At 37.5% G+C, this 142636-nt stretch overlaps 3 protein-coding genes, 6 long non-coding RNA genes and 3 pseudogenes across 20 annotated transcripts; 6 read left to right on the top strand and 6 right to left on the bottom strand.

The window, feature by feature from the left end:
* The first annotated feature begins 1542 nt into the window (after positions 1–1542).
* On the top strand, positions 1543–2335 carry LOC147492325 (uncharacterized). The gene is made up of 3 exons (XR_015197379.1): positions 1543–1732; positions 1807–2094; positions 2186–2335. It is a non-coding gene; the product is annotated as an uncharacterized LOC147492325 (long non-coding RNA).
* A 1256-nt stretch (positions 2336–3591) lies between these two features.
* Positions 3592–4090, top strand: LOC147492324 (uncharacterized). Its single transcript, XR_015198080.1, has 3 exons — positions 3592–3727; positions 3810–3899; positions 3972–4090. It is a non-coding gene; the product is annotated as an uncharacterized LOC147492324 (long non-coding RNA).
* A 138-nt stretch (positions 4091–4228) lies between these two features.
* Positions 4229–7994, top strand: LOC147492323 (uncharacterized). Its single transcript, XM_086567469.1, has 7 exons — positions 4229–4262; positions 4679–4750; positions 5009–5075; positions 5123–5174; positions 6043–6354; positions 6442–6723; positions 7765–7994. The coding sequence occupies exons 1-6, from the start codon at positions 4229–4231 to the stop codon at positions 6721–6723; spliced, it is 819 nt and encodes a 272-aa protein (XP_086423595.1). The 3' UTR covers positions 7765–7994.
* Positions 7995–48888: 40894 nt separating this feature from the next.
* LOC147492322 (uncharacterized) lies at positions 48889–50433 on the top strand. The gene is made up of 2 exons (XR_015198509.1): positions 48889–49253; positions 49745–50433. It is a non-coding gene; the product is annotated as an uncharacterized LOC147492322 (long non-coding RNA).
* Positions 50434–50452: 19 nt separating this feature from the next.
* LOC147492321 (putative carboxylesterase 2 pseudogene) lies at positions 50453–51456 on the bottom strand (annotated as a pseudogene).
* A 5491-nt stretch (positions 51457–56947) lies between these two features.
* On the bottom strand, positions 56948–66321 carry LOC147492320 (uncharacterized; annotated as a pseudogene).
* A 2841-nt stretch (positions 66322–69162) lies between these two features.
* Positions 69163–70493, bottom strand: LOC147492319 (putative carboxylesterase 13). The gene has a single exon (XM_086568896.1). It carries the CDS (start codon positions 70273–70275, stop codon positions 69298–69300), a length of 978 nt encoding a protein of 325 aa, XP_086425022.1. The 5' UTR covers positions 70276–70493; the 3' UTR covers positions 69163–69297.
* Positions 70494–72414: 1921 nt separating this feature from the next.
* LOC147492318 (uncharacterized) lies at positions 72415–73530 on the top strand. The gene is made up of 3 exons (XR_015198174.1): positions 72415–72517; positions 72638–72916; positions 73386–73530. It is a non-coding gene; the product is annotated as an uncharacterized LOC147492318 (long non-coding RNA).
* Positions 73531–83825: 10295 nt separating this feature from the next.
* On the bottom strand, positions 83826–85609 carry LOC147492317 (putative carboxylesterase 2 pseudogene; annotated as a pseudogene). Its single transcript, XR_015198504.1, has one exon. The product of XR_015198504.1 is annotated as a putative carboxylesterase 2 pseudogene (transcript).
* Positions 85610–88928: 3319 nt separating this feature from the next.
* LOC147492316 (uncharacterized) lies at positions 88929–95490 on the bottom strand. Of its 2 annotated transcripts, XM_086569507.1 has the most exons (10): positions 95215–95490; positions 94736–94791; positions 93487–93576; positions 93295–93387; positions 92904–93157; positions 92613–92819; positions 92447–92539; positions 91445–91546; positions 90991–91344; positions 88929–89157 (listed from the first exon to the last, which is right to left on the bottom strand). In XM_086569507.1, the coding sequence occupies exons 5-9, from the start codon at positions 92919–92921 to the stop codon at positions 91054–91056; spliced, it is 711 nt and encodes a 236-aa protein (XP_086425633.1). In that variant the 5' UTR covers positions 92922–93157; positions 93295–93387; positions 93487–93576; positions 94736–94791; positions 95215–95490; the 3' UTR covers positions 88929–89157; positions 90991–91053. The 2 variants fall into 2 exon arrangements, with proteins under 2 accessions (XP_086425633.1, XP_086425632.1); XM_086569506.1 differs by lacking the exon at positions 94736–94791.
* Positions 95491–114770: 19280 nt separating this feature from the next.
* On the bottom strand, positions 114771–115334 carry LOC147492315 (uncharacterized). Its single transcript, XR_015200375.1, has 3 exons — positions 115299–115334; positions 115113–115215; positions 114771–115006 (listed from the first exon to the last, which is right to left on the bottom strand). It is a non-coding gene; the product is annotated as an uncharacterized LOC147492315 (long non-coding RNA).
* A 17543-nt stretch (positions 115335–132877) lies between these two features.
* On the top strand, positions 132878–140094 carry LOC147492314 (uncharacterized). 10 transcript variants are annotated; one of them, XR_015200374.1, is made up of 6 exons: positions 132878–133028; positions 133122–133399; positions 134806–134926; positions 135655–135733; positions 135904–139025; positions 139496–140094. It is a non-coding gene; the product is annotated as an uncharacterized LOC147492314 (long non-coding RNA). The 10 variants fall into 10 exon arrangements; XR_015200372.1 differs by lacking the exon at positions 135655–135733; XR_015200366.1 differs by lacking the exon at positions 135655–135733 and having other exon boundaries at positions 135859–139025.
* Positions 140095–142636: the final 2542 nt, after the last annotated feature.

Raw genomic sequence — 142636 nt, 5'->3', positions numbered from 1 at the left:
ATTATATTGGAAAGATGATGAAAGTCTACAATGTTGTCCAAGATGTGGTGTAAGTAGATGGAAGAATGAAAAAGGTGATGATCTCTTAGAGAAGAAAAAACTCGTACCAGCGAAAGTATTGAGATACTTCCCTTTGATACCGAGGTTGCAAAGATTGTATAGGTAACCCTCTTGTTTAAATACTTATAACACATTTCCATTTGGTTTTAACACATAGCCAATTAAGATATTTATGTTTTCGTAGTGTTCCTTGGATTGCGGAGCAAATGACATGGCATTCGAGGGCGGTTGTCGATGAAAATAGAATGCGTCATCCAGTCGACTCTCTTAATTGGAGTACAATTGATGCTAAGTATCCGGAGTTTTCTTTTGAGCCTCGAAATGTCCGTCTAGGACTTGCAACGGATGGGTTTAATCCTTTTTCTCATCAGAGCAATTCGTATACTTGTTGGCCTGTTATGGTTGTTCCCTATAACTTACCTCCATCTCTTTGCATGAATAAGCAATTTGTTATGATGTCTATGTTGATACCCGGGAAGAGTAGTCCAGGGAAAAACATTGATGTTTACTTGCAGCCTTTGATTGCAGAGTTGAAAGAGTTGTGGTCCACGGGCACTCCATGTTATGATTCTTATACTCAGTCTACTTTTACCATGAAAGCAGTTTTATTATGGGCTATTCATGACTTTCCTGCGTATGGCATGCTTTCTGGTTGTTGAATTGGTGGAACTTGTGGTTGTCCTGTTTGTGCTGAAAATACGTGTTCAATTAGATTGAAACATGGGTCTAAGACTGCATATATGGGTCACAGAAGATTTCTTCCTGAAGATCATCCTTTTAGGCATCAAAAGAAACCGTTTGATGGAAAGGAAGAACTTGAGACTGCTCCATCCCGATTGACCGGTACTCAGGTGTTGAGCATAGTAGAAGGGTTTGAAACGGTGTATGGAAAGGGGGCACCAGATAATGGTCCTAGTGCGTGGACCAAATACTTAATTCTAACTAAGTTGCCATATTGTGAGGCAAGTAATGTTTTAACAATATTTTGAATATGATTTATCATGTGTCATTGTCATTTGAATGTTTGTATAATGCACAGGACTTGTGTGTCTTTCACAATTTGGATGTGATGCATGTAGAAAAGAATGTCGCGGAGAATCTCATTGCAACTATTATGGAATTGGACAAGAGTAAAGATGGGTTGAAAGCACGCCTAGATTTGAAAGAGATGAAAATTAAGCAACACTTGTGGCCCATAGAATCGGGAGATAAGTTACTATTACCAAAAGGTCGAGTTTGCTCTATCCCGGGTTGAGAAAAAACTCTTCTTAGAGACTTTGTCCACTTTGAAGGTACCTATTGGATATAGCTCTAATTGGAAGCGACATGCAAGCAGGGTAGATTTTGAATTGAAAGGACTGAAGTCACATGATTATCATATTTTGATGCAACAATTATTACCATTACTGCTAATGCATGCTTTTAAAAAACACAAGCCATTGCATGTAGCTATTGGGCAATTGTCAACATTCTTTAAAATCCTTTGCTCCAAAGTAATTTACCGTGATGAGCTTCGTATTGTGAAAGAAAGAGTAGTCGAAGCATTATGTGTCTTTGAGAAATATTTTCCACCTTCGTTCTTTGTTATCATGACACACCTTGTTGTGCATTTGGCGGAAGAAGCAGAAATTTGTGGACCAGTTTGGAGTCGGTGGATGTACATTTTTGAGCGGTAAGTCTTTTGAGCAAATCATGCTTATTTTTGTTATTGGTTATAAATAATATTTTGGTGATGACATGTCTTAGGATGTTGAGATTTTATAAGAAGTATGTAAAGAATCTGGCACACCCTGAAGGTTGTATTGCTGAACGTTATGTCATTGAAGAATCAATAATGTACTGCATGGAGCACATGCCTAACGGCTCAAAGGGAAGCCACAAGCGAGGCAAGGAGAGATATATTGATGATGATGGTGAATTTGTAAGCGAAAAACCCCTTAACAAAAAAGGTGTACATACACTAACTAATGTGCAATATGAACAAGTGCGAAAATGGGTGCTTCAATGTTCAAAAGTTGCGATTCCATGGAGAAAGTAAGTATAACTAGTCAAGGTTATCTTAATTTGTGACTACGTAGCTGGGGAGGCATATATTTGACTTGTATTAGTTTTGTTTCCTATTTAGGAAATACCAAGCATACGTCAATGGATTCAAATCCAGCAGTCGCAAACGTAAAAGCAACAGTCCGATGAGTTTTATTTTTTGGTTAAGGCAACAAGTAAAACATCTTGACACCGAATTCAACATTTAAAGTTCAATTAATATTAGGTAGTTTTGTTCAATTAATATCATATATATGTTGGGTTTTTTGACAGCTTGAAAACGGTGAGATGTCTGTTATCAAGAGACTTGCTGATGGTCCGCACTTTCAAGCAACATCTTATAATTCCTATCAAGCAAGTGGATATGTGTTTTCTACTGCTGAATGGTAAATTAACAAGACAACTCAGAATTCCGGAGTTAAAATGAACGCGATGATGACCGCCGAGTGCTAAAGATAGGAATCTTATCGATGAAGAAGCTACCTATTATAGGGTCATAAGACAAATTCTCGAGTTGAACTACTTTGACTTCACTCAAACTGTATTTTACTGTGATTGGGTTCGAATTGAGGATAAAGCGAATGGATGTTACTTTGACCCTGATATTAATTTAGTTTTTGTGAATTTTAGCAAGTTTCGAAGAAGTTCAAAGTTTGAAGATGAGCCATTTATCCTAGCATCTCAGGCCTTTCAAGTATTTTATTGTAAAGATCCAACAAGGAGTGGCTGGAATGTGGTGTTAGATGCTCCAAAGAGACTAACTAGAGATATGGATGCTTATGAAGACCCCTTGACTTTTGAGTCTAGAGTGCCTAGAGAATTTTTATATACATCACATTTAGAAGATGTTGGAGAAATAGGTGCAGATTGTGTACCAAAAAATTCTCGTATTTTGAAAAAAAAAACGGTGAATGAATGATATGCATTTGTAACCTAGCCCAATGACATTCGAAAAGGCAGGAGAAATATATGCATTTGTAACCTATAATCAGTCAAATTGGTACATGTTTTTTCTTTATGGATGTTTTTCGAATGATTTTTTCTGTTAGCCAATGATTGATACTTTTTCTCGAACACTTGAGCACTTGTTATTGTACACTTTTTATGCATGATTTATAAGATGTTGTGTCATAAGATTTATAAGATGATTTATAAGATTGATACTTTGTCTAGCATTACTTTGTCTAGTATAGTCATTAAGACATTTTAGACTTTGTTTCTCCATTGTACAATATTTGAGCCAATAATCTGTTTGCTTTTTTAGGATATGGCAGACCAGGAAAACGCAAAGGTATATCTTAGTGATTAAAGATGTGTAAGTTTCATTGAATATGCTATTTTCTAATGGTTTGTGTTCTATAAAGAGCTCAAGGAAAAAGTTGAAAAAGGCCAAGAAGGAAAAGGTTGTGATGCATGATGTTATGCCTACAAATACTTCGAGGGTTGAGGTAATTTCATGACTAGGTGTATAACTAAAATCTCTAAAATCTGAATCCTATACTCCCTTACATCTTGAGCAATTGTTGTTGTACATCTGTTCATTTGTTATACTATTACAGACTTATAGTTTTGTGAATAATTTCTTTCATTTCTTTAGGATATGGCAGACCTTCAGAGCGCACAGGTATATTTTGATAACTAAATATATGAAAGTCACTAAGTGTCAACGAATATGCTATTCACTATTGGTTTTGTTTTATGTAAAGAGCCCAAGCAAAAAGAGGAAAATGGCTAAGAAAGAAAAAGCTCTATTACATGTTGTTATGCCTAGAGATATTAATGAAGAAATGACAGAGGTAATATCATTAACTAAAAGTATATAAGTTTTAGGAAGTATGTCGATTACTAACGGTTTGTGTTATATAAAGAGCCCGGCACAAATGAGAAAGAAAGCAAAGAAGGATAAAGCTTCAAAACAGGATGTTTTGGCTGGAGATATGAATCAAAGAATATATAATTCTACTTCAAGGGGAGAGGTAATGTCATTACTAAAGGTATACAAGTTTTATGAAAATGTCGTTTACTAAAAGCTCATATTACTTTGAAGAGCTCAAAGCAAGGAACATAAAAAAAGAATTGAAAAGAAAAGGCTTCAATATATGCTTTGCGTTGACTAGAAATGAAAATGGGGAGTACGATTTATCGATTCAACGACAAAGGTATCTTCATTACTAAATTGCTAAAGTCAATAAATTTCATTAAATAATGCTATCTACTAACGGTTTGTGTTAAGGGCTCAAACCAAGGTACAAGAAATGCTGAAAAAAGGGAAAAGCATCACTATATGTTGAGAGGGAAGTGAGATAAATGGAGCATGCAAGTCTTATTCATTGGGCTAATCCCTGTTGCTCTGTGTACTTGAAAATTAATTGGCCAATATACATAGTCTAAATTATATACATCTTCCTTTTTTGTTGAGTTACTTGATTGATCATCCACTCCATACATCTTCCTTTTGTTGATTTACTTGACCAATATATAGTCTAAAACTATGTGAAACACCTACCTGATCTTACAATTAAAAATCTCGCTAAGTTACCATTACCTGATCGCTTAAAGTTATTCTCAATTTCAGGATCAGGTGCTAGGATGTGCCATCAAGGTTCAATGCCTTCGTTTATATCACGATTTTTTGAGCAACTTGATGGTAATGAATTTTGAGAAACAAGCTTAACCTTTTCTTTAAAGTTAATTACTGGTAATGAATTTTGAATGGGTATACTTCATCTTTTTTCGAGGGTCGATCATCAAGTGCTTTCCAAGTTTTCGCCAAAGATGATGGGCGGTCTTCTAGTACATAAACTTTTTCTCTCAATCACATACATGATAGCATTTTTTTCATGGAAAGAACGAAAATAATTTTTGGGTTCTTTACTTAAAGTGATTGGATTTTGTGATTGTATAGGAAATAAGAAAATTGAATTTGATGCGGATGGACAAGCGGTTGGAGATGATTCAGATAGCTATTCAGTGCACTTGGTGGAACCTTGAAAACCCATTGTCCTATATTTTATGAAAGTTTTAAGGATGTGCCTTCTCCGACTAAGAGATTGATTTGGAAGAAAATTAAGGTTAGTTTACGATGTTAAGTTCTTAATATTAATTTTGTTGTCTTTCTACATTGGTGCATGGCTTTTATTAGGAGCAAGAGAGTGGACCCTGTTCTTGATAAAGTGAATGGATTTATAAATGTTATTCTCAAGTAAATGCTATGTTGTGCAGGATGAGTATGGTATTGCTGAAGTGTACAAGAAATGTCAACTCAAGAAGTTTGCTAAGTCTTGGAGGAGTACAAGCATCGGCTTCGAAGTTAAACATTATGACAAGTATGACAATGACGATGAAAGGAAGAGGCAAGCCTAAAAAGGAGTGAAGCGCAAGATTGGGACAGGTTTGTAGATAATGAAGCAAAACCTTCTAGGAAGCCGAATGCGGCTGGTGGGCAAGAACTCAAGAAAAGCCTTGAAATCATTACATACATCGGGAAGGAGAGGAGCAAAGAAGAACCATCCATAATTTGGTATGTTCCTTTACATCTCGGTTTATGTGAAGTCATAAAACCGGTTTCTATTCCAAATCGGTTATTATATTTTTTTTTTTCCGTAAAAAGAAGAATCCAAATGTTAAGATCACCCGAACACTTTCATACATGGCTATCCATCCATACACGCAAAGGTGGTTCTTTTCTTGTCTTTGGAGAGGATGGTTCTTTTCTTATCTTTGCCTTGTTTTGTACCTTCTCTTGTTCTAATTACTCCTTTGTTGTATGTCTCCTTTCCTGCTGTGTATTTGCATAGATATTATAGGCATATTTGTAATAGCAATGCACAGATAGAACTCATAGTAGAGATGAGTATAGAATGTAAGGAATATGTTATGAACTTCTGATTCAATACAACTTTAGACAATAGATTCAGAGGTGTTTTTCTATTGTAACAGGCTAGAATTAATGCTATAATTGAAGATGACCCATCTAGCATTGACTTGGACTTGGACAATGATCCAGTTGCACAAGTATGTGGTCCCGATCAATATGGTCGTGTGCTTGGTATGGGTGTTGGTGTGTCAAAAACTTCTCTCATAGCATCAGGTCCTGCCAAAGAGAAGCTTCACCAAGAGACTCAACAACGCACTATGGTTGAAGAGCGGGTTGGGACTATAGAGAAGCATATGATTACGCTCACCCAAATCCTGATGGAAATAAAAGATCAATGTACAAAGAGCGTTGTTGCTGATACATCAACATCTAGTGTACTCTACTTAACTTATATTGGCTGGATTTCGTAAGTGCTTTTTGCTTAGTTTGATATTCTTTGCTAATGTATATTTGATTTGTAGGTACGGGAACCAGCAAATACACAATCCTGTGGAAACTATTCACATGGTATGCAGTTGTGTGAATTGTTGAACATGCATAGGGAAGTGGTTGCAAATGGACGAGCAACAAAAGCGAATGTTTTTGCTGATATGAATGTCGATTGCTCCCTGGAAATGTACAATGTCCAAGTTTCTCTTGTCCTCAGTCGCAGCGAGAGATTGTTTGGGTCAAAAAAGACATTTGGAGAGCTAAATTTTCCTGCAAAAGTCAAATGGCCAGCCATTTTTACTCGTTTTATTTAGGTATGACGTTGTTTATTATCTTTACTCCTATATAACTCAATATCTTTGACAGTTAGTATGGTTTTGGTGTTTCATCTCCTTTTATTACTTTCTTAGGATTTCAATGTTGTGTCAGTGCATGAAAACATTTTACTTTCTGATCAAGTCGGTAACTTCTATATACTTCCCTTGCTGGAACTCAGAATGGTAATTCATAATCAAGTTAGTGAAGAAACTAGCTAGCTTGCACTATGACTGACACTACTGATGATATTGCAGAGGAAATATTGTTTCAGAGTTTTGAAGATGATTGTAGATTACTTGGAAGTTTACTTAATGATGTTCTTCAAAGAAAAGTTGGTGACCAGTTCATTCAAACTGTTGAAAGAAAGAGAATCCTTGCTCAGGTGATAAATATATATACAAATACTAAACTGCCACTTTCTTCATGGTTCTATTATTCATTTGGTCTGCATGTACTCTTTTTATGGATTTATGTCAAATTTTGATTTTGAAATATGGATGGTATTGTTGATTCTTTCTGTGTTCGATTCTTTTTTAAGAATGTCAAACAACAACACTTAATCCCGCACTTGTCTGTCGGGCACTCGGGCGTTTGTGTTCTTTGTTACACACTAGTCATGTGTCACGTACTACCATCAGTTGTGTTTTGTTTACAACAAGTAGTACCTTATGACAATATAGAATTGTGTTATAACTTTTTTTAATTACATCATGGAATGAAGGTAGGTAGGATGTCAAGGTTGGTAGATACTATTCTATCGTGATTTGGAATCTATAAGAATGGAAGGGAAATCTGTAAATTAACTCCAAATATTCTTCCATTTATGAATTTCTTTTTTTCGGATACTCCAAAAATCAGTTATATTTAGTAAGGATATTCAGGTGGGGTTTACTTTCTTCTTTCACCCATCTTTGGTTTGCTTGTACACATGGGCATTCATTTGGGTTTACTTGCTTCTTTCACCCAGGAGTTGTTGTTTAGACCCTAAAAGGATACGGATACTCAAAAAATTGACATGCATATTCCGTATTTTGTAGGTGAAGAAAATGGCAATGCGTGCAATTAGCAAGTTGTGGAGGATTTGTGCATTTAGTGAGCTGTGGAGGATTTAGATCGAGGCAACTAGCAAAGCGAAACTTAGTAGGAAAATAACATTTTTTATTGTTGTAATAGGTGATTCAATTAGCTCAATACTAGGTGATTGAACTACATACAAAACAAATGTTCTGGAATGCTCATTTTGATATTCATATAATATTTTAGTGTCTTGTCATTGCTTTATTTGGAAGGTTACTGCAGGGTTATTGGTTACAGAAAAGCTCTAGTGAGCCTGAACAATCAGGTTTTTGTGTTATTTTTTTAAAAAAACCCCAAAGCTATAAAAAGACACACAATGAAGCGTCATTTTACAAGGCAATTTGGCGAGCCAGACGACACTTTTGTATGCGTCTTTTAAAATAAAAGACAGCCCAATAAACGGGTCACAGTCCGACACTTTGCCTGTGTCGTTCTTCATGAGAAAAGACGCACCAGAATATGTCTTTCCCCTACAATTCTGTTGTAGTGATTGGAAATTTTTGTTCAGCAAAAAGTCACTCATTATTTGATTCAGTTTCGTAAAACCAATAGGGTGACATAAGGAGAGCCATGGCTTTCACGTATTGTGTAGTTTTTGGTAAATGTTTATTGCTTTTGCTTTTACATTGTTCCAAATAATTTATTTATTTATGTTTAAAGTCACAAAAGAGTCGGCCAAATAGACGTAGGCAATAAATGCCTGATGCTTGATGAATGCATCTGCATAGTATTGGTGATAAAAATAGATATTAAAAGCAATATAGATCACCCCATAAGTTATGAGTGTGAGTTACTTCGATTGAGTCGATAAGCATCCCAGTTTGACAGGCTTCATTACATTGTTTAGTTTTTAGCAACAAATAAAACTACTTTCGACCGAGTCGAGAGCTCTTATCTTTATTTTATTTTTAATTAACTTTTTTTCCCTTTTGCGGCTTCAAGATTTATTTGCCATAGGGTGTCACCACTCACCAGTTGTATATGACTGTGTTGTCTACTTTCTACACTATTAATATTGGCATTGCTCTGATGAACATGTTAATATAAACCTGGTATTATGAACTCTTTGATGAGACTTGCGTGGTCCTTAATATAGATCATTAGGACATCGCTAGCACTGTCATCAGAAGGAAAACTCGTAAATTTCATCTCCAGTAAATCCTTGACATTCACATTTTTTTTTTTTTTTTATGTGCCAAGACTGTTAAGAGGGAAGTATATGTGCTTAGACCTGGACTTAAACCTGCATTTGTAATTGAATTATACAGCTTCATATCAGAATCAACGGCCGGAGGAAGCATGCATTTCTAAGAGACATGAGTAGGTGGATGGTACGGTGTTGGTAAAAATCCATTCTTCTCCATATCTGTGATGTATATCAAACTTATCTCAAATAGTGTACTTGGCATTATGTGCATAGTAATAATAATAAGGGTTATTTAGTTTTAGGCCCCACTTTATATATGGATATTAGTGTTTGGCTCTCCTAAGTTGGTTTATTTATTTTTGCCCCAGTTCCATTAGTTGACTCGGTCAACTTTAACTGTTCTGTATCATATTTTCAAAATGGCAATTTTACCCTTCACGTGAGTTGTGCGTGAATCTCGTAAATACTAGTTTCATAAAATTTCGATTTTGAAATATAATACAAATTTCGTTTCGATGATATCGATTTAAAAGTCTACGTGGCAAATATTTATGTTACAAACATTGACGGCTTGGATTAAAATGTTTGGGGATTTTACAAATCAGGAGATCACTCCCCTTCTGGTCACTATTCACCTTCTGATCATTCCACTCTATTTGCATTGCCACCGCCTCCAACGACTTGGACACCGGTGTCACCACCTCCAACGATTTGGGCGCCAGTGTCATCGCCTCCGCCTAGTAAGAATCACTCACCAACGTCCCCTCCAGTCCACAAGACCATAACCATGCGCTAGGAAAGCCTGGTTCAGCACCTCCTTCTCCTACTGGGAGTTCACCTCTTCCACCAACACATTATCATCACAGAACTCCACCATCATCAGCTAATCCTCCTACCAATTTGCCAACCCCATCACCATGGAAGGGTACTAGTACACCACCTCCAATTACAAACTATCAGCATCATACGCCGGCTCCGCCTCCTCCAATCGATGGACATTACCACATTGCATTTCCTTTAGTCTCTGCGTTTGCAAGTAATGCAACAATCTTTGTTTGGATTTCTTCTCTTGAGATGATGCCACTTTCATCTTGGTTGAAACCGATACCAATTTTCCAAACATAAAAAATGCATGCTTTATTTAGGGGCTGATTGTAAAAAAATGGCCAACAGATAAAAGAGAAAAGAAACTCCAACACTAAGTCCCTCCATAATTGAGTTCCAGCCACAATGTGACAGGAAACAAACAATAGAAGGGTGTGCCAACACCTCCCTTTGTGGAGCCCAACAAATCATCCTTCTACGAGAGGCCACTCTTGCTTCAAACCCATCAGGGAACACATCAGTACCCCCATCAATGAGGTCCGGTCGCACGACCCATAGAAAAGGGTGGTCGGAAAGTTCAAGCCTAATTGCTAATTCTTCGATTTGCCGCTTGTGGAACACCGTTAAGCTACCAAAGGCCACATAGATGACTGAGCGGGGTGGTTGTTGATCGAGCCAGCTTAGGCAAGTCGAGTTGTCACACCCCGAATTTCAACAGAATTCGGAAAAACATTATTTGTTCCCGACTCTTCGATCTTCGAGGTGTGACGCACTCTCAACTCCCAAAAAACCCATAAACAGTTTAAATAATACGGATAATTAAAAACCAATAAAAATTTTAAAATTAAACAAAAGTCATTTTCATTACAAAAATTTACAAATGAAAATGCAAATAACCTTATCTCGACTGAAAATCTATATCACCTCAAAGGAAAACAAGGCCTATCTTGGAATGCGACGCTTAACGCAAAACCATAGCAAAGAACCAATCTTCTTCAACACTAAACTGTCAAGACTTATCAACTATGTTCATTTAATCGAACACGATACCCAAACATGCAAAACATGCAAATCGGACATTATAAAAATCTTTGGTGTGAGTAGCTCTAAAATAAAACATATACTTATACATATATATACACAACCCATAAGGCAGTTAGTTCCTCCACCGAGGCGCCTTAACTTCCAACAACTAATCCAACATTCTTAACTATAATAGGTAAGGCAGGTAGTTCCTCTACTAAGACGCCTTAACTTCCTACTAACCACACAACAAACCATACGCATAATAAAAAGGCATTTAGTTCCTCCACGAGGCGCCTTAGATTTTAACCAAGCTAATAACCAGCCAAGCATATTATATACTTACCTCATTTCATGCTCAATTACAGAGTGGGTCGTCTCTGCACAAGTAATTAGTTTGACCCACCCGTCTGCAAAACTATATACAATCATCTATCTAAAGATATATTATTAAACAACATATTACCATAATTATATTAATTAAGGCTTTCTTTGCGTGTCCCTAAAATCACGTCGTATCTATGTCTTACCTAGTTTCCTTGGCTACCACAATCGCTTCCCAACGCCGAACATGTACATCCACATGTCTCCCCTCACATAATGAACCACTCCGTGTGTAACTACCCTGAGCGGGATGCCGCACACCAGGTAACCCTCACACGAAAGCCATTATGCAAGTACTGCCACTATTCGGCATAAAATATCACGCGTCTCGTTCTATTTTGCGAACGGAATAATCAAGCCACTATTCGGCTACGATTGCCCAACACATGGGTCAATCAACATCTTATATATACACCCTACACAAGGGCCAATCATATCACATACGCCCACACAGGGCAAATCACATGAGTTGTGGTAGTCAGGTTCTAGGATTTTCGTTACATAATTTATTCAGGTGTCATACATTTATGACTCATAATAATTCCACTATATCACGTGCAGGTCAAATACCTTATTGCACTAAGCCACAATATTTAGAAATATCTCAATTATATCTCATAACCACTTTCATTCTTTCACGTGCCAATATATTATTGCACTACACCACACTTCCTTGGGAAATATCCACAAATACTCTACTAGCATCTCACAGATAAAATAATGAAGCGTTTATGCATTTATTTCTCCAAAACTATTGCATTTAATATATACATCCCAACATATTATATAATGTCACAATATCAACGTCAAATCTTAATTAGATAATGACAACCAAATTTATACAAGCTTCCACAATATTTTAGCATTTGATTTGTCCATACAATTTAATATATAAAAACGTAACACGATTAAACAATCAACAGGCCACAATCAAAGTCCATGAATCTAAATCCGTATATAATTTAATTCTCGTAAAAACGTGATAAGTGCAGAATTATTACGTATTCACGCCCAATTTTATATGAGTTAGTCCAGTTATTTTATATAATTTCGTATTGATTATCGTGTTTCCTTGGTTTTTGCAGAAATGGTATGAATGCGTGAACAGGTTGAAAAGTGCTGGAAGTTGACTGATTGTGCTATAGAGAGGGCCTCTATTTCCTAGCGCTTGACTAAGCCCAAGTGACCAAAGCCCAGTATAGAGAGTTAAAAGGTTGGACCGAACCAGTTAACAACTAATGGCCATACCGGTTCATGTCCACATGAGAGCACCGAATCAGACCTTATGTTTCTCCACCCTTCGCTCACGAACAGAAACTTTGGTTTCATTCTCCAAACTGAATTCGCACAACAGAGAAACCGATCCCTCAAATTTCGGCCGACCAAATTGAACACGCGCCTGCACTCACCAAATCAGCTTACCGGACCACCCGATCAAAGCTCTAGTTTCCTTCTCGAACTCTGATTCTCACGAACAGAAAATGGGATTTCCAATTTGAACCAAAGACATCATCTCTTAATCGAATACGACCTTCCAAAATCAGCCCATAACCAATCATTAAATCCCACATTAGTACCTAGCTGCCACGGGATCACTACCATCTATCTTTCTCACAAAACAAAGACCGACTTCGACTAAAACTGATCCAAACCCGAACCTCTAAGCCACCGGACTTGAATCCCATTCGAAGTCAAACAATCATAACCAATCCATTATATAAACAAGAGAGAAAAAAAGTGAAGGGGCAGGGGCCGGACAAACAGAAATACGGGTCGAGCTATTTGGAAAAACAACACGACAAAGGCGCGCGATTGAAAGGAGGCGAGACTTTGGTTTGGAACGAAGGGGAGCGGAAGAAGATAAACCAGCCGCAGATACTCTATTGGATTTATCAATGGGTTTATTCTTTTCTGTTTTACTTTGTTCTACTTATCATGTCTAGCTAAATTCAAAGCTAGGGCTTAGAGGAAGCCCTAGACTTGCGTGAGTTTATCTTGTTTAAGTGATTTTCTTGTTCTCGGAAGTTAAAGATTCATTGATCGTTTTTCGTATTGATATTAGTGGTATACTTTCATTAATTATATCTTGCATGACTTGACTAGTTAATCGTTAGATACATATTCCGTTCTTATCAAAGCATCGTTTTTATCGTTTACGTAAACTTGTGAGAAGTAAATTTGTAAGAAGGCGATTTTTGCTAGGAGTTTATATTCTCGTTTGTTGAAATTGATCAAACCAATATATAGATTTATATAATAAGCTCAACGTTCACATCTTCGAGAAAGCTAGGGATCTCTTTTCCTCGTGCTTTTCGTAATTAAAAAGAGAACTTTAAAATTAATTAAACTAAAATAATCTACAACGGTCTAGGGTGGATTCAATGCCTTAGTGTTTTTCGTTAATAGTTAATCCATTTAATTTATTGCTTTTCGTAGTAATTAGTTAATTTTAGTTAATAGTAATTCAAACTTCCATAAAACAAATATTGTTGAATTAGGTTAGGTAATATTTTAGTATTCAATTGTCCTGAGTAGCAATCCCTGTGGGATCGACCCGTTCGCCGCAACTATATTCAACGATAGGCGTAAACTGCGGTTTAACTAGGGTTAGATTAGTCTATTTAATTAGGTGACTAATTATCTATCAAGTTTTTTGCTGGGATTGTAATTGGCACAATTGAGTTTTAAAGTCTTATTTATCGTGATTAAGTAGTTTAAGTTTAGTCGTAGTTATATTAATTAAGTAGTTTCGTGTTTAATTTTAGTTATTTTTTGCAGATAGTTAAGCAAAGATTTCTTCTTACAAGGTTGATAGTCGTGATTTTGTTGTGGACTTTGTGAAGTTTCTTGCTTTGTCGTCACCCGGCGTCCGCCAAGTAGCCCTCGAAGGCTCGCCGAGAGTAATGTCTCTCTTTCCTTTGTGGGTTGAATTTTGTTTGTTTAGGTGTGTTTTGTTTGTTTTATTGTTTCTTGCATTTAGGAAGGTTAAGTCACCTTTGACCAGCCTTAGGCATCTTGCATTAGGGACGAGGTTTTAGCCCGCTCATTAGGAAAGCTCTTTTGACACGTGGATCGAGTGACGGTGCTTTTGCACAAGAACTGGGAATCGTGTTATTTGGGTTTAGGAGCAAATATATTAAAGAATATTTAAAAATTCAATCTGGGTTGAAATATTTGTTTGATATTGTTTGTGTGAGCATCGTTTGCATCATTTATTAGAGTCTTAGGTTTTAGAAGTGGTTTATGATCGAGACTCGATCCAATAATCCAGAGTTAGCACTATTTGATTCAGAAATTGAACGGACACTCCATAGGAGGATTAGAAATCTCGCCGAGTTAGAGATACCTATAACCTTTGTCGGTAATACACCAATTTTTGCTGACATGAGTGACAATAATAATGACATTGTTGTCCAAGTACCTAGGTCCATTAAGGAATTCATATATCCTACTAGGACAACTCGACCGTCTTGCATCGTTCCTCCACCGACCAATGCTAATAATTTCGAGTTAAAGCCCAATCTACTTGGGCTACTTCCTAAGTTTAGGGGTACAGACGAGGAAGATCCATATCTTCATGTAAGGGAGTTTGAAGATATTTGTGGGACTGTGAAACTTCAACGGTTTAGCGATGAAGGCTATAAGGCTATGAAGTTATTCCCCTTTTTTCCCAAGGAGAAAGCGAAAAGTTGGTTTCACACCCTTCCATCTAATTCCATAACTACATGGGAAAGATTATGCATTGTGTTCTTAAAGAATTTTTTCCCTAATCATAAGGCAACTGCTTTTAGAAAAAATTTATCATCTTTTTGCCAAGCTGATGGAGAGTCATTATGGAAGTGTATGGAGAGGTTCAAGGACCTGCTCTTTGCGTGTCCTAACCATGGCCTAGAGAAGGGTAGACTTATCTGATTCTCTATGAGGGTCTTGATTTTAGCTCTAAGGCTATGATTGAGACCATGAGTCTTGGAGATTTCGTGATAAGGCGTGGATGATGCATGGTCGTTTTTAGAAGGCGTTCTTTGAAAAGGTCCAACAATGGGAAACTAGTAAGTGAGCCTAAGAAGGTGGCTAGTAGTACTACAAAGAATGTTATGTTTCCGTTGATAAAGATTTTGACTCGAATGCCAAAATAGCTGCCTTAGTTAGAAGAGTTGAGGCTCTTGAGGTAGAAAAGGAGACAAAATCTCGACTCAAGTTAATAATGTTGAGACCCTGGTTGTTTGTTGTCGCGATAGTCTTGATCACGTGATTGATAATTGCCCTGGCGTCAATCGCATGAAGTTAATGCTTTTAATTCACACCAAAAGCCGGGCAATAATCCGTTTTCTATCGTATAACCACGGGTGGCGTAACCACCCCAACCTATCTTGGTCAAGGGTATACATCGGGGTGGTCCGTTAGTAATACAAACCCGGTGCAACAATATACACCCCACCAAAAGCTGTCATCACCTTTAGAAGAAACTATGGCTCAATTAGCACGGACTACCATGAAATTCAGGAAACAACCCAACGGTTTATGCAAGCCGGTCAAACGGCTACTCGGAGAATGCTTTCAAGCCCTTAGGAAGTTGGAAGTTCAAATTGGTCAAATTGCTAATACTTTGAATGAGAGGGACAAGGGTAAGTTTCCTAGTCAACCCAGTAGCTAATCTAGGGGACAATTTGAAATAGGTTCTAACTTGAACAAAGGGAACCACCGGGAGCAAGCCAAGTCTATTACTATTCTTAGGAGTGGTAAAGCAGGTTGATAATAGGGTTGAGGTACCTAAGGATGGTGAGGTTGGACCCGATCTATAGAGATTGTAAGGGAGGAGAATGGCGTAAGTGGGACTACTAGTCGTAATACTTCCAAGGAGAGCTTAGAACCTCCTACTCACAATCTTGAGACTAGTCCTATACCTTCTTATATACCAAAAGCTCCTTTTCCCCAACGGTTAGATCAGGCTAAGAAAGGTTCTAATTTGAGTGAGATGATGGAGCTGTTTAAACAAGTTCAAATCAACATTCCATTACTTGATGCCATAAAACAAGTTCCTTCTTATGCCAAGTTTCTTAAGGATTTGTGCACACAGAAACGTAAGTTGAATGTGCACAAGAAAGCCTTCCTTACCGAGCAAGTGAGCTCCATTATCCAAAACCAAACCCCGCCTAAGTTTAGAGATCCTGGATGCCCTACTATTTCTTGCGTAATTGGTGATCATATGATTGAGAAGGCATTGCTAGATTTAGGGGCTAGTGTTAATTTGTTGCCCTATTCGGTTTATTTACAGCTTGGTCTTGGTAAGTTAAAACCCACCACCATTACTCTTCAATTAGCGGATAGGTCTGTGAGAGTTCCACGGGGTATTATTGAGGATGTTTTGATTCAGGTTGACAAGTTTTATTTCCCTGTTGATTTTATTGTTCTAGATACACAGCCTGTTCAGGACCCTAAGCACCACATTCCTGTTATCTTAGGTCGTCCATTCTTGGCCACATCTAATGCTATCATTAACTGCCGTAATGGAGTGTTGAAACTTTCTTTTGGTAATATGACTACCGAGCTTAACGTGTTTAATGTGGGTCAACAACTCCCTGAGCCTGATGATTTTTGGGAAGTTAATCTTATTGAGTCTGTGGTCCATAAGACTTTCTTAGAGAGTTATTCGATGACCCTCTTGAGTCTTGTTTAGCTCATTTTGGTGGTAATTTTGATGTGGATAGTTCTATTTGTGAAGTTAATGCTTTGCTTGATGCTACCCGATCTTAGATACTAATAAGTGGAAAACCAAGGTAGAACCTCTTTCTCCTTACGAGTCTAAACCCGGTTTCTTCCATAGATAGTCCTCCTAAGCTTGAGTTGAAACCATTACGGATACTCTTAAATATGTCTTTTTTGGGGCTGTTGAGACCTTACTGTTATTATTATTGCGTCTAATCTCGATAGTGAACAAGAGGATAAGTTGATTAGGGTTCTTAGAGACCATAAGACAGACTTTAGGGTGGACTATTGCGATATTAATGGGATCATTGCTTGATTGTATGCATCATATTCATCTAGAGGATAATGCTAAACCAACCCGTGAGTTCGAGGCGGCTTAATCCTAACATGAGAGAGGTAGTGAGAGCCGAGGTTCTTAAGTTGTTAGATGCGGGTATCATTTATCCCATCTCCGATAGTCAATGGGTGAGTCGGTTCGGGTTGTACCTAAGAAGTCCGGTATTACGGTAGTTAAGAATGTGAATGGCGAGTTAGTTCCTACCCGTATGACTCTTGGGTGGCGTTTTTTGTATTGACTATCGTAAGTTGAATCTAGCCACTAGGAAAGATCACTTTCCTCTTCCTTTTATTGACCCGGATGCTCGAGCGGTTAGCGGTCATCGGTATTATTGTTTTCTCGATGGTTATTCGGTTATTACCAAATATGTATTACACACGAGGATCAAGAAAAGACTACTTTTACTTGTCCTTTTGGAACTTGCCTGCCTACCGTCAGGTATGCCATTTGGGTTATGTAATGCACTGGTACCTTCGAGGAGATGCATGCTTAGCATTTTTCGACATGGTAGAGAGGTTTCTTGAGGTGTTTATGGATGACTTCTCTGTATTTGGTGATTCTTTTGATGAGGGTTTGCACCATTTGGAATTAGTATTAATTAGGTGCAAGGAGAAGAATCAGTGTTGAATTGGGAGAAATGTCATTTTATGGTTCAACGGGGTATTGTTCTTGGTCATATCGTTTCTAGTAAAGGCATTGAGGTTGATAAGGCAAAAATTGATGTCATTTCTAGTCTTCCACCACCTAAGGCTGTGAAAGATATTAGGTCTTTTTAGGTCATCTTTGGATTTTATAGGCTGATTCATTAAGGACTTTAGCAAGATTTTCGTCCCTTATGCAATTTACTTTGGTAAGGGCGTCGATTTTGTCTTTGATGGCGATTGTTTGAAAGCTTTTGAGAAGCTTAAGCATTTATTGACTACGCTCCTATCATTGACCCTGATTGGGTGTGCCTTTTGAGTTAATGTGTGATGCGTCGGATTATGCTATTGGGGCTGTTTTAGGTCAACGGTTTGATAAATTGCCCCATGTAATTTATTATGCGAGTCGAACTCTTAATGATGCCCAAATGAATTACACTACAACCGAAAAGGAGTTGTTAGCTGTTGTGTTTGCTTTAGACAAGTTTAGGTCTTATCTCATAGGGTCTAAGGTTGTCGTGTTTACTGATCATTCGGCTTTGAAGTATCTTCTTTCTAAAAAGGATGCTAAAAGCGTCTTATTCGTTGGGTCCTCTTATTACAAGAGTTTGACATTGAGATTAGGGATAAAAAGTGGTGCGAGAGCGTGAAATTGACCACTTGTCTAGGCTTATAGTAGAGTCTTCTACTAGTCTTTTGCCTTTGAATGAGTCCTTCCCGATGATGAGCAACTTTTTGATGTCTCGGTTGCCTTGGTATGCAGATATTGTTAATTATCTTGTTATAGGTCAGTTTCCTTCTCATTGGAGAAAACAAGATAAATCTAAGTTTCTTCTTTGAGGTTAAGTATTTTTCTGGGATGACCCATACTTGTTTAAATCATGCCCGATAATATTATTAGGAGATGTGTTAGGAAAGTGAGTTTAGTAGTATTCTCTCCTTTTGCCATGACCATGCATGTGGTGGTCACTTTGGTCCTAAGAAGGCGGCTGCTAAGGTTTTGCGGTGTGGTTTTATTGGCTACTCTCTTTAGAGATGCACATGAGTTTTGTTTAGGATGTGATCGATGTCGTCACGGGTAATATTTCCCATAGGAACATGATGCCTCTTCCCCTATTTTGGTTGTTGAACTTTTTTGATGTGTGGGGTATAGACTTCATGGGTCCTTTTCCACCTTCCTTTGGTTATCTTTTATATCCTCGTCGCGGTAGATTATGTTTCTAAGTGGGTTGAGGCGATTGCCATGTAAAGCGAATGATGACAAGGTTGTAGTTAACTTTTTTTTGAAATATAATATATTTTTCGTTTTGGTACTCCTCGTGCAATTATAAGTGATAATGGTACTCATTTTACAAATCGTGCGTTTGAATCTTTAATGAAAAAAAGTACTCTATTACTCATAAACTTGCTACCCCTTACCATCCCCAAACTAGTGGCCAAGTTGAAGTATCTAATAGGGAAATTAAGCGGATTTTAGAAAGGCGATGCGACGACCGTAAGGATTGGTCTCAGCGTCTTAATGATTCCCTTTGGGCTTATAGGACTGCTTATAAGACTCCCATTGGTATGTCTCCTTATAGGCTTGTGTTTGGGAAGGCATGTCATTTGCACGTGGAATTAGAACATCGTGCTTTACGGGCCATTAAAACTTTTAACTTTGACATGCGTAGAAGCGGGTTCACAGCGTAAGCTTCAATTAAAATGAGTTAGCTGAGTTAAGGAATGAGGCATATGAGAATGCTAAGATTTACAAGGGGCGGACTAAGATTTTTCATGATAAATCTATTCTTATGAAGTCCTTTGAACCTAATCAAAAGTTTTGCTATATAATTCTCGTTTGCGTCTTTTTCACGGTAAGTTACGTTCTAGGTGGATTTGGTCCTTTCATTGTTAAAACTGTTTTTCCTTATGGAGCTGTTGAGATAGAGGATCCTACGGATGGTCGTATGTTTAAGGTTAATGGTGAGCGCTTGAAACCATATCTTGATGGTTTTGCTAATAAGGATGTGGAAGAAGTGGATCTTATTGATCCACATTTTATCATGACTAAAGGAGTATGCTTATTGTATTTTAGTAGTTTAGGTTTTGTTTTTCGTTGTTTTTAGGTTTTACTTTTCTTTTGTAAGAGTCACCGTATTGCTCCCAAATATTTCATTCCAGCCCCTAGTCTCCATTTGGGTTAACCAATGAGAAACATATTATTGTGATTTTGAGGGTTATGCCAGGTTTTGTATTTATGAAATGTCGAAAATACAAAGGAGACTCTGTCGAAATTTTTTTCAATTTTGGGGAGTTCATTTTGTGTTTAGTTGGTAGACAAAATGCTAATCTAAGAATTGGGTGTCGCGAAGCATTAAATGCGCTAGAGGCGTTAAGCTGTAGCGCTTATGGGAGGCAACCCATGTTTTATTTTTGTTGAGTCTTTTGCACGCGTGTATCATGCATTCCACTCTAGCACCTTTTCTCTGCCTTTTTGGAGAGGCGTGTAACTCTATGGGATGAGACCGTGACACATTTTAGTCATTGTAGTAACTGGGTCCTCTTTTATATTATCATCGTTATATCTTTTGTGAGGTACTAATTTCTGGTTGGCTTAAAGATATTATTTTTCGTTTTTGGAAGCTCTTGGTAACCTCTTTCCTTATATACTTTTACTTGTCTATGTTGTTATCTTTTTAAATTCATTATCTATGTTAACATTGAGGACAATGTCTATAAGAAGTTTGGGGGTGGGAACAAAATGTTTGTTTAGCGAAAAATAAATGTCCAACATGGTATGATTAATGGTGATTTTCTATGATGAGAAAATTAAAAAAAAAAAAAAAAAAAATTGATTTCTAAAGCCACTGATTTTCAAGGAATCCATGAAGTTAAGAGTCACTTTTGAAGTCATTGTTGCTTTTAGACTATTTTCTACCTCTAGAAATAGATTTTGTTGATGAAAGTCTAAGCCAAAGTGGAATATGCACTATTAGCCACCTGATACATGTCAAATTGAAGAGTAATTTAATTTCCTAGTGAACTAGAAGAGGAATATAGAGACTTAACCCGTGAGACTTGAGCCTTTGAATTTCTTGGAGAGTTTTTACGCAAATTCTGAGTCCAAGTTGACTCAATCATTCTTTACGTGCTTAAATTAGATTTGTATGGTCTCATTTTTTCTATTATTTTGGTCGATCCGAAGTGACATCAATTGGGGAGATAGCCATTAGGTCTTGTAGTCTATTCGAAGCGGAATATCATACTGATAAGTCAAGTAGTAAGCCAATTAGCCTTTATCTATACCACCTAGTAGGATCATCATGTTAACCCTTTTTGAGCCTTATATATTAAGCCTTTTATTCTCAAACCAACTATACTTAACCCAACTCGGATAAGGAGTGTAAACCCATATTGTTGGCCTTACCCATATTTCGAGGGAATTTCTAAAGACTAAGGAGAAAGCTAGAAGAAAAAGAAGATTAGGAAGGAAAATTTACCAAAATCAAATGAAGAAAAATCATTCCTTTTGCTCAAAGTGATTTTTTTAAAAAAAAAAAAAAGAAGAGAAATCATTGAGCAAAAGTAGTGAGAAAGTCAAGTAATGTGATCTACAAAGTGAAGAAATTTTCCATGAAGGTCAAAAGTACAAGATGGTCTTTAGTTTATTCTCAGAAATTTTTGATTCCTTTTTACCCTTTTCTTGTCAACCAATCCTAAGCCCCGTCTTAATACCCAGACTTATCACAAAAGTATGATATGAAGTGTAGAATAGGTGAGAGGATGCTAAAGTGAAGGACCCGACACTTCACATGTGATTGATGTTCTTTCTATGAGACTAATTTGTTTTTGAAATTTTATAAGTCCGTCTTTCTAGCTAAGTATGTGGGATGTTCTATTATTTTTTACTCATTTCCACGCATCTAGGAGGTAAAATTGAAAACTTATCTAAGAGAGAGACTTTCTTGTGAGTGTATGAATGGTGAGGATTGAGGTTGACATATTCTTTGGATAGCAAGTTAGGAATTATGTTACTTGGATATGAGCTTGTATTAGTTTGGCTAAACACACACACACTTTGGTTTGGAGTAGTAATCAATGATTTCTATCTTTGGAAGTAGTGATGAGTCTTGGTAATGATGATGTAAACTGTGACAATTGCTGATTTTTGAACTTGTTTTAGTAGCTGAAAAAAAGATTTTATCTCTGAGAAAATTATTTCACCATTGGTTATGCTATGTTAATGTTTGTGGGTACCGTTTCTGAAAACCCTCACGAGACTAAACTCGTCCACTAGGGGTAACCTAGGGGTTTAAAAGGCTTGTTACACATGCTAAGTGTAATCGTGATTCCCTCTGAAAGTGAGTTAAATTTTTGTTTTTGTCATTAGTTTAGTTTTAGTTTTTTGCTCGAGGACTAGCAAAATGTAAGTTTGGGGGTATTTGATAAGTGCAGAATTATTACATATTCCATGATTTTATATGAGTTAGTCCGGTTATTTTATATAATTTTCATTATTGATTATCGTGTTTCCTTGGTTTTGCAGAAATGGTATGAATCGTGAGCGAGGTTGAAAAGTCTTTGGAAGTTGACTGATTGTCTTTATAGAGAGGGCCTCTATTTCCTAAGCTTGACTAAGCCCAAGTGACCAAAGCATGGATAGATAGAGAGTTAAAAGGTTGGACCGAACCGGTTAACAACTAATGGCCATACCGTTCATGTCCACATGAGAGCACCGAATCGGACCTTATGTTTCTCCACCCTTGGCTCCGAGAGCGAAACTTTGGTTTCATTCTCCAAACTGAATTCGCCGACAACAGAGAGAAACCGATCCCTCAAATTTGGCCGACCAAATTGAACTCGCTAGTTCCATTCCAAATCAAACCTTGCTAAAAGGGACCACCCGATCAAAGCTCTAGTTTCCTTCTCGAACTCGACGATTCTCACGAGCGAGAAAATGGGATTTCCAATTTGAACCAAAGACATCATCTCTTAATCGAGGAACGACCTTCCAAAATCAGCCCATAACCAATCATTAAATCCCACATTAGTACCTAGCTGCTAATCACGGGATCACTACCATCTATCTTTCTCACAAAACAAAGACCGACTTGACTAAAACTTTTGATCCAAACCGAACCTCTGCGCCACCGACTTGAATCCCATTCGAAGTCAAACAACGTCATAACCAATCCATTATATAAACAAGAAAGAAACAGAAGAACAAGGGGCGGACAACACAGAAATCTGAAAGTCGAGCTGGAAAAAGCAACCGACAAAGGCGCATTGAAGGCGGGAGGCGAGACTTTGAGTTTTGGAACGAAGGAGCGAAGAAGATAAACCACCGGCAGATTACTCTATTGGATTTATCAATGGGTTTATTCTTTTCTGTTTTATGGTTCTACTTATCATGTCTAGCTAAATTCAAAGCTAGGGCTTAGAGGAAGCCCTAGACTTGCGTGAAGTTTATCTTGTTTTAAGTGATTTACTGTTCTCGGAAGTTAAAGATTCATTGATCGTTTTCGTATTGATATTAGTGGTATACTTTCATTAATTATATCTTGCATGACTTGACTAGTTAATCGTTAGATACATATTCCGTTCTTATCAAAGCATCGTTTTATCGTTTACGTAAACTTGTGAGAAGTAAATCTTGTAAGAAGGCGATTTTTGCTAGGAGTTTATATTCTCGTTTGTTGAAATTCGATCAAACCAATATATAGATTTATATAAGAGCTCAACGTTCACATCTTCGAGAAAGCTAGGGATCTCTTTTCCTCGTGCTACTCGTAATTAAAAGAACTTTAAAATTAATTAAACTAAAATAATCTACAACGGTCTAGGGTGGATTGAATGCCTTAGTGTTTTCTTCGTTAATAGTTAATCCATTTAATTTATTGCTTTTCGTAGTAATTAGTTAATTTTAGTTAATAGTAATTCAAACTTCCATAAAACAAATATTGTTGAATTAGGTTAGGTAATATTTTAGTATTCAATTGTCCTGAGTAGCAATCCCTGTGGGATCGACGGATTCAAGCGAAAACTATATTCAACGATAGGCATTAAACTTGCGGTTTAACTAGGGTTAGATTAGTCTATTTAATTAGACTGACTAATTATCTATCAAAACGTATATATCTAAGTCCTATAAAAATTTCCCTTTTGTTACGTGTCAAACATTATATGCTTTACGCACTACTCACGTCAAATCTTAATTAGATAATGACAAACAAAGTTATACAATTTTCGATAATATTTTATTACTATATTTGTCCATATTCTCAAATATGTGAAAAAAACTGGAAAAACAACATTCTACAGTCAACGGTCAAAGGTCAAAGTCAATGGTCAATGGTCAAAGTCAAAGTCAAAGTCAACACGTCATGGTCGAAGTCAATGTTCAAAGTCAAAGTCAACACATCATGGTCGAAGTCAAACTGTCGTTTCTATGCTCAACAGGTGCGTGGTCATAGCCATGGCTCATGGCTAAGGTCAAGGTGCATGGCTCATGGGCTCATGACCAAGGTAATGGTTCGGACCCAACTGGCCAAGCCCAAACCTAAGAACCCGAAAGTCTAAACATTTAAAGACCCAATTGGATATATTTTAATTTATATGGACCGCCCCAAAATAAACTTGAAATTGGCCCAAAGAAAGCTAATAGGTTTCGGCCCAAGCCAACTAAAAATGAAACTTAAATTGGCCCCAAACTTTACTTGGTTGACCCTAAAATAACTAATGTGGTCGGTCCAAAACAACTTAAACTAAAAGAGCCCAAACAAAACACTCTAAGGGCCCAAAAGGTTATAACCCGCCCAAAGGAACAACTAAGCCCAAGCCCAAAAGAGACCAGTGTGTCGTCTTCCCCTCTCTCTCTCATTTCACCAAGGCGTCCGGCCACCACTACCACCCACGGCACTCCAACCTAACCCAAAAGCGGTTCGGTTTTTGAACCCCATAAAACCTATCTTCCCATACCCACAAAACCGATTCCTCAAATGCGAAAACTTCAACCAAAAGCTGGATCGGAATCTTCATGCCGCCATTAATGGCTTCTCTCTGAGCTTTGACAACCCTCCTTCAACAGCCCCACCCACTACAATCAACTATACACTAGTCTAGGTAAAAGCCCCACACTCCAATTAAATAAAAAAAAAAAAAAAAACAGCCCAACCACCGGTTCGGCCACCGTTAAAGCTTTTTCTCCGAGCTCCCAACCGCCCCCCAACAGCACTCAAACCCCTCACCGCAAGTCTACAACCCATCATCCGTCCACAACTCAACAAAAACAACATTTAACAGTTAAATAAAAGTGGTACTGGCGATGTCTTGGTCATAGCACTACAAAATAATTGACATCTGACGACGAACAAAAACCGTCGTTGTGGACCTACCCCGACGGATCAAAACCGTCCGTAGGCCGTCCTAATTTCCTCTGTCGCCATTGCTTTAGTTATGGACAAAATCCGTCGGGAGCGTCCGTCGGTATAGATTATCTATGCCGACGGTTATGTGTGGGATTGGATCCGTCGTTGTAGGTGCCCTTTGGCGAGGGTTATGTGTGGGATTGTATCCGTCACTGTAGGTGACCTTTGGCGACGGTTTTGTGTGGGATTATATCCGTCACTGTATGTGACCTTTGGCGACGGTTTTGTGTGGGATTATATCCGTCACTGTAGGTGACCTATGGAGACGGTTTGGTGTGGGATTTTATCTACCGTTGTATGGTACTTATAGTGACAGTACAATACAAATCATAGTTGATGTCAGCTACAAATTTTGTCCGTCGGATTTTTATTTTTTTATTTTTTTTTTATTTTTTTCTATTAATTTTTTTTTAAATACTCATATTTTGCTAATTCAATCAATGTTTACCAAAATCCTACATTTGAATCCATACACAACTGTCTAGCATGAACTCATGTATCAACATATATATATATATATCGGTTTGTCTAGGGTGCCACTCTTATAGTGACACCCTTATCTCACTCTTCTCTTGAGCCGTCGGATCCGACCTCAAGATCGAAGATCTCAATGAGGGTAAAAATGTATTTTCCTCATCATCTTCTCAAAAAAAAAAAAAAAAAAAAAAAAAAAACCAACCCGATCTAACAAAAAAAAAAACCGAAATTGGGTTTCTCTCTCTGACTCTCTCATTTTCTTCTTCTCATCATTTGGCAATTCGGTTTCTTCTTCTACGACGGTATCATTTGGCACTTCAACTATAGTGCACTTTTGGTTATGGTGCTTGCCTATTGGAACGTTTTAATTGACACTTGGATTGTCATTATACCATAAAAACTTGAATTTTGATTTAATTTAGGTTGCTATGATTATAGTTATGATTAATACCCTCGTTTAAAAGGCGACAATTTCGGTGAACTCGTCAGATTCTTCATTCCAGATTCTTCATGGGAGTTGGTGAACTCTTTCGTATTCTTCATGCCGTATTCTGTCAGAGTTTTGAACTCTGTCAGAGTTCGGTGAACTCTGTCGTATTCTTCATGCCGTATTCTGTCAGAGTTTTGAACTCTGTCAGAGTTCGGTGAACTCTGTCGTATTCTGTCAGAGTTCGGTGAACTCTGTCGTATTCTTCATGCCGTATTCTGTCAGAGTTTTGAACTCTGTCAGAGTTTGGTGAACTCTATCAGAGTTTTGAACTCTGTCAGAGTTCGTTGAAGTAGCATATTCGGTAAACTCGCTGTCAGAGTTCGGTGAACTCTGTCAAAGTTTTGAACTTCGTCGATTACGCCGGAGTTCGATTGAACTGTCGTATTCTTCATGCCGTATTCGCCGGAGTTTTGAACTCCGTCGAGTTCGGTGAACTTCTGTCGTATTCTTCATGTCGTGATACGCCGAGTTTTGAACTCTGTCGAGTTATTGAACTTCGATCGTATTCTTCATGCCGTATTAATGGGGAGTTCGGTGAACTCTATCGAGTTTTGAACTCTGTCGAGTTCGTTGAGTAGCATATTCGGTAAACTCTGTCAAAGTTTTGAACTTCGCGTGATACGTCGGAGTTTTGAACTCTTTCGAGTTAGGTGAACTTTATCGAGTTTTGAACTCATCGATGGGAGTTCGGTGAAGTAGCATATTCGGTGAACTCTCCGAGTTCACGAAGTTATTATTCTTCATGTCGATGCGTCGGAGTTGGTGAACTCTGTCGTATTCTTCATGCCGTGATACGGCCGAGTTTTGAACTCTTTTTAAAGTTCGGTGAACTCGGCATCGTATTCTTCATCATGCGTATTAATGGGAGTTTTGAACTCTGTCGAGTTTTGAACTCTATCGAGTTTTGAACTTTTCGGAGTTTTGAACTCTGTCCGATTGAAGTAGCATATTCGTGAACTCTGTCGAGTTTTGAACTCGTCGATGCCGTCGAGTTTTGAACACTTTTCGAGTTCGGTGAACTGCAATGTATTCTTCATGCCGTGATGCGTCGATTTTTGAACTGCATGGGAGTTGGTGAACTCTGTCGAGTTTTAAACTCTTTTAGAGTTCGGTGAACTCGTCGTATATTCTTCATGCCGTGATACTCGTCGGAGTTCGTGAACTCTATCAGAGTTTTGAACTCTGTCAGAGTTCGTTGAAGTAGCATATTCGGTGAACTCTGTCAGAGTTTTGAACTCTATCGTATTCTGTCAGAGTTTTGAACTCTTTCAGAGTTCGGTGAACTCTGTCGTATTCTTCATGTCGTATTCTGTCAGAGTTCACCGAAGTAGCATATTCGGTGAACTCTGTCAGAGTTTTGAACTCTGTCGTATTCTTCATGCCGTATTCTGTCAGAGTTCGGTGAACTCTGTCAGAGTTTTGAACTCTTTCAGAGTTCGGTGAACTCTGTCTTATTCTTCATGCCGTATTCTTTCAGAGTATTGAACTCTGTTAGAGTTCGGTGAACTCTGTCAGAGTTCGGTGAACTAACATATTCGGTGAACTTTGTCAGAGTTTTGAACTCTGTCAGAGTTCGGTGAACTTACAGAGTTCAGTGAACTAGCATATTCGGTGAACTCTGTCAGAGTTTTGAACTCTGACAGAGTTCAGTGAAGTAGATATTTGGTTAACTCTGTCAGAGTTTCGATGTTTAAGTTATTTACACTGTTTATGTACATTGGGATTTTTGATTGTTTAAGTTATTTATATTTTTAATTTTTTCGATTTATAGAAATGGAGACGAGACATCAATCAATATCGAAGAAGGCGTGGTTGGGTCTTCGTCTACTAAAGCCCCAATTCAAGGCACGCAAAACATTAGTTGCTCCTTATATAGGAATGACTTTTACAAGTGTTGTGAGGCAAAGACTTATTACAAAGAGTATGGTCAACAAGAGGATTTGAGACTTCGTGTTCGGACTGACTTCAAGCAACAAAATCAGGTGGATTTGGTTAGTGGTTGTTTACTAGTTTGCTCACGTGAAGGGGTTAACAAAAGAGATGAAGTCCGATCAAGAAATACATCAACTATCGGTGTGGTTGCCAAGGTAGAATTCGTGATTAAGAAAAGAATGCATGAAGAGATATATGAGGTCGGTTGTTGTTCATAATGACCATAGTCGGTCACGGTGACCCCATCGAAGAGAATTTGCATGAAAACTAACAAACATATGCCTGAAGCAGCGAAGTGCTTGACCGAGATATTTAGTGATAACAGTTTATCTGTTGGGAAAGTGGCATCTGTTTTCCATGGAGAGGAAGTTGGGTTTACACAGAAAGATTGTTGGAACCATTATTATGGTTTGACCAGAAAGATGCCTAAAGAAGGTGATGCAACTGCCGTGCTGCAATATTTTATGCAGAAGAGTGCTGAGGATCCCCGGTTCTATTACGCTATTGATTTAGATGAAAATGGGACTGCGGTGAACTTTTTCTGGGTTCATGGGAGGTCTCGATGCCAGTATGAATATTTCGGGGATGTTGTGTCTTTTGATACCACATATCGTACCAATGCATATTCCATGCCTTTTGCCCCTTTTACTGGAGTCAACCATCATTATCAGTCGATTCAGTTTGGTTGCGCATTGTTGCTTGATGAGACAGAAGATACATTCATATGGCTATTTAAGGCCTGGCTTGCAGCCATGGGTGGTCGTCTTAACCGCAATCATCAATGACCGGGATAGGCGATGGCAGCGACCATTGCCAAAGTGTTTCCTAATACTCGTCATCGTTACTGTCTTTGGCATATTATGTAGAAATTCCAAGAGAAGATGTCATTTACCAAATTTGAGACATTGGTAACTGAGTTGAAGAACACTATTTCTTTTTCGTATAGGATTGTTGATTTTGAGAGAAGATGGTGTACAATCATTGAGAAGTATGAGTTGTCACGAAAATCCTTGGTTGACAAAGATATATTCAATGCGGGAGAAATGGGTTCCTTGTTATCTCGATTGGCACCTTTTTCTTTGGTATGCACCAATCGGGTCGAAGTGAATCGATGAATGCTCATTATGACCGGTTTGTTAATTCGGCGACTACGCTTATGCGGTTTGTACCGGTAATGAGAAGTCTTTGGCTTTGCTTGCTAGGAAAGAAAGAGATTCGATTACGCGGCGAAAGCATAGTTCACGGATTGTGCCTAACGATGCTTTCATCCTTATTTATGCCGCGAAGGTCTATACGATCTCAATATTCAATAAATTTAAAGAGCAACTAGAAAAGGCAAAGATGGAGTACAAAATTGATGGGGAACAAATTGATGGTATGGAACGGAAGCTACATGGTGAAATGGAGAGACCAGCTGAAGAATTCTGTTTGGAGAGTGAGTTTCGATAGAGGAACCTTAGAGGGAGATTGCGAATGCAAGTACTTTCAGTTTATGGGTTTGCTTTGTGGTCATATCTTACAGGTTTTTATGCGCTACGAGATTGAAGAGATTCCAAACCATTTTAGATTGACGCGGTGGATGCAAAAGTCTAACACTTATAGGCGGAGTTTGATCTTGGATTTGTGGTGGGAATGTCTCAAATGAACCTTTGAGAGTGGCTCATTCTATCAAGGTTGCTTCTCAAGTGAAACTACGATCGTCGCATACTTTTGAGGGTTATTCATATTTTATTGAAAAGATTGGTGAAATGGCTATTGAAATTTCAAAGTTTAATGAGACTTCCTACAAAGGAGCCGAAGTTGCGAGCCTTCGATACCCGGTTAATACATCACAAAAGTTTTTTATTTGAATGTTTAATTTGATATAAATTTAGTGTTTAATTGAGTGTTTAATTTGATATAAATATTTATTTTAATTCGGTCTTTATTTCAGCTATTGATTTTGAATCCCAACATTTCTCAAACAAAGGGAGGGAAGAAGAAAGCGGATAGATGGAAATCCCCAAAGAGATAGCCCTAAACAATTCGGGAAGAAAAGTGTCACGGAGATGTGAATGATTGCTAACCATGACTCGAGAAATTGTCAGGAGAAAAATAATCGTAATCTGGATTGTAAGTATAGCTTTATTCAAAACTCTTTGATTCTAAATGTTCACTAGTTCTAATGATATTTTATCTGCTGGCGTCATGGACTTCATTGATGTCCGGACTTGTTAAGAGTGGTTTAGATATGGCAGCCTTGTTAGAGTTTTATCAAGTGTTGTTAAGTTGAACTGCGGTCGGGGGTTGTGTTCCATTGCATCATTATGTCCATTGGATAGTATCTAATGTTGTCCGCTAGCTAGGCTCTAGATAGGAAACATCATAATGATTTGGTGCTTTTTTGATAACTTCTTTCTCCCTTTTTATTTTCAAAGTTCAATATTCTTTGGTTTAGGTTACATTTGGGGAGTTTAATTAGGTGAGTTCTAATCTCATTGATGTTGTAGAAAAGAGAAGTATGGCTCAAGGAGAAATGGAGAATCTGGAGGCAAAGCTTTGCTTTAGGTAAAAATACTGCCTACTCATACATTCGTTTCCAGCCCTCGACTTTGCATCGGTCGATCTTGATCTTTTCATCATTCTCTGCGGTTATGTTTACATTTTTCTGAGTTCCACAAGATGCACAAGTATCAACGCCACCTTGACTATGCACCATTCGAAGAAAGTCGTCAAAATTGAGTTATTAGCTTCAGCAGGAGAAATTGTCGTGAAAAGAGAGAGAGAAGAAGCGAAGTGTTGAAAAGAAGGTGGAGAAGTGAAAGAGCTGAAACTTGGAGTGAAAGGCTTGAACAAGCCAAAGCTAGGTGCAGGCGGGCTATACTTGTTGCTAATTCATTACGATGTGCTTAAATGTTGTAATCTGAGAACAATAATATTTGGGATTGCATAAAGCATTTTGATGTGCTTATTATAAATGTTCTTGTTGTTACCAAGCGTGCTTTGCAATTTTGTTCGTAAGTTGATATGATGTATTGATGCGGATACTATACCACCCGATTATAATGCCAGCGTTTGTCAACAACAAATTTACCTCAACTCATATGATCATCAATGAACATCAACACAAACAAACCAAATCGATAAATTGCCAAAACATCAACATCAACGATATGGACTTAGTAATGGGCGATATCGTTTGGATTTGAATTTGGATAAAAAAATGCGTGTCTGTTTGGACTTTGTCCCAAACGGCATGGCCACACCGTCCAAACGGCATGGCCACACCGTTTGGTACTAAAGGCCAACGGTGTGGCCATGCCGTTTGGGACTAAGTCCAAACGGTGTGGCCATGCCGTTTGGGACAAAGTCAACATACCTAAATCTATGCTCCTTCATGATATCGTCCGCCAATGAACTTGCACGGGTCAAATTGTATGCCTCCATGAACTCGTTACATTGCATCCTCTGGAATCGCTTGATCCCACCCAATTGCGGGCCTTGATTGAGCAAGCGAGAAATTTCATCGGCAATGACGTCTTTGTCAAAATTAAAACACAAAACTACATTAGTATATACATTTACATTTATAAAATACCAAAACAAAACAAAACAAAATTAACGTTGTAAGATATTAACTCACCGTGATTATGATATGGAAGACTCGTAGGGAGTAATGACTAAGATGATCAGGGTTTATCATTGAATATGACTATTGTTTTCGTACCAACTCATGTATCTACTAACACACTCCCATGGATAAGGCGGAATGGGTCCGCGTTGTTCAAGTTGAATCAAGTGATTACGCTAATTACTCGATAGGAAGGCGTAATATTAAATTTCACATCATACCGGCGTAGGAAGTAGTTCGCGTTGAGGTCTTTGGTTTTGGGGATCCGAGGGTACAAACTGCATATGATATGACCTAACGCTGACGACAACGCCATAACATTATCTTCGCTTTCGACATTATCAAGAAAGCATATAAATCCCTCGAAAAATGCTATTTCATCCACGGCCGTGTAGCTTCGGACTTCAACATAGGGATACCATTCAACTTGTCAAATAGCATATGATCGAGGAAATTAATCATTAATCACATACTAATAATATTAATTAATAAATAAAACTATTTACATACAAAAATGCTTACATTGGTACAAGTCATATTATCAATGGTGGCTCGGGTATACTTCAATGCATTTTGTTGTGCTAGCATAAAAAGACCGATGGCGAGTACCTATTAGCATGGGACATGCTCAAATGATAGTCCTCATTTGGGTATGGCACGAACAACTAAGGAAGTACTCATAAATCCATGCCTACATTAATATAGACACCGAAGTTAATATTGTAATAGATAGATAAAATTGACATTGAAAAGAAAAACAAAAACTAATACGTAGGAGAGTGAAATAGCCCGAAACACCCTTCACCTTGGCACTTGTGGCAGTCCCAAGACCCCAATGCACAAGTAAGCCGGTAAAAGGCTGCACCCCAGCGTAGTCTCGATCTCGACAAATTTAAAAGCGGTCTCGGATAACAAGCGGAGGCTGCAGTTCGGGCGATGTCGGTGAAAGGCGGTACATCCAAAGAAAAAATAACGGATAAGCTCTCAAAGAAAGCGCACCTCTTTTTGGGTTGGCGCCTTCTTCACAACAACCCATTTTCATCACGTAAATCTTCATCTCTTACCTTCCCAGCAAAACTGCTTCATCAAGAAATCCATCCTAACTTTGGAAGTGAACTTATTGGATTTCATCTCCATCTATCTTATCCATGGGTATGCCAAGATTTTTGTGGAGAAGTTTTTTGTCTGTTCCAAGGTCAAATCGGTGTCCCCGATCGCGCTTTGCCTCGATCGAACTCCTAAGAGTTGGGAAACATCGTCAAGCGTGATTGTCATCTCGCCCTACGGCATATGAAGCGTGTTGGTCTCTCGGATGCCACCTCTCCACAAACTTGAGAGACCAACACGGGGGATCGATGCTGTATACACCTAAGACGAGCACATAAGCCGGTCCTTTGAAGCTCCACGTGAAAAGTAGAATCACGAACACTCTCCTCTCGATATCCCATTGTACCAACTTGTTGAGGTGCCCATGGCACTTCAACACCCTCGCCCTAAAACAACAAAAACTTAGTATTAATGTATGCACAAGTTTCAGTAATACAAAATTTAAATACTAATAGACACTATATGATAATATTACGCCCCTCCCAAACATCGCGAGCCGCATTACCTTTGCATAGTCATACAACAGATGTGACACACAAGGGCCACCTCCATAAACACCTCTCTTGAACTCCAAGTCATTGTTAGACTTTCTCACAATATTCCTCGGAGGAGAATGCTGTACATGGACTTCCTCGTCATCCTCCTCCTCCTCTCGCGTCCTCTTCTCCTCCTCGTCGGTCTCCTCTTACGCATCATCAACACCCTCTTCTTCACTATCGGCATGACTTAGAACTACACTCTTCCCACGATCCATATTTACGTCATGGTCATCTACATCTACATCTACATCTACATCTAAATCTACATCTACATCTACATCTACATCACTTTCATCTCTGTCCCCTTTCTTCTCTTTTGATTTCCTAACTCTACACCACTTACAACATTCTTTGGGATCATCCGCTTTCCGATCCCCTCTGGAACTGATGCGAAGTGGTTGTTCTCCTTCCTCTCTTTTTCTCGGGCTCTCATCATGACCCGAACTACTACTCCCCCTAACAACTTCTTAGCACGCGGAAAATACTTTTTGCTGCATTCTTCACATTCAGATTCTTTGTTAGAGGCATTGCTACAAAATAAATAGGAGTTAAAAATAAGACATTCAACTAATTCAAATTGTTGCAATACCAGCGTGAAAAAAAAAAACGAGCGAAATAAAGGTGTGCATGCCAATCTATATCTAAGGTGTGCATGTATCTAGGCAAACTATACTCCTCTATTAAATCCCCCCTCCACACACTAACAAAAAAAACCCAATCTAATTCAAGCATGCGAAATCGACTAGGAAAACTTTGCGAGAACGACTCATGTAAAACTTTAAAGCCGCCATGGAGATAATGAACATCGAAAAAAGAAGCACATTTGTAAAACGAAAATAGTCGACGCGGCATAAGAGAAAGACAATATAAGACATGCGTGATTCGGAAAACTAGCAAGTCAGGTAACCTCTTTTAGTTTGTACGCGTGTGAGTTGAAATTTTACAACATCTAAACTTAAAAGAATTTCTTAGGCCATAAGCTTTTATTAAGGGGTGGGACTTTTTCAAAGCCTTTAAAGCTTTGTGGAATACTGCTGCTAGCAATCAAGGTATGTCATCAAGCATCAATAAACCAACTTTGAAAGCCTGCGGCGAGTTCAGAGTTATTTTTGAAAGCCTACCTAATCACTTGAGATGCTGGGGGTGCCCTTAGAATAGAATTCTAAACCAGCGTGGCGCTTTTGATCAATAGGAAGAGGATCACTCCGCCATGGTGAACGTAACTCTTGGCAACTTCCATCTGCCGTAGCAAAATGACCTTCTAAGACAAGATAAGAAATAGAATTCCGGCCAACATCGTCATTCCTCTTAATTCGAATGGGACTATACTTGGTCATTGCCGGTACAAAATCCGGATGGATGGAACATTTGTCTACCCGACTCATAACCGAAAGTGATAAATGTTAAAGCGGAATCTCTGATTCTAGATAACATAAAATACAATAAATAGGCGGCGTTGACTCGATCTAAGAAGCATGGCGACGGTCGAGCTCTCTCAACCACGAACAACTGGCCTCGCCGCCTTTAACGGAACTTCGCTTAAGATACTCTTGAATGAAACCGGGGCTATTTGAATCACGAAAGCACTTTCGCAGTTAGCTACTTGCCTCGGGTTTCACTATCGAAGCTATCAAAAGAAAAAGTAGATCATACTCTTAGATGTTACGCTCCTCCCTCTAGATAGAGGAGGGACCTCGCTTCACTCCCCTTAGAGAACGCAAGCTAGTTACTGAAGTGAGGCTACATCCTACTTCCCAAAGGGAAAGCCCAATCTAATACATTCTTGTCTTTCCTTATATGTTATAAACTTAAAAGAGAAACTACTGACAAACTCAAGGAAGTTAATCTAAGTACTACAACTCACTAGGAACATCCATTTAAGAAGGAATAACCACCTTAGAGAGCTACGGGCAATAACTAACATGAGGAGGAAAAAGAAGCGAAAATCCATAGGAAGATAGCTTGCATCTCCTTCTAGAATAGATGCGAGAAGGAAATAAAGCTCTACAGACTACCACGGACTATAGGGAAGATAGAGATTCTCCTTGCTTGCATACCCTTTCTTACTTCTTTTTCCTTTCTTTACGGCTCTTGATAGCTGCAATCTTGGATTCTGGGAAGAACTGTGATGGCTACATCTAATAGGTTAGAATCTATCCTAGCTTAGATAAACCTACGTAGGAGGAAGATCTTGCTCTCCTAGGGTGAGGAAGCGGGGAAGAAGTCTGTCAACAAGAAGAGATTCGATCCTTCATGCGCCTAGCTCACGAGGACTGCGCCCTATCTCAATCAAGACTTATCTCTCCAGGAGGAGCCTACTAGGCCCTTCACTCCTGAATGGGTATAGAGATGTCTTCAACAAAGCATGTCCCGAAAGGCGACTTTCTGCACCTACCCGCCCTGCCTAAATTAGATATAAGTTCGGGTGCGGGTTGGGGGTAAAGCTAAGCAAACTACCACCACCCCCCTGAGGGATGTTGTGAAGGTAGTACCCCTTCTTGGCGAGGCGTGCATAAATGATGTGGTCCCGGATTACGAATATTAGTAACAAGAGATTGGTCTTTTGTAGTGTGATGGTAACTATAGAATCGAGGTTGAGATCAAATCACATCTTGTTTTACTAAGAACTTTGGCTTATTGGGGGTAATTAGGCAAATGGTGGTGGCCGGAAGATGGTGAACATGAGGAAGCAAGTGGAGAGGTTAGTTTTCTGTCATACCTTAATAAAGCAGTTTGATTTAACTTTGCTTGACTGATCTGTTTATTCAATTTTTTTTGTTTTGCAGGAAGGAGATAAAGTCAGAAAGTTAGATTGGAAATCTCTTTGTAGTAAAAAAATGTTATGTTAGGACTCTTTTGTAAGTGCAAGTTGTTGATATGTAGCAACTTAGCTTTATGTTCAGTAATTCAGACAATGTATTTCACATGGCAATGTATAGCTTTATGTTCAAGAATTGCACAATGTAATTGGACAATGTATTTCACATTGTTGAAATATGAAATGATAGTGATCTTGCTTTGGACTTGTCATTCTTTTCATGTTCACCTAAGATCCTAGGGTTTCATGTATTTCATGTCACATTGCCTTTGGTTATGTTTCTGCTATTAGCAGGCATTGATTTTAATAGGGCGTCTGCTTTCGATTAAATAAGCAGTTATACTACTTACCGGGGCTCGCGGCATGTGCTTTGCTTAGATCTCGGTTTATATCCATTCAATGGCTCTTCTTGTGCTCTCCTCCCACAATTTTAGCATTTTAATTTGTCACATCGAAGTATCTCTATTAATAATCTAATGCAAAACATTGTCCCAATGTTATCTCTAATGTCCCAATGTTATCTCTATTAGTATCTCTAATGCAGAACACAAAAATCCCAATGTTATTTGCAAAAATCCCAATGTTATTTACCAAAACACAAAAATCTAATGCAGTACGCAATGTTTTTGCCAAAACACAAAAGATCTGTTTTTTTGCCTCTTGAACGGTGTGGCCATATCATTTGGATTTGAACTTGCAAAAAAAATGGCGTGTCTGTTCAGACTTTGTCCCAAACGGTGTGGCCATGCCGTTTGGCACTAAGTTCAACGCGGTGTAAAAAATTTGGGACAAAGTCCAAACAGTTTTTTTTTTGACTTCAAAGTCCAAATGGCATAATACACCGTTTGGACTTTCAGCTAATTGAACGCATGGCGTTTGAAGGACGTTTGAGACTAAGGCCAAACGGTGTGTACCATGCCGCTTGGGAACTTGCAAAAAATGGCGTCTGTTTGGACTTAGTCCCAAAACGGCATGGCCACACCGCAAACCTTAGTACCAAACGTGTGGCCATGCCGTGGGACTAAGTCCAAACGGTGTGGCCATGCCGTTTGGGGGCAAAGTCCAAACAGACCGCCATTTTTTGCAAGTTCAAAATAAAACGGCATAGGGTTAACCGTTTGGCGCCCAAACGGTGTGGCCATGCGTTTGAGACTAAAACAAACGGTCCTAGCCATGCCGTTTGGACTTTGAACTTGCAAAAAAATGGCGTGTCTCTTTGGACTTTGTCCCAAACGGTGTGGCCATGCCGTTTGGGACAAAGTCCAAAAACGCATTTTTTACAAGTTCAAAAATCAACGGCATGGTTGTTTGGGCCTTAGTTCCAAACGGTGTAGCCATGCCATTTGAGACTAAGGCCAAATGCGTTTGTCGTTTGGACTTTGAACTTGCAAAAAATGGGCGTGTCTGTTTGGACTTTGTCCCAAACAGCATGGCCACACCGTTGGCCTTTAGTACCAAACGGTGTGGCCATGCCGTTTTGAACGGGTGTGGCCATGCCGTTTGGGACAAAGTCCAAACGGAACCGCCATTTTTATCCAAATTCAAATCCAAACGATATCGCCGTACTAAGAAGTCCATATCGTTGATGTTGATGTTTTGGCAATTTATCGAGTTTGGTTTGTTTGTGTTGATGTTCATTGATGATCATATGAGTTGAGGTAAATTTGTTGTTGACAAGCGTTGGCATTATCTTGGTGGTATAGTATCCGCATCGATACATCATATCAACTTCTGGAACAAAATTGCAAGTGGGCGCGCTTGGTAACAACAATAACATTTATAATAAGCACATCAAAATGCTTTATGCAATCCCAAATATTATTGTTACGTATTACAACATTTAAGCACATCATAATGAATTAGCAACAAGTATAGCCTTTTGCACCTAGCTTTGGCTTGTTCAAGCCTTTCACTCCAAGTTTCAAATTTCTCTTCAACTTCTCCACCTTCTTTCAACACTTACCTTCTTCTCTCGATCTTTTCACGACAATTTCTCCCGTTGTAGCTAATAACTCAATTTTGACACACTTTCTTCGAATGGTGCATAGTCAAGGTGGCAGTGATACTGTGGCATCTTGTGGAACTGTGATCAGAAACATAACCGCAGAGAATGATGAAAAGATCAAGATCGAATGATGCAAAGTCGAGGGGGCGAAACGAATAGATGAGTAGGCAGTATTTTTACCTAAAGCAAAGCTTTGCCTCCAGATTCTCCATTTCTCCTTGAGCCATACTTCTCTTTTCTACAACATCAATGAGATTAGAACTCAGTCTAATTAAACTCCCCAAATGTAACCTAAACCAGCAATATTGAACTTTGAAAATAAAAAAGGGAGAAAGAAGTTATCAAAAAAAGCACCGGTCTATCATTATGATGCTTCCTATCTAGAGCCTAGCTAGCAGACAACATTAGATACTATCCAATGGACATAATGATGCAATGGAACACAACCCTCGACACAGTTCAACTTAACAACACTTGATAAAACTCTAACAAGGCTGCCATATCTAAACCACTCTTAACAAGTCCAGACATCAATGAAGTCCATGACGCGCAAATAAAATATCATTAGAACTAGTGAACATTTAGAATCAAAGAGTTTTGAATAAAGTTATACTTACAATCGACAGATTACGATTATTTTTCTCCGGACAATTTCTCGAGTCATGGTTAGCAATCTGTCCCACATCCGTGACACTTTCTTCCCTAATTGTTTAGGGCTATCTTTTTGGGGATTTCCATCTATCCTTTTTCTTCCCCCCTTCCTTTTGTTTGAGAAATGTTGGGATTCAAAATCAATAGCTGAAATAAAGACCGAATTAAAATAAATATTTATATCAAATTAAACACCGAATTAAACACTAAATTTATATCAAATTAAACATTCAAATAAAAAAACCACATGTATTAACCGAAGGTATCGAAGCTCTGAACTGGAGGCTCTGCAACTTCTTCGTCTCCTTTGTAGGAAGTCTCATTAAACTTTGAAATTTCAATAGCCATTTCACCAATCTTTTCAATAAAATATGAATAACCCTCAAAAGTATCACGATCGTAAGTAAGCCAGAGAAAGCAACCTTGATAGAATGAGCCACTCTCAAAGGTTCATTTGAGACATTCCGACCACAAATCCGATTATCAAACTCCGGCTCTATAAGTGTTAGACTTTTGCATCCACCGCGTCAATCTAAAATGGTTTGGAATCTCTTCAATCTCGTGGCGCATAAAAAACCTTTTTAAGATATGACCACAAAGCAAACCCATAAACCGAAAGTACTTGCATTAATCTCCCTCTAAGGTTCCTCTATCAAAACTCACTCTCCAAACAGAATTCTTCATTGGGTCTCTCCATTTCACCATGTAGCTTCGGTTCCATACCTGTCAATTTGTTCCCCATCAATTTTGTACTCCATCTTTGCCTTTTCTAGTTGCTCTTTAAATTTATTGAATATTGAGATCATTATAGACCTTCTTATCATGCATAAGGATGAAAGCATCGTTAGGCACAATCCGTAAACTATGCTGGGTCGCGTAATCGAAATCTCTTTCTTTCCTAGCAAGCAAAGCCAAAGACTTCTCATTACCATGTACAAACTGCATAAAGCGTGAGTCGTCCGAATTGACAAAACCGGTCATAATGACCATTCATCGATTCACTTCGACGACCCGGTGCGTTACCATACCGACAAAAGGTGCCACTTGATAACAAGGAACCCATTTCTCCGCATTGAATATATCTCATCAACCAAGGATTTTCAGACAACTCATACTTCTCAATGATTGTACACCATCTTCTCTCAAAATCAACAATCCTATCTGAAAAAGAAATAGTGTTCTTCAACTTCGGTTACCAATGTCTCAAATTTGGTAAATGACATCTTCTCTTGGAATTTCTGCATAATATGCCAAAGACAAGAACAATGGCGAGTATTAGGAAACACTTTGGCAATGGCTGTGCTGTCATCGCTCTATCTGTCGATGATGATTGCGGTTGGCGACGACCACCCATGGCTGCAAGCCAGCCCTTAAATAGCCATATGAATGTATCTTACGTCTCATCAAGCAACAATGCGCAACCAAACTGAATCGACCGATAATGATGGTTGACTCCGATAAAAGGGCAAAAGGCATGGAATATGTATTGGTACGATATGTGGTATCAAAAGACACAACATCCCCCGAAATATTCATCTCGGCATCGAGACCTCCCATGAACCCGGAAAAAGTTCACCGCAGTCCCATTTTCATCTAAATCAATAGCGTATAGAACCGGGGATCCTCGGCACTCTTACGCATAAAATATTGCGGCCGGCGGGTTAAATCACCTTCTTTAGGCATCTTTCCTCGGTCAAACCATAATAATGGTTCCAACAATCTTTACGTGTAAACCCAACTTCCTCTCCATGGAAAACGGATGCCACTTTCCCAATGATAAACCTGTTATCACTAAATATCTCGGTCAAACACCCATTTTTCCGGGCATATGTTTGTTAGTTTTCATGCAAATTCTCTTCGATGGGGTCACCGGACCGTGACTATGGTCATTATGAGCAACGCGACCTCATATATCTCTTCATTCTTCTTTTCTTAATCTGAATTCTACCTTGGCAACCCACACCGATAGTTGATGTATTTCTTGATCGGACTTCATCTCTTGTTAACCCTTTCACGTGAGCAAACCAAGAAACAACCACTAACCAAATCCACCTGATTTTGTTGCTTGGAAGTCGTCGAACGAGTCTCAAATCCCTCTTGTTGACCATACTCTTTGTAATAAGTCTTTGCCTCGTCAACACTTGTAAAAGTCATTCTTATATAAGGAGCGACTAATGTTTGCGTGCCTTTGAGCGAGGGGCTTTAGTAGGCGAAGACCCAACTACGTCTTTCTTCGATATTTATTGATGTCTCATCTCCATTTCTATAAATCGAAAAAATTAAAAATATAAATAACTTAAACAATCAAAAATCCCAATGTACATAAACGGTGTAAATAACTTAAACATCGAAACACCGACAGAGTTAACCAAATATGCTACTTCACCGGAACTTCGCCGAGTTCAAAACTTCGAGCGAGTTCACCGAATATGCTAGTTCACCGAACTCAGAAGTTCACGAACTCGGCGAGTTCAAAACTCGACAAAATTCACGAATATGTTAGTTCACGAACTCGACAGAGTTCAAAACTAAATAAAGTTCACGAAAACTTCGGCGAGTTCAAAACTCGACGAGTTCAAAACTCTAAAAGAATACGGCATGAAGAATACGACGAGTTCACGAACTCGAAAGAGTTCAAAACTTCGACGAGTTCACCGAACTCGACGAATCTGACATGAAGAATACGGCGAGTTCAAAACTTCGGCGAGTTCACGAATATGCTACTTCGGTGAACTCGTCGAGTTCAATTTAACTCTCGATGAGTTCAAAACTTCGGCGAGGCATGAAGAATCTGACAGAGTTCACCGAACTCCGAAAAGAGTTCAAAACTTCGGCGAGAATCGATAGAGTTCACTGAATATGCTACTTCAACGAACTCGGCGAGTTCAAAACTCGAAAGAGTTCAAAACTCGATAGAGTTCACCGAACTCGACAAAATACGGCATGAAGAATACGACGAGTTCACGAACTCTAAAAGAGTTCAAAACTTCGGCGAGTTCACCGAACTCGGCGAGTTCAAAACTCCGGCGAATCTGGCATGAAGAATACGACGAGTTCACCGAACTCGAAAGAGTTCAAAACTCGGCCGAGAATCTGACGAGTTCACGAATATGCTACTTCAACTAACTCTAAAAGAGTTCAAAACTCGATAGAGTTCACCCAACTCGGCGAGTTCAAAACTCCTACGAGAATCACGGCATGAAGAATACGACGAGTTCACCGAACTCTAAAGAGTTCAAAACTCGGCAAAAATACGAGTTCAAAACTTTGACGAGTTCACGAACTCGGCGAGTTTACCGAATATGCTACTTCACGAACTTCGGCAGTTCAAAACTCGAAAAGAGTTCAAAACTCGATAGAGTTCACCGAATTCGACGAGTTCAAAACTCAACGAGAATCGGCATGAAGAATACGACGAGTTCACGAACTCCGGCGAGTTCAAAACTCACGGCGAGAATCGACATGAAGAATACGGCGAGTTCAAAACTCTCGGAAATCACGGCATGAAGAATCACGACGAGTTCACGAACTCGAAAGAGTTCAAAACTTCGGCGAGAATCTGACGAGTTCAAAACTTTGACAGAGTTCACGAACTCGGCGAAGTTTACCGAATATGCTACTTCTTCGAACTCGGCCACAGAGTTCAAAACTCGGCAATCACGGCATGAAGAATACGACGAGTTCACCGAACTTCGATAGAGTTCACCGAACTCGGCGAGTTCAAAACTCGACGACGAATCGGCATGAAGAATAATGCGAGTTCACGAACTTCGACAGAGTTCAAAACTCGATAGAGTTCACGAACTCTGCCATAGTTCAAAACTCGGCGAGTATCACGACATGAAGAATAATGACGAGTTCAAAACTCGGACGAGAATCACGGCATGAAGAATACGGCAGAGTTCACCCGAACTCGACGAGTTCAAAACTCCACGAGAATCACGGCATGAAGAATACGAAAGAGTTTACCGAACTCTGACAGAATACGGCATGAAGAATACGACAGAGTTCACCAAAATTGTCGCCGTCTTTAAACGAGGGTATTAATCATAACTATAATCATAGCAACCTAAATTAAATCAAAATTCAAGTTTTTATGGTATAATGACAATCCAAGTGTCAATTAAAACGTTCCAATAGGCAAGCACCATAACCAAAAGTGCACTATAGTTGAAGTGCCAAATGATACCTGTCAGAGAAGAAGAAACCAAATGAAGAAACCCGAATTGCCAAATGATGAGAAGAAGAAGAGAGGAGAGTAGATAGAGAGAACCCAATTTCGTTTTTTTTTTTTTGTTAGATCGGTTGGTTTTTGTTAGATCGGTTTTTTTTTTTTTTTGAAGATGATGAGGAAAATACATTTTTACCCTCATTGAGATCTTGAATCTTGATCTTGAGGATCCGATCCGGCTCCAGAGAAGAGTGAGATAAAGGTGTCACTATAAGAGTGGCATCCTAGACAAACCGATATATATATATATATATATATATATATATATATATATATATATATATATATATATATATATATATATATATATATATATATATATATATATATATATGGTGGTCCTAATTTTCTCGGGATCTGCATTTCGGTTTTAAACAGAGTTATTAGGACTTAAGTGGTGGTCCTGATTTTGGGTTGCATCTTTTGGAACAATATCTTTTGGAATTAGGTAAAACTCTAGAAAATTATCCACCAATGTCACGACCAACTGGAAATTGGGGAATAGTGACTAATAATAGGTTAATATGGGAGTACCGCCAACTTCAGTTTGATGTACAGGAGGCAGAAGTAAACCATAATATTGAACGCCTTAAAAATGAACAACGAAATGCGTATGACGTTGTAGTTGACTCTGTGATTCGGAACGAGGGAAAGCTTTCTTTCTAAATGGAGTGGCGAGTACGGGTAAAAACATTTTTGTACAATACAACCGCAGAAAAATGTCGCACTCTTGGTCATATTGTTATTGCGGTTGCCTCATCCGGTATTGCTTCACTTTTATTACACGGGGGTAGAAATGTTCTCATTCTACTTTTCAATTCCGTTTGAAGTATTAGAAGACTCTATATGTGGGTTTAAAAAGGACTCACTCCAAGCTAAACTGTTCAAACAAACGAATCTAATAATTTGGGATGAAGTTCCAATGCAACATAGGTTACGTGTTGAAGCGGTTGATCGCGACGCTTTTAGAGATGTTTGCAACAATAAGAAACCATTTGGTGGGATCACAGTAGTACCGGGTGGAGACTTTCGCCAAATATTACCCGGTGATACCGAAAGGCGGCCGAGAAATGGTTGTAAGCGTCATTGATAAGGTCATCGCTCGAAACATGTAAAGGTTTTAACTTTGGTGCAGAATATGAGATTGGATAGTTCGTTACCTGAAAATGTGGCATTTGCCAATTACTTAATAGAGGTAAAGCATAAATTACTCAAATTCTTTTTAGTTGTCCATTATATTGTCCATTATAAATGTTTTTTTTTCAAGCATTCATTAACCTAAGAGTTTCCATTTTATTACGACTTTTTAGGTTGGGACAGAACCGCAAGAAGTTGTTCAATTGCCATCAGCAATTCAGAAATGTAGAGATATTCAAGAATTAATATCTTCGGTTTATCCACAATTGGGTCAAGAATCTAAAAAACCCCACCAAAATTTTCTTACCGAACGAACAATTCTTTCGCACGCCAATGATGATGTCACAATGATTAATTCCGCGCATTAGATTTATTTCGTGGAGAACCTATTGTTTATTTGGCTGCCGACAAGTTGGAGGTTGAAAGCCTAGCGGCGGTGCTCGCGCAAACCGTTATCCAAATGAGTACCTCAACTCTCTTGATCCTTCGTGGTTGCCACCATTTTCGCTTCAAATCAAAGAAGGATGCCCGATAATGTTGCTAAGAATATCGCACCGAGATGGTCTCTGTAATGGCACCCGCTTGATGGTTGTGAGTTGCAAGCCACGCACGTCATCCAAGTCCTAACTCTAACCGAGAGAAGGCAGGAATTTTGCTTGCATCCCTGGAATAGATTTGACGCGTCATCAAAAGAACTGCCATTTCGAATGACCGGACTTCAATTTCGGTTAAACTTTTCATATGCAATGACAATAAACAAATCGCAAGGACAATCTATTAAGTATGTCGGGATTGATTTGCAGAACCCTGTGTTTAGTCATGGCCAATTATACGTTGCCCTTTCTAGATGTACTTCTTCAAACATAATCAGTGTCATCCTTCCACCAGATTCTATGGACGACACAACTAATGTTGTCTATCCGGAAGTGCTACTTTAATTTCTCTAAAGGTAATGTTATCAAAAAAAAATCACGTCTTCCTCAATTATCCTTTCCTTAGGAACAAATTGAGATAAGGTGTTGCTTTTCTTGCATTTATTTTTCTATGTTACTAGTGTTCTCAAATAAGCTGTGTATACATCCTACTGTTCCTGCTGCTCTTGGATTGGTTTTTACCGTGGGTCGGATTTTCTACTTCATAGGTTACTCCAATCGTGATCCAAAGAACCGTGATGAAGAAGGTCGGGTATGAAAAAATGAATTAAATCCTTTTAATTTAGCATCATTTTCATCAATTGGACATTATGTCCCAACATCTCTCGGATAAAGAGTATTTGGGTTCCAGAGATACTTTACATTCAGAGTCTCCATCTCTCATGGAGACTTGCAATCGAGTTTCACAAGATCAAGAAAAGAGGTATGGACTCATAAATCTCATTCCCGTGTCAAATTTCGATAATTGTCTTTTCCAGTTTTTCCCCGCTCGGTGTCGACTTTAATGTACTCTTGGTAATTTAATTACTCTCGAGGATCAGCAGAGATTTTTTTTGGGCTTGATGACTTCATCCATGAATCCAGAGCTGCAGGTGGTAAGACATGAACCGAAGTTTCCATTTTGAAGCTTTACACATATAGATATATTCTAACTTTATACCACTTTCAACATATGATATTTGTTATCGCGGTGAGCACTACTACGAAAAAATTTAGCCTAAGGTCAAAGTAAACCACGCTGACCAAAAGACAAGCTTCCTGCCTCACATGCTATTTACGTGGCGTGGCGTGAGAGGGTTCCATTAATCATGATGAGGCTCCCAATTTTCATGCCTCCAATGTTAAGGACTTGGAGGGAGGACCTGGACTTGCATCACTTTCAACTTTTGATTGTCCAACACTTAGGCGTTGCAACTTTGCCCCCACTAACAGTTCCTCGAACTTCTCTCCCAATGCACACTAAGCAAATGGGAGATTGGTTGCTTTGTTTACTGAAGAAGACTTTTTGTTTGATGTTGAAAGCTTGGGAAGAGAGGTGAAGATCTGTTTCTTTTTATAGCCTTCTTCAAAGGATCTTCACCCCTCATAGAAATCTGTCACAATATTTTCGGTAAGTACATTTTCTGAAAACAATATCCTAAAGATGGATTTGAAGGAATTCAAGCAAGAACTATTCCAATCGGAAAAAATTCGAACTAGCGGAATTCCTTATGCGGGAGAAACGAGAGAGCGATCAAGGTATGCTATTGTCTATTGCATCTTTGCATATTATTAAAATCAGTTCGCCTGACCATATAATTGCATCGCTCGAAGCATTAATATTCCTTTAAACTTTATTCCATGAGATCAATGGATTCAGACAAAATCAGGCCTAGGTCCACCTTTAACCATACCAGTCATGTTGCTGATTATCTTCTAATTTGCAAGTGTATGGAAAGAGAAAACTTCTGCCTTTGGCATAGCTTTCTTTGCTTTGGTGTTTGCTTCTCCCCTCAGTAGTCACCAAAGATTCAATTTAGCAACGAATCCATTACGGCACACAATGGACGAAGGAATACCACACTTAGTCGCCTTCTACTTGCCCCTGTTCTACTTTTCAGCTTCCTATTCCATTACATTAATAACTCTAAACCTAAGATTTCTTTATCACCCAATCCTAAACTTACCCAGGTCATCTTTAAGGGCTTATTTGGCTGAACTTTTGTCTGGGTTTGGTAACTGTCTCCATTTCATGGCTGGTCAATCCGCAGGATATGCAGCTTTCTTGGAAGGTTTTTGTCATATTAAGATATTTAGATTTTTTTTGCTGGGTAAGTTTGAATTTCATTAAAAGAAAGAGGGAGTACAAGACGGAATGGTTGGGGCAACAGGCGGCACCCATAAGAGAGATAATAAGATTTGTCAGTTCTTAATTGTTCTCGATATACATCTTTTCATCAAAATATTTTTACATGGTTTGTCTAATTTTTACATCTTTTCATCAGTAATATTGCTACTGTGTATCATATATATTGCCTTCAGTAATTATATGCAATAGGTTAAAGCTATCGTTTATAAAAGGATAGTGGAGGATATGAGTTGTATTTAAAAAAAAAATAGTAAAGAACTAAAGATATGAGTTGTATGCATACTCAAAATTATAGGCCTGCATTAATTTAATATCAGTCAAATAATACTCAAAGCTATACTGTGATGAAGGTGTGTAGCTCTACAACTTACCATTAAATCTGATTCAAGGTTGGTATTCAATTATTTTACCTTTCTCATCAGCCTTCAGGAGAATCTTTCTTTTTTATTCTTTTAAAGGTGGGAGGGGACCATGAAAGTTATAGTTTTCTTCTTAGGCAAAACCAAATTTGTTGAATAAATTCAAGATGTTGTGCTGACCTTGTCCAAATTTATCTTATTTTGTTGTTGATGTCTAGCAGAGAGAAGCACCTTCCAATCCATCTATTGGTGCCCCACGCCATCATATCTCCTTCACTTTGCTATACGAGATGCGTTATGGAGTTTAAGGTCACTTTGAAGCGTCTTCGTAATGTGGTTTCTACATCTACTCGGCATTCATCTATGGATGATCAACCTCAAAGGATAAGCTCAGTTGCAAGATTTCCAAGTGCTGTGACAACTGTTTTCAAAGCTGCAGCTAAAGCGATTTAATGTGTGGTACACATCTAATGGGGGTGGGCCTCTCAAAGTTTGTGACATGGGAAGTGATGCACGAAAGAACAGTGGTGGCTGCTACATATGGCTACCTTGCTCCATAATTTGTTTACAGAAATGAACTTACTACAAAAAGTAATGTTTATAGTTTTGGTGTGTTGCTACTTGAAATTGTCAGTTGGGGCAGGCCCAGACAGTCAGTTGATTATGTATATGCTACTTGAAATTGTCAGTTGCTACTTGGATCTGTTGGATCCACTAATCTCAGATGTTCCTAAACTTGGGATCATTCAGAAGGTCGTGGACCTTGTATATGCTTGCACCCAACATGTCCCATCTGTGAGGCCAAGAATGTCCCATGTTGTACACCAACTACAACATTTGGGACTAAAAACTGCTGTTTCTGAGAAGGCAACAAGTGTTGGTGGCGGTGGTTCAAGTGCAAGTACTGCCTCTCAGTCTCCCATATCTGTTTTGCAGTTCGTAAAGGTCAATAATATCTAAGATTTTCAATTAGAATTTGAAAACTATTTCCAGTATTTTATTTTAGTTCGATGTAATGCTTATATGCCCTTTTAGTCGTATGTTGCATGACATTTGTTGCATCATAAATAGGATCTTTGGCACCTTCAATGATACACGCTCGTAGAGTTAATTTTAATTGTATAGTGTTGTTTGGTGTAACCTTTGTCAATCCTGCTGTTGATAGTTTCTTTTTTGCTCTTGATTTTTTCCCAATAAAATTGGGGTTAAAATAAAAAATTGACACGGTTTTATTTTGCTAAATTCACCCATAATGACTCGAGTGGCGTAGCCCGGATTAAATTCTAGTATATATATATAACAGAGTTTTTGGAGATTTTTTTTTTTTTTTTTCAATGATAAATTTGGAGATTTGAGAGAACGCAAAGAAGAGGAAAAAATTAGGTAAAGAATTGGAGATTTGATACCCCGTAGTTGTTTACAAGCATTTGAAGTAACGGAATTGTAACGTGGCCTAATGTGATACATTAACTAAAATTGTTGGCCCAATTTGCTAAAAAACAATGTTTTTGACCTAAATTAATAAAAATAGCAAAGTTGATGGTACAAAACGTCCATTTTTTTCTTCCAATTTTTATGTTAAAGTCTACACACTTCAGTTACTTTCCAGTTTTGCTCTTTTGTTGGTTGGCACTTCGTCGCAACACTTTGTGGAAAAAGTACCGAGAAAATTGAACAAGTTGATCTGTACTTCATTAATGGCCTCTTAATGCCTTCGATCATCTTCATTTACTTTCACTCTATAAGGTCCAAACAAGCATTTCCCCAGCTTTATACTCAAATGTGCACAGATTGATCCAAGGTTCAGAGAAGTACTGTTGGTAGCAAATAAACCAAGAAACAGGTTAGTTTTTCTTCATCTCCTTTTGTGTCGTCTATGGTATATTTCTTTAAATTCATTTATGTATTCTTTTTCCCCTTAACTTTTGAATATTTTGGAAACCATGCACTATCTGTTTGCTTTTGGCTGGAAGTATTGAACCCGTTGAACTAATGGTGTGTTTGATACTTTGACTGATGGGAATGTTACCATGAAGATGTTTTTAGCGGGATGCTTCTACCTGAAAGGGGTGGTTTCTTAGCATGATCTTTCTCCTACCTCACTGAAATCTTACAAATTGAGCGCCGCTTTTTTAAACCAGTCACAGTCAAAATACTGGTTTCAACTTCCCATTGTCTAAACGTTGAGATTTGATGATATACTAATACTTTATGAGATGAACTTATGAAGCACTGACCACATGACCCAATTCAAATGACCATGAACTGCAAAACTATTTTTCGTTGTTAATACATTTTCTGCTGAAGTGTATGTATTTTCCATGATCAAAACAGGAACATGAAAGAAAGCATTTTTACCATGCCGATTGGGCGGATTGGCAAAAGCGCTCTTGAAGACATCATTAGGTTCAATAAGTTGCACATTGGATTTGCATTCGCCATGGTTCTACCAACTTGGACTGATCCTAAGCACCGCTTCATCACGGATCCTAATTGTGTCCCTGGTCCTAACGTCCTTAAAGGCCTTCTCATCTTTTCTGTGGCCTCTTTAGTCTCGCTACTCTTCAGCAGCCTCAATGCCTGCGGTGTCAAATTTATTATGAAGATTGCTACAGCACACGGCGTGTCGGTGGATGGTATTGCAGCCATCCTTCGCTATGGACTCCTAGTCAGTGTCATGGCTAATTTTGCTGGGTTTGGCTTTATCATCCCCACCATCTTCTATGGGTCTCAGTTCCGGGTGGGGACATGGAATTGCTTGGACAACTCTGGCAAAGGTTGCACTTTCTTTCTTATGACCTTACTTCCTATCATCAATTTCATCGTTATGTCTGGTATAGGGTATGAGCAATGGTACTTCTACACTAAATCTCGCACTTAAAGATAGATTTCTATTCATTCGTGTCTAAGAACTACCGGGTTGTAATTTACGTAATTTCAATTAAGTGTTAACTTACAGCACAAGAGGATGATTGTAATGAATTTAGTTGGAATTTTAAATAGGTATTATTGAATTCTAGTAACTGAATCCTTGATCTCTACTTACTTAAGCGTACAATATCAGTGATTAGGCGGAGTCTTTTCTGGGTTCATAAAAGAAGCCAAACTTTTTTTCATGCTTACAACCTTATCCCAACTCCCAAGTAGAATCGAATAGATTATAGATGGACACCCTCAGTCTCTATGACCTCGAGCAATCCTCCCCATTCACTCTTTCTCAGTGCTTCAGTATAAAACAGCCCACTATCTCTAAACACTTCTTTCTCTGCTTTGAACACCGGTACCCTGGTGCACCCTGTTGCAAAGGCTGGGCGCTCCCTTCGTTAGTGGGTTGATGCGTGGATCATCGTTCCCTGTAGTTGAAGGACAGGCCTAAACCCACATCTTATCTACAAATTAACTGGTCATGTCCCTCAGGACCACTCTGCTCTTCCCCCCATAAGTAAGGTTGGACTAGTATAGTTCCAAGTGGTTTCAGGCCATTTCTCAATTTTAATTCCCCAGCTCGGATCGTCATGTGGTGAACAATATATTAGCACTTGCACTATCTCCACCCAAGAAAACCCAATTAAAGTAAACATAGTCCCTTAACCATGCCTCAGTGCCTTCTCCATTAGCGTGGGAAGCTTCCCACGAGTCGTTGTAGGCAATAGGAAGAGGGTGCTCCGGGACTAGTCTGTAATAGCCTCAGCGATTACTGAACTTGAATATTGGTGAGAAAGGCGATTCAGTCAAGAAGGATCCACCATGGAAGTAAATCAGAAGTGGTAGTTTTTTCTATCTTTATTGATGATCCCTGGAATGTAGAGTCTAGCAGGTAATCCTGTTTCTGCTTGAATGAAACGTCTTTAGACGAAACACCAGTTTGAGGATCGATTGACAGAAAACAGTGCTGGTACCTATGAGCCTCTTTATTTATCCATTCTTTGTATACACAGAGAAAGGTAAGAAATTCATGGTCTAGTTCATCCTTGTTTAAATCCCTCACATACACACACATATCCATAGGTACCCATATGAATGATTAGACTCACTATTTACAATGTGTTGTTGTCTAGCACATTAGCACATGCTTGGAGAGTGTTATTTATGCTAGGAGATACATATGGTGATTAGCTTGTTAGGTTAAAGGGATTGAGTGTGTAGAAGAAGAAGAAGAAAGGATGGAGGCACAAGAAGAAGGTAGGGTTTAGAGTATATTTACCCTAACCTATAATACATATATTTATACTAGAGATGGAATAACTTAAATAGCAACAAGCTAAATAAGGTACGGTCTCACACTTATAGAATGTGTGAGACCGACACTACATACTTCAACACCCCCCTTCAAGCCCAGCTTGTTACCAATATAACTCAGAACTTGACGAATCACTGGTTTGGTGAAGAAAGGATGGGCATAGATATCGCTCATGCCCAGCTTGTTACCAATATAACTCAGAACTGGACGAATCACTGGTTTGGTGAAGATATCAGCTAACTGATCTCGAGAAGCCACATAAGGAGTACTTATTTCCTTTGTTTCAACCTTATGTCTGACATAATGACAATCTACCTCTATGTGCTTAGTTCTCTCATGAACTACTGGATTAGAAGCAATATGAATGGTCAGCCTTGATTGTCACAATGAAGAGGGATCGGTGAGTCGTACCTCGAAACCTAACTCATGTAGCGGTCTACTTAATCCACATTAACTCACGCGATCCGCGAGCCATAGCTCTATACTCAGCCTCTGCACTAGACTTTGACACAACTGCTTGCTTTTTACTCTTCCATGTCACCAAATTTCCACAAAAGAAAGTACAATACCCAGTGGTGGAACGTCTATCTGAAACTGATCCTGCATAATCAGGATTTAAATATCCAACAACATCAAAATTTCCATTAGAACGATAGACCAATCCACGACCAGGAGAACCTTTCAAATACCTCAGAATACAAATAACAGCCTGGTAGTGAGGAATCCGTGGTGCATGCATATACTGAGATACTACACTGACTGCAAAGGAGATATCGGAGCGAGTAATAGTAGCATAGATCAGCTTTCCCACCAATCTACGGTATCCCTCAATATCGGCATACATCTCTCCAACAACATCCGACTGGAGTTTGTCGTTCGAATCCATATGAGTCTCTACTGGGCGAGCTCCTAAATTACCTGTCTCACTGAGTAGGTCTAATACATACTTTCTCTGTGAGAGATGAATTTCACCAGGGAACCTGATAACTTCAATGCCTAAGAAATACTTCAGTTCTCCTAGATCTTTGGTCTGGAACTGTCTTGAGAGATTGGCTTTAAGTCGATCAATACCCTGTTTGTCAACTCCTGTGACTAATAGAAATTTAGTCGGTCTAATTAAATAGACTAATCTAACCTTAGTTAAACCGCAAGCGCACAGCTATCGTTGAAAATAATTGCGACGGCAAACGGGTCGATCCCACAGGGATTGCTACTTACGACAAACGAGTATTAAAATTATACTTAACTAATTCAGATAATATTCTTTTTATGGAAAATTGAATTTAACTACTCACTAAACTATTTAAACTACAAAAATTATAACTTAAATAATTGGGTTTTATCAAATGGAGAGAACTCTAGGACTATATAATCCATCATAAACTTCTGTTTATATTTCTAAGAGTAATTTTAATGTTCCAGATTTAATATGAGTAGCACGAGGGAAAGGTAACCCTTGCTTTCTCGATGATATGATCGTGATAATCCTAACTAAACATGTATCTTCTAAAGTTTCGGCACTACAGATCAAACTCAAAAGATTACTCGTCTTTTTACGGCACGAATAATATCTAAATTTGACGTCAACAGTTAAAACAGACTTAACTAATAGCAACGAATATCGAACTATAAAGCATGCGTGACATACTATATGAAAGATATAAGCTAGCTATCAATACATGAAACTAGAAGAATATAGAAATTTAAACTAACTGGAAATCATCGAAATTAATCCCAAAAAACACAAACATTAGCCTAAGGTTTCATCTGCCCTAGCCCCTAGACTTGGAGTTTAGCTATACATAACAATGAAAAGAAAAACGAAATTAATAGAAGAATTAATCATTGCAAAAACCGTAGTCTCGCGTTGAAGTCTTCTCCTCCAATTCGTTCTGTCCCCAAGCTTTTCCGCGTACTAACTCGAACTCCACTTTTCTGTCTCTCCTGTTCTCTGTTTCAGTGTTCTAGAGCGCCCCCTTCTCTTTGTTTCCCCTTGTATATATAAAGGTTTGGTTCGGGCAGTGTTTGATTTGAATTGAAAGATTTTATTCGGTGGCAAAAGTTTCGATAATTGGGCGATCGAATCGGAAAAAGCGAAGTCGGTTCTTTTCCTGTTCGGTTTCGGTTGGGATGGAAACATGGGATTGGTCCTATGATTTGGTGGTATGCGGATTCATAGAAGCATTGATAGATTGGCTTGTTTAGTTTTGGAGCTTGGGTGCGTGTTCGGGTTTAGATTTCTGCAGCCGGAATTAGAAGAGCTTTTGGGTTCTATTTCTAAGTGTGAGAGACGAAGGGTGGAGGCTGATCAGGTGGTCCAAGTAGCTGGGTTCATAGCATATTGATTTGGTGAGTGTGGGCTTGGGCGCACATGGGTTGATGGAATAGTTCTTGGACATGGGTCATTTTTGATAAATATTCGACCCATAGTCTAATGATTCTAATCAAACAAATCTACGCCTTCTTTAGTCTTTAGTCATGTGACTCTGAGCTTATGACTTGGTCCACACCCTTGCTAGTCACGTGCTCATCCAAACTTCCTTGGGCTTTACTTCTTCACTTCCACTTCCTGATGCTTTAAGCCTAATCTTGAATATTTTGACCCCAAACCATCTAATATATATTTCACGCCACCAAACTCCCAAAGCAAGCACACCATGCAGCTTCAAGATTATGATATATAAATATGCAGTTGCACAACCACATTTACTCGAGTTCTAACCTTGATACCAATGCTGCAACCTTTACGTCATTTTAATGTATTACACCTATTTTCTTGATACCAATGCTGCAACATTTACGTCATTTTAATGTATTACACCTATTTTCTGCAAATTCACCGGAAACACACATTATTATATAAAAGTAATCAATTAATTAGACTAACTAATATAAAATTGAGAATAATAATATAGGATTTACATGCTTATCAAATACTCCCAAACTTACATTTTGCTAGTTCTCGAGCAAAACTAAAACTAAACTAATAACAAAAACAAAAATCCTAACTCACTTTCGTAGGAATCACGATTACACTTAGCATGTGTAACAAGCCTTTTAAACCCCTAGGTTACCCCTAGTGGACGAGTTTAGTCTCGTGAGGGTTTTCAGAAATGGTACCCACAAACATTAATATAGCATAACCAATGGTGATATATATAATTTTCTCGGAGATAAAATTTTTTTCCAACTGACAAACAAGTTCAATAATCATCAATTACCACAGTTTACATCATTATCACTAAGACACATCACTACTTCCAAAGATAGAAATCATTGATTACTACTCCAAACCAAAGCGTGTGTGTGTGTGTTTAGCCAAACTAATACAAGCTCATATCCAAGTAACAGAATTCCTAACTTGCTATCCAAAGAATATATCAACTTCAAGCCTCACCATTCATACACTCACAAGGAAGTCCCTCTCTTAGATAAGTTTTCAATTTTACCTCTGTATGCAGGGAAATGAGTTAAATAATATAACATCCCACATACTTAGCCAGAAAGACGGACTTATGAAATTTCAAAAACAATTTAGTCTCATGGAAAGAACATCAATCACATGTGAATTGTCGGGTCCTTCACTTTAGCATCCTCTCGCCTATTCTACACTTCATATCATACTTTTGTGATAAGTCTGGGTATTAAGACGGGGATTAGGATAGGCTGACAAGAAAAAGGTAAAAAGGAATCAAAATTTTCTGAGAATAAACTAAAGACCATCTTGTACTTGACCTTCTTGGAAAATTTCTTCACTTTGTAGACCACGTTACTTGACTTTCTCACTACTTCTGCTCAATGATTTATCTTTCTTTTTCTTTTCTTTTTCTTTTATATATATTTATATTTTTTTTTTCTTTCTTTTCTATTGAATCACTTTGAGCAAAAGGAGTGATTTTGGTAAATTTTCCTTCCAAATCTTCTTTCTTCTAGCTTTCTCCTTAGTCCTTTAGAAATTCTCAGAAATATGGGTAAGGCCAATAATATGGGTTTACACTCCTTATCTGGAGTTGGGTTAATGATAGTTGGTTTGAGAAGAAAAGGCTTAATATATAAAGCTCAAAAGGGGTTAACATGATAATCCTACTAGGTGGTATAGATAAAGGCTAATTGGTTTACTACTTCACTTATCAGTATGATATTCCGCTTCGAATAGACTACAAGACCTAATGGCTATCTCCCCAGTTGATGTCACTTCGTGATCGACCAAAATAAGAAAAAAAATGAGACCATACAACGAATTTAAGCACAGAAGAATGAATGAGTCAACTTGGACTCTGAATTTACGTAAAGACTCTCCAAGAAATTCAAAGGCTCAAGTCTCATGGGTTAAGTCTCTATATTCCTTTTCTAGTTCACTAGGAGATTAAATTACTCTTCAATTTGACATGTATCAGGTGGCTAATAGTGCATATTCCACTTTGGCTTAAACTTTCATCAACAAAATCTATTTCTAGAGGTAGAAAATAGTTTAAAAGCAACAATAACTTCAAAAGTGACTCTTAACTTCATAGACTCCTTGAAAATCAGTGGCTTTAGATTTTTTTTTTTTTTTTTTAATTTCTCATCATAGAAAATCACCATTAATCATACCATGTTGGACCTATTTATTTTTCGCTAAACAAACATTTTGTTCCCACCCCCAAACTTCTTATAGACATTGTCCTCAATGTTAACATAGATGCGTAATTTAAAAGATAACAACATGGACAAGTAAAAGTATATAAGGAAAGAGGTTACCAAGAGCTTCCAAAAACGAAAAATAATATCTTTGAGTCACCTGTAGAAATTAGTACCTCACAAAAGATATAACAATGATAATATAAAAGAGGACCAAGTTACTACAATGACTAAAATGTGTCACGTGTCTCATCCCATAGAGTTACACGTCTCCAAAAAGGCTGAGAAAAGGTGATGGAGTGGAATGCATGATACACGTGCACAAAAGACTCAACAAAAATAAAAATATGGGTTGCCTCCCATAAGCGCTACAGTTAACGTCTCTAGCAGACGAATGTTTCGCACACCCAATTCTTAGATTAGCACTTTGTCTACCAACTAAACACAAAATGAACGCCCCAAAATTCAAAAAAATAATTCGACAGAGTCTCCTCTGTATTTTCGACATTTCATAAATATAACACCTGTCATAACCTGAAAATCACAATAATATGGTTCTCATTGGTTAACCCAAATGGAGACTAGGGGCTAGAATGAAGTATTTGGGAACAATGGGAAGCGACTCTTACAAACGAAAAACAAAACCTAAACTACTAAAATACAACAAGCATACTCATTCAGTCATGATAAACAAGATCAATAAGATCCACCTCTTCCACATCCTTATTAGCAAAACCATCAAGATATTGTTTCAAGCATTCACCATTAACCTTAAACACACGACCATCCATAGGATCCTCTATCTCAACAGCACCATAAGGAAAAATAGTTTTAACAATGAAAGGACCAGTCCACCTAGAACGTAACTTACCAGGAAAAAGACGCAAACGAGAATTATATAGCAAAACTTTTTGATTAGGTTCAAAAGACTTGCGAAGAATAGATGTATCATGAAAAATCTTAGTCCGCTCTTTGTAAATTTTGGCATTCTCATATGCCTCATTCCTTAACTCAGCTAACTCATTCAATTGGAGCTTACGTTGTGAACCTGCTCTACGCATGTCAAAGTTAAAAGTTTTAATGGCTCAAAAAGCACGATGTTCTAATTCCACAGGCAAATGACATGCCTTCCCAAACACAAGCCTATAAGGAGACATACCAATAGGAGTCTTATAAGCAGTCATATAAGCCCAAAGGGAATCATTAAGACGTTGAGACCAATCCTTACGGTCAGGTCGTACTGTCTTTTCTAAAATCCGTTTAATTTCCCTATTAGATACTTCAACTTGGCCACTAGTTTGGAGATGGTAAGGGGTAGCAAGTTTATGAGTAATAGAGTACTTTTTCATTAAGGATTCAAATGAACGATGTGTAAAATGAGTACCATTATCACTTATAATTGCACGAGGAGTACCAAAACGAGAAAATATATTATATTTCAAAAAGTTAACTACAACCTTGTGATCATTCGTTTTACATGGAACTGCCTCAACCCACTTAGAAACATAATCTACTGTGACGAGGATATAAAGATAACCAAAGGAAGGAGGAAAAGGACCCATGAAGTCTATACCCCACACATCAAAAAGCTCAACAACCAAAATAGGGGAAAGAGGCATCATGTTCCTATGGGAAATATTACCCGTACGCTGGCATCGATCACATCCTAAACAAAACTCATGTGCATCTCTAAAGAGAGTAAGCCAATAAAAACCACACTGCAAAACCTTAGCAGCCGTCTTCTTAGGACCAAAGTGACCACCACATGCATGGTCATGGCAAAAGGAGAGAATACTTCGAAACTCACTCTCAGGAACACATCTCCTAACAATCTGACCAGGGCATGACTTAAACAAGTATGGGTCATCCCAGAAAAAATACTTAACCTCAGCAAGAAACTTAGATTTATCTTGCTTTCTCCAATGAGAAGGAAACTGACCTATAACAATATAATTAACAATATCTGCATACCAAGGCAACTGGGAGACAACAAAAAGTTGCTCATCAGGGAAGGACTCATTCAAAGGCAAAAGACTAGAAGAAGACTCTACTATAAGCCTAGACAAGTGGTCAGCGACCACGTTCTCTGTACCCTTTTTATCCCTAATCTCAATGTCAAACTGGCAAAAGACTAGAAGAAGACTCTACTATAAGCCTAGACAAGTGGTCAGCGACCACGTTCTCTGTACCCTTTTTATCCCTAATCTCAATGTCAAACTCTTGTAATAAGAGGACCCAATGAATAAGACGCACTTTAGCATCCTTTTTAGAAAGAAGATACTTCAAAGTTGAATGATCAGTAAATACAACAACCTTAGACCCTATGAGATAAGACCTAAACTTGTCTAAAGCAAACACAACAGCTAACAACTCCTTCTCGGTTATAGTGTAATTCATTTGGGCATCATTAAGAGTTCGACTCGCATAATAAATTACATGGGCCAACTTATCAAACCGTTGACCTAAAACAGCCCCAAGAGCATAGTCTGACGCATCACACATTAACTCAAAAGGTACATTCCAATTAGGTGGTTGTATGATAGGAGCGGTAGTCAATAAATGCTTAAGCTTCTCAAAAGCTTTCAAACAACCATCATCAAAGACAAAATTGACGTCCTTACCAAGTAAATTGCATAAGGGACGAGAAATCTTGCTAAAGTCCTTAATGAATCGCCTATAAAATCCAGCATGACCTAAAATAGACCTAATATCTTTCACAGTCTTAGGTGGTGGAATACTAGAAATGACATCAATCTTAACCTTATCGACCTCAATTCCTTTAGTAGAAACAATATGACCAAGAACAATACCCTGTTGAACCATAAAATGACACTTCTCCCAATTCAACACAAGATTCTTCTCCTTGCACCTAATTAACACTAATTCCAAATGGTGCAAACCCTCATCAAAAGAATCACCAAATACGGAGAAATCATCCATAAACACCTCAAGAAACCTTTCTACCATGTCAGAAAAAATGCTAAGCATGCATCTCTGGAAGGTACCGGGTGCATTACATAACCCAAATGGCATACGACGGTAGGCAAAAGTTCCAAAAGGACAAATAAATGTAGTCTTTTCTTGATCCTCAGGTGTAATACATATTTGGTAATAACCAGAATAACCATCAAGAAAACAATAATACTTATGACCGGCTAATCGTTCAAGCATCTGGTCAATAAAAGGAAGAGGAAAGTGGTCTTTCCTAGTGGCTAGATTCAACTTACGATAGTCAATGCAAAAACGCCACCCAGTAGTCATACGGGTAGGAACTAACTCGCCATTCGTATTCTTAACTACCGTAATACCAGACTTCTTAGGGACAACCTGAACCGGACTCACCCATTGACTATCAGAGATGGGATAAATGATACCCGCATCTAACAACTTGAGAACCTCGGCTCTCACTACCTCTCTCATGTTAGGATTAAGCCGTCTCTAGAATTCACGGGTTGGTTTAGCATTCTCCTCTAGATGAATATGATGCATACAATCAGTGGGGCTTATCCCATTAATATCAGCAATAGTCCACCCTAAAGTTGTCTGATGGTCTCTAAGAACCCTAAGCAATTTACTCTCTTGTTCACTATCAAGATTAGAAGCAATGATAACAGGCAAAGTCTCATCAGGCCCCAAAAAGACATACTTAAGAGTATCAGGTAATTGTTTCAACTCAAGCTTAGGAGGACTCTCTATGGAAGGAACTGGTTTAGACTCAGAAGGAGAAAAAGGTTCTACCTTGGTTTTCCACTTATTAGTATCTAAGATTGGGGTGGCATCAAGCAGAGCATTTACTTCACAAATAGACTTATCCACATCAAAATCACCACCAAAGTGAGTTAAACAAGACTCAAGAGGGTCATCTGAATAACTTTCCAAGAAAGTCTTGTGAACCACACTGTCAATAAGATTAACATCCCAAAGATCATCGGGGTTCAGGAGGTTGTTGATTCACATTAAACACATTAAGTTCTATAGTCATATTACCAAAAGAAAGCTTCAACACTCCATTACGACAGTTAATGATAGCATTGGATGTGGCCAAAAATGGACGACCTAAGATAACAGGAATGTGGTGCTTAGGGTCCTGAACAAGTTGTGTTTCTAGAACAATAAAATCAACTGGGAAATAAAATTTATCAACCTGAATCAAAACATCTTCAACAATACCACGTGGAACCCTAACAGACCTATCCGCCAGTTGAAGTGTAATCAGCGTAGGTTTCAATTTACCAAGACCAAGCTGTAAATAAACTGAATAAGGTAACAAATTAACACTAGCCCCCAAATCAAGTAATGCCTTCTCAATCATATGATCACCTATAACACAGAATATAGTAAGGCATCCTGGATCTCTAAACTTAAGTGGAGTGCGGTTTTGAATAATCGAGCTCACTTGCTCAGTAAGGAAAACTTTCTTATGCACGTTCAACTTACGTTTTTGCATACACATATCCTTAAGAAACTTGGCATATGAAAGAACTTGTTTTATAGCATCAAGTAACGGAATATTAATATGAACTTGCTTAAACATCTCCATTATCTCATTAAAAGTATTTCCTTTCTTAGGCTGAACTAACCTCTCAGGAAAATGGGCTTTTGGTATATAAGATGGTACATGACTAGACTTGAAAGACGTAGGAGGCTCTAAGCACTTCTTAGAAGCATCACGACTATTAGAACCACTTACATCACTCTTCTCGCCCTCCCACTCTATAGGATCAAATCTGACCTCAACATCCCTAGGCAACTCAACCATATTATCAATATGTTTACCACTTCTAAGAATGGTAATAGACTTAGCTTGCTCCTGGTGGTGCTCTTGGCTCAAGTTAGAGCCTATTTCGTACTGTCCCTTTGGATTAGCCACTAGTTGACTAGGAAACCTACCCTTGTCCCTTTCATTCAAAGTATTAGCAATTTGACCTATGGTGACTTCAATCTTCCTAATGGCTTGAGCATTATCTTGAGTAGCAGTTTGACTGGCTTGCATAAACTGTTAGGTTGTTTCCTGGAATTTCATGGTGTTTTGTGATAATTGAGCAATGGCTTCTTCTATAGGTGAAAGTTTAGGTGGTTGAGGTGCATCTTGTAATCTTGGGTTTGAGTTACCCACGGGGCCTCCCTGATGTATACCCTTAGACCAAGACAAATTGGGGTGATTATGCCACCCTGGGTTATACGTGTTAGAAAAAGGATTATTACCTGGTTTTTGGTATGAATTAAAAGCATTGACTTGTGCAGTTATGCCAGGGCAATTATCTATAACATGATCAAGACTATCACACAAAACACAACCAGGGGCCTCGATATTGTTAACCGAAGCTGAAGACTTTGTCTCTTTTTCTAGCTCGAGGACTTCAACTCTTCTAATTAAAGCGGCCATCCTAGCGTTCGTGTCAAATTCCTTATTAACGTGGAACAAACCATTTTGTGTAGTACTACTAGCCACCTTCTTAGGCTCACGGCTAGTTTTCCATTGCTGGACCTTTTCAGAGACTTCTTCTAAAAAGGTTCATGCTTCATCTGATCTTATCACGAAATCTCCAGTACTCATGGTCTCAATCATAGCCTTAGAATTAAAATCAAGACCCTCATAGAGAATCTGGACTATCCTACCTTTCTCTAGGCCATGGTTAGGACACTGCAAGAGCATGTCCTTAAATCTCTCCATACGCTTCCATAATGATTCTCCATCATTTTGGCAAAACGATGATAGACTTTTTCTAAAAGCAGTCACCTTATGATTAGGGAAAAAGTTTTTTAAAACACAACGCATAACTTTTCCCAACCCGTTATGGAATTCGATAGAAGAGTGTGAAACCAACTCTTCGCTTTCTCTTTAAGAGAAAATGGGAATAGTTTCAACTTTATAGCCTCATCGCTAAACTGTTGAAGTTTAATAGTCCCACAAATATCTTCAAATTCCCTTACATGAAGATATGGATCTTCCTCATCAGTCCCCCTAAACTTAGGAAGTAGCCCAAGCAAATTGGGCTTTAACTCAAAGTGATTAGAATTGGTCGGCGGGGGAACGATGCAAGACGGTCGAGTCATCTTACTAGGATATATGAATTCCTTAATGGACCTAGGTACTTGGGCAACAACGTCATTATTATTGTCAGCCATGTCAGCAAAAATTGGTGTATTACCGACAAAGGTTATGGGTATCTCTAACTCGGCGAGATTTCTAATCTTCCTATGGAGTGTCCGTTCAATTTCTGAATCAAATGGTGCTAACTCTAGATTATCGGATCGAGTCTCAATCATAAACCACTTCTAAAACCTAAGACTCTAATAAATGATGCAAATGATGCTCACACAAACAATACCAAACAAATATTTCAACCCAGATTGAATTTTAAATATTGTTTAATATATTTGCCCCTAAACCCAAATAACACGATTCCCAGTTCTTGTACAAAAGCACCGTCACTCGATCCACGTGTAAAAAGGGCTTTCCTAGTGAGCGGGCTAAAACCTGTCCTAATGCAAGATGTCTAAGGCTGGTCAATGTGATTTAACCTTCCTAAATGCAAAAAACAATAAAACAAACAAAACACACGAAACAAACAAAATTCAACCCCACAAAGGAAAGAGACGTACCTCCGGTGAGCGCCGAGGAGGGCTACTTGCGACGCCGGATGACGACAAGCAAGCAACTTCACAAAGTCCACAACAAAATCATGACTATCAACCTTGTAAGAAGAAATCTTTGCTTACTGCCTGCGAAAATCAAAATTAGACACGGAAACTAAAAAATAATAAAACTACGACTAAATTTAAACTACGAATCACGATAAATAAAACTTTAAAACTCAATTGTGCTACTGCAATCCCCGGCAGCGGCGCCAAAAACTTGATAGGAATTTAGTCGGTCTAATTAAATAGACTAATCTAACCTTAGTTAAACTGCATACGCACAGCTATCGTTGAAAATAGTTGCGATGGCAAACGGGTCAATCCCACAGGGATTGCTACTTACGACAAACGAGTATTAAAATTATACTTAACTAATTCAGACAATATTCTTTTTATGGAAAATTGAATTTAACTACTCACTAAACTATTTAAATTACAAAAACTATAACTTAAATAATTGGGTTTTATCAAATGGAGAGAACTCTAGGACTATAGAATCCACCGTAGACTTCTGTTTATATTTCTAAGAGTAATTTTAATGTTCCAGATTTAATACGAGTAGCACGAGGGAAAGATAACCCTTGCTTTCTCAATGATATGATCGTGATAATCTTAACTAAACATATATCTTCTAAAGTTTCGGCACTACAGATCAAACTCAAAAGATTACTCGTCTTTTTACGGCACGAATAATATCTAAATTTGACGTCAACAGTTAAAACAGACTTAACTAATAGCAACGAATATCGAACTATAAAGCATGTGTGACATACTATATGAAAGATATAAGCTAGCTATCAATACATGAAACTAGAAGAATATAGAAATTTAAACTAACTGGAAATCATCGAAATTAATCCCAAAAAACACAAACATTAGCCTAAGGTTTCATCTACCCTAGACTTGGAGTTTAGCTATACATAACAATGAACAGAAAAATGAAATTAATAGAAGAATTAATCATTGCAAAAACCGTAGTCTCGCGTTGAAGTCTTCTCCTCCAATTCGTTCTGTCCCCAAGCTTTTCCGCGTACTAACTCGAACTCCACTTTTCTGTCTCTCCTGTTCTCTGTTTCAGTGTTCTGGAGTGCCCCCTTCTCTTTGTTTCCCCTTGTATATATAGAGGTTTGGTTCGGGCAGTGTTTGATTTGAATTGAAAGATTTTATTCGGTGGCAAAAGTTTCGGTAATTGGGCGATCGAATCGGAAAAAGCGAAGTCAGTTCTTTTCCTGTTCGGTTTCGGTTGGGATGGAAACATGGGATTGGTCCTATGATTTGGTGGTATGCGGATTCATAGAAGCATTGATAGATTGGCTTGTTTAGTTTTGGAGCTTGGGTGCGTGTTCGGGTTTAGATTTCTGCAGCCGGAATTAAAGGAGCTTCTGGGTTAATTATGTTGCTAAGTGTTAGAGACGAAGGGTGGAGGCTGATCAGGTGGTCCAAGTAGCTGGGTTCATAGCATATTGATTTGGTGAGTGTGGGCTTGGGCGCACATGGGCTGATGGAATAGTTCTTGGACATGGGTCATTTTGGATCAATATTCGGCCCATAGTCTAATGATTCTAATCAAACAAATCTACGCCTTCTTTAGTCTTTAGTCATGTGACTCTGAGCCTATGACTTGGTCCACACCCTTTGTCGGTCACGTGCTCATCCAAACTTCCTTGGGCTTTACTTCTTCACTTCCTCATGCTTTAAGCCTAATCTTGAATATTTTGACCCCAAACCATCTAATATATATTTCACGCCACCAAACTCCCAAAGCAAGCACACCATGCAGCTTCAAGATTATGATATATAAATATGCGGTTACCTGACCACATTTACTCGAGTTCTAACCTTGATACCAATGCTGCAACCTTTACGTCATTTTAATGTATTACACCTATTTTCTTGATACCAATGCTGCAACCTTTATGTCATTTTAATGTATTACACCTATTTTCTGCAAATTCACCGGAAACACACTTTATTATATAAAAGTAATCAATTAATTAGACTAACTAATATAAAATTGAGAATAATAATATAGGATTTACATGCTTATCAGTGACAATGATATCATCAACATACACAACTAAGACAATAATCCCTTGCTGGGTCTTTCGGTAAAACACGGAATGATCATATTCACACCTAGTCATTCCATTAGCCATCAAAACCTGACTAAACTTCGCAAACCGAGCTCTAGAAGACTGCTTGAGCCCATAAAGAGACTTCTTTAATCGACATACTTTCCCCCCTTGAGCAACAAAACCAGGAGGTTGAACCATATAGATTTCCTCCAGAAGATCGCCATGTAAAAAGGCATTCTTAACATCCAACTGAAACAGAGGCCAGTGATGATGAACGGCAAGAGAAATCACAATACGCACAAAGGCGAGCTTTGCAACCGGAGAAAACGTCTCGGAGTAATCAATACCATATGTCTGGGTAAAGCCTTTTGCAACCAGACAAGCCTTTAAACGAGAAATAGTATCATCCGGATTATGCTTAATAGTGAAAACCCACTTACAAGCAACTGCTTTCTTCCCAGAAGGAAGATCTGTAAGAACCCAAGTGTCATTAGAATAAAAGACACTCAACTCCTCGTCCATTGCTTGCTTCTAGCCAGGATGAGATAGAGCATCCCTGTAGTTAGACGAGACAGAGACAGACAACAAGAACGTAGCAAAAGACTTGACAGATAGTGGTAAATGATCAGTGGAAACATACTTAGAAATAGAATCCTGAGCATACTTACTAGGAAGACGATATCTTGGCGGTGGGCGTTCAAGTTTTTTGAGTGCAATCGAAACATCAAGGTCGGATGGAATGGCAATAGGATCCACGAACCACGGTGGGGAAGAGGTGAGAGCGGAGGAGCATTGAACTTTCGGCCTCAAACTCGGAATGGCAACTGAAGGTACCGAGGCCAGCGCCCGCGACTCTGGAAGGCTTATCGATTAAAGCGCGAGGTTAAGCTTCGATCGCTGGAACTTCGACCATCAAGGAGCGCGGTCGCAGGTGGAAGGCTATCAGTGGGCACAAGTAGCGCTCCTTCTTCACTCGCTCCCTCATTTTCACCAAGATTATATCCAGCACCACCAGATGGCATAACACAATCCTCAAATGGTTCAGAGGACATCTTCCCTTCTGAAGAGTAAAACGGGACATCTTCAAAAAAGGTAACATCAGCACAGACAAATGATTTGCGCAGATGAGGATTATAACACTTGTACCCTTTCTGTGTACGTGAATACCCAAGGAAAACACACTTAATAGCACGAGAGTCTAACTTATCACGACCTGGCTTAAGATTATGAACAAAGCAGACACAACCAAAAATCCGAGGGGGAAGATGGAAAGAAGATTGACCAGGAAAAAGAACAGAGTGTGGTGTTTTGCCTCCTAATACTGAAGAGGGCATACGGTTAATCAAGTATGTGGCGATAAGGGGGCCTCTCACCCCCAATAAAACTTTGGGAGATTTGTTTGAAACATTAAGCATCGGGCGACTTCAAGAATGGGTCTGTTCTTTCTCTCAGCAACCCCATTTTGTTGAGGTGTATCCACACAGGAGGTTTGATGTGTAATGTCATGGTCATCTAAAAAACTCTGGAATATTGTAGAGGTATAGTCTTTGGCATTATCAGTTCGAAAAACATGCATGTGTGCAGAATACCGATTAGTCATCTCAGTATAGAATTTTTGAAAAACAGAGAATACTTGAGAACGATTTTCCATAATATAGACCCAACAAACACGAGAAAAATCATTTATAAATGTAATAAAATACTTGGCTCCAAAAAGGCCAGTGGTTCTACAAGGACCCCAGACATCTGAATGGACTAACTGAAAAGGAGCACTAGAACACTTATTTAACCTATTTTTGTAAGTAGCACGACAATGTTTAGCTAACTCACAAACCTCACAACCTAAAGACTGAATACTAGAAGAAATACTGGGAACTAAACTTCGCAAACTAGCCAGAGGAAGATGACCAAGACGTCTATACCACTAAATAGGAGAGACTGAGACTGTAAGAGCCTGCTTCTGGTGAGAGTGCCCATAATCATCTTGAAAGTAATAGATGCCCCCGTGCTCATACCCCCCACTAACTAGTGTTTTTGTCTGTAGATCCTGAAACACAACATGAGTGGAAGAAAACATGACATTACAGTGAAGAGATTGGGTAAGACGATAAACAGACAATAGATTAAAGGGGAAATTTCGAATAAGCAAGACTGAGACAAGTGATATATTACGAGTTAACTGAATAGTACCCCGACCAAGAATACTAACCTTAGCCCCATTTGCTAATGTGACATATGATGGTGTGTGAGTATACGCAAGACTAGAAAACAACTGGGGATTACCTGTCATATGATCAGAAGCTCTTGAGTCAATAACCCAAGAGTTGTTACCACTTGTATGAAGACATGTTTTACCTGAATCGGCTAGGGTTGCAGTGGGGTAGTCGGACAAACTCGATGAACTGGGAATAGCTTGTATCCGCTTCATCAGGGTTGCAAAGTCTTCTTGAACTCGTTAAAAATCAGTCACTTTCTGATCAACTACTGTGGCATTGTTGGCTTTGTGCAAAGGTGGGAATCCTGTTATATCCCAACAAAAATCAGCACTATGATTTGTGCGCCCACAATGCTCACAAGGCTCAAAACCGCCAATACCACCGACCACCGGCCACTCCGCCGGTACGACCACCCCCACGGCCACGACCCTCTCCTCCTCTCCCCGCCATTACCACGACCCCCGAAAGGGGTTGTTATTACTTGCTTGGAGGGATCAATAAAGCCGCCGACCGTCATTGTGCCTTGGAGGAGGTGCGATATCTGAGACAAATGAGAGTAAGCCTCGGACAAAGTAGGGGAGCTTAGATTCACTTGAACTTGGGTTTTCACATTAGCAAACTTCGGGGCGTAGCCCGGATAGAATTTGGAGACTTCGAAATTCCTCTCTTTGTTTCTTCAACCGATTTATATGCGTAGTAAGTGGGTGATATATATTCAGTTCTTCCCACTTTGCTACTTAAGAGAATTGTAATATTCGAGAGATAGACACATCTCCTTGAGTGAGATCAAAGATGTTCTCATACAACTGAAAGATACGAGAAGTATTCTGAGATTGAGAGTATGATTCTTGTAGATACTCCCAAATCTCCTTCGAGGTTTTAAAAAACCACACAGTATTACAAACATCTTTCTTCATAGTATTCCACAAGAAATTCTTAACCAAGGCGTCATCTTTTGTCCAGGTTGTCTTTCATTTATCATCTGGGGGATATGTCAGATGATTTTCTTTATCTTTTCCAGTAAGATAAACAGTAACTGCCTCTGCCCATTGAAGGTAATTGGCAACACTCTCCAATTTGACAGAGGTCATACCAACAGAGAAAACAGACGTATTACCGAATTCATCGGATTTTGAAACAACATCAGTCATTGTAAAGAGAAAAAAAACTCACTTGATGAAAAAGAATACGAAACTGCAAAACTGCGAGACGGACGTCTCCTCTTTATCAATACCAAGAGATTGCGGAAGCGAAACAATACTAGACACCAACTAATACTAAAACTGGAACCTTGAAACTGAGGATCTCTCTCCTAGCATTCTCTAAACAGAGTCAGCTCCGATACCATGTTATTTATGTTAGGAGATACATATGGTGGTTAGCTTGTTAGGTTAAAGGGATTGAGTGTGTAGAAGAAGAAGAAGAAATGATGGAGGCACAAGAAGAAGGTAGGATTTAGAGTATATTTACCCTACCCTACAATACATATATTTATACTAGCAATGGAATAACTTAAATAGCAACAAATTAAATAAAGGTACGGTCTCACACTTATAGAATGTGTGAGACCGACACTACATACTTCAAGAGAGTAATCAAATGCCTGGGATGTGCTCTCTATTTAATTAGATGCACACTTGAAAAGCAATTCCAGAAAATAATATAATAAAACAACAGCAACGGGCACTGGTTAGATTCCACAAATCTTACTGATTATTGTTTAGCAATATTATGACTATATGGGTGTATGTGTGTGTGTCCGTGTGTGTGTTGCGTGGGTAACGAGACATTTTTGCTTAGCAATACAAATTGGAAACTCTCTTTTCTAGTCTTGATGTGCAGTATCATTCAACATGAGGTTCTTAGAAGATGCTCTTGCTTTATGACATGCAAGAATGAAATTGCAAATTATGTTGAATAGTGAAACGGCTGTGAAATCTGGCTATCACCAAACAAGTAAACCAAAAAACTGCCGATTGGATTACATGTACATTTCCACTTCTAATAAGAGCAAGGATATCATAAGGAACTATATCATCATAGAAATGTAGGACTGGATCATCATATAGTACTGTAGAACTATATCATTATAATTTATAATGCAGGACTCTCAAGATTCAAGAAAGCAGCAAGGCATTCAATCAAGTTGTTAGCTTTCTCACAAGTAGGATTATACAAATGAAAATCATGGCCCTCCCCTTCTGTCTCCGTAATCTCCACATCTCCATTATTCCAGCCACACTTCCTTAATGTTTCATAATAAAGCCAACCCCTATCTCTCAATATGTCTTTCTGTGCTACACAAACACGCACTTTTTTGCAACCAAGTCTTGACAAACTAGGCGCACCAGCTCCCACCGGATTAATTTGAGGATTATCGTGATTCGGCACGGATGGACAGACAAAAGGCCATAACCTATTTAAAAAATCCTTCCACTCGGGATCACCAGTTGCCTCAGACCCAATAGGTTCAGACCCCCAAAAATAAGGATGGACTAAAGCAACTCCTAGAATAATTACACTAAGACCACCATTAGGATCCCCAGCCAGCATAGCCATGTTATGTGCAATATTAGCCCCAGCACTATCCCCAGCTAAAAAGACCTTACTGAAATCAACAAATTCTTTCAACCAAGTCTCAGGGCCATGTCCTTCAGAATGGGAAGCAATCCATTTCAAAGCAGCCCACGAATCTTCGTAAGCAATGGGTACGGGATGTTCTGGCGCAAGTCTATAGTCCACGGACACAGCAACAACATTAGCTCTTGAGACAAGTGAGTTAAGAAAACGATGATACGTAGAATCAAAAGGAGATGAAATGCAGAAACCTCCGCCATGAAAGTAGACCAAGAGTGGGAGTTTTTTATTGGTGTTGGCTAGTTTTGGGAGGTAAACTCTTGCTGAGACTTTGCTGTCTGGTATGATGAGTACATCTTTTGATGTGACATTGATTTGAGGATCAAACGAGGGTGGAACAGTGTCAGTGTCAACTAGCCTTTCAATATGTCCATTTTTATAAGCACGGAGGAGAGGGGAGAATTCATAGTCTAGTTCAGCCTTGTTTGTATCCATCGCAGTAAGAAGCAACAGAGAGGAAGAGTAACGAAGTGGTAGAAATGATAAGAATTGATAAGGTTGTGTACTTGTTGTATCCGTGATATTTGTTTGTGGATGGAAATGGTTCTTGAGGTAGGTTCTTGGCTTCTTGCTACTCTAGAATCTAGATATACGGATATATTCCTTTTTTTGCTAAATATTTTTTACCAATAATTAAATCTCAGTAAAAAAAGACTGCTAGAAATTGATGGTTGTGGAAACATTTGATTTGACAGCTACACATGCCTGCCCAGTGTGAAATAAGCAATTTCACTATTGAATATGAATAGATGTGGGTGTTTGGTTCTCATTTTTTTCAAAAAATTATTTTTTCATAAAAAATATTTATTCTAAAAATAGTTTTTTAATAAATATGTTTAGTTGTGATTTTTCTTAAAAGTTATTTTATCAACAGATATATTTTTTGATATATTTTGGCATATCGTGGCATAAATCACTAAAATCTAAAATATCTGGAAAGTTTATTTACCTTTAGCACCTAAAGTGTTTCCTTCAAAGAAAAATAATTTTTTAACTTGAAAAACAAATTTTACTTAATTATCATAAAACAAGTTTTTGAGATTAAAAAGTGTTTTTTGGATGAAAAGCTATTTTTTTTTTAAATAGAAACCAAACACATTTATTTTTTCAAAAAATATTTTTTCACTAATAAACACTTTTTGGCAATAAATAAATAGGATCAAAACACTCCCTTAGTTGTTTGATTTTATGATATCATTTTCAAAGTTTGTAGCGATTTATGGAGGATACAGAGCTATATTTAGCAGGATGCTTCTACATTAAAAGGGGTTTTCTTAGCTCTCTTTCTCCTACCTCACTGAAATCTTACAAATAGAACACTTGAGTTTCTAAAACCAGAATATCACAATCAAAATACTGGTTTCCACGTCCCATTGTCTAATGCTGGGATTTTTAATAATTCACTAATACCCTATGAGATGAACAAATGAAGCACTGACCATGAACACTAAAGACTGCAGGCGCAAGACTATTTTCCCTAGTTAATATATATGTTCTAAGTGTGTGTTTTCCATGACACTACTACAAAAATAGTCATTAACCACGGTTGGACAAATAATTTATACCACTGTGCTCTTAATAACAGGGGCTAATAGTCATTTACCACGGTACAATTCATGTTTCTAATTTTGGTACAACCTAATACCACTATTTTCGTGACACAGTGGTATATAAGATGCCTTATACCACGGTATTACAATATATCGCCTAATTTGGTTTTAGATATTCGTATACCCCACTATTTCTTAATAAAGGTGGTTTATGTTTTTCGAACCATTACACCTACCGTGGATAATAGCCGGTCTACCCAAACCACTCGCTAAAAAAAAATTAAAAAATAAAATCGGGAAAAGAATGGGCAAAAATTATTCGCTAAAAGTCTAAAACTCCCTCTTTCAACTTCTTGAAAATCGTTGCTAAGGATTTTACTCCCCAATTTTTGCTCGATCTCTCCCTGTTTTCTCCTAGTTGAGTTTATTATTTTGCACAAGATTGCTCTCTCTCTCTCTCTCATGGATAAAATTGCAAGGTTACTCTTCTTTTTATGCAAGTAAGTTCTTATTTTCATTGATTTCATTTCTTAAACATTACTGAATAAATTGCAAGGTCGTTCCTATTATTGAAATTAAAGAACTTGTTCTTTACAATATTTGGACTGAAATTTTGGGTATATTATTGTAATAAATGGCCTTTGTTGCTACTGTTTTTGAATGCGAGGAAGTTTTTAAATTACGGTGAGACATTTGGTGTTGGGAATACGATTGCGGCTATTGGTTTCGATTGAGATTTGTAAGAATTGGTATATGGTTGGGTATTGCAAAAGTGATGCTGGTGTAAAGGGTATAGGAGTGGTGGATTCTCCTGTGGGAGAGAGAAAATGGGAGTTTGCTATATTTATGCATGTTTTGTTGAAGAACGTTGTGGTTGAGATGCAATTCAATGTTGAAGATGGACTTCCTGATGTAGGCTTTAAGGATTGGGATTATGCATTTGCCCATGAAAATGTTGTAATGGGACCTGTTTTTGGCAATGCCAAGGATTGTGAATTGATAATAATGGTCGGATTGTCGAATTGTCGGCGTCTGGAAAGACGACATGGGCTGAAAAATGGGTGAAGGAGCATCCTAAAAAGTGGTATCTTTCACTTGGAACGAACCTTCCTCTTGATCAAATGAAGGTATGCCGTACTCATTTATTGCTTAAAAGTAAATAACAAAACTTAAGTGGACATGCATGTCCAGATTTTAGTATTTCGTGTAACACTACTGAATTGAATGATTGGTGGTGCTTAATGCAGGTACAAGGGCTCCTAAGAAAGCAAAACTATTTTTCTACTATTGCAGCAAGATGAAAGAGATGATACACCACTGGGGTTAAAGTTTGGTGTTGGGTAATTTCAGAAGAAATTTGATATGTGTGGGAGAGGTTGGTTTTCTAAATCAAGATTCAGCTCTATATGAAGATCCTTGGTCTTGTTGTGAAACTGAAATGCCACATGATTTTCTTGAGGATAGTGGGCGTCTTTGAGGACGGATAGATAACCTTCTTTTGAGATGGTTGTTCACTTGTTAATGAGGTAAGGAAATTTCAGTTGGTGTATTCTTAGTATCCTTGCATTTTTGAGAACTTATTAGGTTATTTTTCTTTTTGTCACAATGGTGTAAACTATTTTCGGCGGATCAGTGGCATACTTGGTTTTGGTTTTTGGTACGATGGCTAAGTATAAAATTACAACATAGTAGTGCTAGAGCTTGTTGATGTTGACGTCGTCAATGTCATTGGGTACTCCTTTGATGCTAAGGTGTTGAGAAGAATCCATGAAAATATTCCTTACTAAAGGTTTAACCATGGTTCTCCGGGTTTATTTCATAATGGTGCTCTTCATTGGTTAGCAAGTAGTACAGTTGATGTTTCTAATAAACTAATTCTTGCTTACGACTTTTGAACAAAAGAATTGTATGAGTTGTTATTGCCTACATATAGCAACTGTGATTTCCTTATGAGCTTGACAACATTTAAATCGAAGCTTTGTTTGATTTCTTCAGTGGATCGGTGCCTTGATGTATGGGTGATGCATGAATATGGTGTAAGCAAGTCTTGGTCTTAGTACAATCGGTGGAAATTCCTAAATATCATCTCGGCAATCCTCCTTTCAAAAGAGCATGTAATATGTTTCTTTATGGTTAAAAGAAAAATGTAAGATTTCTTTTAACTGGAAATTTTACATGAGATTTCACTCTGAAGTATACTAACTCTACAAGCACCGTGGCTCGACCACGTGTCCATGTAGTTATGTCGTTGCAATTTATCATTATTTGTTTATTGTTTTGTATTTTTTTTATATATTTTTTTTCTTCTTGTTGTGTTTATGACCAAATTAGCCCCTTCTGAAACCGAGGCTCATCTTTGGATCCAACTGCTATGTGGCAAGGTGAACTTTCTAGTACTAATTCTAAATAGTTGGAAAGTTCATTTTACATAAAGTATATTGGTTAGGCACATAGTTTGGTGGATGTTTTGGTTGTTTATATATCGGGTTCATTTAGTGCAGCTCATCTCTTTACCTTGGTTGGTCTGATAGGTAGTGATTGGTCATTCTTGAAATGCAAAATGAAACGGAAAGAGAACATATTGCCAATAATGCCATCTTTTTTTTGGAGCATCCACTTCCATTCTCCTATGATAGGCCTCTTGTTTCTTGGTTCTTTAGGTTTGGTTATCCCTATATGTGGACTAAAAAGCTGGTGGAAAGAATGTCTATATTGAGCTTTAGGAGTATAAAACAATTTTTCTTTGAAGGTTGAAATTTCACTTGGTACAAGTAAGTTGGCCTGATTCATACTTTATCATGTTCCCCTGCTTTTGGACAGTCCTAGATTTGAAAAAAGTGCTGCTTTTGTTTCTAAAGTATTTTAAAACCTTCTAGATGAATAGCACGGTAAATTAATCTTTTCACATTGGCAAGTTTTTTCCTAGCTTGATAGATCAATTTGTTGTCATTGGGCGTGCTGTGTAGGGTATCAATTCGATAAAGGAGGGAAAAGCAAGAAGACTAAAAGGGAAAAAAAAAATGCATGCTCGATCTCCAATCTGATGATCATCACTGCTATTTGTGTAATGTATTATCCGGGTTCTTTATGCTTATATTATCCGGGTTCTATATACTTAAATCATATTTATTCATAACATGCCTTCACTGACCTTCATTTGTTAGAAGGGTGCCAAATGTTACATTTTCTTTGTAAGCTTGCTGGTCAAAGAGTCCATAGGGGATTCCTTGAATGAATATATGTTACCCATTCTTAATTATTTTGATCCTTGAATGAATACTTTGTTTTTTAATCACAGCTATTTCTTTTATAGGGGGGATCATGCTTTGTTTATTCTTGGCTGAATTTTCTTGAGACGAGAATGCCAACACAAAGGAGAATGATCTTGGTGAAGTTATAGAGATTTTTTTTTTCTTTTGGCATTTTTTCATTGCAATAAATTTTGGAATACATGACAAGATGGAATAAATTGGTTTGGAGGCTCTTTATAATATATTTGTATTGATTATATTAACTAGAATTTGGATTTTCAATTGGGAATGGATTGCTTTCAGATCATGTTTAGAATTAGTCATGTGGACCATAATGTTTTGAATATGTGTTGAAGTAGAATTTGATTAGGTGATTTGGAAATTGGAATTAATATTTAAATAATTAGGGATTTTTTTTAAATAAAAAAAAAGTATATACCAATGTTTTGGAAGAACCGTGGCAAATACGGTGATTTTATACCACGGTTTCTCGAAATATTAGTACTTCGTAATGGGCAATAACCACGGTTTTGAAAATTTTATTACCACGGTTTTAGAATAAATAGTGGTTAATAGGTATAAGTTTATACCACGGTTTTGCCAGAAGTATTTACAACCCCAGCTAATACCACGGTTTATAAACAATGGTAAAAGGCATTTTACCACTCTAAAACACAGTGGTATATGACATTTTCTGTAGTAGTGTGATCAAAACAGATATACTTAAAAGAACACATTTTGACCATCCCAATTGGCAAAAGCACTCTTGAAGGCATCATTAGTTACAATAAGAGCATCATCAACGCGTTGTTATTTTGCGTTGTGACATATTATTATTTTTGGGAGCGAAAAATTTCTAAAAGGAAGAGATGAAACAGCACGGTTTGGGTAAATTTTGCTAAAAAAATTTGAACGGGTCAAGTTGTCCCGTGCGAATCCAAATTTTTTTAAAACCGGAGTAGTGGTCCCGTCCACCCTATTGACCCATTTTATTTAAAAACGCGCGGACAATGTTCCAGTAGCATTTGCCTCGCAAGAACTCAGCAACATAACTCAAAATCCAAACCTTCAATCACCCAATAAAAATTCGATTTTCAACCAAATTTGTTTCTGTTTTTTGCAATGGATCAACGTCATCAAGATGGACGTAAGAAGACTATTATGCGTGGCTCGGGGAGTTCAAATCCTCGGGAAAATGAGAGTGAACTCGTACCGGAAAATGATTTCAATTTTCCACGGAGATTGAGTATTGTTGATCATCCGACGTTGGCTCCCGATCCAGACAAACATGTTTCGTGTTTATATAACACTGACGGAGTAAGTATGAGTTTATGAACGTTATTTAATTGATTTTGATTGAAAATTGTGTTTAGAATTTAACGTATACTAACTGTTTGATTAAATGCCTCAATGTGTAGAAAATGAATTCGACGAGATGGAGATGCGCAATGCCGAGTATTAAAGACTTCTGGAGTCATCTAGTGGAAAGAGGGGAGGAAATGGAGCACGTAAGAGCTCGAATTTTGGGAACACCTTTTGGTCTATTGATATCGTGTACGAGCATTCGGACTAATCGTCCACTGATATTTGCATTGGCGAACGATGGTGGCACACCACTCACACTTTTCACCTTCCATGTGGTGAGATTGGTATCATACCACTTGACTTTACAATGCTAACGGGTTTAAATGTGGGCGAGAAGAAGCCAGTTTTGTTTGATTCAAGTATCGAAGATGATTTTGAAAGGTTGAAGACTCTACTGCCTTCGTTGTTTGATTTTGAAGGTAGACTTGTTCTAGAGAATATGGATGGCAGATACATTTTGAACCTGCACATCAGAGAAAAATTAATGCACCGATTGGATATTGAACATTGTTTAGAACATGAAGTTGACGTCCTATATTTGGACCCAAACTCTGCGGAGGAGGATGAGTTTATTAGGATTTTTTTGTTATATTTTTTGGGTCAAGTTGGTTTTACAACAGGAAAATCTGGGGTTCAGGCTGGTTGGTTAGCGTCTTTGGTAAACCTTAATAGCTTGGAAGATTTTGATTGGGGAGGTGCTTTCATGGCACATTTATATACAAGGCTTGATTTGTTTGTACAAACAAATCAAATGGGGAAGCAATACAACGGAATTATTTGGATACTACAGGTAATTCAATAGGATTTAACTTTTAAAATATAAGCTTTTATTTTGTTAGTTAAATATTATATAATTTAAATTAATTAGATACACTTTCATTTGATTATTTCAGTACTGGTGGTATTAGTATTTGGCTTGCTTAAACCCTATACTGAAAGAGGATTGGGATAAGGACTTATGGCCTCGCCCACAGGGATGGGCTATTTTTTGTCATGCTAGATTAAATGATGATGTCCATAATGATCTTCAAGCTGCTAGGATTCAAATAGAGACGAAAAGTATGAAATCTATTATTTGGAGTCCATGGCAAGGTTCTCAATTTGAGAATATGCATATCTGTCAGCATAGTACTCTAATGTCGTTAAAAAGATTCATATTGCAATCCCCTGATATACGTGCTTGGTTCCTTGGAGATAGGGTGACTATGCAAACCATTGGATATACATATATTCCTGCTCCCCCACCCACAGATATACGTGCCATGGATGTTTCAGAGAATTTGATTGAACGGTATCGCGTTGAGAGTGCATGGCCGTGTTTTACAGATTATGTTGATGTGAACTCCAGTCTTGATTATGAGACTTATTGGCAGAAAGTTTCTAGGGGAAGCCTATCTGCGGGTCCACTGTATAGAGGTGCAAACATGGATATCGCAACTAGTCAGAGTTTTAGGCGAGATGTCCAATTCCCAGAACCTACAAGTTTCGCAAGAACATCTAGAGTATATCATGGTTATACACCCCCACCTAGTAATCCATATGACCCATGGTCATACCGCGTTGTTAGTTCTCAGGGAATGGAGACCACATTTCACTTGGAGCGTTCGGTGCTTGTACCTGAGCTACAATAGTTTAATAAGGTATATTTATATTTCATTATGTTAATTTAAACACACTATGTATATTTAATTTATATACAATATTGATACAATGCAGGAAACAGTGCATGCTCGATTATCAGATGAAAAGCAAATCAACCAGGGGCTTCGAGCTAGTTTAATTGAGCACACTCAACAATATTATGGCTATTTAGACGAAGAACAAACGCAAAGAGCAAACGCTGAGCGTAGGATGGCTGAGATGACAAACGAATTGGAAGCCTTGGTAATTTTATTATATGTAAATATTTTCATTTTTTTTATATATATTTAATTTTAGATTTTAATTGCATTGTGTTGATGTTTCAGATAATTGCTACTGATATCATGCAACAAAACAGTGCTCCTAATAAGATAGGGCGAAAACGGAGAGGGAGTGGCCAGAGCAGTCAGGGCAGTGCTCCATAGTATTATATTGCACTATTTTGTAATAATTTAGTGATGTCATTGTTGTTGTTGTTGGTTGTTGTTGTTTTTTAGGGTTTGAACAAGTTTTTGAGAATCTTAACAGGCTTAGGTATATGAATTATGTTGATTAAACAAAGGAGGCTATGTCCAATTTTTTTATGCATTAAATTAATTATTACATTACGTTAATTTAAATTCAAGACATTACGTTAATTATTAATTAGAATCTATACATATTTTTTATTATGTAAACAAAGAAATTCTCATGTGAACAATCAAGCCCATGTGAACGTGACTAATAAGCCCATTATAACACCCCGTGTTTTATTCTTTGTTTTCATAATAATAATAAATAATAATAATAATAATGAAAATAGATAATGGATAGAGGATAATTATCAGTTACGGATAAAACCCATAAACAAATGGATAAGTGTTGTCCTTGTTTTTCGGTGGGTTTTCTCACGTAGAGTTTTGGGGAAAAAAAAAAAGAACACAGCGAGGGTTTTAGAAAAAAAAATGGGAGTTTTACTGGCAGCAGAAAAAGAGATTTTTCCTGGTAGCTGGTTGATAATCGGAGAGCGCTACAGGTGAGTAGAGTTAACTCTCACCACTACTAGAACTATGATTTGCATCTGTTTAGTATTTACGTATTTTACTGTCGATATGTTTAGATTTTGGTAAAACCGGTTATAGTCTTAGACTGTTGGAACTCGAAAGAGTTCGGTGATGGTGGCGCAAGGAACAGAGAAATAGTCTCTTTATCCGGTCGAGCTGTGATACTTTGGTGGTGCGTTTTTTTTGTTATTTGAACTTGTTGGCGAAAGATCGCCTTCAAATCTTGTCCGGACCTTTTGATTTGCACCTTTGACTTTATAAATTGTATTTGTGTTGATTGGTGTCGGGGCTGCTGGAAGACTCGGAGAAGTCGTCAATGGAGGCGAGCCCCATTAGAAATCGGTCCTGCATGTTTTTTTATGAACTGGTATGTTTGGAAAGTTGGGAGGGGGCTGTTGGAGCTTGGAGAAAGCTTGAACCATCGTTAATGGCGCACGCCATTCTTGAAGCCAATCTTGAAGGTTTCGACATTTGTGTTTATTTGGTTGTGTTTGAACTGTGTTTTTGTTGTGGGTTGTTTGATGATGTTGGGTGGTAGTGGGGATGGTTGGGGCTGTCGATTTGAGCTTGGAGCAAGCTCTAATGGTGGTCGCGATTTTCAGATCTGGATTTAGGAAGGGTTTTGATTGTATGACTTTTCGGTTTTTGGCTTTTGTTAAAGTTTAAAGGGTTTTCATGAGGATGAAAACCGCTGGCTTGAAATGGGTGGACGAGTGGTGCCGGAATTCAAGCCGGTGGTGGCTGGTGGGGTGAAGAAGATGACACTGTTTGTTCTGTTGGGCCTTGGACCTTAGTTTGGTTCTTTGGGCCGGGTTATAAACCCTTTGGGCCTTAGAGTGTTTTGTTTGGGCTCTTTTAGTTTCAGTTGTTTTGGGCCGACCCATTTGAATTAAAATGGGTTAAGGTGAGTCTTTAAGGATTTAGACTTTTGGGCCTCGATTTCGGGCCTTAGTTTTTGGGGCTGGTCCATAGTATTTTAAGTGGATCTTCAAGTTGGGCCAAACCAGTTTATGGGCCGGGTTAAGGCTTAAGTTATTGAACCTGGTCAGCTTAGATAAATCGTTTTTTTTTTTGGGACTGGTTGACTGCTGTTGACCCTTGGCAGGTCGACTTTGACTTTGACCAGGGTTGACTTTGACCAGAGTTGACTTTGACTAGAGTTGACCTTTTAGCTCGGGTTATGATTTGGGTTATTAAGATAGGTCTAGGGCTATTAGCATGCTTGGTTTTAGGCTAAGACCTTTCTATCTATACGTGTGTATGTGTATTAACTGTTCTGTGATATTTTACAGTATTTTATGATATACAACGTTATGACACTTATACATCCATGAAATTAATAACGCGTAAATCAAAAATACTTTAATCAAGATACTCATTCGTTCTCGAAATAATATATGCAATAATACGGTTCTATAATGCGTAAAACAAATTTACCGCGACTCTTTTAGAACTCTCCACTAAAAAATTTCATAATCGAGTTTTATTTGTTGATGTCATATGTTAGGTGGGCATTTATTGAATGTGTCATAAATGGCCCGTTAAGCTATCTATATGGGTATTCATTGAATGTGTCATGAATGACCCGGTATTCATTGAATGTGCCATGAATGACCAGATTGTTTGACTACCCTGAGAGGAACTAAGGTATTAGCCTTGCGGGTTAGTTGTATTCCTTGAGGGTACGGGAATGTAGGATTTGGGTATTCCTTGAATGTGGCAGGAATGACCCAGGGCATTCATTGAATGTGCCATAAATGGCCCGTTAATGATGTGATAGTTGTATTCCTTGAATGTGACGGGAATGACCTAGGTATATAGACACTAAGTGATATGTGTATAAGAAAAGTAATTGATTAATTAATAAGAGAAATTAATTTGATTGTGCGAGTGTGCTTGGGTTTACTTTACAATACCTATAGGATATCGACAAATGTTAGAAGTTCTAACTTTCTTTTCTGGGGAGGGTAGGACTTAATAACATTTTGTGCAGGGACGCCGGGTCCTACCCTTATACCCTTATCCGCGGATATCGGTAAGTTTTAATTAAATGATTTAGATATTAAAACGAGTGATTTGAATGAGTGAAAATAAATGGAAGTCTTGCTTGGGAAGAAGCTATGCCGGTTGAGATGACTAACTACCGCCTTCCAAGTGAGAATAATTAAGTTATGGGAAGATATAAAGTGATTGTTTGGATAATTAAATATGATAATGTTTATATGTGGTTAGTCTACTCATACCAAAGAAATTCCATTTTGTGACCCATGTTTGCTTTGTTTTGCTAACGTGGGTGTGTTCTTAGGAACATAGGTGGAAGGCGGAATTGCGGCGCGTGTGATTTGGATTCTTGTCCGGAGCAACCGAGTTTATTTTTAGGTCCGTTTTTTTTTGGAAGTATGTAATAGCTTAGTTCCTATTCATATGACATGAGAATACGATGTTGAGGATTTTTTATTCTTAAAGTTTGTTTATGTTTGTGTTGGGATGGAAGAAAGTTTTTAATAAAGTGATAGTTGAGGAATTTGGAGTTTATTTGTGGTTAAGTTGATCCTGTTGTGATGTGGGTTTTAGGTTTTGACAGGTGTTGTATCCCCCCGTCATAGCCTGGGTTTTAGACAATTGAATATAGTGATGTTTGAGATATTTATATTTCAAATATTCATTATTTTAATTGTTTAGAAAATCGGGCTGTGACACCCATGGGCCTCAATTTATTATTCCTCCAATCAATTTATATCCGTTGGCATTATTTCCAAGGGGAATCAATTTATATCCGTTGGCATTATTCCCAAGGGGGATCAATTTATTGTTGGCATTTATTCCCAACGAATATATTTCTATCCGTTGAAATTTATTTATAACGGATATATTTCTATCCGTTGGGCCTTTGCATATATATTCAAAGTCATTTTCATTCCTCACTTCAGCTTCTCATTTTCATTCTCTAATCTTTCTCAACTTCAATTTCTATCTCAACTTCAACTACCAATATGGGCGGATCAAATATTGTCCATATTTCTATACCTGAGATTTGTCAGTGGTGTAAGGAAGTTGGTCATTACGCTACTTCATGTCCATACATTAACATCAAATGCTCAAACTCTGAATGCAACAACATGATGATAGTGGTCATAACTATCAATGATGATGGAACATTGGAAGACAAATTTTTAAAGTGTGATGTTGATGATTGTCCCTCAAATATCAACATCTATCATTCAAAAAAGGTTGACATACTTGTATGTCATTTTTACAAGGAAGCAGTAGATTTCTGCCCTAGGTGTGGCTTGTGAGATCAATGCAATCTTTCAATGTGTGGTGGAGAAACAAGTCGTACCTCTTAGAATTTAAGTGTAGGATATGTAATATTTGTATTTTGTTTAATTCCCTAGTGTATTGTCTTTAATTGTTTTGCATGTGTTTTTAATTCCGTAGAATTTTATAAGATGTTTTGTGTTTTTATTTCAAATTAAGTTGTAATATTTTTCATTTCTAGTTGAGTTGATTTGTTTTTAATTTCAACTTATAAACAAACACATTTTTTCAAGAAAATATACTTTCATTAAAACAAAATACAATTTTATTTAAAGAAAAACATACACGTAAACAATAAAAACAAATTACAACATAAAATTTAAATAAATTGGTATGCTAAAACATAATCTAATACCACTCAAGTATATGTTTAGGCCCAACGGTACAATTTTTGTAAATCTTCTAAAATCATTCCGGCCCAATAGTGCAAAAGCCCAACGGTACAAAATCGAACCATTTGAATTTTTTATTAAAAAAAAACAAAACAATTATGGACGGCTAAAGTAGTCCCGTCCCACTCTTGGACGGGTCAAGTTGTCCCGTGCACACCATTTCTATTTTCTTAACCAATTTGGCTCCAATTTTGACAATTCTTATAATAGAAACGATCATTTGAAAACGCGTTGGTGACGAAAATTGCTATAAACATTGTCAACTGTCATATTAAAAATAAAAAATAACAACGCGTTAATGATGCTCTAAGTTTTTCATTGGATTTGCAGTCACCATGGTTCTACCAACTTGGAATGATCATAACCACAGCTTCATCACGGATCCTAAATATGTCCCCGGTCCTAACGTCCGTAAAGGGCCCCTAGAGTCTCACTACTCTTCAGCAGCCTCAATGTCTGCGGATCAAATTGATTATAAAGATTGCTACAGCACGCGGCTTGTCGGTAAATGGTATTGCAGCCATGCTTCGCTATGGACTCCTAGTCAGTGTCATGGCTAATTGTGTTGCCCACCATCTTCTATTGGTTTCAGTTCCGGGTGGGGACATGGAATTGCTTGGACAACTCTAGTAAAAGTTGCACTTTTTTTCTTTTTATTATTATTATTTTTTTCTTATGACCATGCTTCCTATCGGCAATTTCATCCTTATGTCTGGTATAGTGCATAAGTGCATAACCAATTGCAGTTAATTTTCTTGGCCTCATTTCGCGCTGTACCTCCCATGGATCATTTGGCAGATTGAAATGCATAGATTTTCTAGGATGGATGGACTGGACCTATTATTTGAACATGGACCCAGTGGATTCAATACATGGCCCAATCAGCAACAAAGCCATGGCTCAGTTGGTTAAACTCAGTGGTTTTATCAGTAAAAAAGAAGCCCGCAGTCAAAGAGTGGGCTAGTCGGTGTTCTTCTTTCTCCGATCATTTTGAAGGAAAGCTACAAGGGTTTTCAAGTAAGTTCGTGTGGCAATACATTGAAGTCCTTGAGTGTTTGAGAGAGGAAAAAACCAAGAGGCAAGTGAGAGCTACTATTCGAATCTACCCAATCGAAATTTCTGACGTTCATTCGATGAATTCGAATCTATGAACTCTTATTACGTTCATTGATATAGTGGATTTTATTCTCACTACCTGTCTTGTCTTGTTTTATTTTTCTGTTTGATTGCCATAGATAATTGTTTGTTCGTGCTTGGTTAGAATTATTGAGAACAATCGAATTCATCGAGTTGTCTCTGTTAAATCGTTACTGGGGATTTGAACTTATATACTAAATCTTGCACTTGATGATAGATTTCATTTTGTGTCTAAGAAATCCTGGATAACGGGATTTCAATTAAGTGTAAACTTACAGCCCAAGAGGATGATTGTAATGAATTTAGTTGGAACTCTAAATAGAAATTATTACATTCTAGATAACTGAATCCTTGATCTCTACTTGAGCGTACAATATCTTGCTAAACTCTTCATCATGCTTACAGCCTTAAATGGAAGACATGGTCTTCCCCCTCAGTCTCTACGACCTCCACTCCTCCCTATTCACTCTTATTAATGCTTCAGTATAAAGCATCCCACGATCTTTAAATACATCTTACCCTGCTATGAACACCAATACCCTGGTCCACCCCAAGATCCAAGTTGCAAAGGACTGGATCAACATAGTAATACTAGTAATGTAGAACAATATCATCATAGTAATGTAGGACTGTCATGATTCAAGAAAGCAGCGAGGCGCTTAATCAAATTATTAGCTTTCTCACAAGTAGGATTAGACAAATGAAATACATGATCCTCCTCTTCTGTCTCAATAATCTCCACATCTCCATTCCAGCCACACTTTCTTAACGTTTCATAATAAAGCCACCCCCTATCTCTCAATATGTCTTTCTCCGCTACACAAACAAGCACTTTTTTGCAAGCCAATCTCGACAAACTTGGCGCACCAGCTCCCACCGGGTTAACTTGAGGATTATCGTTATTCGGTGCGGATGGACAGACAAAAGGCCATAACCTGTCTACTTTACCCTTCCCCTCCGGATCATTTGCCTCAGATCCAATAGTTTCAGACCCCCAAAAGTAAGGATGGATTAAAGCAACTCCAAGAATTTTCACACTAAGACCGCCATTAGGATCCCCAGCTAGCATAGCCATGTTGTGTGCAATATTAGCCCCAGCACTATCCCCAGCTAGAAAGACCTTACTGAAATCAACATAATTTTTCAACCAAGTCTCATCGCCCTTTCCTTCAATATGGGAAGAAATCCATTTCAAAGCAGCCCATGAATCTTCGTAAGCAATGGGTACGGGATGTTCTGGTGCAAGTCTATAGTCCACGGACACTGCAGCAACATTAGCTCTCGAGACAAGTGAGGTTATATAACTGTGATACCTATGTGCAAAAGGAGATGAAATGTAGAAACCTCCTCCATGAAAGTAGACCAAGAGTGGAAGTTTTTGATCGCTGTTGGCTAGTTTTGGGAGGTAAAGTCTTGCTGAGATGTTGCAGTCTGGTATGATGAGTACATCTTTTGATGTGACATTGGTTTGAGGATCAAACGAGGGTGGAACATTGTCAGTGTCGCCTAGCCTTTCAATATGTCCATCTTTATGAACACGGAGGAAAGGAAGGACTTCATCATAGTCTAGTTCAGCCTTGTTTGTATCCATTGCAAAAACAAGCAACAGAGAGGAAGGGAAAGGAAGGGATAGAACTGATAAGGTTGTGTATGTGAGATTTGTTTGTGGATGAAAATGGTTTCCTGAGGTGGCTTCTTGCGTATACCAATAATTTTTTTATTTGCTAAATATATATATATATATACTATTAATGAATAATTAGATCTCAGTCAAAAGAAGATTTCCAGAAATTGATGGTTGTTGAATACTTGAATTGCGGATTGTGAAATGTGGACACATAAGAAATTTGACAACTGCACATGCCTGCCTAACATAGACATAAGAAATTTCATTGTCGAATATTAAATTACTAGATTTACTGGTATGCAGTGAGTGTGAGCGTAACGGAAGTGGAGAAGAGAGAAAACTGAGACAGAAAGAGAGAAGAGAACAGGCTGGGTATGAAGGACGAGGGGGGAGATATCCAGACAGACAGAAACAAAATGAATATTAGGAGGCTTTTGGGGACAAACTTCAAGAGTTCGAAGTGAGATGAGGTGAGAAAGAAGGAGAGGTGGAGGGAGTTTTTTTTAGTTGGGGGTGGGGGAGGGGACTTTTAAAATCGACCAAAAGAGTTCGCTACGCTCATCAATCAATAGACTCATCTATTATTACTGCAAAAGGTTAAGCATTATAAGCCTCCGAAAAATTGATCATTAAAAGGAAGAACACAAAAACACTATACTGACAAGCTTCTAGCCTAACATAAATAAGATAACAAACTAATCGTCCTATAATCGAACCTAAGATTTTAACGTTTTTGGGGACGCAAGGGTTTGAAGTTTGCAGCAATTTATGGAGGATATAATTGTTGGGGTTTAACACCGATACTAATCGATTCCCCACTACACAAATAACTCGTATTTGAACACAATTCAATTCTAGACAACAATTTCAATATTCTCTATAACCAAACTAACATGCTCAACTCGCTAAACAATTATTAACAACAGATAATAATGTAAAGCAGTAAAACACATATCACAACACAAAGATATATCGTAGTTCGGCCAATGGTGCATACTTCCACAAGAGTTAGTCCTTATATAAAGTGGGAAGGAATATTACAATCACTCATGCCTCTCACCTTACTTAGATCACTCATATCTTTCTGATCTTGTCTCAGAAAGGTTATCTCTCAATCTTGATTGCTTTTAAGATTGGGTTTCTCTATTTGTTCTTGTGTATTTTTGTACCTCTTCTGATTGTTAGGTTTTGCCAAAAGTCCCAACCTTTATTGCAAACTCGCAGTCCACAAATATAGAATTCTCTGAAAATAGGCATGGCATGGGCTACGCTGCCACGCGAAGGCCAAATCGAAATCGGGTCTGGTCGCTAAGTGCACTGAGGTCGATCAAGACATGAACGCGGGTCACGCCTTAGACAAGCCTATTCTGAGCGCGGGTCGCGCTTAGGCTCCTACACGCAAGCAGAACTTCTTAACAACGTATTTTAAGTTGGTAGCATTTTTCGTTGATATACACATACGGAATAGATTGAGAGAAGGACAGAGAATTCCATCTAAAAGTCTAAGAATTGTTTACCAATGCAAATGCCAAATACCTGGCATTGTAACCACTTATACATCATCCATGCAATGGGCGTTTAAATTTTCCTAATATTCTTTATTCTCTCACATGGAGAACTTATAGCCGACCAAACATGATTTTGGAATTGAACGTTTGTGAATTCAAACAGTATCAAAATTAAAGAACATTACAAGAAGTCAACAACTCGCGAGGTAGACAACAAGCACCAAGCAAAAACTTTTCAGCCATAGGGCGCTTTCGTTTTACAGCTGGCACTATCACAGTTAAAGAAATCGGCGAAGTGTTCAATAAAATCGTAAGCGTTCCTACAATTAGGACTATCCAAATGAAACACATGATCTTCCCCTTCTGTCTCAATGATGATCTCCACTACTCCCGTCCACCCACACTTGCTTAATATTTCGTAATAAAGCCATCCTCTATCTCTCAATATGTCTTTCTCTGCTACACAAACAAGCACTCTTGTGCAACCCAGACTAGAAAAACTAGGTGCACCGTTTCTAAGCGGGTTGATGAGAGGTTCATCGTTACTGGGAGCTGATGGGCTCACAAGAGGCCATATTCTGTCTACAAATCCCTTCTTAAGGATATCAGTTGTCACAGACCCAATAGCTTCAGACCCCCAAAAGAAAGGATAGACTAAAGCAACACCATGGACCTTCATAGAAATTGGGTGGAGACATGGAATTGCTTGGACACCTACTCTAGCAAAGATTGCACGTACGCTCGTATGCGGAGTCAGGAATTTATGTAAGGGTGGGTAAAATAGAAGATAAATTACATAAAATATTGTAAAATTCAAACACACTTTAACATTAATTATTGTCAAGGAAGAAGATGGTGAGGTCATCGGAATGATGCGTATCTCATTGTGAGTATCTTGTTCTACATGTAACTTGAAGTTTGATTGATTAGTGGAATGTTTTGTTGGGTTTGTGGAACTGTCGAGCTTTGCTCCGGTGTCCGATCTTGTTACCTTCAGTTTTCAGTTTGGAGAAATGGGCGCGACCGGCGCTCAACCATGCTTTGGACAAGGCGCGACATGCGCTGAAAACACTGGAAGTCGGTAGACCAGCTTCGACCATGCCTTGGTCGGCGCTCGCCTCGCATGCTTTCCTAATTTTGACAGAATTTTGAAATTTTGGCCCAATGCCCATTTTCTCACTTTTTTCTATGTGTACATATATAAAGGAAATAGAATAGGGTTTTGAGACAACTTTGAGAGATTCATTTATTGGGTATTGTGGGAGCTCTATTGAGCTAGGGTTTGAGTGAGGCCTCTTGTTTTTAATTCATGATATCTCTTGTAAACTCTCCAATCTTTGCTATAAAGGAAACTCGGCTCTTGTGTGGATGTAGGTAACATTTACCGAACCATCTAAATCTTTATGTCTCTTTGCATTATTTACTTTTTTATTTATTGTTTGTTTGTAATGGGTGATGATAAATTAGTGGTTTTGCTTGTTTGAGTTTGTTGTGATAACTATCAAAGTCTTAGGTGGGTGATTTCCTTGGTGTGATCTCCAAGTTGAAATCATTTGGGATAGAAAGTAGCTAGATTGAGGTGTGACTTTCTAGTGAAATCTCCCAACAAGTGGTATCTACTACAACAGATGAGACTTTTTGCAACGTTTATAAGCGTAGCAAAAGATCCTAAAAGCGTGGCAAAAGATTATCTGCAATGGTTTCAAAAGCATTGCAGTTGATGCAGACGCAGAAGATAATTAACGACGCTATAAAGCGTAGCAAAAGGCATAAGCGCTAACTACGGACCTAAGCGTTGCTAATGTATAAAAAGTATTGCTGGTTATTTTATTTTGGTAGTTTGACAATTTCAAATAAAAAATGTTTACTGACGCTTTAAAGGGTTGCAAAAAGTTCGCTAAGGCAACGTTTTTTGTATCGGTTGCTAATAGTCTCCTTTAGCTACGGTTTAAAAGCGTTGGTGATGTGGCACTACTTGCTACACTTTGTTACCGTTGGTGAAGGACTACGTTTTTGCAAGTAAAAGTACAATTTACATGCGCTGGTGTATTATCTTTAGGAAGCGTTAGCAACACTTGTAAGAGTTGTAAAAAGACTATTTGATATAATGGTTTATATATTTACAACGCTTTTAAAAACGCAGCAATCACTATTTTATATTTGCAACGCTTTGAATGTGTTGAGTAATTTTCTAATTTGCAATTTTGCATACATTCATTCAACAGTGGCATAAAGAAAACGTTACACACTCAAACATTTAACTAACAAAATATTTAATTGCATAGGTTCCAAATGTAGAAAAGTGTCACAATATCAAAAATAATTTCCATCGCTTTGCTAGTGATATAAGTGTACAATAATCACATCCTAAACTTACAAAATACCATTCAAAATTCAGGGACTAAGTATTACATTTACGACCGTCTTCCATCTTTTTCAACCCCAACAGTCCATCTCTACAGAGTACTCAAGATGTTGAAGCATTCTGCAATTCCAAAAAAGAAAATTGGTTATGTATGAGGGCGGGCACCAAGAAGTGGCAAGTAGAGTTTAAGTGACTATCAATTCAACATGTCTAAAGTGCACCCACCAAATATACACTCAAAAATGATTTTCAATTCCACATAACTTACTAACTTACGTTATTGTTGAGAAACTTCTATTGGTTTTCTTAGCATTGCATGCACTTAAGAGTAAAAAAAACAGGTTGAATAGTTTAATGTTAGAAGTGCTAATAACTATGACAGATATATTACACATTCACATGTACTGTTGCCTAATCCATTCAACCACTACTTTGCACTAAAGACTAATGTACAACGATATCTAACTAACTCAAGAGATTCACAAATTCAAACGACCTGTCAGATGCAAAAGAAAATGTGGTTATACCTAAGATTAAATTTGCACCTTTAGGGCTCATAGACATATAACTCAGGTGGAGAAATTCAACAGTTAAGGTATGAGGTTAAATGCCGCACTTCACTCTCAAAATTTGGAAATGGCTGTATTAGTGAAACAAATGGTATTTCTTAGTTTATAATAGACTAAACTCATATGAACTATTTTGCTTTGTACTTAGTAATATACTTTGTTCCCAATAATGAACTCCCTGAATCAATCTTGAGTCATTCAAATAGCATGCATTTTCAACTTTAGAACTTAAGGTCTTTGGTTAACCGGATACCGTGTCCTATACTCCCACCATTAACCATCTATACTTTTCAAACACTACCTAGTATCTACAAGTCACAAGCAACCTACTCAGGTTGAGTTTATAATCTCTTATAAAAATTTGCAAGTCTATCAAACTGTAATGCCTCCTTTTCTTTAATTCCAAACAACCGAATCAAACCATATCCAACTCCTATAAAATCATATCAGCATAATCGTAAATCTATTAGAACCCAATGATAACTAACATACATTTTCTTTCAACCTAAGTCGAAAGAAATAATTAATCGTTGATTATATTAACTACTAATGTAATTAATTAATGTTCAACCCTTCTAGTTACTACATTCTTTGTTCTAGGTTGCTATAGGCTATCCCTAAGCCGCTACAGGACACTGCCAGGCAGCTGTAGGCTGTTTCCAGCCATTTCCAGGCAAGGCTAGCACCAAGCCACTGCATGCCGCACCAAACAGTTAGAAATTGAACAAAGCTACTCAGTTTTCTACACAACCGACTTATTTAAAACAGTAGAGAACACTTGGGCTTATAACCATGTACAAGCTAGAAAAATATCCTCGTTCACTAATATAAAGGAGTAGAAGGTTAGTTCTATTAGAAATTATTCCTAATGTCAGACTAGAATTTCATGCACTAGAACAAGTGAAAATCAGCACATGTTCAGTAGCGTACAAGTTCTTTTGTCCCATAATAATTAAAAAGTGGTTAAACTTCTTACCAAAGTCAGCAAGCTAATTCCAATACTGCTATTGCAACCTCTCTACTAAATTCTTCAAGCCATTATTCTCTTACTACCCACTACCACATAATACCCAAAGTGCAAACATTCAAAGCTCCAATTCATGTACCATATCCTACACAATTTTAATTTTACCCATAAAACAATTAATACTACTATAAAATCAGTTTGACAAAGTGGGTAACCCTACAACCCATCCTCTAAGTAGATTCCATCATAACACATCCATCACTTTATATCATATTCTACTCTAACATTAATCAGTGTAAAAGAAAAAATAAAAAATTTCCAAACAAAAAACAAAAACCAACATCCAAAACTTTTTATACTTTCATACCACAGATAAAGATAAAGATGAACACACTTTTTTAATATGTAAATACATACCACAAAAAAGTTGGCCCCAATGTGCGCCATGAGAAAGTTCAATTTAGCTTCAGAAGCTGCTTTCTAGTTTTGTAACTCCTCAACCTTGTCCTCGTTTTCATGTAAACGAGTTGTGAGCTCTTGCGCCTGTCTCTCATACTCCTCAGCATGTTTCTCAGCTGCCTCGGCTCTCCTCCTAAGTTCCTCAACCTCTGGATAATGGTAAGAGGAGGATGATGACATTGGGTCTACACCGTGACCAAGACCACCGATGTAACCTGGTTTTGCACCTAGGACTTTATTAGCAATGTCGTCCTCAGTCATGGGAGTAGAACCTTCTTCTAGGGACTCGGCCTGCATCTCCAACATCTTATCCTGTAATTTTAAATAAGAGGAAAGTATCAAACAAAAATAATATTTTAGACAACAAACCGTAATTACAGACAAGAAAGAGGAAATAAAACTTGATCCTCACATAATTTTCTTGAGCAGAGCCACTCCAACCTTTGCCCGGATTATAATACATCATGCAATAAAATTCAATCCTGCCGGGCTCTTGTTGTGTTTGTGCCTCACGCTGTAACAGGTTCAACTAAACATATTATATGGAATGAGGAATATAATTGATGCTAATACCAGATAACCACATCTTGATGGTCAGTTAAGTGTTCTGTAATGAGTACTCAAAAAAATGCAGACAATGAATACCATGTAAGCTTAATCATAGCATATGTAAAGCGCTATAAAAACTCCCCCACACCAATGCAGCTCCCCCTTAACCAAACCTACATAGACCTCTATAAAAAGCACCTCTGCAAAGCTCAAACATTTTTAGCACTAACACAATGCCTGGAGTCGTTAGAAATGATTTATCATAAATGGAATTTAGGCAGCAAAGGAAAGACACCTGCAAGCATCTAAACAACACCAAACTTCAAATCTTGATGGAACAGCAACCCTAGTAGTCTGAACAAGCAAGAACAAATCTGAAAATAAATAAACATGATGAAACAAGAGCTTAGTCATCTGAACCAGATTGGACATCTCTCAAAACTGAAAACAGAAAAATACTACAGGCCGAAAAATACCTTAAACTTAGCAGGCAGTTATGTACTAAATCAGTAGGATATAGAAGGCACAATTGGTACCTTTGGAAAGCTAGAGATGTCTGCTTTCAAGAACAACAAACAATTCAAAAAACCAACATCTAAGGAGAAAGTTACTCCTTTTACTAACGCCTGGCAGAACAGTTCAACAAACCAAGATTAACAAAGTTGGTTTCACAAAGCTATGTGTTAAAAAATCATAACCATCATTGACATGTAACCTATTCTCCTTATTACCCAATTTTCATTAAGCTAAAACCATCTCCACAAACGATTCAATATATATATATATGAGAAATCCAATAATAAATATCCAAGATCTTACTCGAATCTCAAAATCAGACACAGGAAATTATAAGCATATATACCACCTTATCAGCTCGATGATTCAAAAACAATCTTGAACCACCACGGTGGTTAACTTTTTTCTTTGCACGAATGGCCTTGTTGATTGTGCTAAGTTTCTGCAATAAATTTGTGTTAGTTAGAAGTACAACAGAAGACAATTGAAGTTTGAATAATAGAATTTATTTTTACCTTGAAGTTGTCTATTTCAAACCAATCACAAAGCCATTCCCAGTCCCTTTGTGTGATGTTGTCATATGGCTTCCGTCTGCGCTGATCATTTGAAAGAGTCTTGTAGTAAACGTGCAACCTACACCTGAACTCTTTGAGGCGCTGGCCTAAGTACTTATTGACAGCTCTTTCGACATGCTGGAGATGGATGTCAATGTCAAAGCTCCTCTGCAAATAAGTTTTGCAAAACAATGTTAAGAAGAATTCGACTCCACAAATAATAAATCAACTAAAGAAAAATATTTTTATTACCAAAATATGTTCGTGCATCGTTTGAACTTTGGATTTGTATTATGTCTTCACCTTTCTCCAATGATAAAGTGATAGAGGTGAATATTTGCGGCAAATTATGCCAACTTCATTAGCAAATTGCTGACTCCAAGCTCCCACAGGCTTTGACTTCCCTGGTGGTATCTCAATCCTAGGTTTCTGACCTCTCCTTGCTATATGGTTAATGAGAGTGTTGTTCTTTGCCTTGCCTCTTTTGGTAACTAATGATGTCGAACCTGTTTTAAAAGTAACAATAGCACAAATTAACAGCTGGTTAGACACTTTTACTCAATCCCTTTATACCAATCCATCAATAATATCAAACTATTACTATGCAGAGATAACAAAGGTAAATTGAGCCTATTGGACTTACCAGGAGTAGACCCATTAGCTGATTGTGCAGAAGAGTTGGGCACAGACACAGGCATTGTACTAGAACTTGCAGATTGTCCACCGGGTGCCACGTCTATAAGAATAATTAAATTAACAACACGAATAAGTAAGGTCTGCGTGAAAGAAGATATTGGACTGAAATCAAAAGTTGTATGAAAGAAGACTATCTTACCATGAAGAGAAGCAACACCTGGTTGTGTGCTTGGATTAGGCAGAGGCTGTGTTTGAGAACTTCTAGTGGTTCGTCTGCCTGGACCCATGACTGGACAAGAAATATATATTTGACAATTGAATCATATAAATACAAACAAGTAAAAATAAAGCCAATAATTAGTAACATAATCAGGAAGGAAAAACAAATTACACAAAATATTTTAGATACTATCACTCATAGATAATTAAAACTAACTTTACATGACCAATCAATCTATATCAGTATCATCATGTTAGTTTGTAATATAAAGCTATACCTAGGGAAGATACTAGAAAAGATGCTAGACTCTACAAAAATGAAGAGCCTTACGGAGAAATTGGACGATCCTCCCCAAAGAAAAAAAAAAAAGGCACTAGGGTATGGTAGGCAACGCCCACCAAACTTGGTATCAAACCACAACCCCATCCTTCATCCCCCAAAGAAAGAAAAAAGGCACTAGGGTATGGTAGGCAACGCCCACCAAACTTGGTATCAAACCACAACGAATTGGCATCCTTCATCTATTGCCTCACAAGGCACTATGGTATGCAATACCCATATTCAAACATAAAAGTACTTTTACGATTATAAATAGGGAAAGAAAACATGCAAAACCATCAACATTTGTACAACAAAAGAAACCCAATAGCATTTGTATACAACAATAAGACGGACTGAAAGCAAACAGTAAGAATGAGTCGTGACATTCTTATAATAAAGTTAATCATTATTCCTGGTCACATCTATATCATAGTGCAACATAACAATCAAACAAACACAATGAAAAGATTCAGCATGCCCATACAAAATGCTTTCAAATGCAAAAAGTCATGCAAAACCTATAATTTCATTGAAACAAAAATGCTTACTCAAAACAATAAAACTGAAAAATAAAATAAACAAATAAACAAACTAACAAACAAACGGAAAAAAAGTAGTCATTGTCTTCGGCAAAGTGCTCTTCACACTAACAAATTATCAATACAGTATGCAGTTCCACACTAAATTTCCTGATCAAGTGGCCTATAATTAAGCAGTCAAGGCCTAAATATTCATATGCATATAATTAATTCAAGCCCAACAAGCAAATGTTCGAGAAAAATTAAAAAAATTGTCATACAAATTAATTACACAACTAGCTGAGTACTTCATATTAATTTTGTTAACTTATGCAGCAAAACATACCTACTATAATCCACAATTACATAAAAAAGAAAAAAAAAATTACTTGTATCACAAACTAAGCCGCAGAAATTTCTTCTGAGACAAATACTTTTGGCTAGGCTAGAACAAAAAAAAAAAAAAAAAAAGTTATAAAAACCTCACAAAAATCAAAACTTTAAGAAAAATAAAAAAACTTAATTGAAGGTTCTCAATTAAGAACAACTTAGAGATAACTGTTCTAAAAGAATTTGACAAGATAGAAAGTTCACTGATAGCATACTTTGATTTACACCAGACAGAGACGCAAGCCTACCAGCAATTTCTTAATTTAATTAAATATGTTCATAATTCTATCAACAAATCGCGCATTACCAAAGTTCACATTTTTGTAACAATAGAGTCAAATTTAATTAAAAACCTTAATTATTATGTGTAAATAGACCAGCAATACACTGAAAATAAGTTTAATTAAAAACCTTAAAAGAAAATCAGTTTTTAAATAGAGAGAGAGAGAGGGCGAGAGCAAGAGCGAGTGAGACTTACTGATTGTGAGGAAAGAGAGAGAGAGAGATTAGTGCGGCATGAGAGAAAGAGAGTGAAGGCTGAAGATGGAGAGACAGAGAGAGATTGGTTTTGTTCTTATTTACTTTTCTTTTTTGTTTTTTAACTTTTGATGAAAATAAAAGCGCGAAATATCTTGAAAATCGGCGCGGTCAGTGAAATATTAGCGCCAAAACATCAGCAATGGAATACAGGGAATATATTTACGATTTCCTTCAGTAACACCATCGACAGATTCGAAAGCGTAGCCAATATTACTAGTTAAAAGACAGAAATTAGAGTTTCTCCGACGCCTTTGAAAGCGTTGCTGAACCAGGTCACCACTTGCAACGCTAAAAGCGTAGCTACTACACTTAAAATAACTTTAAAAAAAATTAAGTGCGCAAAAATCACTAGCGATGCTTGCAAGTGTCCTAGATAATGTCCAAATCACATGCTACGAAAACAGAGTTGCTATGCTTTTCAAGCGTTGCCAATACTGATTTTTAGCACCCTTTTAAAACCGTCGGGAAAAAACCGTTGCAAAAAGACCCATTTGTTGTAGTGATCAGAGCACGATTTTGAATCATTGGAACAAAGTGTGTGAAGAAAGACTCCACCTTTAGCATTGAGAGCTAGGTGTTTGAAGAAATTCCTCTGAGATGTTCTCCACCGTTGTTTTGGTTCAGTGGAAGTCATGACGACCGAAAAAAAAAACTACAAGATAGAGAAGTTTGACAGAACAAACTTCGGCTATTGGAAGATACAAATCGAAACATTGATAAGTGAGAGGCCCGATGAGATTCCGCAAGGCATATGGGATTTGCAAGATATAAAGGCCTTGGCCAAAAACCAATTGAGTCTTTCGAAGTCGGTAGCCTTCAATATTAAGACTGAGAAAACGGCGAAGTCTCTCATAGAGGCACTTACTACGATGTATGAACAACCTTCAGCCGCGAACAAAGTCTATTTGATCACCAAGCTATTTAGTTTAAGAATGTCGGAGGGGACCTCCTTCAAGGATCACCTAAATGAATTCAACCAAATTAAGAACCAATTAGAGTCGGTTGAGATTATATTTAGTGATGAGGTGTTAGCTTTGGCGATACTTGGACAATTGTCTCCAAATTGGAAAGCGACTATGGCGGCTATTAGTGGCTCTGCGGGAATGACCAAATTGAAGTTTGAGCACGTTGTTAGTATGGTACTAACCGAGGAAATTCGGAGACGGGATTGTCCTTTATCTTCGCTTTAGGGTCGGCATTAAGCACTGAAAGTAGAGGAAGAAATTCAAACAGAAGTCGTGGTAAGAAAAAGTGAAGGGGGAGATCGAAATCTCAAGCCCCTTGATTGCAAAGCATTGAACACAAACCTCGAAATATAAGTGAAGTTGTATGCTACAACTGTGGTAAGCCTGGCCACTACAGTCCCAATTGCCCGTCACCAAGAAACAACAACATTAATAAGAACAAGAAAAAGAAACAATAAGCTAATATTGTTGAGATGGTAGATGATGCCTTAATATGTTCGATAGAGCAAAAGAAGGAGTCTTGGGTTCTTGATTCCGGTGCATCTTTCCATGCTACCTCACATCGAGAGTTCTTTGAGAACTATGCCGAAAGGTGACCTTGGAACGGTCTTTCTCGGCGATGACCAACCTTGTGACATTGTCGGCAAGGGTGACGTGCATGTCAAGATGAATGGCTCGTCATGGTTATCGAGGGACGTCAGACACGTTCCGGATTTAAGGAAGAATTTAATTTCTGTGGGGCAATTGGCGAGTGAAGGATTTAAGGAAAAATTTGATTTCTGTGGGGTAATTGGCGAGTGAAGGATTTGTTACAGTCTTCACCGGTAACACTTGGAAGGTCTCGAAGGGTTCATTAGTTGTTGCAAATGGTAAGAAAGATGGTACTTTCTACCTGACTACACATGGGTGTGAGTCGATTGTCGTGGCACATGGCAAAGAGGATCCGAATGTTTGGCATCGCAGACTTGGTTACATGAGTGAGAAATGAATGAAAATGCTTCACTCTTCTGGTAAACTCCCAAAGTTACAGTCGACTGAAATTGACTTATGTGAGAACTGCGTATTTGAAAAGCAGAAGCAGGTGAGTTTCCAGAGGATGGGTCAGACTCCGAAAGCTAGAAGTCTTGAGTTGATTCATACATATGTCTGGGGGCCAGCTAATGTCTCTTCACTTGGCGGAAAGTTATATTTTGTGATTTTCATTGATGACCATACTAGGAAGGTGTGGGTCTATTTCTTGAGACACAAGTCAGAAGTATTTGAAGTGTTCAAGACTTGGAAGGCCATTGTTGAGAATGAGACAAGCTTGAAAGTAAAGAAGCTGAGATCCGACAACGGTGGAAAGTATGAGGATTCAGGTTTTAAGAAGTATTGTGCTTACAATGTCATCAAGATAGAAAAGACTTTGTCAGGGACACCTCAGCAAAATGGGGTTGTAGAGCAGATGAATAGAACACTGATAGAGAGAGCGAGGTGTATGCGTACACTAGTAGGCTTGCCCAAGCAGTTCTGGGTAGAAAGTGTTAGCACAGCAGCTTACCTGATCAATAGAGGACCATCAGTATCTTTGGATTTTAATATTCCAGAGGAAGTGTGGAGCGGGAAGGATGTGAACTTTTCCCATTTGAAGGTGTTTGGTTGTGTGTCCTATGTCCACATTAGTGACCAAGCTAGAAGCAAGCTTGATGCTAAGTCACTAAAGTGCACCTTCATCGGCTATAGCGGTGATGATTTTGGGTATCACTTTTGGGATGATCAAAATTGGAAAATCATTCGTAGTAGAGATGTTGTGTTTAATGAGAAGGTGATGTACAAGGATAGAGATGAAGCACAAACCAAGGAATCGGGTACAGAGAGCGGCACAGAGTATGTTGAGTTGGAAGACTTCGATGTAAGTCGTGGTATAGTGGGAGCCCCACAATCAGAGGATGACAGTAGTAGTGACTCATAGAATAATGAGGATACTACACCACCGAGTCCATCTCCACCTCGTGCCCTAAGGAAGACATCCAGGCTACATGTATCGAGTACGAGATATCCACCCTCCACCTATGTGAATTATTTGCTACTTACTGATGGTGGCGAGCCTCAATGCTATGATGAAGCATTGGTGGCGAGTGATGCAAGTAAGTTGGAGCTTGCTATGCATGATGAGATGAAGTCCCTCATCTCTAATGGCACGTGGGAGTTGGCCAAACTATCCATGGGCAAGAAGGCTCTACAGAACAAATGGGTGTTTAGAGTCAAAGAGGAACATGATGGTTCCCAGAGATACAAAGAGAGGCTAGTAGTCAAGGGTTTTCAGCAGAAAGCATGTGTTGACTTCACAGAGATATTCTCCCCAGTGGTGAAACTGGATACTATTTGGTCAGTGTTGAGTATTGTTGCGCATTGAAGATTTGTATCTTGAGCAGTTGGATGTTAAAACTGCCTTTCTCCATGGTGACCTAGTTGAGGAAATTTACATGCAGCAACCGGAGGGTTTCATCAAGATGGGTAAAGAGAATATGGTATGCAGGCTCAGAAAGAGCTTGTATGGTTTGAAACAATCCCCTAGGCAATGGTACAGGAAGTTTGATAACTTCACGCAAGGAAATGGCTACTATAAGTGCAATGCTGACCATTGTTGCTACTTCAAGAGGTTCGACTCCAGCTACGTCATCCTATTGCTATATGTTGATGATATGTTAGTAGCGAGTTCTTATATGTCAGAAATTGGGAGATTGAAAGAGAAGTTGGCAAGTGAGTTCTCTATAAAGGACTTGGGTGCAACGAAACAGATTCTAGGGATGAGGATCAGAAGAGATAGGCAGAAAGGTATTCTGGAGTTGTCTCAAGTTGAGTATGTTGAGAAGGTATTGAAGAGGTTCAACATGGGTGGTGCGAAACCAGTTTGCACACCTTTGGCAGTCCACTTCAAGTTGTCCAAGGAACACTTTCCCAAGACTGTTGAGGAAAGCAACTTCATGGCTAAGGTACCATACGCCTCTGCCATTGGAAGTCTTATGTATGCCATGGTTTGCACACGTCCGGATATAGCCCAAACAGTGGGAGTTGTCAGTCAATTTATGTCTAATCCTGGCAAGCAACATTAGGAAGTCGTGAAATGGATATTGAGATATCTGAGAGGTACTACTGAGAAATGTCTATGTTATGGAAGGGGTGTTGTAAACTTATAAGGGTATGTGGATGCCGACTTTGCAGGTGAGGTAAATCGCAGAAGAAGCACTACTGGTTATGTCTTTACAATAGGTGCTACTGCAGTGAGTTGGATTTCTCGATTCTGAAGAAGATCGCTTGCTTTGTCACCACGCAGGCGAGTATGTGGCATTCTGAGGCAAGCAAAGAGATGATTTGGTTACAGGGATTAATGGAAGAGCTTGGGATGAAGCAAGAGAAGAGTGTGTTACACATGACAGTCAGAGTGCTATATATCTTGCTAAGAATTCCACCTTTCATTCTAGGACCAAGCACATTGGTCTCTGGTATCATTTTATCCGATCTATGTTGGAGGATGAGGTTTTGACACTTGAGAAGATCCAAGGGAGTGAGAATCTGGCGGATATGTTGACCAAGACCGTGCCTACTGAGAAACTGAAGTTGTGTTCAACTTCGGTGGGTCTTCTTGCTTGAAGACCATGATGGATGAGCCGAGTGTTTCATTAGTAAATTGGATTTGGATTAAGTTGTTACAATTGAGATGTGATGTGCATGTAGAATCTCGAAGGTTCCAAGTGGGAGATTGTTGGGTTTGTGGAACCGTCGAGCTTTGCTCTGGTGTCCGACCTTGTTACCTTTAATTTTCAGTTTGGAGAAGGGGGCGCGACCTGCACTCAACCATGCTTTGGACAAGGCGCGACATGCGCTAAAAACACTGGAAGTCGGGAGCAACCCGCGCTCGACCATGCCTTGGTTAAGGCGCACTCTGTGCTCATGCCTTCCGAAATTTTGACAGATTTTCAAAATTTCGGCCCAAAACCCATTTTATCACCTTTTTCTATGTGTACCTATATAAAGGAAATAGAATAGGGTTTTGAGACAACTTTGAGAGATTCATTTATTGGGTATTGTGGGAGCTCTATTGAGCTAGAGTTTGAGTGAGGCCTCTTGTTCTTGATTATTGATATCTCTTGTAAACTCTCCAATCTTTGTTATAATGGAAACTCAGCTCTTATGTAGATGTAGGTAACATTTACCAAACTACCTAAATCTTTGTGTCTCTTTGCATTATTTACTTCCTTATTTATTGTTTGTTTGTAATGGGTGATGATAAATTAGTGGCTTTGCTTGTTTGAGTTTGTTATGATAACTACCAAAGTCTTGGGTGGGTGATTTCCTTGGTGTGATCTTCAAGTTGAAATCATTTGGGATCGAAAGTAGCTAGATTGAGATGTGACTTTCTAGTGAAATCTCCCAATATGTTTTCCATTGCCTGTGATAGGTAATGGTGTGGGTTTTCCCTGTGATGGGGTTTTGACACATAAAATATCATTCCATTGTGTACTGTCCTGTTTACATATATTTGCTACCAAATTTCAATTGGTTTAGTGTTAAATCTGATCAAATTAAACGAAATTCAAATTCAAGTCTACTATGGGAATTTCAGACACATTTCAAATGACCACGAACGACACTAAAGACTGCCTGAGACTATTTTCCCTTGTTAATATATTTTCGAAGTGTATGTCTTTTCTATAATCAAAACATGTACATGGAAGAAAACATTTTGATAACTAGCCATGCAGCCTGGCCTATCCTATTAATTTAAGGTTTGTTACTTTAGGTCCTTATGTTGGGTTTGTTATTTGGGGGCTTTTTTTCGCAATAGTTTGTATGGATAGGCCTGTTAATTTAAACATTGCCTAATTTGTTTTTCAACTTTTTATGTGGTTAGGTCAATGGCTTTCTGATAGATATAACCATATAGAGCATGCTTTTATGTATTGGATAAAGTAGGCGTTAATATTATATAAGTAAGAACAATATAACTATTAATAAAGAGTTAATCTCCATTTACATCCTCTCAAATGATGTGTTGTAGTTCATGTTAGGGATCTACCCCAACCAACACGACGAATTTAGAATCTAGAAAACTCAGAAGAAAGAAACAAATAAGAGGAACACACAGATATACGTGGTTAGGCAATTGCCTTAATCCACAAGTGCACCACAATTCACTATTATCAAGAAGTAGTTACAAACACTAATATATCTCTCTCAATCAATCTCACACAAAGCAGTCACAAAATAGCTCGCCTAATTTGTAATCTATACTCTCAAGTTTCTCTCTAATGTGTGATAATAAAATTCTAAGGATGGGGTTCTATTTATAGACTCCCATCTAATACAAGTCCTAAAGCAAAAGGGAAACTAAAACTGATTGAGATAAGGATCATATGTAGTAGTTGGTTATGATAACCAACTCCACTTATATAGTCCTAGTACATAACCAAATCCATGAACTAATGGTTATCAAAACCAAAACCGATTTGGATAGGGCTTTATGTGCTGGCGGTTGCAATCATACTCTAATAACATAACAATCTCCCACTTGGAGATTGATAAACAAAGTAACTGTACTCCTTGTATAACTGGTGCATCATGGTGTGCTTCAACAACAATCCTCAAGCTAGAAGAGCAACCGAAGCTGAACAGAGCTTCAGTTTCTCAATAGTCACTGGTTTAGTCAACATATCAGCTAGGTTCCGACTTCCTTGAATCTTCTCAAGCACTATTACTTCATCTTCCAGAAGCGACTTGATGAAATGGTAGCGTATATCAATATGCTTAGTCCTCGAATGGAATGTTGAATTCTTCGCTAGATGTATTGCACTTTGACTGTCACAATGCAACACATTTTCTTCTTGTATCAAACCTAACTCTTCTAGCAAGCCTTGGAGCCATATCATTTCTTTGCTAGCCTCAGTGACTGCAACATACTCTACTTCTGTAGTAGACAAAACAACTATCTTCTATAATTGTGAAACCCAACTAACGACTATTGCACCCATAGTAAACACATAATCAGTGGTGCTCCTCCTGCGATCAATATCTCCTGCAAAGTCTACATCAACATAACCTTGCAGTCTTATATCACCTCTGTGATAACACAAACAGACATTAGTAGTGCCTTTCAAGTAGCGCAATATCCACTTAACTACCTCCCAATGTTGCTTTCCAGGATCACTAAGAAATATGCTCACAACTCCCACTGCTTGAGTAATATCTAGTCTCGTGCAAACCATTTCATACATTAGACTTCCAATGGCTGAGGCATATGGTACCTTAGCCATGAAATCTATGTATTTCTGGGTCTTGGGAGATTGTTCCTTAGATAACCGAAAGTGACTACCCAAGGGTGTGCTAACAGGTTTAGCATCACTCATGTTGAACTTTCGAATGACACGTTCAACATAATCAACCTGAGACAATGTCAAAGTTCCATTCTCCTTGTCTCTACTGATTCTCATCCCAAGAATCTACTTAGCTGCACCCAGATCCTTCATAGCATATTCACTTGCCAACTGTTTCTTTAGATTTTTAATCTCATTCATATCTGACCCAGCTATCAACATATCATCAACATATAGCAAAAAAATAAGATAACTAGAATCAAACCTCTTGTAGTAACAACAATGATCAGCATTACACTTAAAGAAATCGTTCTTTTGTATGAAACCATCAAACTTTTTGTACCACTGTCTTGGTGCCTGTTTCAAACCATATAAGCTATTTTTCAGCTTATACACCATTTCCTTCTTACTATTCATGATGAAACCCTCCGGTTGGTGATATAAATTTCTTCATCTAGGTCACCATGAAGAAATGTGGTCTTAACATCTAACTGCTCTAGATGTAAACCTTCAGCTGCCACAATATCCAGAGTCATTATGATAGTAGTAAGCTTCATCACTGGAGAAAATACAACAGTGTAGTCAATACCATACTTCTGCTGAAAACCTTTGACTACCAATATGGCCTTGTACATTTTAGAGCCATCATGCTCCTCCTTTACTTGGTATACCCATTTGTTATGCAAGGCCTTCTTTCTAATGGGTAATTTAGACAACTCCTATGTCTTATGGAGTCGATCTCATCTTTCATAGTAAGTTCCCACTTGCTCGCATCCTCTGCCTTTATTGCTTCATCATAGCACAGGGGTTCACCACCATCAGTAAGGAGCAAGTAAGTCACATAAGTGGATGTGGGATACTTTTGACTCGGCACATGTTGCCTAGAAGTCTTTCTAAGATCATTGGTCGGAGTTGGAGTCTGTGATGTAGCAACCTCATCACCACTTTCTGTGTTTGAATGTGGAACATCAGTAACCTATTGTTGCACTATGCCATGACTAACTTCAGTGTCTTCCAAGTCAACAAAGTTAGTCCCACTAACATGTGTGTCATTTCTGTCATTGTACATTATATTCTCATTGAATACCACATCTCTACTCCGTATGTTTTTTCAATTATGGTAATCCCAAAATCGATGACCAAACTCATCACCACCATATCCAATGAATACACACTTCAATGATTTAGGGTCAAGTTTACCCCTAAACTGATCACTGATATGCACATATGACACACATCCAAACACTCGCAAATAAGAGAGACTTACTTGCTTGTCGCCCTAGACCTCCTCAGGTAACCTGTGATTTAATGGAACTGATGACCCACGGTTAATCAAGTAAGGCTTTGTACTAACTACTTGCCCAAAACAGTTTCGGTAACCATGCCTGTATACGCATGCACCATGCACGCTCTGTCAATGACCTGTTCATTCTCTCAGCCACCCCATTCTGTTGAGGTGTCCTTGGCAGTGTCTTATCCATCCGAATAACATTTTCAACACAGTACTCCTTGAAACCAGTATCATTATACTCTCCACCATTATCAGATCTCAAACACTTCAATTTCAACCCTGTCTCATTTTCAAAAATAGCTCTCCACTTCTTGAATACATCAAAAATCTCAGATTTCTGCTTCAAGAAATAAATCCATACCTTTCTAGTAGAGTTATCAATAAAAGTCACAAAGTATGACTTACCACCAAGAGAGGAGACAGATGAAGGACCCCAGACATTTGTGTGAACCAACTCAAGCTTCTGCTGCTTTGGAGTTCTTCCCACTTTCTGAAAGCTAACACGCATCTACTTCCCATATATGCAGTTGTCACATAAGTCTATCCCAGTAGACTTCAAACCTGGTAGCTTTCCTTGTGAATGAAGGACTTGCATTCCTTTTTCACTCATATGGCCAAGTCTGCAATGCCATGTGTTTGGATCTTCTTTGTCATCAGCAACATCAACATAACCACAACCACTGGTAGTTAAATATAAAGTACCATCTTTCTTTCCACGTGCAATAAGCGGTGCACCTTTTGTTATTTTCCAACTTTCACCTGTAAAATGGGTAGTGTAACCTTCACTTGCTAGCTGCCCTACTGAGATTAGGTTTCTCCTCAAATCCGGAACATGCCTGACATCTTTTAGCTTCCATACAGACCCATCAATCTTGATCTGTACATTGCCTTTACCAGCAATGATGCAAGGCTTGTTATCACCCAGATAGATTGTACCAAGATTACCTTGAACATAGCTTTCTATCATATCCTTATTTGAGGTCGCATGGAATGAAGCACCCAGGAGTCGTCTCTGCTCTCCATAGAACAAATTAATGCATCATCTAACACCTCAACTACATTGGCTTCTTGTCGTTTCTTCTTTCCATGTTTCTTACCTTTATTCTTCTTGGGCAACCGACAATCATAAGAGTAATGTCCTTTCTTGCCACAATTATAGTAATCTATCTCGGATATATCAACTTGAGATTTTCCTTTGGATTTAGATTTGTTCTTGTCATAATCCCTGTATGAACTCCTACCCATACTTTCAAAACTCAATGCAGACTCAGAAGTTAAAGCAACATCCGATTTACTTCGGATCTCCTCGGTCAGTATCATATTAACTACATCATCAAACTTCAACTGTAGCTTTCCAGCTTGCTGGCATTTGACCAAGAATGGCCAAAGCTCTAACTTCATCACTAAAAGATATTTCAACAAACTCTAACTGATCCTTGGTCTCGTTGAACTTATTGAGATGTTCCTTGAACGAATCTCCTTTAGACATCCTTAAAGTAAAGAGCTTTATAATAAGATGTACCTTATTAGCAGCAGAGGGTTGTTCATACATAGCATAGAGAGCATTCATGAGATCCACAGTGGTCTTCTCAGTCTTGATATTGAATGCTACTGACTTCCCCAGAGATAACCGAATTGTACCAAGTGCCTTTCTATCAAGCAAGTTCCAAACATCCACAGCCATTGCTTCAGGTTTGGATCCCATCAATGGAAGATATAAATCTTTTTGATATAGATGATCTTCAATTTGCATCTTCCAAAATCCAAAATTTGTTCCGTCAAACTTTTTGATCTTCAGCTTTCCTTCGTCATTCGTCATTGCTCACAAAGGAACAATTAATACCCAAGATCCACAATAAAACATTACGCTCCGATACCAGTTGTTAGGGATCTATCCCAACCAACATGACGAATTTAGAATCTAGAAAACTCATAAGAAAGAAACAAAGAAGAGGAACACACAGATATACGTGGTTAGGCAATTGCCTTAATCCACAAGTGCACCACAATTCACTATTATCAAGAAGTAGTTACAAACACTAATATATCTCTCTCAATCAATCTCACACAAAGCACTCACAAAATAGCTCACCTAATTTGTAATCTATGCTCTCAAGTTTCTCTCTAATGTGTGATAATAAAACTCTAAGGATGGGGTTCTATTTATAGACTCCCATATAATACAAGTCCTAAAGCAAAAGGGAAACTAAAACTGATTGAGATAAGGATCATGTGTAGTAGTTAGTTATGATAACCAACTCCACTTATAGAGTCCTAGTACATAACCAAATCCATGAACTAATGGTTATCAAAACCAAAACCGATTTGGATAAGACTTCATATGTTGGCGGTTGAAATCAGACTCCAATAACATAACAGTTCATTCAACGTGTTACATAAGATATTTATACACCTAATTTGCTAACTTCAACCTCTGAAAATGGGTTCACTTTTATGTATTAGCTTAAGTTGGTAAAAAATATCCTAAGTTTTTATGACCATCATACTAAGCCCATGCAGATGGGGAAAAAAAATATGTATAAAATAGTTGTCAAATAAAAGGCAATCAGGACAATGCAATCATCTCTATGGTTAAGCCTATACCCAAAATAATCTCTATGATTAAGCTAAATAGGCCATTAATCTAAATTAAGATGCAAAAATATCTAACCATATCTATTATATTCAACATGATTTTGGTGTAATATGTTTCACCCCGACATTTTCAACTTAAATATATTATTTGATATATGTTGTTCTAACCTTGACATATATGCTATTAGTATTCATTGGAAACTACTATTTAAGCCACAAAGAGCAAAATCAATGGGTAACCCGGCCAACTTTCCTAGCATGTGAAGGTATTATAAAATTTGGTCATTTATCTACTTGAATCAATAAGAGAAAATAGGGTAGATTTCACTTTAAAATCAATGTAATAGAAATGTGTTGTCATTAAAAACAATATTTTTGAATCTACATATGTAGTGCCATATGAGAGAAAACTATAAGTGAAACATCATTTTCTGAAATATAATATAAGACATAAAAAATCAACATTGGTCGCACATATGGCAGACCGGCCTGCATGATATTTCATTTCAGCAAGAAAAGTTCACAATTGTCATGTATGTGCATTGTAATTTGTATACCCAATATACCAAATTATTATGCTTGCCTATTTTGGCCATATATATAATATAAGTTACATTCCAAGATTTCGATCTCAGGGAATTGGGTTTTGAGATTACATCACACAATTGATTGAAGCATTGCTATACTAACACGTAATAATAAGGTTAATTCACTTGAAATGGCAAAATAGTGAACATATTCATATAGGTGTGTAACTTTTTTTTATTGAAATTTGATAAATATAGTTTCCTGTAGCAGATCAAATACATCAACTTCCATGGTTCATTAGCACCTTTGAAGGCTAGCCAACGTGCACCGACCCTAACTATGAATTAACATATTCATATATCAAATTTGGTACGCATGACATATGAGCAATTAACCAAAACATTCTCACATTAAAACCGACATAAAAATCAAAACATGAGTGACCATTAACTAAGAAAGATTGAAAGGATGACGACCACCTAATATCCTCAACACACTTATGTTCACTCTACTTGGTGCGACATTCAAATCTTATAAAGAAAGAGATTTATCATCCCCTATTGTCAGTAAAGTCTCAGGCTCATCATCTAAAGGATCATTCTAACTGTGTCCTCCAGAAACAATGCTGCTACCATAGCCGCTACCACTTGCACCACCACTAAAAAAGTTATCACTGCCACCTCCATCAGCGACACCATACTACATTATCAAAAAAATATGCGACACCATACTCTCCACCGCTTCCACCATAACCACTAGCAGTAACACTTTCATCAAAATTGCTTCCATTACCATAGACACCACCTCCACTGATGCCACCACTTTCACCACCACCACCATAGTCTTCGCTACCATTGTGTAGTCCTCCTGACCGATCTGCCGCAAAATTTACCCTTATCTTTATGCTATTATGTTCATGTTGGTACATGACCTGTATAACACTCTGTGCATTCTCATGAGATGCGTACTCAATGAAACCAAAACCTCTGGACTTGCCCAGTCTCACGATGCATGATAATTCTTGTGCTTGTTCGAACAACGCATCGAATATCAGTTCTCACAGTGATAAACCAACAAAAAAACATCATAAAATCAAATAAATACCCCAGAGAAAATGATAAAAATATATAGCTAGAACTGCATTCATATCATTCTCTTTGACATCAATCAAATTAGTACAATTTAGCTTACCCATATAATTATACGCTCTTCTATGTCCCAACTAACCCAATGTGCAAATAAAAGCTTCTTTGTGCTTTGTCTAATTTCTAAACAATTCAACAATGAATTCCAATCACAAACCAATATCATTAGTTTATTACCTTCGTAGATTAATAACAAACCCAATGCTTAACTTTGAGGTGGATAAATGTACCAATCTTTAATATAAATTTTCTAAGCGGCATAATCAAAAGAAAGCTATATTTGAAGTAAAATCTCAAGATTACCTCAACTTTTTCTCTGGGATCAGCGTGCTTTGGAATTTATTTGAGAGTTTCAACCTTTTCAACTGCATCATTGCACGCCCCCACAAAAGGTCTATAACCTAAACAATTTCAGTATAGACCTCTTTAATTGTCATAGGATAATTAGTAAGGAAAAAGTCCTATGTGAAAAAAACCACCATATATGGAATATAGTTAGTTGACTTAGACACTTGGTGTACAATTTTTACCTAACATTTTTAATTGAAAACACCTATAAATCCTATAATAATCAAAGCAGTCATTTAAATACATATATTGAGTCATGCATAACATATATCTAAACTGGCATGTGAACTTAAATACTGATTCCATGTGGCGTAAAAGGATATTAACAGCTCAAAATGCAAGGGACAAATGTATAGACAATCAGTTACGATGATATCATCGCAAGATTGAGCTACAACTAAATGGTCATATTAATAGTAAAGGTACACCGATTTATTTTGTTATTTTTTAGCTACCATTTCAATAAGGTCCCAATTTTCTTTTATTTTCTTGTTAAAAATTCTAATAGGTTGCCCACTTGCAAGACAAAAATGAACTAAAGCATGTGACCATGAAGTACTCAACATATGAAACACGATACAATGAATTTGCAAGCCCTAGTCATATATTAACAATGGCATGAGAAAATCAAACCTTCTCAAGAAATTGTAACTCCTTCCTTCGTTCTTTTCAAGTAGTTGCCTTGTTTGCATTATATGTGCACTGAATGAATGATATAAAAAACAAATTAAGAATACTTCAGCTGTGGCGCAGCCTTTTCAATGGTTGTTTAGGTTGGAGAGCTCTGGTTGTCAATTCCCACTCCACCACCAAATTTATGTATGCAAGTAAAACAACCCAAAGCAAGAGGCTTACTTTCTCAAACATGAGCAAAATGCCCCACATCCAATACATAATAATAGATTAAGTTCACAAATCTTTAGCTTTATTTTTTAAGGAAAAAAAAATAGAATAAAGAAACTGATAGAAAACCAATTTATAAATGGAAGCGCATTAAAAAAAACATGAAACTAATAATGATCCACATAGAAAAATTTGAGATCATATCACCTTCAAGTAGGGGTGCCAACGGGTCGGTTTTAGGTCGGGTCTTAGCGGTTTCGGTTTGGGTTTTATTATTTACGGTTTTATCGGTTTCGGTTCTCAACGGTTTTAGTATGAGAATTATAGAACCCAACCCAAAACCATGAAAACCCATGGGTTTTTATCGGTTTCGGTTCTAATTCGGGTCTTTATTATTTATTATGATTATTAAACAATTTCAATCATTTAAATACTAAAACTTGCATTGTTTTTATTTTTATTTTTTTATTTTCCTACACGATAATATTTTATATATAATTAGTGATGTATCAACATTAATCATATTTACATCAATTTATGAATATGTATCAATCATACATGTTAAAACATTTACTATTCATGTGATAATTTAAACCTTTGATATAGAAATTAAAATAATCAAATATCTAACCTTATAATTTTGATTTTTTTTTACGTACATACACATATATTTGTTTTCTTGTATTAACTCGATCGTGTACACGTACAATCACATATATTTGTTACATTGATATATTTTACGTGCATACACATATATTTGTACACGAGTATTAACTCGCATTTTAAATCGAACATGCGAGTACATGCATCTTACAATTACATCTTATCACTAATTTTTAACATGAACACTATATATTGATTTATAATAAGTGCTTGTACCACAATATATCAAGCATGCATATCCTATTTAAATATACACGTGCATAAGTTAATAAATATAAAATGTATTAGTTAATTCATAATATACACGTTGACATTATTATTAACAATCTATGATACATTTGTTTAACGTATAATTATAAAATATACATTTAACAACACACATTCACTATTATGCTATATATATTTAATAGACTTTTACACCTAAAAAATATATTTTATATTATGATGTATGAGTTTGATTATCTTAAATGTAATATAATATTAAATTTTATATATCGAAATTATAGTAATCGGTTCGGGTACCCATGGGTTTTTTACTATTCGGTTCAATGGTTTCGGTTTTTTATCGGTTCGGTTTTTAATGACCCATTTTAAATGGGTTTAGCTTTTTAAGACCCAGAACCAGAACATTCGGTTTCGATTTCGGGTAATCGGGTACCCATTGGCACCCATACCTTCAAGGTTATCAGCTAGCTAATTTGAAGCTCTAAATTATTAAATATGACACTTCTTTGGCATCAGCACCCATAGTACAAAATATCCCGATATATCGCGGTATTTGGGGATATCTATCCAGATTTCAGAGAAAGATATATAAATATTACGATATGTTTAAAGATATATACGACTATAAATATCGGTGATATTTTGACGATATTTGTGATATTTGAGGATATTTGGAGATATTTTGTGTATATAATAATTTTATTTAATATTTACTATTATATTTTAAATAAATATAAATAATGTATCATGATATATCAATAAATATCCACAATATCCACGATATTTGTCTATATTTTGGATATATCCACGATATTTACATGTGAAACAATGTCAAATATCTCCAAAGAGGATGATATATTTGTAAATTAAATATCGATAAATATAATTTTCAAATTTTTGTATCTAAAGACCTATAATTTTCAAATTAAATTCAAATCTACAATCCAACAACAATTCAACGAAATAAATATGATATATTTTTTTGGGCACTCCTACTCAACAAAAAGTTAAGAAATCATTCAAAACTAATCCAAACAACTACATTTAATTAATTTTGCCAAAAATAAAATAAAATAACACGTGACACATACCTCAATCCGCTACACATTTTCCTTCTGAAGCTTCATAGGGCCTTGCATTAGTGTTGTTCATCTAAACTTGCACTACAACAGAAAAGACATTTAAAATCACTCCATAAGTGATGTCAAAAATATACGACGTCACTTTTGCAAGTGATGTAACTGGTGGCGACGTGAAAAGTCAGGGTTTTCCACATCACTTTTTAAACGATGTCCACAAGTGATGTTACTTCACATCACTTTTTAATTGATGTCCACAAGTGATGTTATAACTTTGCATCACTTTTTAAACGATGTCCACAAGTGATGTTACTTCACATCACTTTTTAATTGATGTCCACAAGTGATGTTATAACTTTGCATCACTTTTTAATCGATGTCCACAAGTGATGTTATAACGTTACATCACTTTTTAATTGATGTCCACAAGTGATGTCATAACGTTTAACATCACTTTTTAAGTGAAATCAATAAGGCCGATTAACATCACTTAGGAAGTGACATCTCATTCAGATTCTAAATTACTTGTAAAGTGATGTGAAATAACTCTATACATCACTTTAAAAGTGATGTCCCATTTATCAAAATAATTAAAAAATAATAATAAAAATAATAAAAATAAAATAAAATTGCTAATATCATCCCAATATAATACCATTTTCCTAGTCATTTATCATCAAATAAAGATGAAACGTATCTTAAAATCACATTCATCACACAAATACCATCTCCAATTACAAATATTACACTAAATACAAAAAATTGTAACGAGCCAACATATACCAACAAAATCTAATCTGCAGTACCAAATTGAGCCAAAGAGAACACAATCACCCAACCAAGAACCTATCACAACCTGACTTGATGCAATCAATTTAATCCAAGAACCTATCATAGCCTAACAGACCACTCTGTTTTTTTTTTTACAAGATGAAACATTGTACTAGAAAATCAATCTGCAGACTTGTACTCATGCAAGAATAGTTTGACAATGTCTGGATCTTCATGAGAAGCAAGATAGGCTATACAAGGAACAAAACCAGGCAGTCAGATAATGTACTTGATAGCATAACAAGTTTTCTTGCATCCATCTTACACAAACAAAACCCTTGGAGAGTCACCAAGAGAAATATTCTTCAAAGCACGTCTGGAGATATTAGCATGGTCAAAGATGTAAGGCTCAATACTCCTATTATTTTCGACCTAGAACATGTGATGCGTTAAATGAAGCGAGGAAAACCAAATGAATAGAGAATAAAAACAATAAAAGCAAATACTATTTTGATTTAACATATATTTATATTTGAAGATGTCATACTGTGCTAAGAAATTCAGCTTTCATTTCGAGGCGAAGTTTCGATGAAAGAGTGACAAAGATGAACAACATCGGATTTGCAACCTCCATCATATCCATGATCTCCCCATCTCCGGAAGAGTAAGCACCTTTGCGATGAATTCCTAAAAATTATCAAGTAGTAGTTAGAACTAATGAGTAACAGTCCTGCATTGTAACTTATTCCAGCTTGTAAGTGTTACGTCCCGATTTTCCAGACAATTGAATATTCGGATAAAAGAGCTCAATCCAAATATTCAACTATCTAATAAACCAAGACGTGGCGGTTTTGACTCACACGAGTCCAAACTAAACTAAAATATAAACCCCCATGAACATCCCGTTCTAACAAAAATTTGGCAGAGTTTCCTCTGTATTTCTAACATTTCATAAATTTACAACCTGTCCTAACCTGAAAAATCAAATAACACACTTCCATTTATCATATTAAGACCTCAACCGTAAACCCAACTACTAAAGATATTGATTATTCGCGGCACACCGCTACTTAACCATCTCGACAATGCCGGTTAAATCAAGGCTAGTCAGAATACCAAACAAAAATCTCATTCCTCATATCGGTCTTTCACAATTGATGCTAATCCATGTCATAGTTTCTAACTAATTGATGCATCATAATATGGATTCATTATTAAAGACAATAAAGAAATACTAAATTATTACAAAACAACTTAAATGAATAAACACCAGGTTTTCTCCTAATTACTAGTTAGCTAGACATGTAAAAGTGGCTGTCTAACTACCCAAAATAACTTGAGTGGATTAATCCTTCAATTTCAGCAACACCAAACCCAATATTTCCAATTATAACACTCTATCTTTCTAACTTGATGGACTGTCTTAGTTTCATTTCGGTTATTGATTATAGCCATAAGACACCAAAGCTTGTTTTCCTTCTTTTTTTTTTCTCTTAACTCCAGGTGTTGAAAATATCAAAAGGACTTCCTATCCCAATTCCCGTCACCCATCCGGTCCCCTTTTTTTTTTTTTTTTTTTCAATAGCCCATTCAAACCGGCCCTATACTAGAAGCAGGCCCAATATAAAACAAGGCTTAAGAAGTGGCCCAATAATTATATAATGGCCCCATGTAATAACAAGCCCAATACAATAACCGGGCCCAAAATAAAATTAACCCAATGAAAAACCCCATATCAATTAATCAAGCCCGCCAAAAGATAAATGTTAAACCTCTCCATATACGTAATTACCTAGAGTGGCACTGAACTAACATGTAAAATGACCGGTTTACCCGTAGGTAAAATTCCGGGTCATTACAGTAAGACTGACAAAGATGTACTTTGTTTTGATGAGAAATCAATATGGATCTACCTATTTTAGCAGTAACCTTCTATGCAAGAGAGGGCGAACCAGTCTTTGTCGCGTCAAAAAAATCCTGCAGTCCAAATTTTGGTTAAGTTTTCTTGAGAGGAGAGTGAAGAGCGCCAAGGTTGACAAAGAAGTAACCAAAGATGTAGAAAGTGCCTTAACAGTGAAAGTGACTTCGTTAGGACTCTAAATATACTAACACAACTTCACACAATAGGCTCTCAATGCCCCCATCAAGTAAAAATGTATCATACCAGTCCTCGTGCGCCAAAGGTAGAACACGGACACAAAAAGCCAATCAAGAAGGCATTCAGAGAGATAGCACCCATGCCGATCGAAAAAGGTCGTTTCCCATCTCTTAAAGCATAAAACACCATGACTAACAACTCTCGGAAATATGAACTTCGTCTTCCTTCTACTTTGCATCATAAAGAAAAGTTTGATTAAAGAAAAAAATTAAAACTCTTATTTGGTCTCGAAAATCAGCGATGGGGACATGGGGCTAGGTTAAATAGAGGGAAGATCAAAGCTTTTGAGAAGGGCTTACCCTCCATCTAGATGTTCCTTGAAAATTTGGTCAAATGCCCGACAAAGTTCCAAGATAGTATATAAATGAGCCTGCAAGGTAAAGTTCCAAGAAAGTGAAATGTACCGAGAAAAAGACAAACCCGCAGCCTTGCTCGAAGCTCTTCAATCTCTTTCTTTTGCCGCCTTCAAGAAAGTCGATCTGTCAAAATCTGCAAAAGAAAAGAATGATAGGAGTTGTTACCAAAATCACTATAAAATCTCACCACACCAACTCAAGCGCCATGCACATGTTCTATCTCTATTATATTTTGAGAGCGAAATTCATAAGAATAAGAGTTGGAGACTTTAAGAGGTCCCAAAGAAAAGAAGAAAATGCAAACAATGAAAGATAAAGTGCAGAAAGACCTCATTCACATGTGCACAGTTTGTAACACGTAACGCTCTACTTGCAAACTGAAGACTACTTTTTGTTTCATCAGCATGAATCTGCAATCACATGGCAAATAGTATAAGCATAGAGTTGCCCAAATATATTTATCTTACATTATGCAGGGAAACTAGTAAGAACCATAGTAAATTTAGAAAAGACTACCTGTGCAAGGGTTATATTACATATGATTGCAGTGTTTGCATTTCCACCAAGGGAAGGTTGCAAAATGCGCGTCAGCTTGCTGTCACGATATGGGACATGTCCCCTACATCAGATGGTAAAGAATGTAAGGAAATAGAAGATAAATCCCAATAAATCTATGTGTTAGAACAACTGAATAAAACCTACCCTTGGCTCTCAACACCTTCACTTAGCTTCTTTATCCACAAATCCCAAGTGTCATCGCTTTTATTTATATGAGATCCCTCTTTCAAGCGCATTCCTTGAAGACCGGTCTTAGCGTACGCTCTGAACCAGCTAGGTCAACTAAATTCTACAAACAAGATTTATTACGACTAACAGAATATTGAAAACACGAATAAGTATGTTAAGATGTCCCACACGAATAAAGTACATGGAATGGTTCAGAAATTTATTCCGAACGAAATTTAAGAGGATCGTTTTAGTAGATATGTACCACAACCGAAACACGAACAGCATCGCAGAGGCCCCAACATTGTCATCTTCTGTTTTAACCCGGCTCTCAATAATCTGCAGTTTTACCAAATTGGAGAATATAAACAAAATAAGAAGTAATTAAGTTTGAGAAATTTGGTAAATGCAAATGGTGTAATGCAAAGTACCAACAAAGATATCGTAAATCACGCCATACCATTCAAAAAATTGTGTGAGACCTACTACTATAAACATTCATATTAGTCTCGCCAATGTGTCGATGAGCTGCAAAGAGGAATATATAGTTTGAATGTAGACTATTGGTTCAGTTCACTCTATTGGTTCTGTAAGGAGACAATATAGAGACGGGAAAATTATATAATGCACTTGACGGGAGAACAGAAAAGATGGCTTAAAATCATCTTCTTTCTAAACCAACGATTCATGCAATGACAGAAGCCAGAACACTGGTAAAGGAACACATTTAGACTCCCCTCTCTCTCTGTCACACACACACAAGTATTTTATGCCTGTCCAATTGAACTGAACTAAGATGCTAAACTGCAGCCATATTCAAAAGATGATGAGACTTCTTAAACTGATACATAGCCCAAATATTTAGGATACTACAATTAGGTACATACCGATCAACGAAAAGGCTGCAAGAAATATTCTCATCTTACAAGATTTGGAAGGTAAGTCCCAGTTCGCCCCGATACCTAGGTAGTTCATCACCATAACGCGATATACACCGGGTTGGCCTATTGGAACCAGGCTGAAATGGTGCAAATGTAACGACTCAAAATCAAAACTAGCAGAGCTAGCAATTTAGTGATTCAAAGATAATAATTTCACGGTTACAAGCCACAACAATGACTTACCTATGAAGTCAAGAGTAGTAGCAGCAAAGTTGGTCGTACTTGTGTAGAAGAACATATTCTCCAATGTTTGGGCAAGAGTCTCGTAACAGGGCATGCGCATTTAAATCCACCTTCCTCCCAATTGGTACTCCATCCATGTTAACCTTGACAAACGAGAGAACTCCCAAGATGACCTTTCTTCCTAACATTGCCATTGTTGTTGTTTCTTTCATCGATTTCTTGTAACATCCTTATTTTTATTAGTCTCAATGACCATTTTGTCTTCATCGACCGAGGAATTCTTGGTTTGATTAACCAAGCCGTTAATCCTATAAGTCCTAATAGGTGGCCACCCCACAAACCCTGATCTACCAACAAATTAAGAGTCTTTAATATTGTAATACTAGTAATTCCAATAGACCCTAAAAAAAAGTCCATTCAAACACCAAAAATAGGAAATTTCAGACAGGCAAAAAAAACAAAAACAAAAATAAAAATAAATTATTATATCTTATCAACCAATATTGTCTCTATATTTTCCCATTTAGCATCAATAAGTACAACTGTACTACCAATTTGACTGCCAAAAAAAACACACAAAAAACAAATGAGGAAGAGAAAGACGGGGAAGAACAATACATTCTCCAAACTCCATCAAATCAAGAACCTTGCTCAAGGCAACAATCTCTTCCTTCAATCCAAAGAACAAATATCCCCTCTTGAGGAAAGAATATAATCAATCACCAATGTTAACTATTATTCAAAGATATATGTAATACCAGCATTCATTTACTAAATTAGGAGATAGGTACCTCGAGGGTTTTCATGAATCTGTAATTTTCGATGTTCGAGGGAGCTAACAAGTCGTTGATCTCCTCGTATCCATCCATGGTCTCTTTATTTTTTTTCTTCTCTTTAGGACAATGCCCAAAATATAAGCCCATATATCGGAGATATATCCGATATATCTCGTTTTTTTGGTACACCGATATAGAAATATTTGATATATCTCAACCGAATATTGAATTATTTTTTTCCCAATATATATCGCAATTTCCGATATAATGATATATATCGACCGATATATACGATATTTCCGATATAAAGTATTGACTTTGACCGATATATTGTGACGGTATTTCCAATATAATCGACGATATTTTCGATATATCAACATACAAAACAAAATTTTGACTGGTCAACAAAAAAATAGATATCTCTGATATTTCTGATATATTCGATATATATCGATTTTTAGGTACATCGAAATATTCACCGAATTCAATATTTTGGACCTTGGTCTAGCAAACCAATCACGCGCCTATTTCATTTCTATTTAACCTAATTTTTTTTCGATTGTTTTTCTAACTAATTAACTTAATAATTAATAGGTATATCATTAATAACACTTCAAAGTTACATCACAAGTGATTTCAAAACTTGGCAAAATCACTCTTAAAGTGATGTTGAATACATAGATATTACATCACTTTATAAGTGACACGGTGAGTAACAACACTTTTAAAGTGATGTTGAATATATAGATATTACATCACTTTATAAGTGATACGGCGAGTGACGTAAAAAAGTGTTACTATATCACTACCATGACATCACTTATTAAAATGATGTTGTACAACTCTACTAAATCAGTCTTTTAAATAAGTGATGTTAAAAAAAAATTGTGATAATTATTACATCACATGTTGAGAAAAGTGATGTCATAGTTTTCATATGACATCACTTCACTGAAAGTGATCTAAAATTAGTGATGTCATATGTCATATTTGTTGTAGTGTTGGTAGTATTGTTCATACATCTACCCATCCACCTAGTGGTCCCTCCAAGTAAGAGTTTACATCAAACTAATCAAACTTCAGCAATTACTGCAAGAGAAGCAAAATCAAATGGTAGGAAATCTACTGCAACAACAAAAGACACAATAAACATTTGCTTAAACATAACTTATTTGGCCGTCAAATTTAGAGAATGACACTTCAATAAAGGATGTTGGTTGATCTTTTTTAATACAATTGACATTGAAAGAAAAAAAGCAAATATGACACAACCTTTCCCTATCAAACAAACATGATATAATAAAGATAAACACAATCTCCTAAAGTGGAATTGTAATATATGACTGTGTTTATACCAACAATGTCCTATGGATGAGCTTGCTACTCTTTTTTTTTTTTTTTTTTTTTTTTTTTTAGAAATAGACAATAAATATTAAAAAAATTAGTGAATATATTGAAAATGATTATCATAGCCATGTTAGTACATGAATCAATTCAAACTCTACCTTTAGGAAAAAGAAATGGAACGACAAAGTGATCAGTTCTATATATATACTGATACATGATAAAAGAAATGACACTACAAATGCTCTAAGTAGGCATGCTTGTGAGTAGCTCTAATTGGTATTGAGCAGTTTCAAAAACTAGGAAGCACATTCAAAAACAGGTTTCCATTGCTTGCAAAGAAAGACACGTTAGGGATATAAACATGGCAAAGATATACACAAAATTAACAGTCAAGAAATGGTATACTCACAGAAGGATTATTTTCGAAAGCTTTCTTAACTTCAAGTAACTTTATGTTGGTCGGTTTCAACTCAATAAGTTCTGAAGCATATAAGGAAACTGAGCTGAAATATGTTTCCTCAGTCTGTATGGGTACTAAAGCTAGAGTGTTATCTACACTTGCATCATTATAAGAATCTTATGTAGATTGGGCACAACGGGCATCCATTGAAATAGAGTTTCTGCACAAACCAACCAATTTTCTTTCAATCCATTCTCAGTAGCATCATTCTCTACTCTCAATAGCTCTTGACCAAAAGTTTTATGGCTTCTTTTATTCATATCCACCAATGCTTACTGTTGGGGATTATATCAATACCAATCGATTCCCCCACTACACAGATAACTTGTATTTGAACACAATTCAACTCCGGACAAAATCTAAATATCAACTACAACCTATACTAACATGCCCAACTCGCTAAACAACTATTAACAAATGATAATAATGTAAAGCAAAGAAAAGCAAACCACAACACAAAGATTTACCGTGGTTCGCCAATGATGCCTACTTCCACAAGAGCCGGTTCTTAATAAAATGGGAAGGAAGATTACAATCTCTCCTTTCAGGTCTCACCTTACTAGATCACTTTTCTCTTTTCTGTGGTTGTATCTCTCAGAAAAAGTTCTCTTTTGTTTTAGTCCGGATTCCAATCCTTCTGACTTGTTTGGTTAGGTTTTCCAAAACCTTGATTTTGGTTTTATCTCCAAAAACCAAATTTCGCGGTTACTGTAGCGAAGCCCACGAATTAGGCCTGGCGCTGGCGCTCCTCTGGCCGAAGTCGTCGCGCTAAACATCGAACCGAGCGCTGGTCGCGCTTCTTTGAGCTGGTCGCTTAAGACATCGGAACTCGAGCGAAGTCGCGCTTCATCCGAGCGGCTGCCTCGACATTTCAACACCGAATTAAGCCTTTCTCTCCAGCTCTGTTTTCTCTCCTCATGTGAGGGATAACTCCAACAATCTCCCCCTCCCGAACAGTGAGGGGCTTCCTCCATGCAATTTCCAAATCAACAGGAGGAGGCGTGTGCTGCCATTCCGGCAATAGCACAACAAACATCAAACTTACCTTTCGGTAAGACTTTGGTCATCATATCCGACCCGCTTCTTGTCGGTATGGATCTTCTCGATACACAAATGCTTGTCTTCGAGTACTTCTCTAATCCAATGATAACGCACGTGTATGTGCTTGGATCTAGAATGAAAACTCGGATTCTTGCTCAAGTGAATGGCGCCCGACCGTCACATAGAACTACAAAACCGCTTTACGCTTTAGCCCTAGTTCGTCGAAGAACCTCTTCATCCATAGCAACTCTTTGCAACACTCGCTGGCTGCAATATACTTTCGCTTCTCAGTAGTGGAGAGGGGCAACACACTTTTGCAACTTAGATTGCCAAGAAACCGCTCCCCCCAAAAAGTAACCGGATGATAACCGGAGGTGGACTTCATCGAAATCAACATCACCGCCATGTTGCCGTCGATCGGTGTAGCCTTCAAGTAAGGGCTTACTTCCACCAAAGCACAAACATGATTTGGAAGTGCCTTTGAGATATCTCAATATCCACTTAACACCTTCCCAATGTTCTTTTTACCCGGATTTGACAAATCGCTTACAACCCCAACGGCGAAAAGCAATATCCGGTCCTAGTACACACCATGGCATACATCAAACCGCCCATCGCGGATGCATAAGGAATCTTTTCCATCCGACTCTTCTCATGCTCACCCTTAGGACACATCTCTTTTTGGTCATGCGGAACCGCCACCAAGCGGACAACCGACCGGTTTCGCTTGATCCATGTTGAATCTCTTCAACACCTTCTCAATGTAGCTTTCTTGAGAAAGCCACAACTTCCCACTCTTTTCATCACGAAAGTGATCCGCGATCCCAAGTATCTGCTTTGCTTGACCCAAATCCTTCATCTCAAAGGACTTACTCAAGTCTTTCTTTAGCTTGATATCTTGTTGATGTTTGGGCCAACTATCAACATATCATCCACATACAAAGAATAGCACAATGAAATCCCCATCTGAAATCTCTGAACAAACACACAATGATCGGAAGCAGACTTCTTGTATCCTTGCTTCGCCATAAAGGAATCAAACTTTATGTACCACTGTCTCGGTGCTTGCTTCAACCCATACAAGCTCTTTATCAGCTTGCATACTAGGTGCTCCTTGCCTTTGAACTCAAACCCCTCTGGCTGGTCCATGTAGACATCTTCTTCAAGGTCTCCATGAAGAAAAGTTGTCTTAACATCTAGCTGCTCAACCTCTAGGTTCATACTTGCGGTCATACCCAATACCACCCGGATAGAAGTCATCTTCACTACAGGAGAGAAAAATCTCATCAAAGTCAATCCCTTTCCTTTGACCGAATCCCTTCACAACAAGGCGAAGCTTTGTGCCTTGGGTGAGATTGTTCTCCTCATGCTTGACTTTGTATATCCACTTATTCTTGAGAACTTTTCTCCCTGTGGGTTTCTCAACTAACTCATAAGTGTGATTCTTATGCAAAGAATCCATCTCGTCATGCATGGCCTTCAACCACTTTTTTTTGTCTGTACCTTCAAGTGCCTCTTGATAGTACATAGGTTCTCCACCATCCGATAGTAGCACGCACGCGATGTGGTGGATACCGTTGAAGCTAGTCTCCCTTCCCTGCCGGACCTCCTTGCCCCATCTACCGGGCCCCTCGGGAGGTTGCACTTCTACTTGCTCGGTGGTGGTTCATGCATCTCATCCGTGCATCTTCTATACCAATAGGTTCTATCCCATCATGAGCAATAGATTCTCATCATGAGCTTCAAACTCATGGTTCTCTACATTCTCAATGCCTTCTCGTGACGCTCCACGCGGAACTTCTTTCTGTTCAATCAACAAGATCATTGGTGAAAGCCTCAGAATTCTCACCCTCCTCAAAGTCCGCTATGGTTTGGTCTTCTAAGAACACAACATCTCGACTTCGGATTATCTTCTTGTTAATCGGATCATAGAGTTTGTAACCAAACTTTTCATCTCCATAACCCGGAAAAATGCACCGCTTGGCTTTGTCATCAAGCTTGATCTCTCATCCTTCGAATATGCACAAATGCCCCGCACCCAAATACCCTCAAGTATCCATAATCAACATCTCACCGACCATACTCTCCGGATAATCACTATTCGTAGGCTTTGCTTCGGCGACAGTTGATCACATGCACGGGCCAGACGCATTGCTTCTACCCAAGAGCTTCTAGGTAGCTTAGAGTGAGATAGCATGCATCTCATCCTCTCTACAATGGTACGGTTCATTCTCTCTCGCTATTCCATTCTCATTTGCGGTGTCTTGGGAACGGTCCGCTTCATGACTTAATCCCATGACTCGGGCAATACTCTTCAAATGGCCCAATGTACTCATCCCCATTATCCGAGCGAATACATTTCAACAACTTCCCAAATTCTTTCCACCATGTTGTGGAATTTCTCAAACACGCCAAGTACTTCATCCTTGGGTCTTCGACTATAGGCCCATATCTTTCTTTGACGATCATCATCAATGAATGTCAAGAAGTACGGCTCCCCTCGGTGGGACTTTACTCTCATAGGACCACATAAGTCTCAGGTGCACTAGTTCAAGGACGTTGTCCTTTCTCGTGAGACGGAATCTTTGGAAAGACACCCTGTGTTGCTTTCCTACCAAACAATGAGTACATGTATTTAAATGTGTACCTTTAATGTCCGCACGGCCTTTTGCTTAGCAAGAACTTCCATCCCTTTTATGCCCATGTGACACGCCTCTTGTGCCACGCTTGATGAAGTTTTCTTTTCGCCACATTCGCTTCGCTTTTACACAAACTAGCCTGTTTTTTAAAAAGAGAGCAAGTTTTCTTTCCTCTCCTCGGCTGCTACAATGGAACCTCTCGCCGGGTTCCATACCCCGCTACCAAACGAGTTTACAAAGCCATCGCCATCTAATTTCCCCCAAAAATTAGGCTTAACCGATGTCGGGGACATGTCTTTACATCCTTGAAGTGTCAAGGTGTAGCCGACATTGGTTTCTATATGAACATCTCCAATGCCTATAATCTTCGAGATGCCATCGTTACCCATCCTCACTTCACCATATTCACCACCGTAGTGAAGAATCCCCGGGCGCGTGTGACGTGATAGGATGCTCCTCAGATCTATCACCCACTCAGATCCCGACATGAGGTACTAAGACAAAGACACACCACAATCTAACACAATTCCCACTCAGGTCGCCAACTAGTGCGGTAGTATCTCTGCTTTGTTTCCGTTCCTCCACCATGTCTTCATGTACACGCTTATTCTTCTCATCCCTCTTCGATTGTTCTCGCAGACTCATATCCGAAGTGGCCTTTTGTGGCACAATAGTAACATTGCCTCTCTGCCTTTAGGAGTTCTAGGTTCACCCCTAAATTTACTTCATCATCACCTCTAGAACGAGATGGTTTTCTGTTTTGACCTCTCCCCGCTTTCTCGTGAAAAGGATCTCGAGTGAGAAGAGCCGCTTCTTGCACTCCTTCTAGTCTCCTCATTCAACAAAGACGTGGTAGCCATCTCCATGGTAACAATTCCATCCTTGGCTGCTCCATGTAGAAAACCGCTAATGTCTCCCAACTTTCGGGTAGAGAGCCTAATAGAAACAAAGCCTCAACTTCGCCTCCCAAATTGATCTTCATCAAATGCATCCGATTGATGATATTCTCGTACTTCATTAAGATGCTCGACATTTGAAGAACCTTCTTGGTACTTCGTGGTTCCAGAAACTTCTTAACGACTAGCACTTTGTTTCCACCCGACTTCCTCTCATAAAGGTCTTCGAAGTTTCTTCCATAGATCAAGGTCGTAGTCTCTTGGGCCACATGGTGAAAGACAATCGCCGCCAATCCAATCGAATGAATGTATCCAATCGCGTCAAGCTTTTTCCACTCAAATTTCATCATTGGTTTTTCGGTTTTACTCCCTCATTCTCAATGGAAGTGCCAAGTCCTTGCAAAGATAGCAAGTCTTCCATCTTGGCTTTCCGGATGGTGTAGTTCTTCCTATTCAGGACTCATCATACGAAAGTGTTCACGGAATGGTCCATCTCTACAAGTTATTTAACCTCAAATCTTCTCTCGTGAATTTCACAAACACCTTCCCGACCAAGATTCGATAACACCCTAGGCTATTCTAACCAAGGCTCGATACCACTTGTTGGGGATTATATCAATACCAATCGATTCCCCACTACACGATAACTTGTATTTGAACACAATTCAACTCCCGGACAAAATCTAAATATCAACTACAACCTATACTAACATGCCCAACTCGCTAAACAACTATTAACAACAGATAATAATGTAAAGCAATAAAAGCAAACCACAACACAAAGATTTACCGTGGTTCGGCCAATGATGCCTACTTCCACAAGAGCCAGTTCTTAATAAAATGGGAAGGAAGATTACAATCTCTCCTTTCAGTCTCTCACCTTACTAGATCACTCTTATCTCTTTACAGGGTTGTATCTCTGTAAAGGTTCTCTCTCTTTGTTTTAGTCTGGATTCCAATCCTTCTGACTTGTTTGGTTAGGTTTTCCAAAACCTTGATTTTGGTTTTATCTCCAAAAAACCAAATTTCGCGGGTACTGTAGCGAAGCCCACGAAATTAGGCCTGGGCGCGGGCGCGCTCCCTCTGAGCGCGAAGTCGCTTAAACATCGATAATCGAATGGTCGCGCTTCTTTGAGCGGGTCGCTTAAGACATGGAACTCGAGCGAAGTCGCGCTTCATCCGAGCGCTGGCCTCGACATTTCCAACGCCGAATTCGCCCGTTTCTCTCCAGCTCTGTTTTCTCTCCTCATGTGAGGGATAACTCCAACACTTACCTCTTCTGAAAATGTAGTAAAAAAGCATGTCCTTAATGTGCCAAACTCAAACTTTTGTGATGACTCCCTGATCTGTGTGACTCGTCCTGCATTACCGCCTACCTGATCAGTCGACTCTTACCTAATTATTGAATGGACTAATAGTGGAAGTTCTTGTTGTTCTTACTGTCCTCTGGCAATGACTCTATTAAGCTTAATGATGTTTTACTGTGCCTCTTTTAATAGTTTGTATAGGGGAAAGGTTGGTGTAGGTCCTTGTGATTAGGACCCCGAATAATTATTCTTAACCCCACTTATTGCCTTCAGTGTCAAGAAGATTAAAAATGTGATAAATATGGTACACGTTATTATAACCCAGGTTTAACGGATTATACATTGTTTGGGTAACTGTGTGTCAACGTTTGGCTACACAGAAGTAAGACTTAATTATGACTAATAGATGATCATACAAAGCCTTTTTTTATTTATTTTTTGTTGTCTCAATGGAACCTCTAATTTAGACGATATTCTATCTTGTGCAAATCCATAATTCAAGGTGTCGTAGGACTACAAATCAATAGCTTCCTTCATCATCAATGAGAGTTCCTTCTTCGTTTCTTTGTTTCAGTGATAGCTCTTCAATATTTTTTTTTTCAACCGATCATTCAAAACCAAAAGGAGAATAAAAGGTTTCGGCTTTGGAGGAAGGAGATGAAAATTTGAGAAAAGGGTTTCCATAAGGGGTGGGATTAACGACAGTTTTTTAGCTCTGGTCATTTTTATAGTCTGACAAAGGGTTTTCAATTTTTAGGTTTTGTATTACTAACGCAAACAGTAGAATCATGCGTGAGTTTTGTCTTTTTTTCTCAAAATATTTGAAAAGACCAAAAAGTTTTTTAAGAAATTATAAATTACACCAATACTAAGGTTAGTTTTGTAATTACAGAAAAGGTCAAGGGATCAAACCACCACAAAGTCATTCCAAACACTAACCACTTGTTTTATTAAAAAATAACTCAACAGTCTCTCACTTATTTTTGATAAAGACAAAATAGAAAATATACTTAAGGGCAATCAATATCAGTATCAACATGTTATGCATAGATGAAAGTGTCAAAGACTTAAACCTTTACGTAGTGAAAATTACTCAAAGTATAAGAGCCATAAGTGATTAAGTCTTAAACTTAGGTCTTGAGTATACAATAAGTTATAATCACGCACAACATATTCAGTGTTCTCCTTTCATGTTCTGCACATTATAGTCCTTATGCTCTCTTTTGGGATTCGTGAATGATCTAGAGAATCAGCCCAGCTCATTCTCATAGAAAGCGGCCTCTACTTTTACATTCATTAGGTGAGTCTATCAAGAGTGCTCATGTAGCTATGCACTCCGCCCATAAGGACCATAGAACTTCATTAAGAGTTTTTCCCAGAAAACCTCAACCTTTATTTATCGCTGCAAGATTTCATACATTTTACAATCCAACTACAGGACAGATAAGTAATAATGCATGTTTCACAACCAACATTCTATAACTTGTTCTTCTCTTTGAACCTAGTTCTTGGGATCTCCAGTCCCTAGGTTGGGTTACCATCATAGATGTTCATCTTTCAATTGGCTTCAGTCCTATGCTTCTGGCAGTAGTCCACAATTTTTCTTTAGCCAAAGCTTTGGTAAATGGATCTGCTAGATTATCATCAGATCTCACAAAATCAATAGTCACTGCACCTTTAGATATAAAATCCCTGACAGTACTATGTTTACGATGAATTTGTCGTGATTTACCATTATAAAACTTACTATGGACACGCCCGATAGCAACAGTGCTATCACAATGTATCAAAGTGACTGGTACCGGTTTATGCCAAACCGGAATATGAGTGAAAAAATCTCGTAACCAACCAGCCTCCTCACTTGCACTAGCCAAAGCAATCAATTCAGACTCCATGGTAAACTATGCTATAATGGTTTGCTTCTTGGACTTCCAAGATACAACACCTCCACCAATGCTAAACACATAACCACTGGTGGCCTTAGAGTCTTCTGAGAGAGTGTTCCAGTTAGCATCTGTATACCCCTCAAGAACAGCAGGATATCTTTGATAATGAATACCCAAATTAATGGTTCCCTTTAGGTATCTCATTAACTTGCCAATTGCTCACTAATGCTCAGCGCCAGGATTACTAGTATACCTACAAAGAACACCTACTGCATAGGCAATGTCAGGTATAGTACAATCTGTATCATATCTCAAACTACCAATGATACTTGCATATTCATTCTGATTCACAGGTTCACCATTATTCGCAAATAATTTAACACAGTGATCGATCAAAAGGAATACCAACAGCCACGTAATAGAAGTAGTGATACTTCTTCAACATTTTCTTAATGTAGTGTGACTGATCCAGCCATATGTCATCAGATGATCTTGTCATTTTGATTCCCAACATTACATCAGCCTCACCTAAGTCCTTTATATCAAAGTTAGAAGACAACATGTTCTTAGTTTCTTTCACAACATGTAAATTGGAACCAAAGATTAGTAGATCATCAACATATAAGTATATAATAACACATATCCCATCAGAGTACTTATAATAAATAAACTTGTCACTTTCATTAATTTTGAACCCACTGGTAATGATAAAGTTATCAAATTTCTCATGCCACTGTTTAGGTGCCTGTTTCAACCCATAAAGTGACTTAAGTAATTTGCATACCTTTTTACCCTTACCTAGTTCTACGTAATCTGTTGGCTGATCCATGTAAATCTCCTCTTCTAAATCCCCATTTAGAAAGGTTGTCTTAACATCCATCTGATGAATAACAAGATTATGAACAGTAGCAACAGAAAATAAGACTCTAATGGATGTTATCTTCGTAACAGATGAATATGTGTCGAAGAAATCAAAGTTCTCTCTCTGTCGAAAAACCTTTGATAACAAGTTTTGCTTTAAACTTGTCCACTGAACCATCGGTTTTAAACTTCCTTCTTAAAACCCATTTGTTTCCTATAGTCTTGCAACCAGGAGGCAAATCAACAAGCTCCTAAGTTTTGTTATCCATGAGAGAATCAAGCTCACTTTGTATGGCTTCTCTCCAAAACTCAGAGTTAGAAAATGTGAGAGCTTCTTCAATGGAGGAGGGATCTCCTTCCAAAGCAAAAGTGACAAAATCGGGTCCCAGTTCCTTAACAACCCTTGCTTTCTTACCTCTTCTTGGTTTAGATTCTGTAACAGTGTCTCTGTCATGTAATCTAGGTATATAAGTGTCAGAAACATCAGAAGTAGGTGCCTTGGAGGAAGACACACCCCCACTATTTCTAGATAGGTATGGAAATCTGTCTTTAAGAAATTCAGCATCAGATGATTCAAACAAGACATTAGTCTTCATCTCTAGAAACCTGTAAGCCTTACTGTTCATAGCATAGCCGAGAAAGATACACTCATAAGCTTTGCTCTCAAGATTTGAGATCTTGGGATCATGTTTCCTTACAAAAGTCAGACATCCCCATGTTCTGAAGTAACTCAAATTAGGCTTCCTGTTCTTCCATAGCTGATAAGGTGTAACCTTTATCTTAGAATTAGCAATTCTATTCAGCACATAGCATACGGTCAAAACAGCTTCTCCCCATAAATTTGAGGGTGCTCCAGAACTAAGTAACATAACAACAGTTAATTCCTTGAGAGTTATGTTCTTATGTTCAGCTACTCCATTCATTTAAGGTGAATAAGGAGTTGTCGTCTCATGGATTATACCATGTGATTGCAAGAAAATGTCAAAATCAGTAGAACCATATTCAGTACCTCTATCACTTCGAATTACTTTAATGTTCTTGTCATGCTGATTTTGAACCTCAAGTATATAAGCTTTAAAAGTATAAAACGCATCACTTTTATTCTTCAGCAAATAAACATATGCAAACTTTGAGCAATCATCAATAAAAATAATAAAATATCTTTTACCACCTATAGTTAGAACTCTTTCAAGCTCACATATATCAGTATGTACCAAGTCTAGCAGAGTTGTACTTCTCTCAACTAATTTGTGAGGCTTCTTTGTGATTTTTGCCTTAGTGCAAGATTCACAGTGTGCAAAATCATCATCCAAGTTAGGAATTAAACCAAGTATGCTCATGTTCTTAACATACTTCCTATTAATATGACATAATCTATCATGCCAAACATTAACAGAACAATAGATCATGTAAGCAGAAGTAGAAGTTTTATTCATATCAACAACATTCAACTTAAACATCTCATTACATGCATAACTCTTACCAATAAAAACCCCAGACTTAGTGATCACATACTGATCACTACCTATGACTTGCTGAAAGCCAGCCTTGTTCAAAATAAAACCAGAAACCAAATTTTTTTTAATCTCAGGAGTATGAAGCATATCCTTTAACAGCAGTTTCTTCCCATAATTGAATTGCAACTCAACATCACCAGTACCCAGAACCTTGGTCATATGATTATCACCAAGTAGGACTTCCTGATTCATAGTTGTGGTATAACTCTTGACCAGTTCCTATTATAGCAAACGTTCCTAGAAGCACTAGTATCAGCCCACCACCCCTCATAGACATTAACAGAATTGACCTCAGTTATCATAGCAACAAAAGGTTCCTCAGTAACATTAGCCTCACTGACTTTACGAAACTTACAGTTCCTAGCATAATGCCCCTTATTCTTGCAAGTATAATAGACAACTTCTGACATGTCAACGAGTGATTTCTGATTCATATGCACCTGATTTTGGTTCTGATTTTGTGGAACCTTCTTGTTAACAGGTTTGTTCTTCATGACTTTCTTATTAGGTTTCAAACTAGATTTAGTCTTACTGGTTTGTTGGTTTACCACATTAACCTTAGCCTTAGCAGATGACTTGGCAACTTCCTCATTAAGGTCTTGTTTTCGTGATTTCTTTTCTATACGGAGTCTCATAATAAGACTCTCCATCGAAAACTCCTTAGACTTATGCCTAAGTATGTTCCTGAAATCCTTCCAAGAGGGAGGAAGCTTATTAATGACGACAACAACCTGAAATTGCCCGTCAATTTTCATCCCTTCTAAAAGTATCTCATGAACAATAATCTATAGGTCATGGCATTGAGACACAATAGATTTGTCATCTACCATCTGAAACTTAAGATAACGACTTACAACGTATTTTTTTTGGAGCTAGCTTCCTCAGTATCATACTTCTTTTGAAGGGCTTCCCAAACATCAGAAGCAGATGGAAGTTCAGAGTATAAGTCGTATAGATCATCAGCAAGCGAGTTCAGGATGTAATTCTTACACTTGAAATCCGCAACGATCCACTTATCACTAGCAACAGATAGAGCAGGTTCCAGCAAAACATCTTCATCTGGAATCGGTTCACTTAGAACGGTTTCCACTTTCACCAGGGTCAGATAGAACATCATCTTCGCTTTACACCGCTTGAAGTGCTCACCAGCAAATTTGAATGGTCGATTATGGCTATTGTCATTGTGGGACCTGGACTGGTTACCTTATTCATGTTCCATTGTCAGACAACCTTAAAATTGTTGGTAACGTACAATTGCTGCAACAAGAACAAACTGTGAATATAAAAAAGGCTGGCTGAGGCACGGATCAAACACTTTCTTTAAGGTTGTTTCGCGTATGTTCCTCTTTATGTAGATAAAACGCGTCAACCTCCAGGATACAACAACCAGTTATACTCTCATTTGTTTACTGTAGATAAACCAAAGAAGAAAAGGAAGAACCACGATATTGATCTTATGATCGCCCAAAACGTAGTGTAGAAAATAGTTTTTTCGTTTATATTCTAGACTGCTAATATAGGAGTATTTATAGAAGAAAAATGTGGAGCACTTAGGTAGATCCGGATTGTAGGGAACTGCTTCAGTTTCCCGATAAGGATTGGATTATACAAGTCTATCATGTTTCTGTTTCCCAATCCATATCCAATTATGTTTCCAAACTTATCCAGAAACAGTTTAAGGAAAATGGTTTACCAAAAAGAAGATAAGGGATCAAAGAGAGCCCAAGCCCAAGCCTCAAGCCTCAAGCCTCAAGCCTCAAGCCCGAGCCCGAGCCCGATTCAGTGCACTCGCGTGTGTGGCTTTGTGTGAGTTCTCTCTCCTAACCCAAAAGCCTTTGTACCCTAAGGGCACACCCTTAATTAGTATGTGACTTTCACTTATAAACACTATTCACTAGTGTTTCCTCTCCAATATGGGAATAACGTTTTCTACTTAAACAACTATCCCACAAAGAGGTCAAGAGATCAAACCACCACAAAGTCACTCCAAACACTAACCACTTGTTTTATTGAAAAATAACTTAACATGCATTAATCAGACTTCTCTCTAGAACGGCGATATAACTCTCTCTAGCGTCTAATAGGAAGAAGAGAAAAGAAGCTAGGGTCTTGTTGTGAAATCTGTTTCTCTATATATATGATGTGGGTCACACAGTCCTGGTTATATAGAAAGTCACAGTCAGTTTCCAGAAACATAATAGGAAACCTACTGGAAAAAGAAATTCGAAACTTGCTCCAAAAGCAAAACAAGTTTAGGCAATATGGGACTATCTTCCAAGCATAAAAGTGGAGAGAACACTCAATGTTCTCCACCTCCACTTTGCTCACTCTTAAGTAGATTGAAATACAACAAAGAGATTCCAATAATCCCCCACTATTTCAAAATACTTATAGTCCCCTACTATTTTGGAATAGGATATTACAAAAGAAAGGATTTACAAAATGCCAGAGAGAAACGAAATTGCAATGCCTAAGATACTGGTGCCTTTCGAGCTTGAACCAGTCATAGGGTAACATGTCTTTTCTCACGTGAAAGCGGTAGATTTAAAAATCTTTGAACCAACTTCCCTTGTAGTGAAATAGATGACATGCACCCACACTGCTTTTTCATTATATACCAGCTCTACGGTGTTCCGCTTTTTGGCTCTGCGCTGCCTGTGTTCCATGAATGCTCTAGAGTACTTGCCCGAATACTCATAAGAATCGACCCAGTTCTACATTCACGTAGGTGGATTTCCATCAGGTGTACAGTGCAGTTTAAATACACTACCTCATTAAAATATAGGCTATGAAATCCAATAAGAGTTAAAGAACTCGTCCTTACTAACTGCAATTCTAGTTATACAATGTATACTATAGTACCATCTCGCCATAGGGTGGGACGTCTCATAAATAAATAAGACGATAGTACTGCAGGACAATGAAGTGACTTATTTTTCCCTTTGGACCTACTTCATGGGGTCTCCAATTACATAGGTAGGGTTGCCGTCAGTGTCACCCTATATATGGGCATAAGTCCCATCCCCCTCGACGTACAACCACTTGCCTCAAAAAAGTGGTGTGGCCAGACATATGGCCAAACTAAGTCCAACCTAACATAATCTCTAGCAGCTGCTTAATTAGGTTATATCAAAAACTTGTATGTATTCTTTTCCCATTACACATATTTCTTTATGTTTTAGCTATTGCAATGAGACAGTTGTAAATTATATACACATCAGGAGGCTGTTTAGAGCCAATGAGAAGATCTGCCAAGAGGTTGCTAACCTACTCAGCATCATCACATGCCTATTCTAAGGCGATTAGCTTGGATGATATCCAAGACACTCAATTTCCACCAAGGGTAAACACATAAATATTACTGGATCCAGTTTATAACACATTACCCTTCCAACAATAATGGAAATCTACTAAATATAAGTCCATAATCAATGGCTCAGCTATAGTACTTGGATAATCTGACAATATACATCCAATTTTTCTTATAAAAACAATCACTAATAGAAAAAAAGGTTTTTGTGACTGTTTTAAAATATTATTTGTGACTGTTCTATTCGAAACGGTCACAAATGACAGAAAATGACTTTTGTGACTGTTTTAAAATGTTTTTTGTTACAGTCGTTTTCGAAACGGTAACAAATGTTTTTTATAAGAAATGCCCATACATGTGTGACTAGTTTACAAAAACAGTTACATATTACCCGATTATTGTATTTCTTGGCCCGCCGCTTCAAGAGCCCACTAAATAATACTACTTAGAAACACAACCCACATTCGGTCTCCCCTTCCACGTTCCAACAGTTCCAGAAAAAAACACTCGATCTCCCACGAGTGTTCATTAGCACTTCCAAAGTTAGTTCTCGTCTCTCTCTTTTGATTTTGAACTTGTTCGTACTAAAAAAATTTCGTTTTTTGAGTTCTAAGCGATTTTTCTTTCAAGAGCAGGGGAATTTCAATCGATTTGACAGTGGAGTTTTATGCTTTTTAGTTGAACTGGTGACTTGGGTGTCTTTTAAATGATTGGATTTGGAGACAAATTGATTAGTAGTGCTTACTAGCTTGTGTTTTTGTACCAAGATCTACCCTTTTGTCTAATTCATGATTATGATCATTGGTTTATGGGAAGTAATATTGGCGAATTGAAGGAAAGAGAGGAGGTGTGTCGAGAGGGCAACTAGTTTAGTGATATGCTGATTGGCTCAGATTGGGGGTTAAACATTGAGGTGTGTTTCTACATTTTGCATGATTCAAGTTTTTTTTTATTGATCACAACTCTAAATATGACTGCTGATAATCGTATTGTGATAATTAGTGTAAATGGTTGTTTGTGGGTGGAAAAAGATAATTAACCAGAAGAAATGAAGACATCATCTCTTTTTCCATTAACATTAGTCTTTGCTAAACCAACTCATCAAGTCTTTCACCATTTTTCATGAGATAAACATCGTTTGAATCAGAATTATTCTTTAGCAAAAACAAAAAACCAGAATTATTGAATGAAGAAATGCCAGACTTTGAAGAATAGTCTTGATTGCTTCCGAGTGTGTTTTTTTTTTTTGGCTTATGGGTTTCTTTAATTTCATGTTCTGTTGCCTGGTTTTTTTATCTTTAAACGATGGAATGATTATCAGTTGCCTTAGGGATGATTAAGCAGGGGTGTGATTGTTCAACCCCAACCCCTTTTTTATTTTTTTTCTCGACACCATTCGTAATAGTGCTTATATAGAGTAGTATCCATTATTAATTCCATGTACAAATACCTTAGTCTTAAGCTATGTCTTTCTATACAAGTTCTTGTCAATCTGTGTTTTCTAAGAAGGTGCACCTCAACTGTTTCAGTCTACTTTTTTTGGTTCTTTGAAGGTATGCATTAATAAGGATTTAATATCAATGTCTTGTGATTAGCTAGTTCTTCTCTTTTAGGCAGTGTTGAAGAAACAATGCTGACAAAAATTACCTATTATAAAGGTGTTGGATTTCTCGTTGTAGGGTGTAGTATGCACAATTCATATGTATGTGTATGATGATTGTTGTCGTCTTAGTTGTCAATTATCTGTTTGCTGGTATTGGGGGTTTTGATGATTTCCTACAATTGTTTCAGCTCTTTGGAAGTATTATATATTGTCACTTATACTTAGGAATTGTATATGTGTCATATATGTTATGGGTTATGTATTTCATTGTGAAAGAGTGGATTTATGTGTTGTGCATGCTTGTAGACCTTCTATACAAGTTATTTTATATGTTGTTTGCGGATCTTTGGTCTTATATGGCATGTCATCATGGACTAATTGTCTAAACAATAGGACAGTATGCATAAGAACATTAGCACGTAGCTGAAATTTATTGCATCCCACGTTATACTCACCCACCCATCAATGTGTGTTCACTTTTATTTTTTTCTATAAACAAACCATATTAACATTTCCTTTTTTGGTGGTATTTTGAGTGTGATCATAGTTTTGTTTTGTGATTCTATCATTTGTGTGTGTAAGATGTCTTAAGTTCATGCAAATGCAATAACGGAAGCAAGGGTGTGCTTTGTTAACTAAGTGATATCATGTGTGCTTTATTAGTTGCCATATCTTTGTGTATATGGCATAAGCTTATCGCAAGGTGGTAATGGCAGGGAATCAGTAGAGTGTTTATTTGACATGCCTTCATGCAACAATTCAAGATAGTTGGGTTTAGCTTTATATTGAAGTCAAACACCGATCTAGCTGTTTTCAAAGGAGTGAAGCTTGCTTCAGGTAAGTAGAACTCTTATATGAACCTTAAACTATATTTTCATTAGAATTAAATGTGAGCTAGTTAGCTTTTTTTACGAACAAGTTTGAATGGATTACACTAGTAACACTGATTTTGACTATGTATGGTTTAGCTGTTCACACAAGGTTATGAAAAAAGTTTGAATGGATTATACTAGTAACTCCCAGTTCACACTTTAGATGATTTTGGACTCGTTTTAGAGTTAAAAGTATGGTTATACTGAACTTGAATATGGGAATGTTGGTTTATCTCTAGCTATGACTAGAATAAGTATTCCAGATGCATAAGAATTTCATGTTCTTTCTATGTGTGGATATAATTTCTTCATTATTATTCTAAATATAGTTTTAGTTAACTTACATGTTGAACACGTGTGGACTGCGTTTGGCTAGTGCTGAACAGGCTTAACCATTTGACCAAGGAATAGGCTTTGGTTATATAAAGGTACTTGATATTGGCCTTTACGATGAAAAGGTGGGAAGTACGTGGCTAAAAGGATGCTATGTTTTTATTCATAGGTTGCTAATGAACTTAAGTTTTGGTATTGTTATATTTAATTTTACTTGAATTTCAGGAAGTGGGTATACACACCCATAACATGTTAATTAGCTATTCTTCAACCATGTACTCTTTCTCTCTTCAAATCATTATACTTTCTATAGAAATTATTAATATCAATTTCTTTTAAATTTATATTTTTTGCTACTAGTTCTAGTGGATTTCAATTCTAGTTGTTTTAGAGATTCATTCTCGTTTGTCTCTCTCTAGCTCCATCATCCAATTAACAGGTAAATTTTATTTCATATCTGTTACTATGGATATTCCTATTTGTACAATTAATGTCATTTATTTCTCGGAAGTTATTGGGATCGTTGTGTTTCTTTGTGATAAATCGATGGGTTTTTTCTGCAAGAACTGAAATTGTGAAACCATTGGATGGAACGTGTTACTCTCACAGCTTATTGGATGGAACCGAGGATCTATCAACTGCAAGAATGACACCCCTTGCTTCTGACTTGGTTGAGCTGAAGATAAAACTAGAGGCCCCAGAGCTCAATGTAAGTGGATACATTTGATGCAAGTAGTTATCATCTTTTGGGTTCTTTAAAAGGCCAGTTCATGATCTATAACACCTCTAATCATATGTGCTAGTTGAAAGAACTAATAAGTATAGAACAAAAGTATGTGCAGACAATGAACTGTTTTGCATCGGGCAACTATTCTAGAAATACTTATATCGACTTCTAGCAACCATTATTTTTTTAATTCTTTTAGCATGTGCTAGTCTATTTCTAATTTTTCCTTATGTACATATGTCTAGGAAAACTTTGAGCTAAATAAGACACTTACATAGGCAGGAAAGAGTAGGGTTTGAATTCCCCCAATCCTTTATTGCAACTCACAGTGTTTTATGATATGGCATCTGAAAGTACACGTGTCTTTGGTTTCTGTACTCTGTTGATCCCAACAATTTTGTATTTGTGCTTTGTACTCAAAACATTATAACAATCATATGGGTATTTTGATATACAGATGTATTAGGTATGATTATCCATTGCCGAATATTCTTCTATGTGTTAATAGCATGGTACAAACAAATTGCTAAGTCGTTGGTTAACTTGGTAGTTGCAACATACTGTGTTCAAAGGTAAAGTCGGTCACGAATTTGTTTTTCTTGGTCCATGTAAGCAGTCTAATCTATGATGCACTATTACCTGGGTCCTTTTTAACCATTCACACTAGTAGCACTATTACTTGGCTAGGCTAGTTCACACTACACCAAAACAGGATATTAGTAACGCACACTTTTCTTAGTTCCTAACGTTTTTTAGGTGTAACTACGTTCCTAACGTTTTTTGGGCGTTAAAATTGCAAATAATGTGTTACTTTAATTTTCCCGGATTTGAGAATTAATTTGTAACATATTTTAAAAGTTTTGTTTTGACTATAAACCGTAAAGGCCAAAGTTAAGATAATAGAAAATAAAAAAAATAAAGACAAAAATTAGAATTTTGGGCGAGGGGAAAAATGGAAAGGTTGCGCTCTTCTCTTCTCCCATCTCCCATCTAAAACTAAAACCGACTAATATCTCACTCATATTTTTCCATCGCCCTCTCTCTCGCTCAACCTAGTCAACACTTCAGCCGCCACCACGCAACCGCCATCCGGTAGTTTTCCCTTCCTTCTATGGTTTGATAATCTTCATCATCTAATTATTTCTACTTTTTTTCACACTGCTAGGTGTTTAATCAACAACTAAAATTAATTTTGGTGCTAGTTGCTTCATTTATAACCAAATTAGGTATGGTTTTTATTTTGATATCTTATATTCATCAATGTAAAAATTCGATATTTTCATATATCGCATGTTCTCTATGTGTAATTCTGGTGGGTGTTGAAGTTAATGATTTAAGTGGTGATATTTTTTCTTTTCCTAGTTTCTGGATTGTTCCTTGCTTATAGATTTTTCTTAAGTCTTCACTCGTGCTCTCTCACTACTACTCATTACTATACTAAGATGCGAAATTTCCAGTATCTTCTCGTCTTGGTTCATTGTTATACTGCGATTTGCTGTAAAGGTATGATTTTTCATTTTTTTTGCGTTATGTTTTTTTAATTAACTCTAGACATTGATCCTATTACAATTATTTTCTCTTTGTGTTTACCTACTGTCTTACTTGCATAATGTTTCAATCAATTCCAAAGAATGGATGACTACAGACTTGGGAGTGTGTACAGGAAGGGGGTCTCCCATTTTATTCAATTTGCTAGACACAAAGACTATCATATGATATTGACGACGAATCTATGCTGCATGTCTTGTTTTCCGCCTTGTTGTCAGGAGAGTACAAGTGTAATATCACCATTCCTTGGAAGGTGGATGGGTCATTCCATAACCACAAGAAGTGGATTTTATGGAATAACAATTCCATGGTGAGAATCAATTGATTTAGGTCTGATTTTGCCCTCTGTAAATATTTTGGTGCTTGTAGTCTGCCCCTTGTATCTGGAAGGGTATGGTTTAACCCCAACCTCAATGTTGGTTGCTTAAAATAGGCCTGCATTTTTAAGACCTAGCCATTCCCAAGTGTGCCAGAGATCATATCTTTGGTCTGACTTGGCCATTCTTAATGGTTACAATCATCCATTGAATTTTAATTAGTGTATGGATTTGGCATGTATCAATGAACTGCCATTTTCTTTTGCTACGTATCTGCTTGCCATGTGAGATGCTAATTCATTTATTGTATACATTTTGTATATCATTTTTGCAGATGTCCATTGCCATTAATCATTTGTCTTGAGCATTGAGAACCAATTGATTTCTGATTGGTACATATGTATGCACAGCATTGACATGGCTTTTATCCATCATTTAAGTTAGATGAAGTGTCTAATTTGATTGTGTTCTTCACACTGGTAGGTACATGAAGGAATATGAGGACTAATGATGCATGACAGTCACCTTATACTATTCTTCAATTGGTTAATAACTACTTCTTGTTCTGAAAACAGATGACACAACATAAGAAGTGTAATGTTTTCCCCTTCCACCCATGGGATCCAAAGGAGGAGCAAAAACGGAGTCGTGTTATTGGTGCCACACACCATAGAAGTGCTCATCAAAATGGGAGCAGAAAAAACTGCCCAGGTTTAAGTTGGTTCACGAGTTGTCCCCTTAATTGCATGGTTAAAATGTAGGGCGCCCATAGCTTGTTCACCAAGATAATTCAGTATTTACATAATATAGTGCTAAAGTTGGGTAAGTTGGAATATATGAAATAAAAGAATACTAAACACCCCCCCCCCCCAAAAAAAATATTTAAGACGTTGAACGTATTACAATTTGTGTACGGGCAGGGGGATTCCGATTTTATTCAATTTACTAGTGACAAAGACTATCATATGATATTGACAAAATATTAACTATATACAAGTTGGTATCTATCTATGCTGCATGTCTTGTTTTCAGGATAGTACAAGTGGGATATCCCCTTGGATGGTCGATTGGTCATTCCATAGCCAAAAGAAGCGGATTTTATGGAATAACAATTTGATGGTGAGAATCAACTAATTCAGGTTTGTAAATATTCCCAAGTTTTAGTTGTTGATAACCCTCGGGTAGTTACGTTAATTTAGACTTACATTATTTTTAAGGGTTTCAGTAAAAAGGTTAAAGGCTTTCATTATTCATATCTCAAATAATATATATAATTATATACCAAGTAGTTCAATGTTATTTAATATGAGCATCAAGCACTACACCATAAGGGTGATTTTGTAATGCACTCGTTTTTCACCCTTCGGATATCTGGTTTCGATCTCTTAGTTGGATGGAAAAAATTACGAAAACGGGAGAATTTAGTAATTATGTTGTTAGCTTTACTGTTGATTCTCCTTAAAGAGATTTTTCTTATTGAATTGTAGATCTGATCTCTTTTTAAGTGTAGACGTACTTGTTGTATAGTGTTAAATATTTTATTTCTTCTTTGTATTGGACATTGGGTTTTGATTGTCATTAACCTAACATCGTATCTTGATCTTTTTAGATGACAAATTTTGCCCTTAAAGGAACATATAAACAAGATGAGCTCGATGTTGTTCAACTTCATATTATCAAGACAATTCAAGCCGGCTGAGGATAACGATGCATCTTAGCGGCTATGTTTGAATGACCAGATTATTAGCGTAACCAATTAGATTACTAGTCACTAGTCGCTAAGTATTCGATCAATATGGTCTAGTATTGTAGTGTGCACTGTTGTGTGGACGTGTGGTAGCTGCCAAAACCTTGTTTTGATATTTTAGTTCCTTGGTTTTCGTTTTTCATTTCTTTTATTTTTAACTTTTTCAGATCAAGAAATTTTCTGACCAGCAAGAAGACTTCCACCTCGGTTGGATGTCAAGCTCGTATTGCGTTTGTTTGGTTTCTTTAAGAATGTCTTTAGAACAATGAAGAAGACTAATTCGGAGTGTTTGATGTGAATGTGACTTGGCCGGTCACAATTCTTTCTTAAGCCTTGTATATTTTGTAGTACTTACTGATTACCCAAGTCTTACGTGTATTTTTGCTGCTGGAATGTTTCAATAGAGTTGGTGAATGCTATTTTAATTTTAATGGATTTCATATCAGGTGTTGCAGGTCCAATTCAATGTGAAATATCTGTTTTTTTGGCTATTGGAATGCTAGCATTTTTTTTGGAAAAAAAATATAACATTTATCACGGTTTTCCAATAACTGTAGTGAAAAATGTCTATTTTATGACGGTTCTAAATTTAATATATAACTCTTTTGCCATAACTGTCACAAAAACTATGTTTTTTTTGTGACTATTTTTTGGCATTTGTTACTGTTTTTTATGGTTTTATAACCGTTAAAAAAGATGAATGCATAACCGTTTATTTAAAACCGTCACAAATAATATGATTTGTTGTGACGGTTTTTAAGTATTTGTTATCGTTTTTTATGGTAAAGAGAGGCTAGTCTGGAACAAATATTTGTGACGGTTTTGAGAAAAAAACTAAATGACTCTCACTCCGTCACGGTTTTTTTTTAAAAAAAAAACAGTGACAAAAGACTTTTTGTTATGTTATTAACAGTGATATAAAATCTTTTTTCTTGTAGTGAATGGTTTATCAACTCAATATGCCATTAATGTAGGCAATGTCATGTCTCGCATATATGATCCATCAAGTACAATAGGCTGCCAATGATATTGACATATTTAGTATGAGAAAACACAAGTAGATTATTTTTCATAAGATGGATATTTGACAAGAAGTGTTGACACAGTCTTACTAACGTAATATCCATACTTTTCAATGAAAATATTTCTACTAAGTGCTAAAATAACATAATGAGACCAACATGAGTTTTAATTCCTATATTCACCAGTCATTCAATTCTGTAGTGCCCAAAATTTCCCTATACCATCTGACCGGTCTGGTTTAAGGTACGATGTTGGCTTCAACCATATTCAAACGCCAACATTTTGACAACTGAATATAGCAGTTACAGAAATGAGTTTAACAACATAATGAACTATTATTTCCAATGACGGTCTATTATGTATTTCAAATAGGAATTTCTTTGTCTTATACACATTCTCAATGCTAGCACTCGTGATATTAAATCATCTAAACAAAAAGAGATTAATATATATGTCTTGCTCTCTAAAGAAAGTACACATCTTTATCAACAACGGTACTTTGACATCCATACGACACCAATATGTTGTTAAATTGCTCATGCCATTTATAGTCGCTTGAATTAACTCATACAAAGATTTAACTAAATTGTATACCTTAAGCTCATCACCTTGTACTACTTGGTATTGTAGTTCCTCACAACTACTCAACTAGAGTCTTTAGAATTCTGAAAAAAAAATTCTAGTTACATAAGCAAGGTTCCAAAATAGTATAAATCTTTTCTCTGAGTGAAACCCCTTGGCTATTAATATTAGCCTTGTATTTTGCAATATAACTATCATGTTTTAGTTTTCTCTTGAAGATCCAATTCAACCTATAGATCCTTCAATAGGTAAATTAACTACCTCCCCTGAATTATTTGTGTAAATCAAGAGTCCAATTTAGAAGAGTTGTATCCTTCAAAAAGGACACTTCTCATATAGACAGACAACTTCCTTATAAGTTAATGAATCTTCCTTAAGAAACATATCAACGTCATCACCGTACCGTGAATGGTGAATGTACTCACTAATAGTCTTCCAAATTTCTTTTCTCTTCCTCTAGAAGCAAAGTTACATCATATAATATAGGAAGATATAATAGGTACTATGTATCCCTGAGTTTCATCTAATACAGGTTGAGGTCTGCCATAACCTCTAGTTTATTAAAAAAAAAAAAAAAATCTTCTAAATTTCTTGTTCAGAAATTATAGGATTCTCTTATGTAGTTCATTATGAACATTCAACCACTCTATGCCAATTTAACAGAAAACATAACCTTAAATAAAATTAAGATATAAGACATTCAATAATAGTGTGGTATCTATAAGAATGTTATCACTCATGACAACTGAAAACAAACATCACTATTATGAGTTTCACCAATGAACATCTACTAGATAGTTTTAGGTCTCAAAAATACTTCTTTTAGATTCATTCACAATAGCCTTGGCAAGACACCCCCCACATTTTAAAGCATTTTTGGATAGACCCAAAACCTTTCCATACTTTGTAGTTCAGTGTCTTTCCAATTATCTTGTGAGGTAAACTATGATAAAACAGTGTCATGCATATGGGTCATAACCCCCCACAGTTCAATGGTTACTCAACTTAATCAAACTTACATGCAAAATCCATTATACCGCTACAAACACTAAAAGAAACAACAACAATAATATGCACTCTTATGACAAGAATATATTTTACTCAAGTCTATGATTATGGATCATATTAAACATAGTTATATTATGTTAATGCTATCTATATGAAAGGAAATTCACAAATGATTCTAATGAATTTTAAATAATAGAAGAATTAGATGAAAAGGGTTTTCCCCAAGATAATATCATTATCATTCTTCTTTTCATCATTCAACATTCCAACTTACATAGTGAGACAATCCACGCACTTGTACATCACCTTGGCTATTTATTCATAGTCATAGGAGGATATTGCCTAATAAGACAATCTACAAGTGTTATATCTCCTTGTCTAAAATAGTCA

The sequence above is a fragment of the Coptis chinensis genome, chromosome 6 (assembly GCF_015680905.1).
Source record: "Coptis chinensis isolate HL-2020 chromosome 6, ASM1568090v1, whole genome shotgun sequence".
Lineage (NCBI taxonomy): Eukaryota > Viridiplantae > Streptophyta > Magnoliopsida > Ranunculales > Ranunculaceae > Coptis > Coptis chinensis.
The sequence above is the reverse complement of the archived record's forward strand: the minus strand, read 5'-3'. Positions and strand labels throughout refer to the sequence as shown.

What these genes read in the sequence shown, in the direction of transcription:
- LOC147492323 (XM_086567469.1), top strand. Translation starts at nt 4,229, where the DNA reads ATGGGGAGTACGATTTATCGATTCAACGACAAAG. An exon ending in TTATCGATTCAACGACAAAG is followed by an intron (nt 4,263 to 4,678) that starts GTATCTTCATTA and finishes TCTCAATTTCAG; the next exon opens with GATCAGGTGCTAGGATGTGC. An exon ending in TGATTTGGAAGAAAATTAAG is followed by an intron (nt 5,175 to 6,042) that starts GTTAGTTTACGA and finishes CTATTGTAACAG; the next exon opens with GCTAGAATTAATGCTATAAT.
- LOC147492319 (XM_086568896.1), bottom strand. Translation starts at nt 70,275, where the DNA reads ATGGATACAAACAAGGCTGAACTAGACTATGAATTCTCCCCTCTCCTC.
- LOC147492316 (XM_086569507.1), bottom strand. An exon ending in TTGAAATAGACAACTTCAAG is followed by an intron (nt 92,540 to 92,612) that starts GTAAAAATAAAT and finishes AATTTATTGCAG; the next exon opens with AAACTTAGCACAATCAACAA. An exon ending in TGAATCATCGAGCTGATAAG is followed by an intron (nt 91,547 to 92,446) that starts GTGGTATATATG and finishes AACCTGTTACAG; the next exon opens with CGTGAGGCACAAACACAACA.